The sequence below is a fragment of the Rhinoderma darwinii genome, chromosome 11 (genome assembly GCF_050947455.1).
Source record: "Rhinoderma darwinii isolate aRhiDar2 chromosome 11, aRhiDar2.hap1, whole genome shotgun sequence".
Lineage (NCBI taxonomy): Eukaryota > Metazoa > Chordata > Amphibia > Anura > Rhinodermatidae > Rhinoderma > Rhinoderma darwinii.
Genome location: NC_134697.1, coordinates 49,118,987 through 49,237,114, shown reverse-complemented (window position 1 = coordinate 49,237,114; position 118,128 = coordinate 49,118,987). Strand labels below are relative to the sequence as shown.

Genomic DNA, 118,128 nt, shown 5'->3' with positions numbered 1-118,128 from the left:
TTTCCGTTTCCCAGTACATTATAGGGTATGTTAAATTGTGCCAATAGAAACTACAACTCCTCCCGCAAAAAAACAAGCCTTCACAGCACTCCATTAACTGAAAAATAAAAAAGTTATGGCTCATACAAGGCGACAAGTGTAAAACGAATTTGGAAAAAAAAAAGGCTTGGACTGTAAGGGGTTAAAAGTCAAGATCAGTAGAACATAAATAAGCAAAGTTTATACTTAAGTTTTTAGCTTTGCGTTATACCCGAACATTCTTAGTTATGCCTGGCACTGATGTGTACGCAGTTTCTCAGTGTATAATCTATGGGCAACGTCTGAGATTGAGACTCATTGTTAAATTATTTACCGAAATCTTGTTCTAAACGCGCTTAGACATAAAGGAATTGCGCAGTAGATAAAGCAAATTATTGTATAATGTATAATGAAAATTCAGCAACTTTCTAATATTTTTATCTAACAGGCAGTTACCATTTTATAGATCTCTGCTTACTGTCAATGCATGGAAATATTTTGTTTACATCCAGGGGTTGAAAACCTGTACAGACTGAATACTTCTCACAGCTGGGGGTTTACTACAATGTACTCTCTGGTCAATCTTCTGTGAGCTAAACTGCCTTGACTCCAGACTGATACATTTTTCCTACACTGATACATTGTAGCAGACACAGGACAGGAGAGAGATTTATACTTTTGTTGTGTTTAGCACACAGAGGATTGCCTAGATAGAATGTTAAAAACCTTAATTGGAATACGGTCACCATAATTACATTAAAACCACATGCTGTCGCCATTGTTTTAGACATTTGATAACCTGGGACTGATTTATAGGGGAATTTCCATCTCAGACATTTATGGCACATCCATAGGATATGCCATAAACGTCTGATATATGCAGGTCCCAGCTCTAGGACCTACATCTATCTCGAGATCGGGGTCCCCCGACCCCATCCCTGCCTGGTGAGATGGCCACCGCAACCATGTGGGGAATCGGTGCAGAGGTGGTCACGGTTCCAGAAACAGCCAAGCTCGCTGAGCTACACTGTTTCCGTAACTCCCATGAAAGTGAATGGGAGTTAGGGAAGCAGTGTAGCTTAGCCGTTTCTGTAAGCCACCTTGCCGCTGAGTATCCGCCTTGTTGCAACAGCTGGCAGCTATCTCACCAGGGGGGAAATGGGTCGGGGAACCCCGATTTCGAGATAGGTGTGGGTATGGATACGCCATATATGTCTGAGATGGGTATACCCCTTTAATCATGTTGTTGGTGGGTTTAGTTGTCAGAGAATTGGGTCCAATACAATGTCAGGAAAAGTACAGAATGGCAAATTCTTCTGGTAAAGTACATTTAATTTACAATTTCATTAGTTAATGATGTCAAAATAGACTAGCTCCCCGGTGGGGGGGGGGGGGGTGATTATGAGCCACCCTGACATAGTGTCCAAATGGCTGTAGAGATAAATTTAAAGGGAAATGTTTTTTACAAACAGAAGTTTCCATTGATGGCTCATTGGTTAGCACTGTTGCTTTGCAGCACTGGGGATTAAAAAAACCTGAAATTCCGCCCTTGTTCTATGCGTTTTAAATTCACGTCATTCTCTATGCAGCGTAAATAACATGGTACCTTTATTCTATGGGTCGGTACGATTACGGCAATACCACATATGTACAGGTTTTTTATGTTTTACGACTTTTGCACAATAAAAACTCTATTGTACTAAAATTCTTTGTTTTTGCTTCGTCGCTTTCCAAGAGCCGTCATGTTTTTATTTTGGTCAATGTAGTGATACGCCCGAATTACGTCTGAAAACAGTGCGTGTGAACATAACCTAAGGCCTTATTCACACAAACGTGTTATACGTCCGTGATTTTTACGCGCGTGGCACGGACTTATGTTAATGAATGGGGCCGTTCAGACTGTCAGTGATTTTCACGCAGCGTATGTCCGCTGCGTAAAACTCACGACATGTCCTATACTTGCCCGTGTTTCGCGCAGCATTCACCCATTGAAGTCAATGGGTGCGTGCAAATCGCGCACGGCACACGGAAGCACTTCCGGGTGACGCTCGTGATTCGCGCTACAGCTGGTAAAGAAGAGAAGGGAAACATAAAATCCCCTCCTTCTTTACGGTGTCGTCACATAAAAAGGGAGTGTCATAATGATGCCGGCTGCGCGAAAATCACGCAGCCACTCACCATATACACATGTCACACGTGGACACGTTCGTGTGAATAAGGCCTCAGGGTGGATTCACATGCAGTTCATTTTGTTGCAGAAATTTCTACGATGGAAATCAGTTCCATTTATCTGAATGAATCTTGTAGAAATCCATGCACCTGCTGCAGAAACAACCACGTTTAGATGAAAGGAACTGATTTTCAATCACAAAATTTTCTGCCACAAAATCTGCCGCGTGTTTTTATTGTAATGTTTTACAGAAACGGAAGGAGAATACAGAAGTAACCTGTGGGACAGTCTGTACTGGAATGCGGGTTCCTCCCATTCTGAATACCAGCAGAAGATTAATCTCTTCACATTCCTGACAAACCTTGCTTTTAAGGGAGCATTGAGAGGTTCATAGAGGGAAAAATTTTTTGGGAGAGTATTAGTGGGTGCGGGCAGGGAAACCTAAGCCAAGAATTAGGGAGGGAAGTGTTAGCAAAAGTGAAACAATTAAAGGAATTTGTCCGGGAATGATCATTATATGTTCACAGCTTCATTCCTGAACTTCAAGTATGTGGATTAATTCAAACTACATCCAGTCTCCAGCTAAGAACGGAAAACGTTAGTTTGGTTAGACATATGACCTCTACCAGTTCCTCTAGTTCGAGGGGTCTTTCATTCAGGCAGCTATACATTTATGGTTGGAATTCTAGCTTAACTTGACCTACCTCCCCCTGTGAATGACTAGAGCACATTAGGGGTTGGGAGGAAGCTTGGAGGTCAAATCTCAAGCCAAAATTGACATTTTCTTTTTGTCTGGAGGTTGACTTTAAAGGGGTTATATCCCATCGTAACAACTTCTCACCTATCCACAAGATTGGTGATAAGTGTTTGATCACGGGGGGTCCTACCGCTGGGACCGCCACTGCTCATTAGAACTGGGGTCTCAAGTCCTCCTGTTTGAATGAAGGAGCAGTCACGCATGCACCCCAACGTCTCCAATTATTCCCTATGGGACTGAGAGATCACCAAGCACTGTACTCGGCTATGTCAGTACCATAGAGAATGAATGGCAGCGTGCATGCATGAATGCCACTCCACTCAAACAGGAGATTCGGGACCAGCGTTCTCATGATCGATGGGGGACCCCCTCAGTGAAACGCTTGCCCCCTATCCTGTGGATAGGCCATAAGTTGTTATGGTGGGACTACCCCCATTTATTCTAGAGCGCTGCCTTTTCACGGTGGAGCTTTAGAACGGGATTGCGCTGCAAGCAGCGCGGATATCTCCATACTCCAGCTGTTCGGTTACAGTTGGGGACTTGGAGACGGCATTAGGGGACTGTCTGATAGGGTGTTCACAGCGATCACCTCCTCCTATCACAGCGATCACCACCCGCTGAATGTAAACAGCGGGTTCCCTCCTCTGCTCTCCGCTCTCCTCTCAGTTGTGGTTTTGTGAGAGGAGAGACAGAGACCTGTGGAGAGAATAGTTGCAAAGTTTAAAACACATAAAATACATTACATTACATGGTAATAACCCCCCTTTTTTATTAGTATTGGTTTCGGAATTTCCATTTTTCCAGTAAATCTCATTAAAAAAACAAAAAGCTCAATAAAACAAAACAATTTTATTAAAAAAACGTATTAGGATACGTTTTTAGAATGGTGCGCTAACTTTACAGCGCAGAGCAAGCTTATGCTATTTTGTGCCCTGATTCAGGCAGTGACACAGGAACCGCTTCAGAAGCGGAAATATTTTATGATGACACAACCAGTACTGCTTCTGACACTTCCGCAACAATCGAAGATACCGCTGTTGCCGAAGCCACAGGCGCTCATGCGGGAACTAGAAATCCTACAGTACTGCCAACTTTTTTGGATCCTGCAGCAAACTTTATCCCTCAGGTGCCCCAAGTTATGTCAACTCGGGGCATAAGCATTGACACCATGAATTTTGCTCTACACAATTTTTTTATGGATCATATCATATAGTAGCAAATTACTGAATTAGGGAGAGCCAAAATAGGGAGGGATTCCTTATGTGAAAGTGAACCTGTCAGAATGATTATTCTAAGTGGGGGGGGGGGGGGGGGGTCTCTGCATCTGTTAGGGAAAAACTTTTTTTCTTTTATTTTTTTAAATTCTCACTATACCCCTAGATGAATATCTTCAGGTCTATGATAATACATGTAGTGTTATAAACATTATAGATATTTTATGTCAGATTTTATCAAAAAGCTTAAAAAAAATCGGAAAGGCCTAGGCACAAACTATACCAATAGGTAAAAATCCTGTGGGGTCTTCTTTCTCAGATTGGGTCATTTTAGGTGTATTTTTATGATCTGACACCACAGGGCCTCTGCAAAGACACTATGGTGCCTAAAAATCAGCTGTGGAAACAAACTCATCCTGAGGCCAAGCTGGACACCTTTATTTTGAGGCCTTGCCAAGTGCCCAGTAAGATAACATACACCAACATAGTTGGTATCCAAGCAATCAGAACAAATTCAGAAATAAATCTAGAGGCATGCAAAAGTAAAAACATTATTTATTTAAAAACTTTTACACAACAAATTGAAGAAAACGGTTTGTTTTTTTCCAAAGATTTTGAAAAAAATATTTTTTTTATAGGGATACATAGGATTCCATACAAAGTTATAACCAATTAAATAAAGATCTAGTAAAACTACTAATTTTGCTTTGGTCATTAAAGAGGCTCTGTCACCACATTATAAGTGCCCTATCTCCTACATAATGAGATTGGCGCTGTAATGTAGGTGACAGCAGTGCTTTTAATTTAGAAAAACGATCTATTTTCACCAAGTTATGACGATTTTAGCTTTATGCTAATGACTTCCTTAATGCCCAACTGGGCGTGTTTTTACTTTTGACCAAGTGGGCGTTGTGGAGAGAAATGTATGACGGTGACCAATCAGCGTCATGCACTTCTCTCCATTCATTTACTCAGCGCATAGGGATCCTGTGTTGTTCACTATGTGCAGCCACATACACACACATTAACGTTACTGAAGTGTCTTGACAGTGAATAGACATTCCTTCCAGCCAGGACGCGATGTCTATTCTCAATCCCAACACTTCGGTAAAGTTTGTGTGGGATTTACAGCACAGCAAGCGTAATCTCGCGAGATCACACTGTAAATGACAGCACAACGTGATCTCGATGTGCTGTGCTGTAAATCCCACACAAACGTTACCGAAGTGTCAGGATTCTGAATAGACATCACGTCCTGACTGGAAGGAATGTCTATTTACTGTCAAGACACTTCAGTAACGTTAATGTGTGTGTATGTGGCTGCACATAGTGATCTAGTAAGATCACTATGTGCAGAGTAAATGAATGGAGAGGAGTGTATGACGCTGATTGGTCACTGATTGGTCAGCGTCATTCACTCCTCTATACAACGCCCACTTGGTCAAAAGTAAAAACACACCCAGTTGGGCATTAAGAAAGTAATTAGCATAAAGCGAAAATCGCTAATAACTTGGTGAAAATAGATAGTTTTTCTAAATAAAAAACACTGCGGTTACCCACATTACAATCGCTCATAAAGTGGTTTAAAACCGTTAAAATGGTTTTCTTAAATAAAAAGCACTGCTATCACCTACATTATAGCGCCAATCTCATTATGTACAAGATAGGGAACTTATAATGTGGTGACAGAGCCTCTTTAAGGCCCAGAACGCTTGAAGGGGGAAAGGGTTTTCGAGACAGAAAAAATTGATGACCTCTCCTCAGGATAGGCCATCAATAGCTGATGGGCCGGGTCTGACTTTCGGGACCCACGCCGATCAGCTGTTTTGAAGGGGGTGCAGCACTCATTCCTGCGCTGCTTCCCCTTCATTTCTACTTGTTCACTGTAAATCTTCAACACACATGTAGCGGTGATTCAGTCATTGAGGCCTTTTCTCCCATTGAAGTGAATCGAAGAAAAAGCTACAATACCTGTGAATTGCACGCTAAACGCGTGCCGAATATTCACAGTGAGCAAGTAGAAATGAAGGGGAAGCAGCGCTCGTATGAGCGCTGCGGCCCCTTCAAAACAACTGATCGGCGGGGTCCTGGGAATTGGACCCCCACCCATCAGCTATTGATGGCATATCCTGAGGATATGCCATCATTTTTACTGGCTGTAAAACGCCTTTAAGGCATACCTAACAGGCATTAGGTTAGCCCTGGAAGCCTTATTCCAAGGGTTGCCCACATTAAAAATGCCAGCCACAGCAAATGTTAGGGTTTGTAAAGGCAATCCTCGCCTGTTTTTAATTCTGCTATTACTATTGATCGCAGTATCTCAGGGGTTAAATGACCGGAATTGAAGTTCTCTCTGTTCTGGGCCATTGGTACAGGTGATTACAGGGGCACAACCCAGTAAATGTACAGTACTGAGAGCGCCACCACTGTACATTTACTGGAAGGGGTTAAACTACAGGATAGAGTGGTATATACAATTATTTCTCATTACTCACTTAAAAAGAAAAAAACAATACTTCATCTCGCATATGTACTTATAACCTCTATTATTTTCCATTGTTTCGGGCAAGTTAACATAGGTGTGGTGCATTACTAGGTTTCATTTAGTGTCAAAAATGTTCACAAAAAGTGTACATTTATTAAGTGATTTTGAAACTAGGAAAGTAATGTAGAATTTTCCATTTCCAGCCAGAAATAATAACCCTTAATTCTCTTGCAGTTACATCTTCTGAAATACAGCAAAAAGCAATTTATGAAGTGTGATAAAAATGAGATCCAGGAACAAATTCGTGTTTCATAAATGTGCATCCACATTCCCGTGAATTCCTCCATAATGTGACATCTGCGCGATTACAGGTAAAATCATATAAACCACCGTTTTTGTGCAACTCAAGACACAGCTAAACAAAAAAATGGGCAAATGATTTTGAAGCCACAATGAGACTCATTTAACAAAGACCTGTTCACACGAGGTCATTACGTCCGTAATTGACGGACGTATTTCGGCCGCAAGTACCGGACCGAACACAAAAACATGATTACAGTATGGGACAGTTGTCCTGCAGCGAGGCAGGGACTCCTAGCGTCGTACATAACTATGATGCTAGGAGCCTGGCTCCCTGCACTGTGTTCGGTCCGGTACTTGCAGCCGAAATACGTCCGTCAATTACGGACGTAATGACCTCGTGTGAACATACCATTACTCTAGGATATACGACAAAAGCCTAAAAAAAAGTATATAAGGACTTGGGTAAAGAGGGAGATAGGAAGTAGGAAGGGGGAAATCAGGAGGTTTTTGGGTACCAAAGTCAGAAATGGCAAATACTAATCCCAAATAATCCTGCCATACTGTGCCCAATTAATATTGTCTCACAGCACCAATAATATTACTAGTAAGACAGCACCCACGAAGTATATGCTGTATCTCAATATTACATTCCCTATTTCACTCCAGGTCCAGCAACTGCACTAGCAAGGTGTTAGAAACATGTCGCCAACAGCTTCAGTCCCGTTAGACCTCATTCACACGGCGGTATTTTGGTCAATATTTTGCTTCAATATTTGGAAACCAAGAGTGGAACAGAAAAAGAGAAGAAGTGTAATGGAAAGATTTTGTACCTGTTCTGTGTTTTGCACCCACTCCTGGTTTTGGCCCAAAATACGGACCAGAGCGCTGCCGTGTGAATGACTCCTTAGTTTGTGTTACTGTCACATGCCACAGCATGTAATCATCTGCAGGTGAAGGGGAACGAGTTGTCAGAAGGGAGAATGAAGCTAAGGAAGTGTCATGGTCCTCAACAGGGGATTGGCAGAGCGATGAGCAGGATGAGTGGCGAGAGCTGAAGGCAGGCTCTGAACCTTTCACTTCACACACGGACTTGTGCCGCCATCTTGCGTGGGCATAATGTGAGCGGATCTCTGCAACAGAGATGTTTAAGATTGTTAGCAAATTATAGTAAGAGTTTGGTTTGCTGCTAAATTCGGTGCAACATGTTATTTACAGAGGGCAGTTACTTTTTCACGAGTGCTACCACTCCACACAAACAAAAAATTCTAACCTCTGTATCCCCACAGGAAGGTGATAATATGCTCAGTATTAGGCCTCATGCACACGGCCGTGCCCTGCGATTGCGGGCACGGCCGCCGACGCTTGCGGGCCGCATTTTTGTGCCGTGCATTCATACAAAATGTGGGAGCACGGTCCGTAAAATCCGAAAAGTAGGACATGCTCCATAATTCCCGGCACGGTTCTACGGCACGGATACCCTTCCGTAGCGATACGGAAAGGTGTCCGCGGACAACAGAACCGGGCGGGTCCGTAATTGCGGACCGTATTGCGGTCGACAATTACGGAGTTTTTTTTACGGTCGTGTGCATGAGACCTTATACAGGACTATCCATCCTCTACAATGTGGAAGACCCAGATAGGCTAAGACAATATATGAATGCATCTTGGTTTTTGTTAGAAAACATTTTTTGCACAAGTACTACATTTAGGTTATTAGTAATTTTAACTAGATTTTTTGATACCACAGACCACTCATTAACATCCAGCAGTCTAAAATAACCATTCATAAGACATTAACACAGACACTTATACATTCCTATTTCTTGTATTAGGTCTTTCAAGGGGAATATCACTTGCTCTAGATTCAGCATGTTAGAGCCCCGCTCTGTAATACACTTCTGCAAGCCTTCCTTTAATAAAACAGTGCAGTTGTTATACGAGGCTTCCAGAATGACCTCAGCCGGCTCGTAATGCTTCAAGAATCCATCATCCTTAACACTTTGTGTAGTCTTATTCCAAATCAGATCCTATAGTGTATTTTGAGGAGAAGCCAAGTTTCTTCATTAGTATGACCTTTAATTTCAGCGCATGGTTACTAAATAATGCCTTGCATTTCAGCAATGTTTCCAGCAGCCCTTCAAGATACAAATATAATTATTGAATGTCAAGGTTATTAGTTGGTGTTAATGTAGTGGCCTTATTCAGAGAAACGGTCTTACTAAAAGCTTAATATCTCTTCATGTCCAAGGTTAATATGTAAGGATGTATTTAGGAGTTTCACCTATTGTGTCATTGCTACTCTACAGTACCTCCTGGGGTTGTATTTACAGCTAATACCGTACATGTGGACTCGCTCAAGATCAAGGTGGGGCTGTAATTCCCATGTACAGTTTTTATTTAGACTAGAGCACACAGCTAAAAATATCCAGTGATGAGTATATGAGAATCACTGGTATGACAAACCGCGCGTGAGAAGAGAATGTGACAAGTGAGGCCATCAGAAAAGGGAAGAGCAAAGGCCTAAACAAAACAAAAATTAATCCGCAATTCATTTGGGACAGACAACACACCCAGCTTGCTACACAGACAAGAATAACAGTTCTAAGACGCTGCCTAATATTTGTACAGAACAGTGACCAGTTACTCCTCTGCTCCGCATGGTCTCAGCACTTACTTTAGAGATTATTAAATGCTTCCCCATAAAGTCTACGCTAGGATATAAGGAGGAAAGAGGGAAAATATATCACTGCTATTTCATACTGGGAAATGTACCTAAAAATTGTTCACAGAGGATACATCTCTCCGCTGCAGAATTACCATATGGGAAACATCCCAACACCAGAGAGCTCCAGATGTAGAGAATCGGTAGCGGACATGCACCACTACCTATGGGCAGCCCGTCTATACAGTCCTTCTGGAATACAATCTTGCATTCGCCCACATTTATGCCACATACCCTTGTTCTCAAGCTGGGCTCTCTTTGGGCCCCGAACCTTCGACATACACTCCTATTCCTCAATTAAATAAAATACTTCTATTCTGTATTTCTGCTGGTGCACGTAAAACAATCCTACAAACTTGGTCCATCCCAGATATTCTCTCTGCCGATTCCTAAGGCTCACCTTTCTCTTGGATAAGGTTAACACCTCACTATGGAAAGAGATCTAGTATGTTTGTTAATTTTTTGACACATGGCAACCCATTATACAACTGCTCCGTACCCATATCCAATCAAGAATACGTGACTGCATTAACTCTACCACTTGGTATCTGAAACAGGTCATAGCCGGAGGAAATCCTATCTAACCACTTGTTCATTGCAAAGTAGCTCTACATCTCAATTACTGCGCCTCTTTTTGGAAAGTCTCTCTCATGTCGATGGTGGACCCGGTCAGCATGTACTCCCTAACCCCCCTTCCGCCCAAAAAACCGGCACTACGTTATCTATCCGCACAGGAGAACAGAGCTCTATAACATGAAAGCGCCCTAATGATCCTCAACCACTCTGTAACTATAGAATTTATTCTTGAACGCTTTCAGTATTTAACGCCTTCCTTTCACCTCACAATATTGGTAAAAGAAAGATTAAACCACAACCCTTTTTTTCGATGTTGCAATGCACATTTGTAGAACAGAATATAAATGAATAAATAGTGTGGATGATAGGATACATTTTTAATACAAGAAAGAGGGAAGGTCAAATTCCCTGTTAGTCCTTCCTATGACTCATGCCGAAGACCGCATGTTATAATAAAATAAAAAAAATAAAAAATACTTCGTAAAATAGAAGTGTCGAGATCTGGTTATCACCCACAATGCATCTGCTGATAAGCAACAGCTCAAATAACCAACAATCGATTTCAAATGTATCTTTATGTGGGTTGGAGATTTGTTTTTCTGACAAAGAGCTCCTAATCCCCTATATAAAATAGAGAATAGAATTCTGGTCATCCACTAGGGGAAGTTTAAGAGTTTACTGCATACAGATTTATTATTGAGCTCAATGGGATCAGTAGGCTGTAAGCTCCACCTAGTGGTGATTTGAGGCGTCCAGAATTTTATCATTTCAATTTGATAAATTCTGTGAAATGAATCAGGAGATTTTGGAGCTCTGTAATGCATCAAAAATGCCAAATGCCATAAAGATATATCATGCAATTAAGGAGGACCTTAACCTTACAGAAGATATGTGAAGAGCTGCAGACATAGTCTATGTAAATGAGGATTAGTCTTTTTTTCATACTTATTTGAGAATCCATAATCAATCCAATCTTATTTTGGTAGATTAAAGTTCATGTCTGTCCAAAAAATAAAACGTACATGTGCTCACGAATGTTCCTGTTAGTAATAGTACTTCCCTATCTACAGCATGTTGTGCTCCAGGGCTCCTTCTCCCCCTCCAATAACTTGGGACAGGACTTTGCAAAATAGTTAGCCATTTTGGAGGCAATGGAGAAGGGGGGCATAGCCACAGGAGGAGCAGAGGTAGCAGTCGCACCAGGGCCTGGTGTCTTAAAGGGCCCAACGGACCATTTGCAACATAGGAAGATGGCAGTATTACAAATAGACCATGGTAGGTGTGGGGCCCTGTGACAGATTTTGCTTCTGAACCTTGTAGCTGCAAGTTACATCTCTGCAACGGAGAGTTATGTTGTCCCTTAACAAGTATACATAGATTTTCCCGGACATCTCCTCTCCCGCTTATGTCTGGCAGTCTTGTATATGTTATTTCCCAACTTACAACCCATGCCTTCTGTGAATACTTGGATTAGTACTAGTAACAACCACATGGCAGTCATCATGCAGACCCTAAAAGTTACCAAAGAAAACAAATAATTTTGGGTTTCCATTCAATTCAATGGAGGGAACATCCGAACAGTAAATAACTTTTAAAAAAATGATAATTTAAGATAAAAATATAGTAAATATTATAGTAATTTTTCTGGAGGACGCAGCAGGACCATGTTTTACATCATCACCCCATGACTTCATTCCCCCTGCTTCTAGATGTGCTTGTAGCCAGACCCCTGTGGATCAACTCATCATCACTGTCTGATCATGTCAATTGTTGCGCAACTTTTCCCCCATAGAATAACACTGAGGTTACACAGAAGTGGCGGTAATGCTGAAATTTCACCATGAATCACAGGTGACCAAATGTCATCGTGGAGCCCTATCTTAAAAATGGTTTAGGATATTTAATACTTTTCAGTATAAGAAATTAACATGAAATTATATGGAAAAAAATTCTAAAAAACGAGTGATTCACTGTTTAATCAAAAGACATGTATAACTTATTTCTGAAGGAGAACAATACTCCTGATTGCGCTGTTTTCCGATATGCGAGGATGTAGATGAAATCCGCTCCTGCTGCAGATTAATTAGACTATGGAACGATACACCTTCCTTTCTTGTAAATGTGATGTAACAAATCCAGCATTTATATGTTGCATTATGTATTTGTATACAGGGAAGAATAAATAAAATCATCACATGCAAGAAACTAATACCTATAGTTTAAGATCGTTGCCCTGATTTAATCTATGAACAGAAAGATTTGTAGAAAAATAGAATACTAGAAAAATCTATGTACCGTAAATGATTATTCTAGGAAAAAAAATAAAAATCAAGTCAAGTCATGTACCGAGTCCTCATGCCCCTTTATTTTGCTTCCAAACAGCCAAATGTTTAAAAAAATTAGACCTGGAAGTTAATAATCCCGTTCTGTTTAGGGTTGCCAACCTTACTTTTTATTTTGGACAAATTAGCTAAAAATTCAGAGATAACTAAAAATTTCTATGGACAAATTGGAAAAGCAAAAATTTTATGTGGGCCCTTGGGTGACACAGACTTAGTGGGTCCCTTTGTGGGGGAACTCACTGCGGCAGTAAAATGGCAGAAAACTTTGTGCTCTCATATAGAAGTTAGGCCATTTATTTAGGGCCCTCTGTAGATAGTACCACACAGCCCCCCTCTTAGGTAGTGCCACACAAGCTCCCCCTCCCTGGTAGTGCCACACAGCCCCCCTCCCTGGTAGTGCCACACAGCCCCCCTCCCTGTAGGTAGCGCCTTTGGAGCTCTCTCTGAGTGGAATCCCCAGCAAGAGCTTTGCCTACGCTCTGGCCGGGCATTACGCTCTAGGAGCAGCCACTGACTTCACTGTCCATATAGGTCAGGGGCTCCTCCTGGAGCGGAATCCCCGGTCAGAGAGTTGGCAAAGCTCTGGCTGGGGATTCTGTTCCAGGAGAAGTCCCTGACGTCACTGTCCATATATGGACAGTCATGTCAGTGGGTCCCTCTAGGAGTGGAATCCCCGGCCAGAGCTTCGGCAACGCTGCGGCTGGGGATTCTGCTCTAGCAGGAGGACCTGAAGTCACGGTTTATGTATAGACAGTGACGTCTCTGGCTTGTCCAGAAGCAGAAACACTGTCAAGAGCATCGGCAATGCTCTGGCCAGGGATTCCACTCCAGAAGGAGCCATGACGGCTGACACCGACCCTGAATATAGGTACAAACGTCAGAATACTAAAATGAACACATAAGCAGCATTTAGTCTGCAGGCAGAATACAATATTGCTTCAAGGCTACATCAGCATTAAGGACTCTCAAGGATCAGTAGTTTGCATCTTGGTAGATGAAGCAGTAGTATAGAAGAGCTATAAGAAAGCACAGTGCCTCATAGGGTAAAAACTTATAGATAGGGGTGAGGGATTAAAAGGTGTCACCTAAATAGTTGTGCTATTGTGTAGGCACAACACTTTTATTTGAGCCTTTAATAAAGAGATGCGGTTGGCGTCCGTAATTCCGCTAATGGACTGTATCCAAGATGTGTATAGAAAATGGAAATCAGGTAAGAGACCATAAAAACCAAGGGGACCACCAAAGCACGAGGTGAAGAGCAGCTTGTTTTGGAGAAAACTTTGTCTCAAGTAGTAGTGTTTAGGGGTACCTGGGACCCCCTCATCTGACTTGAAACAAGCATGCAATTTTTCTTCAATACAAACTTTTCCTCTTCCATTGGCGGTAGCCCCATACAGGTGTCCTTGCTTTTTACAGCCCTATACGGTCCCTCACCTGTCTCTGGTAATTAAAGCAATACATTTCCTTTAGAGATAGTACTGGGTAGTTTCTACTTGCTCTCTTGTAGTATTGTGGTGACGCCCCCAGTAAAAAAAAAACAAGATTTATTTTTTTGGGCCTCAAATCAAGTGGTATATAAATCTTAGGTAAAACGTATCCACTCCCAAAAAAGTCTGTGACGCTACGACCCCTGGGAGGCTGAAATTTAACTGCATAAGAATTTAAGAGAATGTCTAGATCATTTTTCGTTTATCTATATCGGACACATACATTTTTTTTTTACTTTTATCATTCTTTATCTCCACATATCTAAAAAAAACAAAACAATCTTGAGATAAACGTTAAAACTTTTGTTTTTCTTAGAAACAAAATATTTTTTTGTTCCATCACTCAAACATAAGTTAAAAACTGTTGTAAAAAAAGTTAGTAGCTTAGGAAATAGAGTGTGCAATGTTTTTGAACTGCATGAGAACATTTTCTTTCCCTACGTTGCTTTATGGGATTAATGCCAACACTTATGAATTATAAATGCAGCAACATACCTTCCAAATGAAGTTGTTGGATTTCTGCCATAAAAAGGAGGTGCTCAAATTACAGAGTGCCAGCAAATTTTAGTTTGTTTAATGGAAACTGGACCCATAAATCACTTCTCATTTTAGGGAAAATGTTAGGAAAACTTCTATTACCCATATAAAAGCTGTTACATAACCTGTTATTAAAGAGCACAGCAGAGCATTGCCAGCACTAAGACATGTAAAATTACATTTCTTCACCAAGCAATCCATGCTGTAAAAAAAGAAATTGTGGGTTAATGGTCTTACCTCTCTTGCTGAATTTGTAATTAAATTGTCGGTAATAATTTTCATTCAGTGCACTTTTAAAAAAAAAAAAAGAAAGAATATATGTGTGTATACAGGTTGTTGAACTCTATTTATAGAATTCAGACTTTCTCTTCTTGACGTCTCAACTGATGCTCTAATATTTGAACAAAAACACAATGATTGAGTACCTTGAGTTGCAATACCTGCTACTGGACTTGATAAAAAAAATAAAAAATAACAATACTCATAAGTGTAATGTCCAGTTGGGATGTAGACCCACTGGGCTACTCCGCTGTAATGGAATAGCTGCTGACCAGACACATATAGGACAGTCACCGGTATATATATTGCAGGTAGTGGAAGCAGGATGGTGCTGGATTACTGGGAGCAGGATTACTGGAAGCAGGCTGGTGCCGGATCACTGGAAGGCTGGTCACGGACACTGGACTCAGGATGTAGAACTGGACATGGATACAGGACTGGTCACGGACACTGGACTCAGGATAATCACGGGCACAGGTTTCTGGATACAGAACTTAGTCACTGACACAGGATACAGAACCTTCGCAGACTAACACTGGGTTAGTAACAATATTGCTCAGGCACTGGGGAAGCGGGCAGATTACTTTAAGTAGTCCAGAGTATGCAGGGATAAGCTGGGGCAATATTCCTGGTGCAGGTGCACAGGCTGGGGGCACAGGCCGCGGGGGAGGGGAGAGAGCAGAGCCACACTGAGGTACAACATGGTCTTATACAAAGCCATAATTTTGCACCCATCTAAATTTATAACTTTGAGCTTATTATACAGCCATGTATGCATTTTTGCCATGAAACCGCCGTGTGTGAATATTACCCCAAGAAAAGGTGTCTCATGATGGAAACACCTGGCCATATGCCTTATTATGTCATATGGACGTCAGAGTATTGTCCTCCCCTTGAGACCCCCGTCTTTTAGTCGTGGTGAAAGCTATCAAAGAGTGTCTCTCTCGTTCTGGTCTATGCAACCCATTTATGTATTACATTTGAATGACGTAATACTGAGGTATGACTAGCGGTAACCGCTGTTCAGCTAGAACCACAGTAATCAGCTGACTGCCGTGGCCGAACTCAGTTAAAAAAAACAAAACAAAAAAAAAGTTGTCTTTTTGAAACAACCTCTCTAAAGGGGTTCTAAACACTAAGGGTCTTTTTACACGGCCAGATTCCCTTTCGGTAACTAGCGCCAGACAACAGGTTCAGCTTGTTGATCGGTGCTTGTTTGCTCCATTTACATGGAGCAATGATGGTAAGTATGGCAACGAAAAATCATCCCCATACTTGCGATCTTGTCGGCAGTACATCCCCATATTTACACATTGAGATGTTCCTCCAACAAGCAATAATTTTTTTTGGCCGAATAAGAGACGTGATCAGCCGATGAACAAACGTTTGCTCCTTCATTGGCCGATTACTGCCCTGTTTAGACAGGGCAACGATCAGTAACAATCGTACGTAGGAGCACTCGTCATCATTAAAAAGGCCTTAAAGAGGCTCTCTCACCAGATTATAAAAGTGTCCTATCTCCTACATTATCTGATCTGCGCTGTAATGTAGATAACAGTGGTTTTTATTTTGAAAAACGATCATTTTTTAGCAAGTTATGAACAATTTTAGAGTTATGCTAATTAGTTTCTTAATAGACAACTGGGCGTGTTTTACTTTTTGACCAAGTGGGCGTTGTACAGAGGAGTGTATGACGCTGACCAATCAGTGACCAATCAGCATCATACACTTCTCATTGTTCCAGCCCATTGTGCAGTGAAAGAAGCTGGGCTGGAACAATGAGAAGTGTATGACGCTGATTGGTCTCACACTCCTCTGTACAACGCCCACTTGGTCAAAAAGTAAAAACACGCCCAGTTGTTCATTAAGAAACAAATTAGCATAAATCGAAAATTGTTCATAACTTGCTCAAAAATGATCGTTTATCTACATTATAGCGCCGATCAGATTATGCAGGAGATAGGGCACTTATAATCTGGTGACATAGCCTCTAACTGGTTGCCGACACAGGACGAGTATGCTCGTCCTGAGCGGCGAGCACTTCGCGCATTAGGATGAGCATACTCGTCCTGTGTGACAGCCGTCCCTGCGCGCGTCTGTGAGCGCGATCGAGAGCGGGGCAACGGCTGTAATACACAGCCACGGCCCCGCTCTGACAGCGGAGAGGAGAGAAACATCTTCTCTCCGCTGTTAACCCTTTGAACGCCGCAATGACAGCTGATCGCGGCATTCAAGGAGAGGGGACTACACATTGATCGCGTCACAGAAAATAACTGTGACGCGATCAAAGCCCACAACTCGTATGGCCAGACAGCCCAGGGTCCATTGAAGGACCCCAGGGCTGTCTGAACATATTTCCTGTTGTTAGGGCATACTGAGGTATGCCCTAACAACTGCCTGTGTACAATCAGTAACAGGCTAATGTACTGGCATATAGATCTATGCCAGTACATTGCAGTTACAAAATAAAAATCAAAATGATAAATCCCTTTATGGGATTAAAAAAAAAAAGTTAAATGAATGTAAAAAAAAAATAATGGTAAATAAATAAATAAAAAGTAAATAAAATACACAGACACACACATTTTTTATAATAAACTTTTTCAAATATAAGTCCCAAAACATGAAATAATATAGACATATTTGGTATAGCCACGACCGTAACAACCTGTACTACAAATGTATAACATTATTTATTATGATCGGTGTATGGTGTAAAAAAAAAAATATTAAAACTGCTGCGCAACTGCTTTTTTTAAGCATTTTAATCTAATTAAAAATGTATAGAAATTAAACGATAATGTATTTGTACCAAAAAATGGTACGTACATAAAGTACAACTCGTCCCGCAAAAAACAAAGTCTCCTACAACTACGTCGTACAAAAAATAAAAGCGTTATGAGCGTCGGGATGCAAAGAGGGAAATGTAAAAAAAATTGCTCTGTCCTCAAGGCCAAAATTGGCCGTGTCCTTAAGGGGTTAAGCAAAAATACTGAAATAAAACAGAACCGAGAGTGCTCGCCATTTAGAATATATCCCTTTAAAGCCTTATTTACACGAACGTGTTATACGTCCGAGCTGCGCGCTTGATTTTCACGCGCGTCGCACGGACCTATGTAAGTGAATGGGGCCGTTCAGACTGTCAGTGATTTTCACGTAGTGTATGAGCGCTGTGTAAAACTCACGACGTCCTATACTTGCCCGTGTTTCGCGCAGCAATTGAAGTCAATGGGTGCGTGCAAATCGCGCTCGGCACACGGAAGCACTTCCGGGTGCCGCGTGTGATTCGCGCAACAGTAGTAAAAAGAATGAATGAAAACAGAAAAGCACCTCTGTTTGTAAACATAAAAACAGAGTGTCATAATGATGCCGGCTGCACGACAATCACGCAGCCACGCATCATATGCAAATGACACACTGACCTTTTGCGCACGCAAAACGCAGCATTTTTTGCCCGCGAAAAACAGACACGTCCGTGTGAATAAGGCCTAAAACTGTTGCCGCTGAGAGAAGTTATACAGCAGTAAGTGCAGTCCATGTCCAGCTGCGTCAGTACGATCAGCTCTTTATGCCCAAGAACGCCCCACCAGCCATTAGGACAGACACAGCTGGAGACCCTCTGCATGCTGCTTTTTTTTATACCCTCAACTGTGAAGCCACTTTCAGCAACAACATAAGGGTGTACCGAAAATTTTTCAAAAAAACTCGGCAAAACGCACCGTGTGAATACACCCCAAGTCAACCTCCTCTAAAAAATAAAGGACCTGAGGGCAGTTAATATTAATCTACCACTTTTCTTAGGCTCTTTTCACATCTGCTCTAGAATTTGCATTATTCTGTTTCATCATGGGACAGAACAAAAATAACGGAAGTGCCGGATCCCTCAAATGACGGACACCAAAAACCCATTGACTTTAATGGGTTCTGTCTGCTTTCTTTCATGGTTTTCATCATTTTGGCAGACAAAATAGCACTGCATTCTACGATATTTTGTTTAGAAAATATGACGGCATGCGAATAGATCTTAATATAATCACTGTAGTTCAAGAAGCTGAGATTTGTGGTGCTGTTTGCAGGGCTCCCACATTAAACAGCTGCTTTAGCTAGTCCCATAGAGGGAACAGGTCTATTTTACCTCCATGACCACAGTGTTCACACCCTATCAGTTGTGTCAGGCAGCTGTTTTAAAAATTGTCTATTATAAGGGAATAAACTCTTAGAACAAAATAAATTATGAGACTACAAAAACAATCAGTGGGTGCATTATGTGAGTAAGTTATATTCCGAAGACATTTCACTGTATATACTAACAAAATTGTCTCCATTATCACATCTGTGATACATAACCTGTAGGAAGAAGAGTTTGTAAAACACTTTGCTAAAATGTTATGGTGGTAAACATGTGGTTCACAATGGTGTAGGTGAATCCGAACAGCAACTTCACAACATTAAAAGTTGAGAGAGATGCAAAAACATATTGGGGCAATTTATTAAGACTGGGCGCATCATACGCCAGTCTTAATCTAAATTAGGCGCATCTCTGGACATCCGTACTTCACTCACAGTCTTGTCCTGGTCTGCCGAGAACTGTGAATGCGCGCACAGCTCCGAGCTGCGCGTGCACACACTCGTGTCTCTCCAGCTCTTGCTGTGGTCCTGTCCGTAGCTGATCGGACAGTGTCACAGCGATGCCCCATTGACAGTTTAGGGGGTTATTTAAATATTGGGCGCCAAATATAACGGCATCGATATTTAAATAACGGAGGAGGGTAGGAATTTTTTTTAAAGTGCCCCAGGATTTGTGCCACGCTACCTATTACACGCTGCATGTGAAAGGGTCTCTTTAAGATTGTGTCTCTTTGCTGGACTTTTAAAGAGACAAATATCCCTTGCTTCACAATCAACGGTTATCCCTTTTTGGCAGCACCTACAAGCAACTATTTTCAAGAATGAACCACATGAAGAGTAAAATTAGAACCAAAATATCTGATGAAAACCTTGAGAACGCACTGAGAATTGCAACGACTTCAAACCCGATATTGATGCATTTGTTTCTCAAATACAATGTCAAATATCCCTCTAGTTTTATGTTGCCCTTTTTTCTTATATTTCTTATGACGTTTTATTGCTTAGAAATGTACATTTTCTATATTAGCGATCACAAACTTGGGACCTACTGAACAATTTTAAAAGACTCTCCGAACGGACCGCTGCATAATTAGGATTATTATGTGAGGACTTTTTTTGCTTATCTGTTGTGGATATCACGAAAATTATGCACAGACTTTTTTTTTTTTGCTCATGAGCTTTCCTTAGTCTGTGTATTTAATGTGTGGCCCAAGACAACTCTTCTTCTTCCAATGTGGCCCAGATACGCCAAAAGGTTGGACACCGCTGCTATAGATTGTCATGGTATATAGTAGGGGTACACAACCTGTGGCCGGCACTTCCTCCATTTGCAGCCCCCGTCCTGCTAAACAGAGACATGGGTGATCACACAGGCAGACGATCAGATGTGTCGGACAATCGCTGGGCCCCCGAAAGGACTACAATGAGTACCCCAAGTACAGAGGAAAGCACTTATTGGTTAATGCGGGTATTTGTCAAACAGTTACAAGTTAAGTCTGTGTGACATGCATCGTTTAGTAACAAATGAGCAGTTTTCTTTCAGAGGAAAGCGCTCATGGGTAATGTAGGCTACGGTCACACAGTTCCAGGTTATGTCTGTGTGCTCAATAACATAATCCCTTTATTCTGCGGGTGATTACTATTACAGTGATACTAACTTTATATTATTTATGCTTTTCTACTTTTGAGGTATATACAACCTTTTAAAAGCTTCTCATTGCGTATTTTGGAAGGTGGGTTGAACAGAAACCAATTCTGGTATTGATTTTTTTTTTCTTTACAGTGTTCAATAGTCGAATTTAATAACGTGATAGTCTTAGGCCGGATTCACACGAGCGTACTTGGTCCGTGATCTACGGTCCGCATGTCGGACGCGTTTCCCGGACCGAACACACTGCAGGGAGCCGGACTCCTAGCATCATAATTATGTACGACGCTAGGAGTCCCTGCCTCGCTGCGGGAAATCTGTCCCGTACTGTAATCATGTTTTCAGCACAGGACAGTAGTTTGTTTAATCTTCTGTGTTATGCCCGTTAGTGTAAAACTGCCTCTGCCGAATAGGCATACAGTTGGCAGACCTGGGGGCCGTAGTTAAGCCCCTGGCTGCCATGGAAACCATCGCCCCCTCCCTCCAAAACCATTTTGATGCCATGGTTGTTATTGACCGTGGCATCTAAAGGGTTAAAGAGCCGGGATCGGAGGTACCTCCGATCCAGTCTGTTATAGCAGGAACTCGGCTGTCTTTACACAGCCCGGAACCCGACACCTGTGCCAGGCTTATGACACAGTGCCTTTAAAGAGCGGCGCTGTGGAATAAGTACCCTTACAGGGAACCTGTCACTAGGTTTGGAGCCACTAAACCGCAAGAATGCCGTTATGCAGCTGGGGTTTAGTGTTCCAAACCTGCCGACGTCAAAAACCGAAGTTTTGGGAATAGTAAGTAAAGTTAATTCCAACTTACCAAAAGGGGAATGGCAACATTGGGCATACCCTGGGCTCATCTTGGTAAATTGTTAAAACGTTACTTTACTATTACCGAAACTGCAGTTTTTGACCTGGGCAAGTATAGAACACTAAACCCCAGCTGCATAACGGCATGCTGGCGGTCTAGTGGCTCCAAACCTAGTGACTTCTTTTTAATGACCCCTGTAAAAAGGCATTTTGGCGGTCATTAAGGGGCTAAAAACCATAAATTACATATAAATATACCTGAACTGTGACATCATTATTTGTATTTTTCCTGTGCCATGATGTCACATTGTGCATGGTAACATTTTTGTATGAATCATCTCTGTACCATGATATATTTACATGATCCCTGTATTATGATGATGTGTTAGGTGACAGCACTCAGTATCACGGTCACATGAGAGAAAATCAAAAGTTTTTTTTTTTTTCAACATGCAACGTTTCGGCTAACATTAAAGGGGTTGTCCGAGGACTTTGTTAATGCTTGTAATTTATAAATGTAAATACATTTGTAATATACTTAAATTTTCCAAAGTGGCCCCGTTTCCAGATCCTGCTGTGGGGAACTTGACGGGTGACGTCACTCTCTGCACTGGCTCTAGCCGCTTTGTTGATCTTGAATTCTTTGCCGGGTATCAGACACGTCACTTGAGACGTGCCGTGTATGGGCTGTTCTGCTTGACAGCCCGTAATGCGCATGCGCTGTCACTGCTGTTCTCGCGGTCTCTGCTGTTGTCGAGATAACAGAAGGGGCCGCGCATGCACGTTACAACAGAACAAGCCGATATACACCACGTCACAAGTGACGTGTCGTATACCCGGCAAAGAATTCAAGATCAACAAAGCGGCCAGAGCCAGTGCAGAGAGTGACGTCACCCGTTAAGTACCCCACCAGGATCTGGAAACGGGGCCACTTTGGAAAATGTAAGTATATTACAAATGTATTTACATTTATAAATTACAAGCATTAACACAAAGTCATTAAATCTCGGACAACCCCTTTAAGCTTTTCTCAAGATAAAGAAATGCTTAATGTTAGCAGAAACGTCGAATGTTGGAATAAAGAACACTTTTTTCTCATCTGATCAGGATAGTGTGTGGAGTCTCATGTTGGCGTGGGCGAGTTGGACGAAAATACCCGGGTGACATGTACCAGACGAATATCCACTAAGGTGCTGACTCTACTACCCTCCTTTTTTGTATCCTTGAACTGTGACATCACTTTGTATATTAGTCTTGTGCTGTGATATCGCTGTGTGCATTATCCCTGGTCTGTTAAATCCCTATGTGCATTATCCCTGCACAGTAATATCGCTGTGTGCATAATTCCTGTACTGTGACATCATTATCCTTGTATCGTGACATCACCGTGCACATTATCCCACTACTGTAACATCATTATGCACATGATTTCTGTGCTGAGACTTCATTGAGTAAATTTTCTCTTTATTGTGACATTACCATGTGTATGATCCATGTGATGCTGGAAAATGTGGTCACAAAAAAAAAAAATATTATCGAACTATTTGGGAACTAGGAAACAAGGGCTAATGATTTGAAAATAAAACACAAATACACAGGTATAATACCAACAATCCAGTTTTATATTAGAGTAAACTGTTTAGATAGATGTTAAGCTGTTGAAGACTATTTACAAAATGTGCCATTTCTTATAAAATCCATTTCAATTTGAGCATCGTTACAAAATTTCAATCTGAAAGGAAATGAGAGAATATGCGACAACCTCACTTCTTTAACAGGTACAAAATACAATTTTAACTGAAAATAACTTAGAAAAATATACTTCCTGACATCAAGTCCCTTCTTCAGACGGGGTAGTGCAAGGAATTTGGTCATGAAACTATCCTTTATAATAGAGATTCTCCTCTGTAGTCTTACAGTTATTTTGGTTACATTTTTTAAAGGCATTTGAAACATTTTATAGCATATTTGTCAGCAAGTTATAATAACTACAATTCCTCTTCAAAGAAACAAATGTAAGAAAATATACCCAGCTTACCACACAGGGGATAGAACAGTATCTTTCCTAAACGCTCACAGTGCATATACACATTTCTATGTATTTTTCATATATAAACCAGACTCTATTGTATTATATCATTCTACAATGAGGCACACAGTTTTCTATAATACTAGTAAGTGCTACCAAACTTATTCTTTTAAAATGCTTACCTACAGATTGTATGAGACGCACTAATATAGAACGTGTATAAATAAAAATTTGCAATACATTACCATTAATATATGAAGGAATTATAGACCACACATATTACTATGTCACTTTTGACCAGAACATTTTTACACGGAATTTTCATGGATTTCTTGCATTAAATCTACAATTAATAAATTATTTAAAAAACAAAGTGGAAGACTAATGGAAATTAAACATTTGGCAAGGAAGAAGAACAGAAGAGGTATATGGAACTCTGGACACATGAGAATGATGGGTGGTCAATCTAGCGGTCAATGCTTTATGGGAAATATAACCTAGACACGACAGAAATGCCGGAGGTTGCCCATTGCTTATAATGCGCTAGAACAATGCTGGAATAATGTAAAAAAAAGGAGGATTTTTACCTCTCTCAACATCTCAGTTTGAAGACGTTGTCCAGCTACGATCAGAAGTCTCAATACATAAACACCTGCCATTTCTAATTTACAAAAGGTTTTCCTCAATCAACTTTCATGACATGTCAACCAGATGCATCAAAAGAAGATGACTAAGTTCAGTAGAGGTTTTGGAGAGGAGACCCCCACCAGTCAGAAGGGATCCACGTCCCCTTGTTCAGTGGAGAGGTGACCACAAACATATGGCTCATCTCCAGTGAACATAATGGGAATTATATTTACCCACTGAGAGGGGTCAGCACTTGCATATCCTCCTCTTTTCTGAAAAAGTGGACTCTAACCATTTCTTGAGATTGAGAGTCCCAGCTGCTGGTGACTTAAAGGATATATCTCACATTTCATAAAAGTCAGTTGTGGGAAGAGTGAAAAACAACAAAAAAACAGAGGCACCCATTTGGCCTTCGGGCCCCCCTGTGGACCACCTTACTTTAAGGACCATTTACATGAAATGATCATTGGTCCAATGTAAAAGAAAATGTGTGATTGTAATGATTATTACATAATTAAATAAAATTTTTATTTATCATTTTGTAAATTTATCATACATAAAAATAATACAATTACTAGACTACTTGAAGAGGACCGGTCAGTTTTTTTCTCCCTCGCAGTGATAAGGTTCAATCAATGAAGACAGCTTCACAGCGATGTAGAAGACTTGATCTCGCGAGATTTACCTATTCTCGCGAGACCAGCCTCTGTAACATAGTCATTAGGGAGCCACCTCCATTTAAAATGGAGGTTTGACTGGACGTCGTCACGTCGAGGGAGAAGGCAACTCTCACTGAAGAGATCTTAGGTCTCCTCCTCCCTGTACCGATGCTAGTAATTAGCATATTGGGCACCAAAATGGAGCACCAGCTATAGGGAGACAATGGAGGGGACAATTTAAAAAAACAAAACAAAAACACAAAAAATACTAATGACAGGTCCTTATTAGGTGAAATTGGTATAACAGTTACGTATTATAATAGTAGAAATTCCTTATTAATTTTTTTTTCTTAAACTAAGAAAATACTAAAGGGGTATTGCTGCCAGAAACGTTTATCCCCTTTCCACTGGATAAATGACAAATGTTAGGTCGGTGGATGACACCCACCGATCAGTAGAATGGGGGGCTAATGTCCCTCTTACCTCGGTGAGAGGGAGTTACAGAAACATCCTAGTGCAGACAACACGCTCGACCGCTGGTCCATACAAAAGCCTGCTCACTGCGGTTGTGCAGGATGGGTGACTGTGGTCCCCACTTATAGGATTCGTAAAGGTCAGACCTGATCTAACATTTAGTACCTACCCAGTGGACACGAAATAAAGGCTTCTGGCTCCGACCCCTTTAGATGAGGACATTATACAAATCAGATTCCAAATCATGTCGTTTCTAGTTATTGTCGGTCATAACTATGCATGGGGAAACCAGAATACATTTAACTATTTAATCAACAATAAATACTATACCAAGGACTTGGTAACAGTAAAACCACATGGGGTTGAAGTAGCAGTAATGCAAAAATGTTGGCTCTAACCAGATATCAACAAAATGTGTGTGTGTACACGATTACATCCACCACAGTTAGGTTTTGCAGCATGTGGATAGCATACCTATAAGTCAGTCCGATGTTGCACAGCAGACTGGCACTTGGTTTAATAACAATAGCTACAAATGACACTACCGGCAGGTTGGAAAGAGACCACATCCATATTTGCATGCTGTAAAGTACAGAGTGTCCTTTTAGTCCATGTAATTAGGCACATCCATTCATTGTGCAATCTGTCGATGAGTAAACGTATAGTGCAGGATTCTTCTCAGTGTTGCCGACCAATTAACCAAAGTCTATTCTTGGTCGATATTGCAATACCATGGGATAAGACTAAATAGAAAAAAGAAAACAGAACAAAAGAAATTGGGTAAAACACAAACAATGATTCTAAAGTTCACTTCTAACTATTTCTATATCCAACTGCTAATCATACTAAAAAAAATGACAGGGGCGCCTATGGCTCCTAAACTGAAAAACGTAGGAGCCAACTAATTTTTTTAGTTGCCATATATAATGTTATAATAAAAAAAAGACTTGCAGTCTCCAGTGCCTCGCACATCTCTCCTCATATGGATTCCTTCTTTTCTGATCCATACAGCCAACTTTGAACTTGAAAATTATTCATAGTCTAAAAAATAAAACTACTGCCCCCTATGAACAAGAATATTGCTACTATAAAATGCATATAAAGTGTTCACATCTGCGTTGGAGGCTGGGTTAAGTGCCTCCGTCACAGATTCCATCCAAAATCCTGGACAAAAAAATAACAAAATACCACACTATTTTGTCTTGTAAAATGACGGAAATCTGACGGACCACATTATAGTCAATGGAGTTTGTTGGTGTCCTTCATGTGACAGATCAGACAATGCCGTCATTTTTGTTGTTCCTATGACGGAGGAGAACCACGGAAATAAACAACACAGATGTGAAAATATTAGCAATACACAAACTCTCATAGCATTTATATCTTTGGCTAGGTACGGTTTAAAAAAAACGCCCTCCCATCCTTACTGGACAACTCCATAAATACTTAAACCATACCAGAAAAAAAAAAGGAGTATATAGCTAAATATAAATAAATATATATATATATATAATGAAATGAATGAAAAAAAATGAAATTGAAGAGGCAGCACTCCAAGGAAATTGGTGAAAAAAAGTGGTGTGTTTATTCACCACAGGCAGGCAACGTTTCGATCCGTCTCTATTGGATCTTTGGAAACAATGTGATAAATTTCATGAAGTAGTAGCAGGGAATTAATGCTATGTACATGGTCTCACAAGTAATCGTAAATTACGAACATGATTCAAAATAAATATCATGTAACAATAGCATGAAATTCATATATAAGCACCAAATTTCTATAACCATAATAAATGGAGGACATAATTATAAAGTTTACACTTTAAACATGTAAAATTGTAAAATGTGTAAACAACAACCCTCAATCAATTCTCCATAAAGTACTCTCATTCCTGACAAATCACTGCATATAGGGCATGCGCCGCGGACTCAGTGATGCTGCTCAGCTATTGACAACACCTGATAGGTACACGATTTAAGGATTTTGCAGCATGCAAGACACTATGCACCCCCTGAGGAAACAGGTTATCTCGAAACGCGTGTTGGGGTACACAGTGGTCACGTAGGACGACTGTACTGCTGAGATGGGTAAGACTGGCTATTAATTCGAACTCTAAAATATCTATATGCACTTTCAATCTCCCCTATTCCACATACAGTGATTTGTCAGGAAGGAGAGTACTTTATGGAGAATTGATTGAGGGTTGTTGTTTAAACATGTAAAATTGTACACAGCCATCTCTGCATAAATGTTATTTTTCTATTCTATTCTATAGATAGGTTTTGACCAGCATGTATAGTCTATTCTACTACACCATGACCTAACCTAGAGTCTCTATTGCCCTGAACTATTACTGTTTTTTAAAAACTATGCTTGTCATATATTTGCAATAAAATTTGTTATACATTTATTTATATGTATGGCTATATACTCCTTTTTTCTGGTATGGTTTACAGATGTGAAAATAGCCTTACTCAAAGGTGATGGAAACGGAAACCTCTGGTTCCGTCGGTGTCTGCTCAGGGTCCCGTTCTGACTGAAACCTCAGACGGAATGTTAGAACGGGACCCCAACGCAGATGTGAACGAAGCCTAATGATTACAAAAATTACCAATTAGTGAAAATCTCTCTACTTTTCTTCTGCCCGGACTACTTAAAGAGGCTCTGTCACCACATTATAAGTGCCCTACCTCCTACATAAGGAGATCGGCGCTATAATGTAGGTGATAGCAGTGCTTTTTATTTAAGAAAACGATAGGTTTTAAACCACTTTATGAGCGATTTTAGATTTATACTAATGAGTTGTTTAATGCCCAAGTGGGCATGTTTTTACTTTAGACCAAGTGGGCGTTGTACAGAGGAGTGTATGACGCTGACCAAACAGTGACCAATCAGCGTCATGCACTTCTCTCCATTCATTTAGGCAGCGCATAGGGATCCTTTTAGATCCTTATGTGCTGTCTTATACTGACATATTAACGATACTGAAGTGTTTAGACAGTGAATATCCAAAGCAGAAAATTACCACAGCACTGGACCACAAGTGGGTGCACACCTCAATAGGACCGGATCCACGGTCCCCAATATCAGATAGACAGAATAGACGAGGAGGCTTGAGAAAGGTCCTGCTGGACTGAAACGTTGCACGGGTGATTAAAAAGCTGACATATATTGGAAGTGCTGTCTCCTCGTCTATTCTGTCTAGACAGTGAATAGACATTCCACCGGATGTCTATTCACAATCTCTGCATTTCGTTACTCTGTCTGTGGTAGTTACAGCAGAGGAAGCGTAATCTCACGAGATTACTCTGTAGATGACAGGTTACAACGAGATTAAGCGGTAAATGACAGGTTACAACGAGATTACGCGGTAAATGACAGGTTACAACGAGATTACGCTTCCTCTGCTGTAACTACCACAGAAACAGTAACGAAGTGCAGAGATTGTGAATAGACATCCCGTGGAATGTCTATTCACTGTCTAAACACTTCAGTATTATTAATGTGTTAGTATAAGACAGCGCATAAGGATCTAACAGGATCCCTATGCGCTGCCTAAATGAATGGAGAGGAGTGCATGATGCTGATTGGTCAGCGTCATACACTCCTCTGTAAAACGCCCACTTGGTCTAAAGTAAAAACACGCCCACTTGGGCATTAAGCAACTCATTAGCATAAATCTAAAATCGCTAATAAAGTGGTGAAAACAGATCCTTATGTAGGAGATAGGCCACTTATAATGTGGTGACAGAGCCTCTTTAAAGACAAAGGTTTGTGGAGCACTGAGACCCCCACCAATTTCTAAAACAAAGCGGCAGAAGGGCTCGTGTTAGCGTTGAGCCGCTTTGTTTCTGTTCGACTTTTTCCGGAAATCAATGTATCGGAGTACGGGCTCAATAGAAAGTCTATAAGCCCATACACCGATACATCTTTCCGGAAAAAGTCGAAAAGAAACAAAGTGGCTAATCGGTCACACGAGCCCTTCTGCCGCTTTGTTCTAGCAATTGGTGGGGGTCTCAGTGCTCAGACCCCCAACAATCAAAACTTCTGACATGTCACTATGACATGTCAGAAGTTTGTCAAAAGTTTAGCTACCATTTAAGCTATTAAATATTGATATTAGCCCGTGAGCCCATTTTACATGACTGTGTACAATAAAATTCTTTAGATCTGGCATATTATGGTTTATCCGATGGACATAGTAAAGTATATAAAATTAACATTTCAGGATAGAGAAAATAAAAAAAAAAAATAATTTCAAGATGTTAAGACAAGACAAAATATACTACTATTAATTTGTTAACCTGAAGATCACCTGTCGATTCTTTAAAGAGGCCTCCTCTGTCACCAGTTTATTAATTCCCCATCTCCTGACTAATCTAATAGTTGCTTTGCTGCTGATAACTACAATGTGATTTGTTTTTAAAAAAAAAAATATTATTTGCAAAGTTATGAGCATTTTTCTAAATATTATAATGTGGCTCTAATAGCCAAATAGGAGGCGACTCTTTCTTTTCACTCTGGTCGGTGTAATGTTTTCTGTATGTCGCTGTCCAATCAGCATACAGCTTCTTCCCGTTCCCTGCCCAGCAACACAGCCTGATCTTATAGCATACAGCTTCCATTCGCAACTGTGTATTTAACTGGTGATATCTCTGGTTGTGTCACAGCTGGAACTGCGATCCTGGTGCCCGAGATATGGCTGTTTGAAAGGATCCCCCTTTGAAGTGATCCCCCTTCCCTCCAGCCTCAGTCTCTCACACTGTGTGAAGCAGCTTGATGCTGATAGGACAGCATCAGAGGCTGTGAGGAGGCTCCACCTCAGGTAAATCGTTTATGTTACCTCCCTGTTGTCTAATAAAGGTTCATTTACATATTTAGAAAAATGCTCATAATTTTGCAAATAATAATTTTTTTTTTAGAACAAATCACACTGTAGTTATCAGCAGCAACGCGCTTATTAGATTAGTTAGAAGATAGGGAATTGATAAACTGGTGACAGAGCCTCTTTAAACTACCACATTATACTGCAGTTACATGCTGGAAACAAGTGCCAGATTAGCAGATTTGCCAGATTAGCATACTTGAATAGATTAACGGCAATCAGCGAATATTACCAGGGATATCTGCGTTGTAGCATGTAACATTACATGTCGGCCATTCAAATGAAGGGCCGACCATGTAATGCTTGGGTGGCTGGGTCTGCCAGAGCAGCTCTTTATTCTGGCCCATAGAGCGGGTAACCACCTCTATGACACCTATGTGACCTGATAGGGCATATGGACGAGGTTGTGTTTATGAGACAGGGGCAGGGGCACCACAGAATGTATGATAGAACAGTCTGAAGTATAAAATATTACAGAATTGCTATAAAAAGTGTACACAGATTACAAGTGTGTTGTATTAAAAAAACAAAACTAGATTTATACATACGGTTGAGGATGTCTCGGAAACAACAGGAGCAATATCACTGAGAGACATATGTAGTGCAGTCGAATTGTTCTGACATTGAAACTGTGAAGGAGATTATGTGTTTATTAGAACAAGACATCCACAACTGCATGTAGAAATGAATGATCTGTAAAAAATGTTCTACAAATATGACTTTCATAGCAGAAGGAGAATAGATCAATATTTTGTACATTTCACCAAATACATAAAACAACTGCCAGAAATAATGACTGTGACATCTACAGAATACGTCTCAATGTATGATTCATGAATCCAGGAAAGATCGTGCATGTACCAGTCTAATGACTGGATGGATATGCATAAAAGACCTAATAAAAAGATCTTCTTTTTATACAGCCCTTCCCTTCTACATTATCGTGGCCGCCGTACAGAGTGTGTTATTCATAATCCGAGCTCTAGCATACAAATGGAGGTCCGGCAGCTGAGACTTCCACTGATCTAGAGACATATGGTCGGCTGAGCTCCAAATCTCCTGCTTCTCCCAACACAGCCATAGAGTTAAATGATAAAATTCTGTCTGCCTGCAGCCACAAATAGAGAACGCTTAGGAACTTACTGCATACGGATTTACTATGGAGTTCAATAGGATCTGTATAACGCTGTATGTAGTAAACTCCCCCTAGTGGTGGCTGCAGCAGACAGAATTTTTTCATTTAAAGAGGTTTTCCGAGAAATCCTTTAAAAAGTTGTTTCCAATAATGGGCATTGACCCTCTCCGATTACTAGAAAGGGGGTCCTGAGCCCCTTGTTCTTCCTCACTGAATGACCTCAGTAAGAACTTTGAATGGAGTGGTGTTTGAGCTTTCAAGGTGCTGCTCCATTCAAAGCCTTTCAGACTGACAGCCAGCAGAGTATAGTGCTCGGGTGTTTCCATCAGCCCCATAGACAATGAATTGAGCAGCAGGGCACAAGCTTGAACACCGCTCCATTTAAGTTCACTGTGTGGGGTGGAGTGAGGCGTAACAGGTAGTTTAGGTTTACCGTTCTAGAGATCAGTAGGGCCCCCACCAATCAGATATTTATCACCTATCCTGTGGATAGATAATAAATGTCAATTGTAGCAAAACCCGTTAAGATATCCATTCAATATGTGACCTGTTTGAATCTAACCCCAAATAGCAGCACCCAACACAGTGCTGTCTAAGTCCATACAGCTGTGCTGGTAATGGAGCTGAGCTGCAGTACCAAATACTGCCATATGGACAAGAGCAGTGCTGTCACTGGTACTGCAGTGAAGAAACAGTTTTCTTTAGACAGATGTCATCTGTCATTTCGAAATTTTGAATGGCTAACTATTCGCCACCCTTCTGGTTCAGCAGCACAAACCCATATTTTCATGCAAATCCAAACAATTCTAGGTATTCCCAATAATAACCATCCTTTGTCAGGCCCCTATCACACGGCCGTAGCCATAATCAGGGTCCGTTATTATTGGCATCGACAGCCACGGACAGTCACCTGCATGTGCAGGCCGTGCTCTCATTATAAAGTATAGAAGTATGGTCCATAAATTTAAAAAAATAGGACATGTCCTATTTTTCTGCGGATCCTTTCTATGGCCCGGACACCTTCCCGTAAATATACGGGAAGGTATCCGTGAGCAATAGAAATTAATGGATTCGTACTATGATCAGCAATTACGGGCCTGTGATAGAGGATCAAAATTACGATTGTGTGCATGGGGCCTTATTGTGAAAGCGTTGAACGTTCAAATATCGTTTATTCATTCATTTAGGTGTAAATGTTTTATAGCTGCGCCTTCAAGTTCTATGATCTTACTCTAGCACTTATCTGAACCATTGAAGTTGGACATCCCTCTCTCCCAATAACATAGTTATGTACCATTAAGAGTCTAAACGAATGTAGTAAAAAGATATGTCAATGTATTCTAGTACAATGGTGTTTAAAAGAATTACATTTCCTTTACCATTTTCAAGACATCTGCTTGCGGTCAGTGAATGTTAGAAAATTAGCTTTTTGCGCAGATGCATGACTCATTACAGTGTATCTGATATGTCTCTTCTAATGAAACCTTTGGCTGTGTGAGCAAGACAGGATTCCAGCAATGGGCAATGTTTCCACTCACTAACACCATAAGAATTGACAACCCTAGCCAGTGAAAAAACATAATATCAATTTTACTTCAAAGTGCTGTTGAGCAGTGCGATGTTAAGAAATTGTTTTTTTTTGTTAAATTATGAGTTTTATTGTTCCTGTTCACCAATGTGTATTCTTGTAAACGTAATAAATATAACTCTACAAGTTCCTCTTTTCTAACACCTCTACCAGCTTCCTTTTTAAGGCTCTGACGTATCTTGTCAAAGCTTCGATTCAGTATTGTCCTGGCACAGAACAGGCAATCTCTCAGATGACATAAAGATTCTATTCACACTGAGTTTTTTGCAGGCAGAAAAAAATCTGCCTCAGAATTCCTTCAGGAATTTTGAGGCAGATTTTAAACTGCCTGTGTTTTTTTTTTCGCGGTCTTCACGTCGTTTTTAGCCACAGCCGTTGAAGCTAATGCAAGGACTGCTGGCAAAAACACTCGTAAACAAGCGGCACAGGTTTTTTCTGCCTCCGATTGATTCAATGGGAGGTCAGAGGCGTGAAACCGTGGCGAGTAAGGACATGCTGCTTTTTTTTCCCGCGAGCGGCCAAAAGCCGTCTGGGGAGAAAAAATGCTCCTGCCTCCCATTGAAATCAATGGGGGCGATTTCGGACATCTTTTTGGCGCAGATTCTGTGCCAAAAAACTCGTGTGTACAAGGTCAAAAGCTTAATCTCACCCTCACCTTCGGGGGGAAAAAATACTTTATTGTGATAACCTCAATGGTATTTACTGTTAAAAATTGCACAGCATCCTAATTCTGCGACCAGAGCCTCAATGACTTTACTGCTCTCTCCTAGAGGCAGACATAATAAACTTCCTTCCTATTTTTACCACATCCTTTAGTGATTTTTTTTTGTGAAAGAAAAACTAAAAATAAAAAGGGCCAGCAAGATCAGAACGACGAGTGTTAAAGAGGCTCTGTCACCAGATTTTGCAACCCCTATCTGCTATTGCAGCAGATAGACGCTGCAATGTAGATTACAGTAACGTTTTTATTTTTAAAAAACGAGCATTTTTGGCCAAGTTATGACCATTTTTGTAGTTATGCAAATGAGGCTTGCAAAAGTCCAAGTGGGCGTGTTTAAAGTAAAAGTCCAAGTGGGCGTGTATTATGTGCGTACATCGGGACGTTTTTACTACTTTTACTAGCTGGGCGTTCTGACGAGAAGTATCATCCACTTCTCTTCAGAACGCCCAGCTTCTGGCAGTGCAGACACAGAGCGTGTTCTCGAGAGATCACGCTGTGTCGTCACTCACAGGTCCTGCATCGTGTCAGACGAGCGAGGACACATCGGCACCAGAAGCTACAGTTGATTCTGCAGCAGCATCGGCTTTAGCAGGTAAGTCGATGTAGCTACTTACCTGCAAACGCTGATGCTGCTGCAGAATCATCTGTAGCCTCTGGTGCCGATGTGTCCTCGCTCGTCTGACACGATGCAGGACCTGTGAGTGACGTCACAGCGTGATCTGGCAGAAGCTGGGCGTTCTGAAGAGAAGTGGATGATACTTCTCGTCAGAGCGCCCAGCTAGTAAAAGTATTAAAAACGCCCCGATGTACGCACATAATACACGCCCAGTTGGACTTTTACTTTTAAACACACCCACTTGGACTTTTGCAAGCCTCATTTGCATAACTACAAAAATGGTCATAACTTGGCCAAAAATGCTCGTTTTTTAAAAATAAAAACGTTACTGTAATCTACATTGCAGCGCCTATCTGCTGCAATAGGAGATAGGGGTTGCAAAATCTGGTGACAGAGCCTCTTTAAGGCCGTTTACATGTAACAATTGTTAATTACCCAATATAAATACACAAAACAAATAGATGATAAAAATAACATCTTAGGCCCTGTTCACATCACGTTTTTGGTATTTGTGTCCTGGTGTACACACTAAACGTGTCCATAGGGCTTTATTGTCATTATAGCCTATCCGGTTTGGAAACTTGACACGGATGCCTAACAGTGACATCGATCACTCAGACCATAATGATATCGGTTTAATGGATACGTCATAAAAAGGGTGATGAGAGTTCATGACATATCCGTTAAACAAATAGCATTATGGCCTACGGCATCCATCACAGCCTACGTTTAACGTATACTTTGGTAGTTTTACCCACCGTATACATCAAATGTACAGTAGTCCAAACGGGATGTGAACAGGGCCTTACATAAAAATTATCATCATCTAATGGTTACATGTAAATGGTGGTCCTCTGAGATTTCCTACAGACAACGTTACTAGTAGGATTGAATTTTGTGCAAAACAGTTTCTAGTAGAATAGTTGTAATCATATTAAGGCCCATCTTATGTTCGTAACAAATTTGGGAGCGTTAATTGGTGGCATAGAAAAAGTGAAAAGTGTTAACGGCCTTTAGAAAGGATTCTGAGAGGAAATTCCATGTGGCAGCCCATCCCCCACTGACTACAGCATTCTGTAGTCAGACACTCACTGATAAATGCGGTCTGTCAGAAGGCGTTTGTAGCAACCTATGGATGAGATTTACTAAATTGTGCAGCTGCCAACTCTCATTTATAACTTTTTTGTTCAAGTATCTGAGGACTAGTTGAAGTTTTGCTAGATAAACTGGATTTAATGTATATTCATTTATTATGGCGGAAACGCAATGCCGACATTTTTTTATTTTATTACACCATTCATCATAAACATTGTATGGTAACGGTTATGGGGATAAGAAATGTGTGTGTTGTTTACTGATTTGGGACCTTTATGTAATAAAGTTTGTTCATATTGTCATGTTTATTATTACATGATCGGTGCCCCACCCGCTTACTAGATAAATCAGCATGGGAACTCCCTCCAACCCGTGACGTGTACACATACATACAGATGCTCCAACAACCCACAATACATTTTTTAATAGTAAGGCCTCATGCACACGACCGTAGCCATGTCCACAACCGTGATTTTCGGGTCGGCCGGCCGCGGAGTGTCACCCGCAAGCCGCCCGCAAATCGTAGGCCGTGCACATGGCCGCGTCCATTATTTCCTATGAGCCTGGACCGCAGAACACGGCCGTAATAAGACATGTCCGTTCTTTCTGCGGTCCAGGCTCCTGGGCCATGCACGGACCGTGGAAACCACGGTCGTGTGCATGGGCCCATAAGAATGAATGGGGCTGCAATTCTCCTGTGGATTTTCGGGGGAATTGCGGCCGCAAAAGCACGTCCGTGTACATGGGGCCTAAGTGTAGAGTAAAACTTTAAAGGGTTAATCAGACATATTTTTGTAAAAAGAACCTTGTATCTGTAAAGAATATAAAATGCTTCACAATATAGTTCTCATCTCTTATCTACTTGTGTACTCCGCCACTGGTGTCTGCTGCTCCTGTGTCGTAACCAGGCCACTGCTTCCATAGTGACGTAACTTCACACGAACTTGTTGTACAAACATAGAAGGCTGCGGTTATGTTTTGTCTGTAGTAATATCTCGTGGCAACCAATGACACAATTACAGGTTGTTAGGTCACTATGGACGCAAAGTCACTGCAGCCTAGAAAACGCGCAGGAGACATTGGTGGCAGGGGACACAATAATTCAAATAGTATTTTACAATGTCCTTTTATTCTATGTTTTTACAGATACACATAAAAAGAAACAGAAGTTAACAAGAGAACATATTTACATTTTCACCCCTTAGTCGCCATCTCGTCATATATATGAACTCCATCGTGTGGTCCTTTCCCATGATTTCTCCATTGCATAGTACATCCAGCTGCAAAATAAAAGCTAATGTAAGTAGCGCAACAATGGAGCACCCTCACCTCTCACTCATCCTGGATGCACATTACACGTCTTATCTCTAGGTTCCTCCCCAAATCTATTTTTTCCTCTGATACCCCATCCGCCGCTACATTCACTCTCTATGGGGCCTCCAGTGACGGCGCTTGGCTATCTCCGGCAGCCCTTTAGAAAATGAATGAAGCGGTGGTAAAGCATACGCAGTACCGCTCCATTTAAACGGTGCACACAGGGACTCGGGATTGGTGGGGGTCCCAGTCCAGTGGTCGGACCCCCACTGATCAGATATTGATCACCTGTCCTGTGGATAAGTGATAAATTTAATTTGTAGCAAATCCCCTATAACTAGACAGATTTGCTATTCAGAAGTCTGGGACAGCTGGAAGACAACTTTTTAAAAAATATTTTTTTTTTTAACAACTTGGTGAAGAGCACAACTCGTGGACTTTAATTTACAACTATTACTGATACCACAAAGCTTGTCCTGTAAAAACAGGAGTAGGCAGAAGCTAAGATATCATCTATGTATGTCAACTGTCTTTGTTTCTGAGACAAGAACGGTGTTGTGTACTGAAACCTGATGCCCCTGAGACATCGCCTAAAAACAGACAGTGGGTAGGCAGACCTGCGAAATGTTATAAAAGCCAGACTTTAGGTAAGTAAGCTTTGGGTAGTGGGTGTAAATTGTTATATTCCACATAAATGCCATTATTTGTTTAGAATGATTCCTTAAAGAATAGTAAAAAAGGTTTATTTAAGTAAGTATATAACCTGGCTGCTGAATCTGCTCATCTGAGGTCTCTACACACAACTGTACAATTCTGCACACTACGGCTCAAGCTCGCAAGTCACAGCAGTCTTATGTAAGGCAAAATGATAATAAGACAATGGATCAACTGTGCATTGGTATCTCAACATACTAGGGACCCCACAAACAAGTTTCAGCTGTGCAGTAGAATACCCAAGCATGCTCAAGAACAGAGATAGAAATGGTGGGCTGGGAGATACAGGAGATTCATTTTAATCTTTATATTAGAACAGGATATGCCATAAACGTCCAATAGACACCCACCTCTGAGACCCGCCCCTATCTCTAGAATAGGGTGCCCTGACCCCCCCCCCCTACTCCCGCTGTCGTTGCTCTCCGGCTGACTGACAAGGTAGACGGGAGTACATAAACTCCTATTCACTTATAAGGCAGTTACGGAAACAGCGTAACCCAGCAAGCTCGGCTGCTTCCGTACTCCCGGCCACCTCATAACTCAGTGGTCGGAGCCCAGTGGCAGTGGGAGAAAGTAGGAGCGAGATCAGGAGGCCCTGTTCTAGAGGTAGCTGTGGGTCACAGAGCCGGGACCCACATCTATTAGACATTTATGGCATATCCTGTGGATATGCCATAAATGTCCTAGATGGGAATACCCCTTTAAACAGTTCAGGACCAGGCTATTTTGAGCCTTCGGGACCAGACACCGTTTAGCCATTTTTAGCTTGCGTTAACCTGTTCCCGCACCACTACGTAATAGCACATTGTGGTGCGGGGGGTGATATTTGGAGCGGGCTCATCCGCTAAGCCCGCTTCGTACGCAGCGGGTGTCATCTATGTGTTAAAGCTGACACCCGGGACTAACTGCCAGGAACAGTGATTGCGTTGTTCCTGGCAGTTTAACTCCTTAAATGCTGTGATCAATCACAATCGCAGCATCTAAGATGTTAGAAAGAGAGGGCGTCCCCTCAGACAGTGATCGTGGGGTGCCGATGGTTGTCATGGCAGCCCAGGAGCCTATTGAAGGCCCTCAGGACTGCCTCTGGCAAGGCTTAACAGGAGCCTGTAAAAAAGACAACATACTGCAATACATTAATATTGCAGTGTATTGTACCAGGGATCTAACGATCGTTGGTTCAAGTCACCCACAGGGACTAATAAAATGTGGAATAAAAAGTATAATGGAGTTTTTAGTAGTGAAAAAAAAAAAATTAAAAAAATATATATATTTATGTATATATTTCAAAAAATGCAAAAAAACCTTTTCCCATTTTTCCTAAAATTGGTAACGCCGCATCCGTAAAAGTCAGAATTATTACAATATACCATTATTTAGCCCGCACTATGAATGCTGTAAAAAATAAAACCGCCAGAATCGCAGTTTTTTGCTCACTTCATATCCCACAAAGATTTTTTATAAAAAGTGATCATAAGTCTCATATAGCCAAAAATGGCAGCAATAGAAACTACAGCCTGCCCCGCAAAAAATAAACCCTCATACCGCTAAATTGACGGAAAAACAAAAAAAGTTATGGCTCTCAGAATGTGGCCACAAAACTAAAATTTTATTTTGAAACAATTAGTTTCTTCCTTGTAAAACTAGTAAAACATAAAAAATAAAAAAAATATTTGCTATCGCCATAATCGTATTGACTGGTAGAATAAAGTTAACATGCCATTTTTCCAGTTTCCCAACACATTTTATGGTACAATAAATGGTGCTATGAAAAAGTACAACTCGTCCCGCAAAAAACAAGCTCTAATATGGCTTTATTGACGGAAAAATGAAAAAAAAAAAAAGTAAAAATGAAAACTAAAATCCAAAAACTGGCTGTGACGGGAAGGGTTAAACAACTATAACTTTTTTATTTGTTCGGCTAGCGATGGTTTTTCCGTAGACAGGGCAGGCTTCTTGTTATCATTTTTATACACATCCTTTTTGCTATTTTAGAATTTCCAGGCTTATAGTATGAAAATAATAGTAAAAAAAATAGATTTTTTACTTTTCAGCTATTTTTCTGGTAATAATATAGTTTTACACTAAAATATATATTTCATTTGTGGTCGTAATTTTCTACTATCAATTTTGATATATTATATGTCTATTTTAGGATAAATGGGTCAGGGCTAGCGTTACGACAAATGATTGGCATGGGGAATGTTTTTTTCTGGCTGGGTATTTTACTCGAATTAGCCATGAATAAGAGCACAGTCAGTGCTTGAAACGCGTAGGCTTTCATCTACTTGCCATCCCTACCACCTTGTCATTCCTCCTGGTGTTCTTTAGAGCTTTTTTTTGCTTATATTTCAATAAAGTGGAAACCGAGTTTTCTCCACTTATATCACTCATCGCTGGATCCTCTCTTTTGTTCTCATTACCTGCCGTGTGCCGTCGCGGAGATCCGGGCGATATTCGAACGCAGGAGCGTGGAGCTGGTAAGCTGGAGGTTTCCTCCCATCCCCTATTTCCCTGCTATTACTACTGGGTATTTTATGTGTATTTATTATTTCGTTTTGTTGCATTTTATTTTACTTTTATTTTTCATTATTATGGTCTATCCCTTAAAAGGTCACTTGTGGGACTTAATCTTTTTTTTTTCTTTTACACCCGAGTTACAGGGGAAAATCAGCCCTCTTATAGTGACTATTGTCACGAATAGGTCTGTGCTGGGTCTAGTTAAACCCAGCAGCAGCCTGCCACTAACGGCATCCCAGTGATCATGTGACCAGTCATGGGTCAGATAAGACAGAAGCCGTGAAAGCTGCTTCTATCTTCTCTTCAGGGTCCCCAGCAGTCACCGACTGCCAGGCACCCGACATTCAGCTGCACGAGTGATCACTCGGGTAGCCAACCCGTGGGTTTTAAGGACCTCCACCACCGGCCATTTATATACAGCCGGTGGTCAGGAACCAGTTACGTTTCAGGTAAAACGGGAGAGCAGCAGCAAGGAATAAATAATACTTTTTAGGGTAAGTTTACACGTAATGGATTTGCTGTGGAAAATGTCACTGCTGCTCCTGTATTCCACTAGTGGTTGTTTTACCATGTTAGGCTGGGATTCCACAGGCCGTTTTTATCATGTTTTCACTGCAATTTTGTAGCAATTTTCATGTGCTTCTTTATTTCTGTGAAAAACGCAGAGTAAAAAACGCATGCATTTTATCAAGAATCACCACGGCGGTGCAATTACAGGTGAAGCACATGGTTTCAATGTGCTTCACCTATATAACCACATGGCCCAAAACCACAATGTAAAACTACAGTGATTTTGACAGCAATGAAGGAGCTCATGAAAATCGCTACAAAGCTGAAGTAAAAACACAATAAAACGCGAGCAAAGCGCTCTGTGAAATTCCTTCCTAACACAAATGTCTTCTGCTCGTAAAGATACGGATTTGGATAATAAGGCTGGGTTCACACGACCATGTTACGTCCGTAATGGACGGAACGTATTTCGGCCGGAAGTCCCGGGCTGAACGCACTGCAGGGAGCCGGGCTCCTAGCATCATAGTTATGTACGACGCTAGGAGTCCCAGCCTCGCTGCAGGACAACTGTCCCGTACTGTAATCATGTTTTCAGTACGGGACAGTAGTTCCACGGAGAGGCAGGGACTCCTAGCGTCGTACATAACTATGATGCTAGGAGCCCGGCTCCCTGCACTGTGTTCGGTCCTGGACTTGTGGCCGAAATACGTTCCGTCCATTACGGATGTAATATGGTCGTGTGAACCCAGACTAAGGGTGCAGTCACATGTGGTGTACGTGCTTTGTATTTTGCAGCGTAAAAATATACAAAAACTACAGTGGAAAACTACAATGTATGCCTGTGGGAAAAATATTCTGCAACTCTAGATTTCTCTAGTTCTTGTGTTGCAAAATATTTTTCCCATAGGCATACATTGTAAAGATTTCTGCAGCGTTAATACAAAGCAAGTATGCCGCATGTGACTGCACCCTAAAAGTTCATTAGGGAGTTTCAGATAATGCAACTCCCTAATACACAAGTTCACGAGTATATGTGATACATTTAGTGGGGTTTTTCAGGTCAGAGGGGAAGGAGGAGGGTGGACCACAAGGGGTTTTGGCATAAATGTATGTTATATGAATTTATATTCTAACAAAACAAAAAAAAGGCCACAAGCATCTTAAAGCTAGGTTTACACCTAGCATTGAGATGAGGCTCAAAGTCACGCCACAACTGCGCAGAGAAAACCGCAGTTATGCCGTAATGGCGGTTATGGTTCTTCTTAAGAAACAGTCCTAGCAGTTTCCCTACAACTGCTAGAGGAAAACTGCGATTGGGTACTGCATGTAAAAACCCGGTTACAACTTTGTTTAGGTCACGTGGTCTCTTTGTGCTGCACCACTAGCGCTTTATGTCATTCTAAACCTTCAACCTTCTTACCTCATATGTACTTGGTAGTTTTAGTTTTAAGCTTAAAAACTTTTTAATAGTTCCAACTGTTATGCGTGTTGAACAGCGAATGAATTTCTTCATCAATCCCTACAAATACAAACAAAAAACAACTTATTAAAAGAGTAAAGCTGTAATCACAAGGTGGACCTTTTCATTAAGCTATGGCGGCTGTGAATCACAGTGAATTTATATACACACATTAAATACGGGACGCATGTTTGAAGAAACTGACGTTAATAAAGATTTGCTCCACACAGTGACCCACATTTATCAAAAGTGGTGTAATTTCAGCTAATGTCTACGTTAAATGCTATGGCGACCTGTGACATAGAAAAAATATATAGAATTTACATATGTTAATGGTTACCTGGAGTTAAAAAAGTTGCACTAAATTGTGATAACATACATCACTGCCATAAACCTTCACACTGGCTATAATTAAGCCACTTTTTCCACATCAGGGTCTGTACGGAATAGATACATGCCTTTTTTTTGCATTTGCAACCTTTTTGCGACTTCTTAACAAAGTTGCCTTTTATAAAAGTGGCAAAATCCTAACCAAGCAGTAAGCCACGCACACTTTTCGCCAATGCTACTAAATTGTAGCACAAATGGTTAATATATATTTTGCAGAGCTATTTTGGAGTAAAATCTCTAAGTGGTAGGATGAGTAGGATGAGTACTAGGATAAAAAGATAACCGCATGACAGTACAAATCTTAGGCTAGGTCTCGAACTTCCAGCTTTTTAACAGGCTATTCTTCTTTGTTATCATCCTGGAACCTGCCCATTGCCAGCACATAACTGATGCACAAAGCCCATTGGCTATGGATCTTTAGAAACCCCCAGAGCGGATTATAACTTTCTGTAAATATAGGATAATTGTTAAATGTGTTAAAGAACAATCATTTTTTTTCTATCCATATTATAATGTGCCTAAAAAGAGTTGCCTATTTGCATGATCTTTTTCTCTAGAAGATTATTTACTTCCAAATGCTCAGTAACAGCACATTGCAATTGGTAAGGTATAAAAACAATAAGCAGTAAACCCAGGAACTACCTGATAGAGAAGCCAGTGAAAAAAAAAAAAAAGAGGAAAGATCTGACAGGCGCCCTACAGACTCTGTGCACACTACGTTTTGGTTCTACGTTTAGCGTGTACATAGGGCTCCATTAACCAGAAGGCGGCTAAAAGGGTGTCCTTTTGGCCATCGTCGGGCAAGCATACGTCAAAATACCTTTTCCTGTTTTGAGGCTGGAATATCATTGTAGACTACGCATTTTGATCCTGAGGGATCCCACAGAAAACGTATACCGCGCAGTATACATTTTTTTTATTTTTAACATGGGAGTCTATGAACGAAGTATGTCACATGTCCCAGGTATATGTTTAATGTATACGTCATGGGCTCTTCAATAGCCTTTATTTATTAAACGGATAACATTATAGACTATGGGCAACATATGCGTTAACCGGATGTCTAACAGTGGCATCTGCCATCATAGATGTATTCGTTTAACGTAATCATCATAAACAGGATCATGAGAGTTCATGACGCATACTTTTAACGTATACCAATTAAACTCTATGGTAATGGGTGCCACTGTTTTGGCATCCGTCACAGCCTACGTTTAATGTATACATTAGGAGCTTTTCCCTGCGTTTACATTAAACGTAGGCCTACAAACATGATGTGCACAGAGTTGAAGGTAATTTTTTTACAACCACAGAATTCCATAAAAATGTAAATTGCTGACATCTGATCAGTATCTTTCACGACGCCCACATGTGCATATCCCTAAAATTGGGTTCGTATTTATCTGTGTGTTATATTTCAATCCATCTGTGATAATTTGACTGCATTTAAATCCAATAGTGCAAAAAAAAAATATCAAGGAGTACCTTTACTATGTTGTCACCAGACTGGCCATTATTACGTAAACAGTCCAGACAGATGGCAATCTGTGGGTCGCTTCTGTGGTAGTCTTTGTTTTCATCATTTTCATCTTCATCATTCTTAAGTCTTTTGTTATTTGGAAGCCCATCTGTATTGAATAAATGCATCTGTGAATGTACTTATAGAAGTAAACTGGTACTAAAAACTACAAAGTTCAACAGTGATACCCATATTCATGCCAAATCAATTTGTTCAATCTAATGATGTCACGAACGCTATGTTTACACATAGTTTCGGTTTCTAACTGAAGCCATGACGGATCCGTTATCCAACAGATCCAAATGGACCTCAATAACTTTAATGTGTTTCTGTCGGGGTTCCCGTCATCTTTGACAGCAAGAATAAAGGTGCATCCTGCGCTATTGGTGCCATCAAAAATCATGGAAACCTCAAAAGAACCCACCCAAAAAAAACAATACATAATTGGTATAGCTGAATTCGTATCAGAGAGTAAAGTTAACGTGTTATTTTTCCCGCATGGTAAACAGAAAAACGAATGCAGAAAGCAAATCGCAGAATATTTTCTCCCCAAAAAAAAATAAATGTATAAAAAGCGAATATGTAATTAAAACGGTGCCATTAAAAAATACAACTCGTTTTGCAACAAAACAAGCCCTCATATATCAACTTAAAGGTGAAAAGTTATGGCTCTTGGAATGCGACAACAATGCCCAAAATAGGCAGGTCGATAAGGGGTTAAATTCTGCGCACTTGCACCACTAAGAGGAGCTCAGGCCCTTTCTGCATATTGTGGTCTTATTGATTTTAATGCTTGATACATTATGACATTAAATCAGACCTATTTTGGTTAAAAAATGGTGTTTAAGGACGGACAGTCATGTCCACTTTATTCTAGTCCACCATCCGTTTATCAGCTTTACTTGTTTCTACAACCAAATTCATGCCGATAACTAGGAAGCAAACAAGCATTTATCTTATGGCAATACATTACAGATAGAAAAAAGTAAATGTGAATAAAGAAAATGAAAGCCATTGGCGTCCTGGTGCACATATATTATTACCCTGCACAGTGAAAGGAAAGGACTTGTTCAGCATTCACTTCAGGAAGTAGATGTTTCCGGAGATAGTGAATACAAGTCTTTATATCCTACAATTCCTTATACTGAAAAATGACATTTCCCCCATTATGAGCATTTTATACAGGACTCTGAATGGCCATATAAAACTCCATTTACATAGTTCATTTGTGCAGTTGTGTTCCTGATATGGGGTCCACCAAATGATATGAAATGGATGAAGTCACTGCATGATATCATTTATGTAACCAGTCAGGTACACAGAAAGACTAAACTCCAAGTCTACAATTTGCAAACTAAAAAAAATGTGAATATTTAGTTTAAAGGGGTTGACTGGGCTGGGATCCAGATCAAAAATAGAAACATAAAAAACTTTGTAAAATACCATTGTTCTCTGCCAGACTCAGGATTTTACTAGGCTCAGTGAAGTTCTGTCCCTAGTGACATAGTCACATGACCACGTCGTGCAATGATCCTAGCAGGACGTGACATCACGATGAACAAGACGTCACTGCGGCCTACAGTGTAGTGCAATGACGGCTGCTGAATGTTACGTCCCTATGTATCAAATGTCACTGCAGGCTACAGCATTAGAAGATGTGCTTATGTGACGTTGCATCGCTATAGATGGAGACAAGAGTCCGGGTACAGGAGAAAAATTCATATGGTAACTATATTACAAAGTTTTTTTCTTCTTATGATTTATACAGATACAAGGGGTGTTTGACAAGTGTCTGGATCCTGGACAACCTCTTTAAATCTCAGTAAGGGCTTATTAAGACAAACAATGTAAAAATCATCAGTGTTTCATAAGGGAAAAAAGGTCCGAAACCGCCTCCCATTCATGTCAACTGAAGGAGGAGGAGTTTTTCCAGCGGTGATTTTAAAGCCACTCACGGTAAAAAAAAACGGTATTCTCTTAATTGCCGCGGTTCCGCCTCTGACCTCCCATTAAAATCAATGGGAAGCAGAGAAAGCAATTTTCACTGTGTTTTTTTTGCCCACGGCAATTAATGACCGCAGGCAAAAAATAAGCGAAAATCGCGGCAAGAATTTGCAGGTAGGTCAAAATCTGTCTCAAGGCAGTGTGCGCCGCCGAGTCTCATCAGTGATCCGTGGAGAGATAGGACAAGTCCTATCTTTCCACGTATCGGAGAATCGGGTCAGTTTTCACAGACCCGATTCACCCGCTAAAGTGGACGGGTGCCACTCAGATCCCATAAAAAAACGGCCCATGTGGCATATCGGTAGTGTGCAACTGGCATAAGTGTCAGTTTTTCCTGTCCGTGTAGCATCAGTGATCATCAGTTTTTCACATAAGTGCAAAACTAATATAGTGCTCTGTCAGTACTTTCTGCTTTCTTTTCAGCATCTGCTAGAAACCCATCAGTGAAATACTGTCTGCACTAGGATGGCATCCATGTGCTGTCAGTTTTGTCCATTGACTTGAATGGGCGAGTGTGAGAATCGGACTTTAATGTGTCAGCGTTCAGTCAGTGGGCTGTCAGTTATACACTCGGATAGCACCGGGACGCGAACATTGCTCGTCTGAATAAGGCCTAAACAAAGCACTTATAATAAAAACTTACTGTAGATCTTTGAATTTTATAAACTATACAATATGACACATCTGTAAAATACCTTCTCCATTCTCCTGTGGTCTTTTTCTCTTCCAGAATTCTGATTCTTGCTGATGCTCTCCTAGAGAGATTAAAAAAACAAAAAAAAAGACAAAAAAAAACGACACTGTAAGGGTATGTTCACACAAGGTCATTACGTCCGTAATTGACGGACGTATTTCGGCCGCAAGTACCGGACCGAACACACTGCAGGGAGCCGGGCTCCTAGCATCATACTTATGTACGACGCTAGGAGTCCCTGCCTCTCCATGGAACTACTGTCCTGTACTGAAAACATGATTACAGTACGGGACAGTTGTCCGGCAGAGAGGCAGGGACTCCTAGCATCGTACATGACTATGATGCTAGGAGCCCGGCTCCCTGCACTGTGTTCGGTCCGGTACTTGCAGCCGAAATACGTCCGTCAATTACGGATGTAATGACCTCGTGTGAACATACCCTAAATACGACATTATTTGAGATTTTGAAATGGTCTAAATGGTATGTGTCTGAATTGTCACAAGGGGATGCCACCATTGCTCAGAAGTAGTTATTTTTTATTTTCATTATATTACTTAGCTCTGTGCAGTACTGCTGTTTTGATGCTGGCAAGATGCTGTGGGTGAGATGATCATGTTTAGAACTACAGTTCCCATGATTCCTCTCTTCTCACAGATATCGCCTATATTTACAGCTGCCTGCATACCCCTCTATTACAAGGTGTAAGGTACTGCTGTAATTACTCACGGTCAGCTACTGAGACTCAGCTCTGCTACGGACATTGCACCATCCGCAGCACAGCATGTGAAATACAACAGGGAGGGATAGTCATGTGATCTGTGACGTTTTGTTCTTCAGATAGGTAGAAAACGGAAGGGGAGAGGGGAAATAACCACATGTTCAGAATACGATACCTCACACAAGCAGGGGATAATCACCAGATGTATGGTCATGTGACTACAAGTGAGACTGGCTTACAGAGGTATTTCAGCTACAGACAGCAGATTAGTATGTGATAGATCTTCCTGCATGTAAACCATCTGCACATCATTTTAAAAAAACTGGATAACCCTTTAGGTGTCCACTCCCACTAGTACCATGGTTTCTGTTTATGGCGGAAGCCAGGATGCGGTGATGAATCGGTCATCCAACGGAATCGAAAAGTCACTGATTTCAATGGGGTCCGTTGAGGTTCTGGTATTTTTGACAGCAAGAATAGTGCTGCAGTAGGTAACTAATCTTGTTGTCATAAAATACCAGAAAGATTAACGGAACCCCGACAAAGGTTCACAATGCAAGCGTAAACAGAGATTAACTATATTAGGTTATAAGCTCTGATGGGCAGGTCTTGCCCTATAGTTAGTTATCTTCCATTTTGTATCTGCGTTTTACCTGTATTGTATTTTTTCACTGTAAATTATTAATAATGATGATAATAATAATAATTATAGCATAATATAAAAAGAAAAGAAAGGAAACATACCTTCCCGTAGACCTGGTACAAGTTTAAATATGATTTCTTCAAGAGTATTGTCTAATCTAGAGACGAAAATAGGAAAATCAATGAATTACTTTTTTTTTAACATTTTTATTTCCACCACAACTTCACAGGCAAGTCTAAAGTCAGCTTCATTTTAAGACTATACTGTGGTGTCAATGTAGGGGAGTTGTACCAATCACTAATCACACTGAATCAGTGCTGTGGTCCCTTCATTCTAAGGATCGGTGGAGGTCTCAGAAGCTGGACCTGCACCGATCATAAAGTGATGGCATATCCTAGAAATATGCCATCAATTTTAGAAGATGGCAATATCCCCTTTAACTACTGGAACTGAGACATCAGCACATACGGCATGCCAGATTTATAATACATAACTTGAATAGCAACATACCTTAGCATTTCTAAAGGGTTAGTTTCATGTACTTGGATTCCACATTTTGGGCAATCATTGCTTTCTTCAAAATGATGGACAATGCAACTTTTACAAACTTGGGGAAAAAAAATAATAAAAAGTTAAATTAAACAGTATATCAAATATAAAATTGTCACACAATCAATAAAAAGTTAAGAGTTAAAGTTCTGATGGTTTTATGCACTTATGTTCACATTTTACTTCCGGAGACTCTACAGGAATGAGCATTTACAGCAAGAAACAGACTATACAACAGGGGTCATGTTATAGAAGCCTGGGTTTGTGTGTTAATACCTCATACGTCTGTAAAGGTCTAATATATCTGACTGAAAATAATTATTTCAGAATAAATTAATATATTTATTTCCTCCAATGAATCTCAGAACGGATATCTGACATTGTGAGAAGCTGAGATTGTTACCAAGAGGTGACCAAGTCCAAGCAGGGAGCTCCTGAGCCATACGCCGTAGGAGACAGCAGTTTTTACAGTCACAGCAGGTGATAGAAATGTTGACTGTGCCATTGCAGTGCTGCATGAGATGGTCAGAATGAGGCGGGCAGCGTGCCTTCTCCTCCCATGCATGAAAAAAATCTTGGGATGGGACGGACAAACTATACCGAATGTGCGCTTACACGCTAATGTTAGAGACAGAAGCAGATGCCGTTCCTGCTCGCTACCATGGCGGTGCGACTGCAAAAAAACACTTCATTTTTTGTAAGTGTCCACACTGCAAAAGCTGGGCAACACTGGTGATATTATCATTATTATTATACAGTGCCCACCCAAATTTTTGTAATATGACAATAGAGATGTACAAAAATGAAAATTACTCTCTGAAATTCACACGCGACTACCGAAATGTGTACACATGAAATCATGTTACAATCGTAGACAAGGTCCATTTTGTATCGCCAAGGCAGATTGTAATAATACGTCATTTAAAGTCACCTTGATGTGACATTCCCAAGCTCTCACACACACACACACACACACACACACACACACACACACACACACATTTAGGATTTTACCCGCATGGTACATTTTTGGTAATGCGAACACCGGCGGTAGCCGATAATGAAGATGATGACTTTAACATTAAATATCTCAGCGGAAAAAAAAATCTCAAAATCGATTGCGGCTTTGTTTTCGTATTGACAAGAGCTTTCAAATGATCCCCCACTCGAACCCCCGTCTACCCCACTGCGCCCAAGGGGGTGGGGTTGTTTTTTTTTTTTGGCGTTAACTGGTAGATTTTATGACCCCATTAAATCCCAATAAATTTCAACCCTCTACCTCGAGCCGTTCAAAAGTTATGAGGGTGTTCCGTAACTTTTGGTGGGCACTGTATATAGGCAAAACAGATCATGAAGTGGTTATCCTCCTTGCCTTGACATCAGTGATCTCGGTTTGCCTCCGCTCTCTTAATTTCTGAAATGTACATGAATAAAAATCTCCTATATGTACACATGCTAAACCAATGGGAGGGTTGGGGAGAGTTATTTGACCTGCTAAAAAGATGATTTCCCTAATGATCACCATACTCCCTATGACTAATATTTAAAGAGAACCTGTCACATTGAAAATGAACTACAAGGAGCTGAACTGAGTTTTATGGAAAAAGGTTCAGGATAACCTGCAATTTATTGATCTAAACTTCTGCTTATTCTGAGCTATGCAGTCCAGTGGGCGGTCCTACTCAGTGATTGACAGCTTTCCCTAAATGAGTATGCAAACAGAGTTAGCGGTCAATCACTGTGTAGAACTGCCCACTGGACACCTAAGCTCAGAAGGAGTAAAATTTAAAATAAATAAATTACAAGTATACTGAATCTTTTCCCACAAAACTTTTTATCAATCTGTTAAGCACAGTTCCCTTTAAAGGTCTGTTTACACTGGACAATTATCTTTGTTATTTTGCTGACGATTATAATGGATAATTGCTTAGTGTCATTTGTTTGATCTACGTTTATTTTGCATACAGATTATTCAATTCTATTGGCAGCATCTATAAATGCTGCACTTAGTGACATGTATAATGTAGATTATGGCTTAGAGCACATCCCTCTGGAGAGCGGTCGCTATGCAATGATAACGTTGCACGCAGGGACTCCCTGATGATGTTCGATGGAGAAGTTCTATTAGCTTTTCAGAACGATTTTTCAAACCACCGACTTTGTCGGCGGGTGAAAAATTATTGTGCATGAATGGGACTTAAGTCATGGATGGACAAATCCTAGGAACCAGGTAGCCAGAGTGCCCGGAAATGTACTGCTCGCATCTAACTTTGGTGCTTTTCTATTGAGTTCTATGGAAGTTTTCCTTCTACTTGTCTGGCTACTCAAAAAAATCAATGACCTAGCCTAAAGAGTACCCCAACCTGTACTGCAGCACTGCCTTCATCGGACATGTCTGGGCGGTCTACTCCATTCATTGACCTCTTGTATTTTCTAAGGTTTTACGAGCAGGGCTCCTTTCTTGGAAACACGGTCTTAGGCTGGGTTCACACCTGTGTCGCTGCTTTCTGTTGTTCGGCTCTGTCAGAGAGCAGAACATGGGAAAACCAGAAGCGATGATTCCGTTGCACAATGGACTTTAATGGGTACCGTTGCCTTTCCGTCGGGGTGTCCGTGGTTTTACCAGAAACAATAGCACAGCATGCCGCGCTATTGTTTCCAGTAATCTCTGCCGGATCTGCAACGAAGGCCCCATAACTGAGCCACCAACGCAGATGTGAACAGAGCCTTGTCTGTTCCACACTGTAATTTGTAATGGTTACCCCAATAGTATACATTATGTAAAGCGCTACAAAAGATAATGGTGCAATATAAATAATAATAATTTTACTGGATGAGAAGTTTCCATAGAGACACACTGTACAGCAAAAGCTCCCATTAAAAAAAAAATCTTTTAAAAAAAGTGTGCTGAAAATAAGAGGCATGCAAAATACGACGTGGTATGGATCCTGATTGATAACATGTGCTGTGTCAGTCGCTCATGATAAGAATCTATTCAGACACAGTTGGAAAATATGACACTGCTGACCAGTTCTGCGTCTGATAAAAGGCAATACTTACATGTGTGCAGGCACTCAGTGACTGTGGTTGGCTTGATAAGATAGCCTTTGCAGATATAACAAGTGATGTGTGGGTTGAATTCTTTTACAAAGCGCCTTCTTTGGGCTGCCATTGACAAGATGCCTAAAGACAGACGATCCCTGGATTCAGGATTCAGACTGGCGAATGGACCAGGATATAAAAGGCAGCAAAGTTCTCGCTTAAATTTCTCACATTTTTCTCCATGTGAGGGTTGTCCTCGAGATGAACTTTACTAACATAATGCCCATCACTTCAATTTGTTTTTGGCTGTTTAAAATGTGTTACACCTCCAGGCTCCTGCTAAAATGAAACAAAAAAAGATTAATTCCACTGCACAAAACAGATAATGTGGCCGACAAACAACCAAATCAATTAGTAACGTAATATAATATACACATAATTTCATCATTCTACACGATGAAACGGAAATGGCAGCCTTTACAGCCCTACAGCTGTTGCCTCCTAGATTGCAATGCTGCTGAATGGCAAATATGCCAAAAAATAGAGCGATAAAGGGACAAGTATCAATATATAGTGGATTTGGAAATAGCCCTCAGCACCACTCGTGGTCTTTTCTGTGCATCTAGTGGCTCCAGGTTCCACCATGTCCCAGAAATCAAAGTCCTAAAAAAAAAAATTGTATTGTACATAACCAGGCAGATTTATTCTTCCCAGAGTCTGGAAATAATAGATGATGACCCCCTATGGAAGCTGCAATGCATATATACACATAGATAGATACAAGTCATTGAGTTCTCCTTTTATATAATACACAGACGTAAATGATAATGAGAAGATGAATATTTTTTCCTGGAGTGGCTCTTTAAAGGGTATATAATTTTAGTTACCAAGAAAAGTCTGTGGAGGAGAAATAATATGTTTGTTCTTATTTAAAATGTTGTAGCGATTACATTTTTATTCCTAAATGGATATTTTCCTATAATCATTATTTATCACATCTTGTGGATAGGTGATAAATATTTGATCGGTAGGGGTCAGACTGCTGGGACCCACACCGATCACGAGAGCGGACTTACCATGCTGTTCCTTGGAGCCCCATAGGAATAGAGCCGTAGTGCCCATGCTCGCCCACAGCTCCATTCATTTCTGTGGGCTGCCGAAGATCGCACTCGGCAGCCACATAGAAATGAATGGAGCTGTGGGCGAGCATGGGCACTACCTCTTCATTCCAAGAACGGCAAGGTAAGCTCGTTCTCATGATCCGTGGGGGTCCCAGCGGTCGAATCCCCACCGATCAGATATTTATCGCCTATCCTGTGAATAGGTGATAAATAATGATTATGGAAAAAAATATTTAAAACTTCCCTGGGAGCCACCATATTAGAGACATGCACTTTCTTCTTATATAGACCGTGCTTTTTTTCAGCTGAAATCAATGGGAGTCACATGACGGAGAAATGTCACAGAATAGCACAGTCCCCAGGAAGTGATGGAGTACAGCTTCCTCCCCCAGAGAGTGACAGGGAAGAGCCTTGTCTGTGTGTATAGTGTGGCTATCCTGCCTCAGCTAGGCCTCCAGCAGTACAATAGAGCGGTCATTAAATCCCCCGCCTTCATTAATTAATTAATGATATTGAGATGACTTTGTCATGCTGTCCTAATCTATACAACAAAGCTGACAAGTAAGATAGAGAAAACAGGGTCAGCCTTTTGTGACTGCTCTAATGGCTAGTATAGAAACTGGATTGCCTCCTAATACCCCCTGCTCTCGGGAGAGATGCAGCAGTTAAGAGTCCCATTCATGTCAAAACCATCTTAGTTAAATGTCGGACATATTCTACTAATACGGCAATAAATGAGATTGCCCTACGAGAATGGAAAACCCATACATATATCTCACACATCAAATTTACTACAGCCACCTCCTACCATCTCCCTAAGGATATAGCCAACACCTACAGCGACTCTTACCCTACTCTTTACAAATATTAACCACCTGAACCCATCTCGCTCTGCTGCTATAAGAGATTGCATTTGTAAACCTGGACTCCCTTTACCTTGCTCCGTATTGGACTCTCTAGAGGAGTCTCTTATGGCCATGGAACTAGCTAAAGCCATCTCTGACTCTCAGACAGGCACAGCCCTGGGTCTGGATAGTTTTACATTATAATACTACAAACAGTCCTTACCGTCTCTCTCAAAACATTTTGTCCTAGCATCCAATGCTCTTTTAGAAGGACATCCCATGCCACAAGACAGAGTCTTTTCCCATGTCTCAGTCATCGCAAAGGAGGGAAAATATCCTGCACAATACTCCTAATCAAATGGGGACGCCAAGATATGTGCAAAGACATTGGCATCACAACTTACATCACACCTACGGGAACTACACACAGACTAAGTAGGTTTTTTCCCCATCTTGTGAGATCAGGGACACCATGAGAGTATTAAAAACCATACATGCAGCAAAAACTCGCTCAACCTCACTGTTAATTCTTTCTACCGATGTCGAAAAGGCTTTTAAACAAGTGGTCTGGGTGTTCCTTGCCAAATCCCTAAAGCAAATTGACCTTGGGCATTAAAGGCTCTCGTGGATCATGGCTCTATACTCCGATCCTACTGCCTCTGTTAAAATCAATAGATTTTACTTAGACCCTTTCCATATCCAAAACGGCACTGGACTGGGATACCCTCTATCTCCACTCCTCTGTTTTATCCCTTGAACCATTGCTATGCACAACTAGAGAGAACCCAGATATCACTGGTCTACAAGTTGGCCCTCCCGACGCTAAGTAGCAGCCTAAACTCCATATCTTTCTCCAAACTTCAACGGTTAAACTGAACTTTAAGGCTCCCTAGTCAAATTTGACATGAACATTCAGAAATCAGAGGCATTGACGGGCAATCTTACCTCTTCCCTTGTCACATCCCTTTGCTCCAACTTTTCCTTTAAATGGACTCACACAGCAATCATATACCTCAAGACCATGACCCCAGCACATCTATCCCGAGTTCTTTAACTAAACTCTATTCCCATACTGAAAAAAAAATCTGGGAGAACCTTTCCTCTTTGCGTACAGGTCCCTTTTCATAGTTCAGGCAATGCAATATTATCAAAATGAATATTCTACCTTACGAAGCGTATACACAAAATTTGTCTGGCACCCTAGTTCCTCGCGTATTGACCGTTCCATACTGACCATGGACACGGACTCAGGAGGAATATCTCTGCCTGATCCCTATAGATACCAGGTGGTGGCTCGCCGAACTAGAGAGTGGTGAACTGGTGTAGATATGCTTCACAGAAGAGATGGGTGCTGGTGGAACTGACCGTTGCAGAAATAATCTACCATAATTAGGCCGAGAGTGGAGATAAGAAGGTAAAGATGTTTCTACCATTGGTCTCAAATTTTGGCCAGCCCATCACCACCTCTGAGCAAATACCTTATCGACTTCCCCCTCCCCACTATACCCCATTCCGGTGAACCCAGACTTCCAGACGGCAAACCCAGGTGGCTCAATTCGTGCATGGGTTTGCCAAAGAAGATTCCAGGTATAGAACTACTTAGAGGGCACCCAGTGATTAATGGTGTAGAGCTTTCTAATCCCTCTAATCTCCCTGGCAAAGACCTTAACTTGCAACAATCACTTTCCATGATCTACAAATGGCTCACTGACCCACCAGATGACTGGTTTCCACCATTTCTATCCAAGTGAGACCTCCAGGTCACTGGTCTCCAGAAGAAAAATCCAACATTCTAACTCTAATGGCAAGGGATTGCAGTTTGAAAGCTTCCGATTGTATCTTTTAATATAAGACAAAACACTCAACATATTTGCCCCTCTGAAGATTTCAAATTATTTACTATTTACACTTATGTTTCCTTATGCAATCTGTTTTGGTGCATTTTTCACATGTTGTTTTCCTTTCCTTTATTTTCTTTGTTTTTGGGGGAAAAAAAAGCCCCAATAAAATATATAAAACTCATTAAAAAAATTAAAAATAAAATCACACTGTTATAAAAGACGCAAAGACGATCAATTCCAGCAACAAATTGTGGTAATGTCAGAAGAATAATCATCACATTCATGGACAGCTTTACTGAAATACATGTAAATGGTTGTTAGGCTGGGTTCACGCTGTGCATTTTTGCATGAGGTTTTTTGTTTTGGTTGATGAACTCCAATTGAGAGACATGGGATTTTATCTACCACAACAGAAAAAACGCCTGCTAAAGGCCGGGCCCTTTTTCACCGGCTAATTATTGGACAAACGAGCGTTCGCAGAACGCTCAATCCCGATAATTGCCCTGTGTGAACAGGGAGATGCGCTAACAAAATGACAGAAATGTATGGGGACAAGAAATCGCTCGTACCCATTCTAGCTCCTAGTGAAAAGAGCAAACGAGCGCCAATCAACAAGCTGCCTTGTTGATCGGCGCTCACCTTAAAACCGCAACAAAATTGCACAGTGTGAACCCAGCCATATTCTTTTATTAGACACTTGATAACCAGCGGGTCTTTTAACTATTTGCCCCCAGCTCACTGACATATTTTAACACGGCTGTCTTTATACCTACTATCTAAACACCACAATGTTATTTACCATCTAGGGTAAGTTCACACATGGTAAGTTTATTGCAGAAATGTCTGTGATTGAAATTCTGTTCCATACATGCGAATGACGTTATTTTTGCCGAACGTGCACGGATGTTTTTTTCAAACCCCATTCAATGTCCTGAAACAAATTTGTGAATATAATCTAACACTTAATTAGCAAATTGTACAATTATCAAAATTCTTGTATGTGGAAATTATTTTCAATACATCAATTTACTTTTCATTTTAAAACCCACTCACATTTGATTTTCTTGGGAACGCTTTCACCAGCAACAAATGTGAAACAAACTTGCAAATGCCCTTGATTCATCATCCTCCCTCTTTTCTCCAAGCTTATTTGTTAGGGTATGTTCACACGCAGTGTTTTCAGACGTAATTCGGGTGTTTTACAGCTCCGTATTTTCAGACGTTTTTGGTCACTGCGTGTGAACATACCCTCAGGCTTGGGCTCCTGCCTACGCAAGCAAGTTGCAATAAAAGCCCCTGATTTTTCATGACTCCCGGGCAGTGGAGCCCTAGACTTCAAGGAGTTTTCAGAAAAAACACATTGATGGCGGATCTGTTATTCTGCGGATCTGTGGTGGCCCTGAGGGTCAGTCCCCATCAATTACACATTGAGGTCTAGCCTAAGGATGCATATCCGCACCACAAATCCACAACTAACAAAAGAGTCCAATGCATGTAGATAAAGTTTATTATAAAAAAAATAGAATATAACAATCTGCGGATTTGAGGGCATGCAGCAGATTTTTGAATGCATATTATGGACTGCCGGCCTATTTCATAGCAATGCGTGAAATGCACAGCACAATCCATGTGTAACACATATTAATCCGCCCACTGCATGTGTCCTCCAACTAAGGGCCTGTTCACATCACCTTTGCCCTTCTGTTAAGGGTTTCCGTCGGGTTAACCCCTCAACGGGATGGCAAACGGAAACCTTTGCTTCCGTTTCCCTCACCATTGAACTCAATGGTGACGGAAACCTAGATAATGGTTACCGTCTGTCACCGTTCTGACTGGGTTCCGTCGCTTTGGACGGACTCAATAGCGCAGTCGACTGCGCTATTGATTCCAATCCACAGCCAATCTGGAAATATCTGTGACATATCGGGAATGCTTCGGATTTGAAATTCTGCCACATGCCCTAAAAATCAGCTGCATGTGAACATAGTCCAAATGGCTGATGTGCGCACTGCATGAAAATGTGTCGCAGGGCTCCATCAGCCAATCAGAAGTGCTGAAAACACCAACCTGTCTGCAAGACATGCACGGATAGGTCACTTCCTAACTATATAAATGTACTGCTCAGGGATCTGGGAAAGCTGGGTGACAACCTTGTTGATGTAAGGCCCTGTTCACATTTTTTGTTTAACACAGCGCATTTATTAAAGCTTCATCTTTTCTTTTTCTTAACATGGGAACCTAGGGGTATGTTCACACGCAGTGACCAAAAACATCTGAAAATACGCTGTTTTCAGGCGAAAAGAGCTCCTGATTTTCAGACGTTTTTGTAGCAACTCATGTTTTTTGCCGCGTATTTTACGGCTGTTTTTGGAGCTGTTTTTCAATGAAAACGGCTCCAAAAACATCCCTAGAAGTGACATGCACTTCTTTTTCGCGGGTGTCTTTTTACGTGCCGTATTTTGACAGCGACGCGTAAAATGAAGACTCGTGGGAACAGAACATCGTAAAACCCATTGAAAGCAATGGGCAGATGTTTGTAGGCGTAATGGAGCCGTTGTTTCAGGTGTAATTCGAGGCGTAAAACGCCTGCATTACTTCTGAAAACACTGCGTGTGAACATACCCTATGGGTGAAGTATGGCATAAGTAGGGTATGAGCTTTTCATAAAGTATCCATTAAACGGATGCCACAATAGCCTATGGGTGACGGATGCGTTAAACGGATGTCTATAGACTATAATGGTTTGCATTTAACGAATACGTCATGAAAAAAGGTCACGAGGGTTCATGCCAGATAAGTTAAACGTATGACATAATAGTCTATGGTGACGAATGCGTCGCAAGTTTTTACAATCGCACACGTCAAAACTTACGCCAAAACACGTGATGGGAGTAGAACTTAATAGCAACCAAACTTGTTGCCACCCGACTGTTCCCAGAAACAAATACAGAAACACTTTTACGAAAAGTGACAGAATAGGACGAATCAGGGATTTATAGAATTTACAGACTTCCCTGCAGTGACATGACTCATGTTTCCTATGTCATTTTCTGTCACTGCTTTCCTGTCCCCCTCAGCATGTCACGACAGAACACGGCATGATAACAGAGACGCGACATGTGACGCATTCCTTGTTGCAGAGTCCCGTGTCCCCGAGTCAAGGTTGACAGGGCACGCGGAGACTTCTAGTTCTACAACAGCTACATTTAACCACAGGTTCATTCATCTCGCCGTGCTCCAGCTCAGGCCTCCTATTTGGATAAGAATATGTTTCCTATAAACTTCTAGCGCCATGTACACATATAGCGATACAATTATTCTGCGCTGTTTCGCTGCCGGTACAGAGTAGAGGGGACTTCTGGAGGGGGAACTCACCAGAGAGAACCGCGCATGCGCCGCCAAGTATCGCCTCTCGCCAGTAATTACTGATGACGCGAACTTGTCCGGCACATGCGCATTACTACCAGGCGGCGCGCACGGAGTAACGCGTGCGCAGTACACGCCTCGATGTTATTACATGAATGGAAGGTGAAGTTGGTACCTCCCGCTGTGCAGTAAATAAAGATGACGTGATGGCTGATCTGTCCTAGAGAAATGTAGCAAGTTATTTACTATTTGGGTTGCAATACTTTATATATAAACTTCCGGGCGAGCGGACGAACTATTGCTGGGCAGGTGGAACTAGTGATCTCACACTGCAGCTGCATATTTATTTATTTTTACCACAGTATTCAGATGTGCAGAGGGATCGCTCCCATCATGAAACCAGCCGACTCATAACTATTCTTTCATTGCTTCTATTACCCAATCGGCGCCAATTTTGTTTGCGCCGTTTTGGATAATAGGAGTCTGGACCTGTGGCTGTAAGAATATAATATAATATAATATGGTGTCCGTTAAGAGGTTTGCCCCTCGGACATTTATCCACAGGATACGTCATAGATGTCAGATAGATGGCGCTCCCACCTCTGGGACCCGCACCTATCTCTAGAACTAGGGCCCCCTGAACCCCATTCTACCCTTGTCTGTTCTCGCTGCCACCTTGTAATTTCCGACCACATAATCAGAAAACAGCGTAACTCGCTGTGCTGTGCGCTTTCCGTAATTCTCATAGAAGTGAATAACAGTTACGAAACAGCGTAGTATGCGAGATACGTGGTTTTCTGATTTCATAGTCGGAAATTACGAAGTGGCAGCGGGAAACAAGAAAGGTAGAACGGGGTTTAGGGGGCTCCGTTCTAGAGATAGATGTGGGTCCCACATCTGTCTGACATTTATGGCATATCCTGTGGATGTGTCATAAATATCAGATGGGAAAACACCTATAAGCTGACCATTTGACCACATTAGATGTATGTCGGCCAAATCCGCCAATTTACAGTATAACGCTTGTAGTGGGAAAAATCTGCATGAAAATCGCAGCACGCAGAACGCTCACTTTTGTGCAGGAAAAGCCACCTTTTGCAATGCATAGGGTAAAAAAATCACACAGCGTATACACTGCGGATTTTCCGCAACGTATTTCATTGTGGAAAATCTGCAGCGTATTAGAGTAGCGGCAGCGTGGATGAGATTTGAACAAATCTCATCCACAGCAGAAAAATTTTGCAGAGAAATCGTTCATTAATTGACCTGCGGTGCGGTCTTTTAAAATCCGCAGCATGTCAATTTATGCTATGGAATCGCTGCTCTTAAGTTGTGGGCTTTCCCCCAACAAAACCTGCAACGAAGAGTCATGTGTTCCCCCTCTTGCGACAGAAACGCTGTGATTCCGCCACAAAAACTGGAAATGAGAAAAAAAAAAAAAAAAAGCTTATACTCACCTCCAGCCGTAGTCATAGCGCCGCAATGCTCTGTTCTAAGCGCAGCCCAGCCTCCGGGGAGGACATTTTATCTCGTGACTGCTGCAGAGGTCACATGGAATACAGCGTCATCCCAGGGGGCTGTGCTCAGAACAGAGAAACGCCTCACCATGATAACGCCCGGGTGGTCAGTATACTTTTTTTAAATTTATTCCTGCAGTATTTCCGCAGCAGACATCCTGCCTGAAAAACTGCAGCACCATATGGTGCGTTTTTTCCCCGGATAGAATTCTCTGTGATTTCCAGGACGGATACGCGGTGTCGTTTTACGCAGCATATCTGCCCTGTGTGTTTCTTTCTACTCATAAGGTGAAATTCACTGCAAATCCGCAACAAAATCCGCATGCAATACATGCGGGTATTATCTGCCACGTCTGGACCGGACCTTACACGTTGTATTGTAGCAAAAAGCTACCCCAAAAAGCACAGGAAACCGAACAGCAAAGAAACAGTACGAGGAGATGTTCCTAGAACTAGTTCTGTGAGAAACTAATGGGGTGCAGTCCCATGTGGGGTGTTTGCCTTTTATTTACGCTGCGTAAAAATGTACAATGAGAAAAATATTCTGCAATTCTCAATTTGTTGAATGGCGGAATCTTTTTCCTAAACGCTTACGTTGTAAAGTTCTTTGCAGCATATTTTTACCTAAAAGCACAACTATAAACGCCACAAGAAAAAGCGCAGTGTATGTTGTGTTTTTAATATTTTACTATAGACTTTAATGTAACATCTGGTTGCACACACAAATGCGAATAAAAACACCATGAAAAACTCAGCCATGGTGAAATCACACGCAATAGATTAGTTGCAGAAATTTCTGCGACTGTTCCATACATCTGAAGGGCTTCCAGAAATATATGCACATGCTGCGGAAACAACCTGATTGTGTTGTATGGAATGGATTTTTCAGTTGCAGAAATTTCTACAATGAATCTGCCATGTGTGAACTCACCCTTAGGGTATGTTCACACGGCAGCCTCCGTTACGTCTGAAATTACGGAGCCGTTTTCAGGAGAAAACAGCTCCGGAATTTCAGACGTAACGGCATGTGCAGGCGCTTTTTGCTGCGTCCATTACGGACGTAATTGGAGCTGTTTTTCCATGGAGTCAAGGGAAAACGGCTCCATTTACGTCTCAAGAAGTGACAGGCACTTCTTTGACGCGGGCGTCTTTTTTACGCGCCGTCTTTTGACAGTGGCACGTAAAAAAAATGACCGTCGGCACAGAACATCGTAAAACCCATTCAAATGAATGGGCAGATGTTTGCCAACGCTTTGGAGCCGTATTTTTGGACGTAATTCGGGGCTAAAACGCCCGAATTACGTCTGTAAATAGGGTGTGTGAACCCAGCCTTATAGTTCAAAAGGGAGAAGTGCCATATAAGGTTCGCTGCTCCCCTATAGATACTACAACCTAAGGGCATTCATGTTAAGTGAACTTAGATGTGAGATCGATAACAGGTGGATCCTGTGTGTCAGAGACATGCAGGACCGGCTGTCACCAAAGCCATCAGTACCGCTGACCTGACGGATTTGGGTTTGAGCACAAGAGACAGCTTCAATGTATCCAGGAAACATAGAAACCGTATCTCAAAAAGTAACAAAATATTTTTAATAAAAACCAATTAACAAGTTGTTTAAAGGGTAACTAAACGTTCAAACCTCTGACGTGTCCTAGTGACATGTCAGAAGTTTTGATTGGTGGGGGTCCGAGCACTGAGACCCCCACGAATTGCTAAAACAAAGCAGCAGAAGTGCTTGTGTGAGCGCTCCGCCGCTTCGTTTCTGTACGGCTTTTTCCGGAAATCAATGTAGCAGAGTGCGGGCTCAATAGAAAGTTTATGAGCTCCTCATTTCTTGTCCGGAGTAAAGTACGTCTCTCTCAGGAGGACATGTCCTGCCCTGCATTACATAGGCAACCCATTGATCTGAACGAGCACTGTGTAATGCTTAATTTCCCCTGTGGTTGTATACGTCTATGTGCTGTCAGTGAAAACAACGGACAGCACGCGGACCTATGATGTCTGAATAGCCCCATTGAGTTGCAGTGTCTTTTCACTCAGCGTGTTTCAGTTGCGTGAAGCTCACTGCATGTTCTATTCTGGTGCATTTTTGCAGATCACACATCCATTGAAGTCAAAGGGTGTGGGAAAATCACGGATAGCACACGGATGTCATCCGTGTGCGGTCCGTGATTCACGCACCAGTTGCTTGTTGTGTGATATCACGCTGCAGCACGTTATCAGAGTCAAGATAAACTTGTCTACATCTGTACGTTTTTATTTTTAATATCAAAGCCTATGGGTTATGTTTTCCACTGTTTGCTTATAGAGTGGCACATGTCAAAGCCTTCCATCAGTGGTCTACCTCGGGCAATACTATACCAACATTTACGTCTGGCGGAAGACTCAAACATGATGTGAACAGAGCCTTATAGATATATACATAAATAGATAGATATATAGAATAAAAAAATAGGAAAAAACTTTTACATTTAAAAATACTTAGACTACGCCAAACACCTTTCCTGTTCTCCAGGCTCATTAAATTATTTTGCTTCAGTGATTTTCTTACTCCCTCATTTCAATGATTTCCTTCCAGCTCACTTCTTGTCTTCCCAAAATCTGAACCCAGCACAAAATCTGTTCTTTAGAACAAAACGTTACCTTTGGGCAAGTTGGAAATGCTAATCTACGAAGTGTAAGGCATCATTTAGACGAGCATAATATACGCGCGTGCGACGCGCGTGCTTTTCACGCGTGTCGTACGCACCTATATTAGGCTATGGGGCAGTGCAGACAGTCCGTGAGTTTTGCGCAGCGTGAGTCCGCTGCGTAAAACTAACGACATGTTCTATATTTCTGCGTTTTTTGCGCATCACGCACCCATTGAAGTCAATAGGTGCGTGAAAACCCTGCAGGTCGCACGGAAGCACTTCCGTGCGAACTGCGTGGTTCGCGCACCAGCTGTCATTCTCTGAATGTAAACAGAAAAGCACCACGTGCTTTTCTGTTTACAAACATCCAAACGGAGCGTCATAATGATGGCGGCTGCGAGAAAATCTCGCAGCCGCGCATCATACACTGATGACACACGCAGCTGTTAAGTGCCTTTTGCGCACGCAAAACGCTGCGTTTTTTGCGTGCGCAAAACGCACACGCTCGTGTAAATCAGGCCTAATACAGACATTAAAAAAAGAATATTCCATATTACGTCATTTTTCGTTTAACCTTTTACCAAAATGTATTAACCATAAGGAATAATCACACGGGAGAGTATCATGCAGTTATTGATGTGTTTTTTTTTAGCTAAAGCCGGGAGTCGATCTTAAGGCCTCCTTCACATAAAACGCTATAAAAACTGCTCCGAAAACATGGCTGTAAAAGCTGCAACACGTCACCCAGACAGGAATTTTTATTAAAATTGATCTGTATTTGTGGAAACTGCCCTCAAAATCACCACAAAGAACATGTTGCAACTTGGAAAAGATGCCACAGGGGTAAAAATATCCCACGAAGACCTGACAAACACTTTGTGTGAATCCAGCTTAAATGTACAATGGAAAGACATCTATAGGGATAACTTGAAGTTCCTGGGCCCCAATGCTAAATCTGTAAATCTGTATATGTGTTTTTATGTTTTGTACCAATAAAACGTAGATCTTTGTTTTATACTGCGCTGGTGTTCCATAGACTCCATTTTCTTTAGGTTAGCGTTTCTGTGTAGTGAGTGGACACCATTAATACCATGTATTGGGCAAATTAATCCCCCCCCCCCCCATATAGGATATATGTATGAGATTACTTCCAATGAAGTGGTGGGGGATTTTTGTTGGTCTCCATATTGGTATAGTACTTTGTGTGAATCTAGCCCAAAGGGAGGAAATGTACAATGGAAAGACATCCATAGGCATAACTTGAAGTTCCTGGGCCCCAATGCTGAATCTGTAACAGGGGCCCCCACCTACCATGTGCCATTTATAATATTGGGATCTTCTTATGTGGCAAAGCAGCTTCAACCCCTTCCCGCCGCAGCCCTTTTTCAGATTTTCATTTTCTTTTTTTCCTCCCCACCTTCCAAAAGCCATAACGTCTTTATTTTTCCGTCGATATAGTACTATGAGGGCTTGATTTTTGCGGGACGAGTTGTAGTTTTTCGTAGCACCATTTATTTAGCCATATAATGTACTAGGAAATGGGGAAAAATTATTTGTGGGGTAGAAAATGAAAAAAACAGCGATTCCTCCATGTTTTTTTGCGCGCTGTTTTTACGGAATTCACTGTGCAATTAAAACAACATGTTAATTTTATTCTGTGGGTCAATACGATTACGCCGATACCAAATATATATAGTTTTTTCTATATTTTACTACTTTTACAAGTAAAAACCTAAGTGTAAAAAAGAAAATTAAATTTTGTGTCGCCAAATTCCGAGAGCCATAACTATTTTATTTTTCTGTGGATTAAGTGGTATAAGGGCTTATTTTTTCCGGATAAGCTGTAGTTTTTAATAATACCATTTTAGTGTACATGCGACGGTTTGATCACTTTTTATTTCCTTTTTTGTGGGAGATTAGGTGACCAAAAAATAGAGATTCTGGCGTTTACAATTTTCTTTTTTTTTTTACGGCGTTCACCGTGTGGGTTAAATAATGATATATTGTAATAGTTCAGACTTTTATGGACGCGGCAATACCAATTATGTTTATTTTTTTTATTTTTTTACTATGCTCTAGGGGGAAAATTGGGGTTTTTTGAACTTTTAATACAATTTAATTTTTTTTTTACACAAAAAAACAAAACTTTATTTAACTCATTTTTATTAGTCCCCCTAGGAGACTTCAAACAGCGATCGTTAGATCGCTTGCACGATATACTGCAATACTAATGTATTGCAGTATATCATGAATCTGATAGACATCTATTAAGCCCTGCCGGAGGCAGAAAGATGGCGGACCTGGGGTCTTCATTAGGCCCCCATGCAGCCATAGCAACCATCGCCCCCCCCCCCGCGATTGCGTTGCAGTGGGCGCGATGAGCTGTTAGAGGGGGGGGTCGCCCCCCTTTTTCTAACTATTTAAATGCTGCGATCGCTATTGACCGCAGCATTTAACGAGTTAAACGAGCAGGATCGCATTACTCTGAAGTGTCGGCTGTAACAAACAGCCGACACCCGCATTGTGAGCCAACACCCTCTGTGAGCCTGCTCCATACTTCCCCTACCCGACTTTGGCGTATGGATACGTCAAATGTCGGGAAGAGGTTAAGCGCTCTCAGGCAACTGGGCCTGGGTGCAACTGCGACCGCTGCACATTTTATACCTTTTACACCCGACCCCGCCGCCGGATAAATCACTTTTTTGCATCCGCTTCTTGTTCTGACTAAAAAAGATGTATAAAAAAACTGAGGGGTGAATTTATTAAGACTGGCGTTTCATACGCCAGTCTTGATAGGAAACAAGCTGAAGTAAGATGCAACAAATTTATTAAGAGGTTCACATCTTTTAATGAATTTGTTGCATCTTCAGCTGCCGCTGAGTTAAATCTACACCAGGCAGGAGCCCGCTTTGAATGCTTCGGAAAATGCTCAATGTACCCCGAAATGGTACCAATGAAAAGCATAGATTGTCCTGCAAAAAATAAGCCCTTACACAGCTCCGTCAACAACAAAAAAAGAAATAAAAGTTCTGGCTCTCAGAATATGGCGACACAAAAGGTGCAGAGTGTGTTCCAAAAGCGGATAAGATCGGGCACCATTTATCAGTGCGACACCGGCCACACATCTGTGGATTGTTATTTATTTACCCCATTATTATTTCACGTTTTTATTCCCTGATGTTCTCCGCACAGCTTACATATGCCCCACATTATAAACTGAATTTCTAATAAAACCCCAAATAGAACTCCTACCAAGCAACATCCACGCTCCAAAAGCCAAATGGCACCCAAACAGCAGTTTACTTCCACTTCCCATACCCGGGAGAACCCACTTAACAGTTTGAGGTATAAGGGTATGTGCACACACACTAATTACGTCCGTAATTGACGGACGTATTTCGGCCGCAAGTCCCGGACCGAACACAGTGCAGGGAGCCGGGCTCCTAGCATCATAGTTATGTACGATGCTAGGAGTCCCTGCCTCGCTGCAGGACAACTGTCCTGTACTGTAATCATGTTTTTAGTACGGGACAGTAGTTCCACAGAGAGGCAGGGTCTCCTAGCGTCGTACATAAGTATGATGCTAGGAGCCCGGCTCCCTGCACTGTGTTCGGTCCACTACTTGCGGCCGAAATACGTCCGTCAATTACGGACGTAATTAGTGTGTGTGCACATACCCTTAGCCTTCAGTGGCACAATCCGGACACAACATATCAACGGATAATTGCAATTTTCACTTTGCACGAACCGCTGTGCATTAATTTCTGGTAAAAACCACCTGTGGGAAAAAATGCTCAATACCCTTCTTGATACATGTCTTGAGGGGTGTAGTTTCCAAAATGGGGGTCAGTACTTGGGGGTTTGTTTTACTATTTGACCTCAGAGCCCTGCAACGGTTAGGCTTCATGCCCACTTAAGTTTTTTCCTTCAGGGAGCTATCAGTTTTTGTCACTGATAGCACCCTGACCTATTCATTTCAATGGGCACATGCACACTTTTTTCAGTTCCGTCAAATGTAGAGCATGTCCTACTTTGGTCAGTGATTCCGTGACCGTGGGGCCCATAGAAGTCAATGGGTCCATAAAAAAAATGGACGGCACACGGAAGGCTTCCATGTGCCGTCCGTTCTTGACGGATCCTAGCAACGGCAGGGCGTGCCAAAGTTCACAGACTGGGACATGTGACAAGTTCAAATAAAGTTCAATACCTTCCTTTTTTTTACGGAAACACGGAAGCATGACATCCGTTTGAAACAGAAACACGGAGTACACACGGAAACCACACGGATACCATAACGGACACACGGATCCGTGAGAAATGGCCGTGAAAATGGTGATGGAAGTGTGCATGAGGCCTAAGCCAATGCTGAGTAAATCGCCAAAATGACCTCAAATTCGCTGTTTTTTTTCACTCCTGAACCTGGTCGTATGTCCAGAAAAAAAGAAGATTAGGACAACATGCAGGGTTTATCTAAAGTCAGAAAACACAGCATAATAATGAGAGCTGTCTTTTCCTAGTGGCACAAGCTGGGCACCACATATTGGGCACTATAATGACATATCTGTGGAAAAAAGTTTAATTATCACTTTGCAATATCCGCTGCGCATTGATTTCTAATAAAAAACACCTGTGGTGTCAAAATGCTCACTACACCCCTTAAAAAAGCCTTGAGGGGAGTAGTTTTCAAACTGGGGTCACTTATGGGGGGGGGGGGTGTGTTTAACCTCGGAGCCCTGCAATTGTGGGCCAATGCTGTGAAAATAACAAAATGCTTTCGATGACCTTGTTGCAGGCTCGGGATGTCTCACTAGATGCAAGCAAATTGATTATTACTTGAACGACTGCGGACCACCGCAGCTCCCCATTGTTGGAGACGCCAGCTCGCGCGGCTTTCCCATCCTGGACTGTGTATTAAGGTGCGCGCGCTCGTCCCCGGTCTTAATGGGACCAGTGCTACTGTCCCGCACTGAACACATGATTACAGTATGGGACAGTTTGCCCGTAGCGAGGCAGGGACTCCTAGCGTCATAGATAACTATGATACTAGGAGCCCGTCCCCCTGCACTGTGTACAGTCCGGGAAAGACCGACGACATACGGACCGTATATCACTGACCGAACACGCTTGTGTGTGGGAGGCATTAAGCAGGAAAGTCATATAAAAATCTAGTCGCACTTCTGAGAACCATAGATTTCATCCCTGATATCACTCATTTTCCCAGCTGTCTCCTAACATACTGTACATGTCCTTTAAATTTTACACCTAATAAAAAACAACGTTTTATGTTTTTTTTCACGGCTTACTAATATAAGTCTTTACGAGAACATGAAGGGCAAATTCCTATAGTTGGGTTCCCTGACAGTCTGTACTTTTCTATAATAGGATTCCTGTGCTATACTGGTTCATTGAGGTTGTGTCATAGCCGTGAGTGAGACACACATTATCCATTTGCTGAAAGCAGACATGGTGTGTAAGGTGACAAATACTGAGTGACTGATCTTGTGACATCTCTTCTATGAAGGCGACATAAGTATTTGTCATCCAGAGAGGATTTTGCTCAGAAGTCAAATCTTACTGATTTTGCATTCATCTCCAGGTACGAGCCAACAAACGCTGCGTTCTTCAGAGATGTCCCCATCTCTCGAACCTTGAGAAAAACGCAGCAAAATCTGCACCATTTTCTTCAGTCAAAAACACAGGAAATGGTGCGCTTTTGCCGCAGCGGAAAGTCTGCTACTTTCAATGGAATTTCTGCAGAAATTCCATTACATGTGGACAAGCCCTTAAGGTATGGCCAACAACCCTGCCGTCACAATGTTTGACGCGGCTGTCTAATAGTCTGTTAATGGCGTGCTTTATTGCGGGTAAGGGCTCACGCACAGGACCGAGCAGTATTTACGGTCACAGGCGGGCCGCGGAGTGTCACCCGCATTTGCAGACCGTGCTCACAGTAAGAAGTATAGGAGCACGGTAACAGGGTGCATCTGTTTCTTACCTTTTATTTAGACAATGCATGTAATGATTTTTGATGTCATAACATATAGAACTAACAACTTCATACCACATACCCATATTATACCTCAGTAATTTTAGAAAGGCACAATTTAAAATTGAACTAAAAACGCATTTTGTAAGCACTGATATCTCGGTAAAAAATGCTCCTTACTTCGGGCGCTTCTGTGTAACGGATGCAGTAGTAGCGCCCGAGACATGGAGCATTTTTGTCCGAGATATCAGTGCTTACAAAATGCGTTTTTAGTTTAATTTTAAATTGTACCTTTTTTGTACATTTTTTTCCGAGAGATCAATGTTTGATGACCACGCCGAGGAAACTCCAGCACAGGAGGTATCCACCGTGGGTCTGCTCCAGAGGCTAGCACAGTGTACCGGAAACTATATCAGACGAGCAACAAAGTTAGGGCAGATTCAGACGAACGTTGCGTTTTTGCGCGCGCAAACAACGCTGCGTTTTGCGCGCGCAAAAACCACTTGACAGCTGCGTGTGTCATCCGTGTATGATGCGCGGCTGCGTGATTTTCGCGCAGCCGCCATCATAGAGATGAGGCTAGTCGACGCCCGTCACTGTCCAAGGTGCTGAAAGAGCTAACTGATCGGCAGTAACTCTTTCAGCACCCTCGACAGTGAATGCCGAACACAATATCGAGAAACCTGTTTAAAAAAAAAGAAAAAAGTTCGTACTTACCGAGAACTTCCCTCCCGGCCGTTGCCTTGGTGACGCGTCCTTGGTGACGCGCCTCTCTTGACATCGGGCCCCACCTCCCTGGGTGACGCGGCAGTCCATGTGACCGCTGCAGCCTGTGCTTGGCTTGTGATTGGCTGGAGCTGTCACTTGGACTGAATTGTCATCCCGGGAGGTCAGACTGGAGGAAGAAGTCGGGAGTTATCGGTAAGTCAGAACTTCGTTTTTTTTTTACAGGTTCATGTATATTGGGATCGGAAGTCACTGTCCATGGTGCTGAAACAGTTTAACTCTTTCAGCACCCTGGCACAGTGACTATCTCCTGACGTCGCGTACCGGAAATATTTTTGCCGGGTTCGGCCAAAACGAGTTCGGCCGAACCCTGTGAAGTTCGGTTCGGTTGTCCGGGTTCGCTCATCTCAAAGACACTCCGTTTGGATGTTTGGAAACAGAAAAGCACGTGGTGCTTTTCTGTTTACATTCATCCTTTTGACAGCTGGTGCGCTGTTTCAGTCGGTTCGCACGGAAGTGCTTCCGTGCGACCTGCGTGGTTTTCACGCACCCATTGACTTCAATGGGTGCGTGATGCGCGAAATACGCGGAGATATTGAACCTGTCGCGTTTTGTACGCAGCGAACAAACGCTGCGCAAAAATCACGCACTGTTTGAACTGCCCCATTGACTTCTATAGGGCTGTGCGTGGCGCGTGAAAAAAACGCGGCCTGCACGCACGAAAATCACGCTCGTGTGAATCCCCCCTTAGGGATCGTTTACACTAACGTGATATACGTCCATGCAACACGCGTGATTTTCACGCGTGTTGTACGGACCTATGTTAGTCTATGGGGCAGTGCAGACAGTCCGTGATTTTTGCGCAGCGCGAGTCTGCTGCGAAAAACTCACGTCATGTCCTATATTTGTGCGTTGTTCGCGCATCACGCACCCATTGAAGTCAATGGGAGCGCGAAAACCACGCGCATCACACGGAAGCACTTCCGTGGGACGAGCGTAATTCGCGCATCAGCTGCCAAACTATGAATGAAAAGAGAAAAGCACCACGTGCTTTTCTGTTTACAAACATCCAAACGGAGTGTCATAATGATGGCGGCTGCGCGAAAATCACGCAGCCGAGCGTCATACGGGGATGACACACGGAGCTGTTAAGTGCCTTTTGCGCACGCAAAATACCACGTTTTTTGCGTGCGCAAAACGCACAAGCTCGTGTAAACCCGGCCTTAAGTTGTGCTGTTGATCCTGCACATCTATACCAGGTGAGTCGATTACAACTCAAATACTGACAAAAGATACTGCTAGCATATACAGTATAACCCTAGAGGAGCGCCATTTCTCTTATTGTTTTTTATCCCAAGCATTTTGTAAGCACGAAATTCAGGAATAGGAGCCACAAAATATTGTTCATTGACACCAAATAGTAAAATTTCATAATTTGCTACAAGCCTGCATTTAGTCACATGCTCTCCTTTGTCAAGTTCTGACCTTTTTAATCATTTTCTAGTTACATTAAAATGCTGGGTGACAAACAAGACTTTTACCATTAGGGTATGTTCACATGGCAAACGAAAAACAGAGTTGTTTTCAAGGAAAAAAAGCCTCTGATTTTCAGCCGTTTTTTTTATCACTTGATGCATTTTTTACGGCCGTTTTTGGAGCTCTTTCTCTATTGAGACAATGAAAAATGGCTCCAAAAAACGGCTCAAAAAGTGACATGCACTTTTTTACGGAGCTTTCTTTTACGCGCCGTTTTTACGAAACGCCCCGTGGGAACGAAACAGTTTTTTCCATTGAAATCAATGGGCAGATGTTTGGTGGCGTTGAGCCTCTGTATTTTTAGCAGTTTTTCCGAGACGTTTACGGCTCGAAAAACGGCTGAAAATAAGCCGTGTGAACATAACCCAAGTTGGAGATGTAAGGGTGTCACCCAGATTTCCCCAAATCTTAAGCATTCATTAAAGTCATCAAGGCCGTGTACACCAAGAAAGGTAGAGATGTGCTGCAAAATAAGGAGCCAAAGATATCTGGGTAGCAAATGCTACAGAGGCGAGTGGTGGCTGGGAAAAGTCTAAAGTATGTAAAAAACGACAAAAACCATGTATTATAAACGTATCATTTATCGAGTGTGAGACATTTCATGGTCAAACAGATCTGGGTTGGTAACAGACGGGCAGCGTCAGGTCCAGTTATCGGTCTCAGGAGCAGAAAAAAACGGAATCCAATTAACTTATTATAGGTTCCGTCTGGTTACGGCATGGTGTCCGTTGTTTTACCGATAACAACAGTGCAGCATGCTGTGCAGTTTTTTTCCTGGCAAATTTAATGGAATCTGAAAAGAATCCACGGGATATGCTTTTAATGTCCGAGAGATGCAGGTCCCACCTATCTTTACAATGGGGCCCTCTGACACCCATCCCACCTTCTACTGCTGAGATATAGAAACAACGTAAATCTGTATCACTTCTATGCCCCTTTCAGTGCCCCGTTCCAGAGGTAGGACCCACATCTATCGGCCATTTATGGCATGTCCTGACCTCTGTCCTACCTTCTGCCACAGTTTCTGGACTCCGGCCACTGGCTAACGTGGTGGCTGGGTTTTCCGGAAACTGCCTAATGCATGTTGCTATGCTTTTTCCAGAACTTCCATAAAAGTTATGGAAACAGCACAGCACAGCGAGCTACGCTATTTCCTGCACTCGGGAGCTACTCAGGGCCCCATTCTAGAGATAGACGCAAGACCCTTTTCTTGGACCCGCAACCTTTCAGACATTTATGGCATATCCTGTGTACGTGGCATAAATGTCCGTGATGGGAGTAACCCTTTAATGGTGGCCCAGCGCACTGACAGAGGTTGCTTACCGAGTTCTGACAGCCATGATTGGAAAAACAAGTATCGATCTGCCATTTCCAGATAATGCCAGGTTAAGCAATATTCAGTAAATATGTCCACATGTCGAGTTAAGAACCAGTTGTCATTTCCAATTACTGTACTTGCAATTACTAAATATATTGAAATGATTGAAATAAATCTGTTAAAACCGATCTGTATGATAACGTGTTGTCCGGACGAAGTAATAATCAGAATTGCTGCAATGATTATATACACATTCTCCTGGTAATTTTCTGCTTTGATGGATTGCATGACCTAGAATTATATTTCTGGTATGTGGAAACCAATGCACCACTATAAACACCATATAAACTATACAGCTCAGGCACGTTACAGCCCAAGAGGTTTTAGCATTGGCAAAGGTTTCGGTTACATGAGGACTCTTCACTAATACGGAAGATCTAGCACAGAGAATGCTCCATTCACCTGTCACATTTACACCTACACTTCAAATATATGCATTGGCAGATCTGCATTGTTAATTAGGTTAGCGCTATATGAGTCGCATTTCGATAAAATAGTACCCCTTGTGTATTTCCTTCAATGGAAAAAGTTACAGGGTAAAAGGGTCACCCATGGATGTAAAACCAGGACTTGCAGAAGGCAGAGAAAAGGGCTTCAATGCGTGGTTGAAAGCAGGGGCCTTACTATAAAGGAGTGCATAAGTTATAGCTGCAGCTAGGTCCTGAAGGGACCCAAGGGCCAATCTGATATATAAGGCAATAATTGTTTATTCTCTGTACTGGGACATCATTGTTTATTTTTGCTGTACCGTGACATCACTGTGCGCATTTGCTTTTAGCTTTATTCGTGTGTTTAATAAATAAGTCAAAGGAAAAGGTTATTGCACAGTGAAGTGACAGAAAAGGGATAAAGTCATAGAACAGGAATAATAAACAGTGATGTCACAACACAATAAATGAACCATAATACTACAACATGCACGGTCATGTCACATTGTAGAGGTAATGAACACCGTGATGTCATTGTACAAGGACAATTAATGCAGTATTATGTTTGTGGTGAGATCATTGTGTCTACTATCCAGGTTTCATGACATAACTGAATTATTCCTGTGCAGTGACATCACTACATGCATTTTCAGAGGTGTAAGTACAGGAGGTGCAGAGGTTGCAGTTGCACTTGGGAACTGTTGCCTCAGATGGTCAAAAGTTTTTCCTCTTCCACCAGGAGTGGATAGGGACCTTAAAGAGGCTCTGTCACCAGATTTTGCAGCCCCTATCTGCTATTGCAGCAGATAGGCGCTGCAATGTAGATTACAGTAACGTTTTTATTTTTAAAAAACGAGCATTTTTGGCCAAGTTATGACCATTTTCGTATTTATGCAAATGAGGCTTGCAAAAGTACAACTGGGCGTGTTGAAAAGTAAAAGTACAACTGGGCGTGTATTATGTGCGTACATCGGGGCGTGTTTACTACTATTACTAGCTGGGCGTTGTGTATAGAAGTATCATCCACTTCTCTTCACAACGCCCAGCTTCTGGCAGTGCAGCACTGTGACGTCACTCACAGGTCCTGCATCGTGTCGGCACCAGTGGCTACACTTGATTCTGCAGCAGCATCAGCATTTGCAGGTAAGTAGCTACATCGACTTACCTGCAAACGCTGATGCTGCTGCAGAATCATCTGTAGCCTCTGGTGCCGACACGATGCAGGACCTGTGAGTGACGTCACAGTGCTGCACTGCCAGAAGCTGGGCGTTGTGAAGAGAAGTGGATGACACTTCTATACACAACGCCCAGCTAGTAAAAGTAGTAAACACGCCCCGATGTACGCACATAATACACGCCCAGTTGTACTTTTACTTTTCAACACGCCCAGTTGTACTTTTGCAAGCCTCATTTGCATAAATACGAAAATGGTCATAACTTGGCCAAAAATGCTCGTTTTTAAAAAATAAAAACGTTACTGTAATCTACATTGCAGCGCCGATCTGCTGCAATAGCAGATAGGGGTTGCAAAATCTGGTGACAGAGCCTCTTTAAAGAGGTCCGGGGGAAAAAAATTGAGAAGTGGCCTCATGTTGTGGGTGGGTCTAAATAGGCAGCAGGTGGGGCTAATACAAGTAGTCGGGGTCATCAAACCTTTGTTGGTTTAATGCAGCAAATTGCCAGTAAAGGACTACTTTATAGAGATGTCAACCATGCAATAAAAAAGTCTTCGTTGTTGACGTGTCACCGTCCTGGAATTTCTATCTCACTGTACTATGTGGCAATACCCAGAGAGCTAACAACAGCATAAGAAACAGTAGAAATATCATAAGTGGAGAGCGCAGAGGGGGCCAGAGTCCAGCTGGTGTATTCAAATGGGATTAGTAACATCATAATTTTAGGTGTAACGACCTTCTTTGCCCCTGCTGTCAATCACTTCTGGTATAAGAGGCCAGGGCCGTCCTTAGGGGTGTGCAAGCGCACAGAGCGCTACCCCCTCTAAGCATGTAGGGGGCGGCCACTGGGCTCTGCCTCTACTGTGCTCTGTTCCACACACGGCGTAAATAAGAGCCGAGGAGCAGAGGAGGAAGCTCCGCCCACAGCCTGTCCTTCACGAAGCCTGTGGTCCTGTCAGCATGGAGAGATAGTGAGTGTCTGTGTGTCTCTGTGTGTGCGTGTGTGAGTGTATACACAGTATGCGTCTCTGTGTTTGTATGTATATATGTTACAGTGTGTGTGTGTGTGTGTGTGTCTCTGTGCATACAGTATGTGTCTATGTTTGTATGTGTATATGTTAGTGCGTGTGTGTTGTAGTGGGTATACAGTATGTGTATATGTTACAGTGTGTGTGTGTGTGTGTGTGTACAGAGTGTGTGTCTCTGTTTGTATGTGTGTATGTTACTGTGTGTGTGTGTGTGTGTGTGTGTGTGTGTGTGTGTGTGTGTGGTGGGTATACAGTATGTGTTTGTATGTGTATATGTTACAGTGTGTGTCTGCATGTGTTTAGGTCTCTTTGTAAAAGTGTGTGTTCAATATTAAAGTAGAACAGATAAAATGCAGATATCTGTGCTGCTTCCTATATACCCTGCTGCCCCTTATATAACCTGCTGTCCCTTATATAACCTGCTGCCCCTTATGTATATATATATATATATATATATATATATAAGGCTCAAAAAGATAGTAGGAGCAGCACAGTGTGAATACCAAAATCGGCTGGTGCTAGCTTCAATAAAAGGAGGGACGCACTCCTCATGAATGTACAAAAAATAGAGACCAGAAGCAGCACTCAAAATAGCAAAAAATGTGAATTTATTTACCCAACAAAGCTTTGTTGGGTAAATAAATTCACATTTTTTGCTATTTTGAGTGCTGCTTCTGGTCTCTATTTTTTATATATATATATATATATATATATATATATATATATATATATATATAGTTACATAGTTAGTACGGCTGAAAAAAGACACATGTCCATCAAGTTCAACCAAGGGAAGGGAAAAGGGAAGGAAAAATTTCTACACATAGGAGTTAATATTTTTTTGTTCTAGGAAATTATCTAACCCTTTTTTAAAGCCATCTACTGTCCCTGCTGTGACCAGCTCCTGCGGTGACTATTCCATAGATTCACAGTTCTCACTGTAAAGAAGCCTTGTCGCCTCTGCAGCTTGAACCTTTTTTTCTCCAGACGGAGGGAGTGCCCCCTTGTTTTTTGAGGGGGTTTTACAAGGAACAGGATTTCACCATATTTTTTGTATGTGCCATTAATATATTTATATAAGTTAATCATGTCCCCCCTTAGTCGTCTTTTTTCAAGGCTAAATAGGTTTAATTCTTTCAATCTTTCCTCATAACTTAAATTCTCCATGCCCCTAATTAGCTTCGTTGCTCTTCTTTGTATTTTTTCCAACTCCAGGGCATCCTTTCTATGAACTGGAGCCCAGAACTGGACTGCATATTCTAGATGAGGCCTCACTAATGCTTTGTAAAGTGGCATTATTACATCCCTGTCCCGCGAGTCCATGCCTCTTTTAATACACCACAATATCCTGCTGGCCTTTGAAGCAGCTGATTGACATTGCATGCTGTTATTGAGTTTATGATTTACAAGTACACCCAGATCCTTCTCAACAAGTGACTCCCCCAGTGTAGCTCCCCCTAGGACATATGATGCATGCAGGTTGTTGGTACCCAGATGCATAACTTTACATTTATCTACATTAAACTTCATCTGCCAAGTGGACGCCCAAACACTTAGTTTGTTTAAATCTGCCTGTAATTCATGAACATCTTCCATATTCTGAACTATATTACATAGTAATATATGCGTGTGTAATATATGCGTGTGTGTTTGTGTTTATATGGGTCTGTGGGTATAGTTATCATGTACTCATGGAGTTATCACTGTGTTATCTGTGGTGTTACATAGGACTGTAGGTAACATCTACATTATCTGTACTCAGTTATTACTGTGTGTTATCTGTGGTGTTACATGGGGCTGCACATGAAATCTATGACATTATCTGTACTGGGTATATATGGGTCGGTTTGTGAATGTGTCTTTATGCTTGTATATATGTGCCTTTTATGTATGTGTGTGTGTGTGTGTGTGTGTGTGTGTGTGTGTGTGTGTGTGTGTGTGTGTCTATATATTCTCCTGTATGTATATATTCCGGAATGTGTGTATGTATATTTGCCTGTATGTCTAAATATCTCTCTTTATGTATGTACAGCATATATGTTCCAGCGTGTCTGCATATGTGGTTAATTTTTGGTTTGTGTAGGGGGCGGCAATAGAGAGTCCCGCACAGGGCGCCATCTAACCTAAGGATGGTCCTGTCAGAGACCACACGGTTTAAATGAGTAATAGACAGTAAATAATGTGGTCCAAGTCTAAATTTAAAATAAGAGGTGCCAATGTGAATAGTTAAAAAATAATTTAATACATACTTGCACTCTCTTTAAACAGATTATCGAGTCATATGTAAATTAACCTTAAAGTGGTTGTCCAACAATTTTGCAGGTTTCAGTGCTGCAATTTCCCAGCATTCCCTCTTGGCTCAAACTATATACAGAGATCTTTCTGGTGCTTTATATTCTAAAATATTTAGTGTTTACACCAAAGGATATACAGTGCTCTAGGAAAACACAAAACGGTCCTGCTGCATTAAAAGGCTTATCCCACCAAAACATTTTTCACCTATCTACAAGATGAATGTTTAATCACAGGAGGCCCAGATGCTGGGAGCCCCACCTTTGTGCCAGATTAAAAGGGTTATCCCACCAAAACAACTTCTGACTATCCACAACTTGTAAGTATACAATGAAAAAAATTTAAGGGGATTCCACTGATCCTCCTGAGTGCAGAGTAGAGAAAAGTCGGGCAAGCTCCTTCAGCGCCGGTCAGTGGGATTCCCCCCCTTTTTTCATTATATACTTACAAGTTGTGAAGCGGAACCCTACGGGTCACCGGAACAATCCCAGGCTGCAGGCCTCCCTTAATTACACCATCTACAAGGACGTTGTGCTCCCAGCATAACGCCACCAGGTGAGCACCGCTCTTATTTTCACGTCGTATTTAAATTATCTTGGGATGATGCACCATGTGCGCCATTGTACCTTTTTTCTTACTCTACAGCTATCCACAACTTATCACCTATCCATGGGGTACAGATACAAAGATCATTACATAAATACTGTATCAGAACCAAGGTCAGTCCATACATAAAGGTACCAGAACTAAGCTTAAAGAGAACCTGTCACCTCCCCAAATATGTGCAGCATGTTAGGCTTCACAAACCCTGTCTCACGTAAAATTATTTTTAGAACTCCCTCCGTTACTTACAACTCGGTGCCGTTATATTTGGCGCCAGATATGTAAATAAGCCCCTGAACGGTCAATGGGTCGTTTCTAACTAACTAAAAGGCAAGGGGGCGTGATGTCTCCGCTCTGACACTGTCCAATCGGCTGCGGACAGTGTGAGGGTGGCTGGTGCTCTGTTCCCTCCCGCGAGAACACACACAGACTTGGTGGTTGTGCTGCAGATAGTGTGGGCGTGCACAAGTGCGCGCACGGCCGTTCACATCGACAGATGTAAGTAGATCTCCTACTTGTCTCCTTCTTCTCGTCGCCTCTGCTTCTCCTCCTCCTCGTCGTCGCCTCTGCTTCTCCTCCTCCTCGTCGTCGCCTCCGCTTCTCCTCCTCCTCGTCGTCGCCTCCGCTTCTCCTCCTCGTCGTCGCCTCCGCTTCTCCTCCTCGTCGTCGCCTCCGCTTCTCCTCCTCGTCGTCGCCTCCGCTTCTCCTCCTCGTCGTCGCCTCCGCTTCTCCTCCTCGTCGTCGCCTCCGCTTCTCCTCCTCGTCGTCGTCGTCTGCTTCTCCTCCTCGTCGTCTGCTTCTCCTCCTCGTCGTCTGCTTCTCCTCCTCGTCGTCTGCTTCTCCTCCTCGTCGTCTGCTTCTCCTCCTCGTCGTCTGCTTCTCCTCCTCGTCGTCTGCTTCTCCTCCTCGTCGTCGTCGTCTGCTTCTCCTCCTCGTCGTCTGCTTCTCCTCCTCCTCGTCTGCTTCTCCTCCTCGTCGTCGTCTGCTTCTCCTCCTCGTCGTCGTCTGCTTCTCCTCCTCGTCGTCGTCTGCTTCTCCTCCTCGTCGTCTGCTTCTCCTCCTCGTCGTCTGCTGCTTCTCCTCCTCGTCGTCGTCTGCTTCTCCTCCTCGTCGTCGTCTGCTTCTCCTCCTCGTCGTCGTCTGCTTCTCCTCCTCGTCGTCGTCTGCTTCTCCTCCTCGTCGTCGTCTGCTTCTCCTCCTCGTCGTCGTCTGCTTCTCCTCCTCGTCGTCGTCTGCTTCTCCTCCTCGTCGTCTCTTCTTGTTCCGTGGGAGTGGTGACGTCGATGTGCGAGCGAACGGCCGTGCGCGCGCACGCTATCTGCAGCACAAACATCAAGTCTGTGTGTGTTCTCGCAGGAGGGAACACAGCGCAAGCCGCCCTGACACAGTCCGCAGCGGATTGGACAGTGTCAGAGCGGAGACATCACGCCCTCTTGCCTTTTAGTTAGTTAGAAACGCCCCATTGACAGTTCAGGGGCTTATTTACATATCGGCACCAAATATAACGGCACCGATATGTAAATAACGGAGGGAGTTAGAATTTTTTTTTTACGTGAGGCAGGGTTTGTGAAGCCTTTCCTATAACATGCTGCACCCAGCTGCACGTTTGGGGAGGTGAAATTCATAAATACAGTACCAGAACTAAGTCCAGTACATAAATACTGTATCAGTTCAAAGCAGAATAAATACAGAAACAGAACTAAGCCCAGTTAATAAATATGCTACCAGAACCACGTTCAGGACATAAATACTATATCAGAACGAAGCTTTGTTCCTAAAAACTGTACCAATATTAAGCTCCGTTTACAAATACGGTACCAGAACTAAACACATTTAATACAAATGGCACCAGAACAAAGATCAGTAGAGAGATGAAACCTCTGCTTTGTTAAACTCATAGTTTGTATCACGTGAAACTGCAGCTCCCAGTATGGCTTGAAAAATGGGGAGGGTAAGATGAGGGTCGCTGTATTTTACAAATAAAAACAGTACCACCCATCATCACTGCAGACCCTTTGAGTGAATCCAGTACTTATTCAACGTAGTGAGAGCCAGAATAAACAACATTCAGTGACTCACAGGTGACATCTATTTTGTTTGAAATCCACCTCTTTTCTTCTCCATCTGGCCCAGACTGCTGTGATGACTTCTCCTGCTACCACTAATTTCTGGAGTTTTTGCTGCTCAGAAGTCTTTGGCCTTCATCATCTTTGTGCTTTCTAACAACAAAAAGTCAGCATCCTTCTGCCGCTTTATCAATGTCACTGCCTTATATAGAGGGGCCTGCTGCCCCCTAATACCGAGGCTGCTGCTGCTTCAGTATTGTTGCTGCTACTAACCTCAATACTTAGTCATGCCGCTAATTTGGAAATAGTAGTCCCATAGCGCACCCTAAATTAATTTCACACATATAAGTGGCCCTAAAAATAGTTCTATACATACTGTGTCCACTAAAACAAAACCACACATATTAAGTGCCCTTGAACCTCACCTTTTCCTGTTTCCATGATGTCATCACATGTCTAAAAAAGGTCTGTCGCCACGGACTGGGCTTCCTTATACTTGCTGCAACTACATTTAATCAATTGTGTCTGCATCCTGAGGACACAGATACAATTGAACCTAGGCCGGTTGGAGTCCTACTTCTTTGCGATCCTGAAATAAGGCGGTTATTTCAAGAACTCATTTGACAGCACCAGGAAGAATTGCGTGAATCCTGCCCCTGCACAAATAGATCTAACTAGAAAGTGCTGGTACCACATACACAAACAGCCACATGGCTAGAAAATGCAGGATGGGGGTGCGGGGGGCATCAAATACTAGACCAGACCCCCTAAATTAATTCAGACTCCAAACTCCATAAACTAATTCAGACCAGATCCCTAAAAGAGTTATCCCAAGATTGACATCACATATCCACAGGATAGGCGTTAAATGTATGATCGTTGGGAACCCTATAGATCGCTAGAACAGTCCTGAGCCTTCCGTTCCTCCTTACTGCATGACCGCGGTGAATACGCAATAAATGTTTACGTTGGGAATACCTCTTTAAGGGTGTTAATGATTAAAAAATTATGAACTTTGACACATTAAGCAGATTTCTCACTTCTAGTTGTGGGATAGATAAGCAAAAACACGTGTTAACATTTATTATTATACTAAAGCCAAATATAAATAGCAAAACAGCTTTTTTTGTTTTGTTCGTCCACATATTGACGGAAATTAGATGCAATAAATGTACTACAAAAAAACGTACCTTCCAGGCGTCTAACAGTTTAAAAAAGCTGTGCTTAACATATGAAAAAAAAAAGGCAGGAAGCCACATGGCCAAGGGTCACAGCAGGCATACATGGGCTTATGTCGGGGCCAATTGGGTTTAAGGGGCCTATTGCAATCTATTTAAGCATTCTCTATACTGGTCAAGCTGAAGGTTGGGCAGTCAGGGGCTTACTCCTCAAGAGCTCACATACAAGCGGAAGCAGCCTTGGAAAGCACGGTTACAGGTGTATCAAATGCTAGGTACAACATTGAAACCATTTATTTATTGCCAAAATGCATCTAAAATGAGAAATGAAGCAACTTTACAAATAGGCATCTTCATGGGAACAGACGAAAAATACACTAGGGCTGTTCTACCAAGACTGGTGTTTCATACTTCCGGTGGATTAATATGTGATGGATTTAATAGGTGCACGGTCTCTAAATAAATATCTTACTGCTGGTCATGCGCCACAATTGTCGTATAAAGGTCTTAACGGCGAGCAGCGTTGGGACGTTACATGTGAAGCAGGCACACAGTACACAATGTCCAGCGTCAGAACATTGTGTGCCGCGTCGCATCTAAGGCCCTGCCTGTCCCGTTACACCCCCTGACCAGAGTGAAAACGACACCAGCTAGGAATTAGGGTTGATTTCCTCTATAATTCACGCCAGTTCCTGGCATAAAATATACTTTTACAGAAGTCACAGTTTTTACAGATATCTGGCGTAGAAAAGTTGATCAGTTTCCCTCACTGTGTAGCCTGATCCGACAGTCATACTCCCATCCATCCTGAACTTCTTCTTAATATACATGGGTTAAAAAAAGTAAGGGACAGATGGAAGGGAAAAGGACTGCAGGATCAGACTGCAAAGTGTTTGTTTGAAGTCTGTTACCATGGAGATGCATAGACCTGCATAGGAGCTGTAGACACAAAATTATAGTATAATTTTATTAAAACTATTTGCAACATTGCTACATTTTTCATTAGGAATCAGACAGAAAAACCTCAGTATAAAATCTTAGACATAGGGAGATAGTTCATGTTCTGTAGCGGACAATAGTGTGTCAGTCTATTATGAGGCTCAGTGGCCAGAGTGAAAACTGCAAGAGTTAGGGATTTATTTTGCAATATAAATAATGGCATAGAAAATGTAAAAAAAAAAAAAAAAAAAAAAGGCCAACAATTCTTAAATAATATGTTGAGCATAAAAACTTGATTTAAACCGTAATCATTTTCTGGTGACACATTCCCTTTAACTCCTTAGTGGCCACCTATACGTCTTTTCACGGCAGCCTAGTCTAAGCCCTGCATGGGTGTCCCGTGCAGGCTGGATCGGGTGCTTCAGCTGTCTGATGACAGACGGGCTCCTGCTCTAACGGTAGCGATCAAAGTTTCCTTCGATCGCAGCCGTTTTACCCCTTAAATGCTGCGGTAAATAGCAACCACAGCATTTAAATGGTTTACAGAGGGAGGGGGCTCCCTCGGTCACCCATCGGCGGCCCACAAATGCGATTGCGGACCTCCGATGGGGTAACATGGCAACTCAGGGCATAACAGCGAGTTTTACACTGACAGTGACAGGCAATAATGCTTTGGTATACTAAGTATACCATAGCATTATATCTGCGATCAAAAGATCAGAGTGAAGTCCCCTAGTGGGACTGAAAAAATAAGAAATGCTAAATAAAAATTATTAACAAAGATTACAGTAAAAATAAAAAATTAATTCCATTAAAAAGTGATTTTATTTAGTAAAAGTGTAAAGAAGAAATAAAAATACACAAATATGGTATTACTGCATATCGTAAAATGACCCAAACAATAACCTTAACATGTAATTTAAACCGCAAGGTGAACACCGAAAAAAAACAAAAAACAATGGCGGAATTGCTTTTTCCATTGCTCTCCAAAAAAAAGTGTTAAAAGTTAACAAGTCCCATGTTCCCCAAAAAAAGTATCAATAAAAACTACGTCTCGTCCAGCAAAAAACAAGCCCTCATATCGCTACATTGACAGAAAAAATAAAAAAGTTATGACAAATAATTTTATTTCAAAAAAGTTTTTATTGTGCAGAAGTAAAAAAAAAAAACTCTACATATCTGGTATTGTCATAATCGTACTGACCCATAGAATAAAGGTAACATGTCATGTCCCACTATGTACGGCGTCAATTTAAAATGCATAGAACAAAAAGTACCCCAAAACAGTGCCATTAAAAAAATACAACTAAGGCCTCATGCACACGAACGTAAAAACGCCCGTAATTACGGGCCCATAGACTTCTATTGGCCACGGGTACCTCCCCGTATGGTTACGGGAAGGTGCCCGTGCTGCTGAAAAATATAGAACATGTCCTATTTCAGGCCGTAATTACGGCACGGGCAGGCCCATAGAAGTCTATGGGGCTCCCGTAATTACGGGTGGCTACGTGTGCACCCGTAATTACGGGAGCGTTGCTAGGCGACGTCAGTCACTGTCCAGGGTGCTGAAAGAGTTAACTGATCGGCAGTAACTCTTTCAGCACCCGGGACAGTGACTACCGCTGGAGTTAATAGTATTAAAAGTTAACTTACCCAGAACTCTTCTTATTCTTCTTCTTCTTCCTCCAGTCCGGCCTCCTGGAATTACGTTTCATCCCATGTGACCGCTACAGCCAATCACAGGCTGCAACGGTCACATGGACTGCCGCGTCATCGGCAGGTCGGACTGGATGTCAAAAGAGGGACGCGTCACCAAGACAACGGCCGGGGTAAGTATGAACTTTTTTTTTACTTTCAAACGCTGCGGAAACTCTGCCCGAAAGGGCTGCCCCTTCTCTCTATCCTGATCGAGAGAAGGGGCTGCCGATTAGTGCAGAGAAAACGGGTCCGTAAATACAGGTGGAATACGGGTCGAATACCGTGACAATGGACCCGTATTTACGCCAGTATTTACGGGAGGAAAAAAAATACGTTTGTGTGCATGGGGCCTAATTCTGCAAAATAACAAGTCCTCATACAGCTATGTCGCCAGAAAAATAAAAAAGTTATGGCTCTTTGAATGCGACGATGGAAAAAACGAAAAAAAAATAGCTTTGTCATTAAGGCCTAAAATAGGCTGGTCACTAAGGGGTTAAAAAGGTCCTGACACCTCTCATAACATGTCTGTTTTAATAAATATTTGTATTTCTCATAAAATCACAATTCTGGGGCATCTTTTCTTAGAACTTTGTGTAGAAATGTATGACTAAACTGACAACTCGGTGTTAACATTCCCCTTGTGTCCCTACACAGTTTGGTACTGTCAGGACTGATCGGAAATTGCCCTCCTGTGTATGGACAACCACCAACTGGTAAAACCCTGTTGTAAACGGATTCACAAATTTGTAAGAGGAATAACAGAGGAACGGTACAGTGTAGAATTCTTAGAAAAGTTGCTCCAGAATTGCTATTATAGGGGGTGGGGGGGGGGGGGGGGTACAATTATTCGCTAAAACAGACGACATGTCAGAAGAGCTGACAAGTCCTCTCGAAGGCCCCGTTCACACCACATTTTTGTTTACCCTGTACGTCGGAAAAGCAATTAACGTAAACGTTAAGCGTGTCCATGAAGCTACATTGTCAGATGGAGGCCAAAAGAGCACCCTGTCTGGTTGGTACATGTCAGCATACGGAAAAAATAAGTTATGGAATAATATAGTCGACTATTCAATCCCGCAGAGTCCAGTAAAAAATAAAAAATAAAAAAAATATACGTTTTTTTTTTTTTTAAATGGTAGCTTATAGAGGACCGATGCTGCTGGCATCCGTTAAATATTCACGTCATGGACTTTTCAATAGATTTTCAGGACATAGCCATTACACAAATACCATAATAGCCTTTACGGATCCATCAAATCGATCACAGTGGCATCCCTCACCCATGGGCTAGAATGTTATCCATTTAACGGATACGTCATGAAAAGTGTCACGAGAATTTATGACATTTGTTAAACGGATATCGTCATAGTCTATGGGTGACGGATACCCCTTCTAGGCATTCACCACATCCTACGCTTAATGTATACTTATAATGTTACTATCAAACTCTCTACTGTAACAAGTGGAGATGTTACAATAATGCAGCACAGAATATCAGAAGTCTTATGTACAATAGACTGCTGTTTATGTGAATGGACTGTAGGCCACAGACTGCCATAAAACAACCTGTAGTCTGTTGACAGGTTTCCAGGAAACACGTGGAGTATTTCAATTTGCTTGTTTTTCCTGCTGTAATCGGCAACTTATAGAAAGAGCAATTCCGCTAACACTATACAGTGCTAGCAGAGGCGAAACGCGAAGCTTCGGGGCCTCAGTGCAAATCTTCCCAGGCTTCTGGGCCCCGGACCTACCATGTATAATACTGGAGCCTTCTTATGTGGCAGAGGGGTTTTCATCAGGGGCGACTACAACCTTTGCACCCCCTTGAGCTACGCACCTTAGTATCCGCAAATTCATATTCACGCTATACAAAGCCGCAATCTATAGAATTCAGCAACACATTTGTGACACTTTGGTGTCAATCTCCAATACTTAGGCTAACTTTTATATCTACGATCAACTTCTGCTGGAATACACAGAAAAGCAGAACATCACATGCAGCAATAAAAGAGTTAAAGAGCCCCCTCATTCCTCATAACCATTACATCAAGCCCTCAGTGTATACAGACAACCAAAATCTCATGAATGGTGTTGGAATAGAATTCAGAAATTTGTAACATTTACAGTGTGGAAAACCCCTTTCAGTGTCAACGTAGGAAACACGCAGATAGATGTAGCGCAGCCCTCCCACGTAAAGCGTGTAGTGAGTGACAGCAACTGCACTTCTTCACGGCACAGGTGAAAATGAGCAGCCTCTCTCCACCCCGCCATGCCAACGTAATCATGGGTCCTTTATGGCAATACGGACATCTTACGTAACAGCTGTCAGGATAATAAAACGTCGCTGTATGATGAGCCTGCCCATTGTGATGCCCCTGGCAGCAGAGAAACAACAGCATAGACTGATTTGTGCTGCCTGCTAAGTCAGTGCGGGTTCAGCGAGCTCAAAACATTACAACCTGCGTCAGCACCGCGCAGATACAATTGCAATGTACTATTTATCAAGCAGTGTCTATACAGCGGACAATTATATACGGCATATATACAAGTTACACTCCCACTTTCTGCGTCCATTCGAACGTGTGCATCACCGGGGAGCCAGCGTCCAAGGCGAATGTCAGCCCAGCAGTTTGTTATGAAACATGAGCAGAAACGGGGAGGGGGGAGCATGTTCATCCTTGCAGACAGAGCGTGAACTTGTCCTGTGCGCCGGAATGTCACGTAGCAGAACTTGGTGGAAGAATACGGGGTTAAAAGCATCCGTAAACTTACCAGAATCCGTAGTACAGGCAGAAAGTGTGCCGCGAATCATGGTGTTTCCTCATTAGAGCCTGCAGCACACGGCGGGTTCATGCTGCTGGGCTGGATCTGTGCGACTTCTTGGTGGGCGTGCTCTGCATTAAAGATACAGGGACTGTTTATCACAATCCTGAGCGAGGACGAGCTCCGGCGCATCAAGAACTTCTCCCTGAGACACTTCAGGTCCAGCTTTGGGGAACACTCGTCACAATGTATTAGGGAATTACTTATATATAACCTGTCTAATGAAATGTATGGAAAATTCCGCCGGAAACACGCCTTCGCAAAATTGTGTTGCATTTTTCTTTTTTTTTCACTATAATTTATATTGAGAGCAAATGGGTTTTACAATCAAACAAATGAGCTAATAAAGAGCCTGAGGCCGGATTCACACGAGCGGGTACGGTCCGTGATATATGGTCCATATGTCGGTCGCATTTCCCGGACCGAACACACTGCAGGGAGCCGGGCTCCTAGCATCGTAATTATCTATGATGCTAGGAGTCCCTGCCTCTCCGTGGAACGACTGTCCCGTACTGAAAACATGTTTACAGTACGGGACTGTTTTCCCGGAGCGAGGCTGGGACTCCCAGCTCGTGTGTGGGAGGCCTAAGGCGAAAGACACTTCACGACCGTAATGTTTTTTTCACTGTCCGCAAATACAGATGCACATCTGTAGCTGTCTGCCATTGTGGAAGCGCCCATAGACTTCTATGGGCGAGCCCATGCCGCAATTGCGGACAAGAATAGGACATGTTCTATATTTTGCCGATCATTTCTACGGTCCGGACACCCATTCTTATATATACAGAAGGGTGTCCGTGACCTATGGAAATGAATGGGTCCCATCCGTATTTACGGATTCCGTGTACATGGGGCCTAATAGAAGATGTCCTATCCTTGTCCTTTTTGCGTGCCACCATAACGGACAGCATATGGAAGCCATCCCTGTGCTGTCTGTATTTTGGGGATATGTTGCTAGGAAACGTGCTTACTTTACGTTCATACGAAATGGTTGCCGAAACGACTCAAAGGCATTACGGACCCTAATACAGACATTAGAATCCGTTATTTGTGGCCCAATCAACCGCAGCGGTCGTGTGGATGAGGCCTAAACGACAGTTGCAATTGTTCAAAATGACCACAGCATCTAGCAATGAGAAAAAATAATACTAAAAGAAATCAGCAGACCGGATTATGTAGAAAATATGATCAGGCATAATTTAAGTCAAATCTTGTATATTAGGTAATATATCAAGAAGAGGCGAAGGGCTATTCCACCCAAGAAATTTTGTTGCAATTTTCACCAAGAGTTTCACCCCCCTCATTGAAAAGGGCGAAATCTGTAGTGAAAACACGCAGCATAAATTGACATGCTAGGAATTAAAAAATTTGCCGCGCAGACCAATTGCTGTGCAAAAATTTTCTGCCTGCAAATCTGGATGGAAATGCGTGTGGGGAACAAAGCCTAGTAGGTCTGGTCCGATGCCAGAGAAGAACCACTGTAGCATTAATTGCTGTAAAAGTTACTGCTGGCTACAATAGAGAGGTGTCAGAACACACAATGCATCGCTGTAAAGGATCTGCCAGGCACAGCTTCTTTATCAACGCCCATAGGTAATCAGTCTGCACCTGCTTCTAGGTCTGTGAGACTGACTCCATCTTCCACCACTCAGGATGGCAGGCTTAGGAGTGGGAGAGCCTATCACAGCCTGGCCAGACGGAGCTAGCTCCCGCCCTCTGTCTATTTATACCTGCCTTTCCTGTTCCTCCTTGCTTGTGAATCTTCTCTGTTGGTTTCCTGGCCCTGCTGCAGCTTCTTGTACTATTTGTCCCTGCTTCGTATTGACCCTGGCTTGCTGACTACTCTCCTGCTCTGCGTTTGGTATCTCGTGCTCTCCTGGTTTGACTCGGCTTGTTCACTACTCTCCTGCTCTGCGTTTGGCACCTCGTACTCTCCTGGTTTGACTCGGCTCATTTACTACTCTTGTTGCTCACGGTGTTGCCGTGGGCAACTGCCCCGTTTCCCTTAGGTTCTATGTTCCCTTGTCTGTCGTTCACTTATTGAGTGTAGGGACCGTCGCCCAGTTGTACCCCGTCGCCTAGGGCGGGTCGTTGCAAAGTTCATCAGGGACTGAGTGGCGGGTAGATTAGGGCTCACTTGTCTGTTTCCCTACCCCCATCATTACAATCGCAGCTTGCTGTGTTTGGGGCAGAGTAGCCGCAGAACGGTCAGAGTGCCCATGCTGACCCCTGTCTACAGCAAAAGCACCTACAATGGGCTTGTGAGCATCAATGGATCAATGGAAGAAGGTGACCTGGTCCGATGAATCATGTTCTTTTTTACATCATATGGCCGGGTGCATGTGCGTCGCTTACCTGGGGTAAGGATGGCACCAGGATGTGATATGGGAAGAAAGCAAGTCGGTGGAGGCAGTGTGATATTCTGGGCAATGTTCTGCTGGGAACCCTTGGGTCCTGGCACTCATGTGGATGTTAGACACGTACCACCTACCTAAGCATTGTTGCAGACCAAGTACACACCTTCATGACCACGGTATTCTCTAATGGCAGTGGGCTCTTTCAGCAGAATAATTCACCGGCCACACTGCAAACATTGTTCAGGAATGGATCGAGAAACATGACAAAGAGATCAAGGTATTGACCTGGCCTCCAAATTCCCTAGATCTCGATCCGATTGAGCATCTGTGGGATGTACTGGAAAAACAAGTCTGATCAATTCATGCCCCACCCCGCAACTTGCAGGATCTATTGCTAACGTCTTGGTGCCGGATACCACAGGACACCATCAGAGATCTTGTGGAGTCCATGCCTCGACGGGTCAGAGCTCTTTGTGCGGCACAAGGGGGACCTAATGTTGGGTCGGTTCCACAATGCTATGTTATCTGTTTCCTATAATATTTCACCCCCACACAATACACAACGATTTCTTCATAAATAGTGACCACAAGATGAAAGAGAACAATGCAAGAGCAATCCTAACACACCTGGAAAGGTGTTTTAAGGTTTTTCTTATTTACAAGGGAAAAAGGGATAATAAAATAAGGCGAGCAGAACTTGAGAAAGGCATAAAAAAAGAAAAAAGGTAAAAAATGGGAGATATGAGAGAGGGTACTGGGCGTAGCTTAAAGTGAATGTCCACCCTGGAGAACCATTTTGTTCTATTAATATCAATAAGTTCAAAAATCTGTGCTGATTTTTTTTAAACTGGTCGGACAGACACAGTTTTCTGATACAGAACTGCAAATGATCTGCATAGATACAGTATAGATTTAATTATAACATGCTGTCTAACGGCAGCCACCACTAGGGGGAGCTTAGGAACTAACGGCATACTGTTTTACATTTATTTCAACCATAGCATAGTATGTAGTAAGCTCGTAAGCACCCTCTAGAGGTGGCTGCAGGCAGACATAAATTTATGTTATAAATTAATGTATGTGCAGTGAAATTTGGAGCCCTGTGTTAGAAAAACTGAGCTCCAACCGCTATAAACATGTAAAGGAATCACTACTTGAGCCATTCCCCAGAGTGAAAGTTTATGGAATTAGAGTGAAAGTTTATGGAATTGCTATATGAGCAATTCCCAAAAGGCAGTTGGAGACTGGATCAAGTGTACAAGTAAATCAGCTACCTCAAGTCTGTCACCACTCTGATCAGCAGAGTCTAAGGCTACTCTATGGTCTTAAGCCCTTTTTGTCATTTACAACTTTGCATGAATTTTATTCCTCTAGGATGTTTTTTCTTGTTGTTTACTTTTCTTCTATTATTTTTGTTATAGTGCATGTATTCCTGTATGTGGGACTGTATCTGTGAGATCTACATTTGAGCGGACATACCGTTATTCTATTACTGAAGTCAAAGATTGGACACAAAGACTTATGTCTAGTGTTTAATGTAAAAAAAATAATTCTGTATATTGCATTGTCTTTGCGAGATCTTTGCATGAACAAAAATTATTTCGGCTTGTTTTAGTCTTATTCTTGGATCTAATAACTGATGTACATTATTTCATTATACTGAATGTTTGGATGTTTAGAAGAATATATTGATAAAATATATTTTATATAATATATATATAAAATAATAGTAAAGCAGCATAGCTTCAGTAGTGGGTGCAAAACTCCTCCAGCGTTCAGGCTACGAACCCTTGTAGATAAAATAATCAAAAAAAGAGACAGCACTCCAAGGTAGTGAATGAAAAAGGTGATGTGTTTTAAGCACCCCACAGGCAGGCAACGTCTCGATCCAACTCCATGGGATCTTTGTCAAGCCCTGACAAAGATCCCATTGAGTTGGATCGAAACGTTGCCTGCCTGTGGGGTGATTAAAACACTTCACCTTTTTCATTCACTACCTTGGAGTGCTGTCTCTTTTTTTGATTATATATATATACATATATATATGTATACATATAGTAGTTTATTTACAATTTTTCTGTTATTTTTTCTATATATACATATGTGTTATTCATATATATATATTTATGTTAATTTTTTTTGTTATTTGTTCTTTGTTATGTACGCATATGTGGTTATTTTTTATTATTTTTTTGTTGTATTTATTTATATACTTATCACCTTCTAATATTATGGCACATGTCACGAGTACTGTTTTCTTCGGTTGTATGTACTTAATTATATAGTATTATATTTCTTATATGTATAGTAAATATTGTATATATATTAATATTTTTATATATGTGTATATATTTTGCCAATAAACATTCATTTCTTATTATTTATATTATGAAATATAAATCTTTCACTTATTTATATTTGTATCTAATATATATTTTTGTGTCACCACACATTATCTGTACGAATATTTTTTTTTTTAGCAATTATCACGATTACATTTTTTCTGAGCAACACTTTTTTTTATTTTGGTTTCACTTTTTGTGGTTTATTTTCCATGTGTTGTTGTCTTTCATTTCATTTTCACTATTTATTTATTTCACTTCACATCACTTTTTATTTATATGCATTTTTTATTTAGTGTTATATGTATATATCAGTGTGTTCTTGATATTTATTAATTGGGTGTATATATATTTATTTATTTTTTTCTTCTCTTTTTCCATTTGATTACATTTATTATTTTAATTTTTTTTCATTATTATTATTTTTTATGTATTGTTGTTCTGTTCATATTCCCTTTATTTCATGTCAGTCCCACTTACTAGCCTTTTCGACACATGTTTTTCATATACACTCCTTGTTTCTTTATTCCTGTTGTCTCTCGGCTGTGGTCTGTGCACAGACGCGCAGCCGCGTATGCGCTGTGGGGCCCACATCCAGGAGTGCCGCTTAGCGTCGGCATTGTCATGGTGACTCATGTTTGAGATCATCAAGCTGCGCCCTGTTATCCTGACGTGCGGCGCTTCCTGTGATGCGGGTGTCCCTCAACGTGCGAGTCGAGCGCCAATTTGCGCTCATCACAGGTGAGAGCAATAATTTATACCCTTATATAAACCCCTAGAGTTTTACTATATGTAGCCTCCTGATGAAGTCGGTCTGTAGGGCGAAACGGGCGTCGAGGCGTTTTCTTTTGCCAGTACCTGATGTTGCCGGTCCCACTCCCCACCATGTCTCAGGGTATGTGTTAACTTCCATTTTGTGGATATTTTCTTTGTATATTTTTTAAGTTCATCTTTGTGACTTCCCAGCCTGTATTTTATTATTCATATCTGGATTATGGTCTATCTATGTCTGGATTCCAGTACATCTTTTATGCTATTTGTTATTTATTCTATTTAGTTAGAACTACCATTCATCTTTATATGTGGGCATGTTATCATTGTATTGCTCACTATATATATTTTTATTTTTGTGGGTTATTTGAGTGGTTCCTGGCCACTGAAGGTCGGTTGTCTTTGTAGGCCATCTGGTTTGCTAACACCTGACCTTGCTGTTTTTATCTCCTTGTATGGTCCATCCTTTTACTCTGTACGTTATTGTATGTTATTGCTTATTGTATCTAATAAAGGTTTTCTAGTGTTTTGCATAAAACATATTTTGCATATTATTTTCTTTTGGGTGCTATGTTCCCTTATGGTTCGCGTTTAGGTTCTACTCTATGGTATTCACCAGAGCCCGTCGCAAGGCAAGTTGGATTTGGCCGCATAGAACCCAGGTTGCTTTTACAGAATAAGGTGTTGGACAGGAGGTGCACTTGCAGGCAGTACCAGAACGGATAACCAGAAAGCCAGAGGGGTGATCAACAAGCAGAGTTCAAACCAGGAGAGACTAAAAGTGCAAATCGCAGAACAGAAGAATACCAGGAATTGCAGAGGTTGAAACCAGCTGTGAACAGAATATCCAAATCAGTAAGCAGAGGGTGAATCCAAAAATAAAGCCAAAGTCCAGATCAAAGACTCCAAGTAGTCAAGGTGATTTCGGGTGTAACCAGGAGCTTGATCAGACATATGCATTTACAAGAAAATCACAAGCAACAATGAAAAAACTGAACAAACTCAAATACTCCACCCTTGGCCCTGATAGCTTGCAGACAGAGAAATAAGATTTGCTCTGCATCTCAAACCAGGGCCACCCAGAAGCTTGGCTAGTAGTCATGACCACCTAAAAGTGATGGACGTTTCCTAACAAAACATATAATAAGAAATTACTTTGCACAGAATGTTGGACCTAAAAACAATATGATGATAAAAGGTGGACATTCACTTTAAGGTTTCAAAATTTTGGAGAATTTCGATACATCTGGTACAAACCTGGCCATACACATTACATTAATGTTGGCCGAACATGGCAATTTTGCCATGGCCCATTGTTGAAATAAACCCTATTGGATTAAACATGCATGATCAGATGAGCTGAGCTTGTATGATGAGGGGTCGGGAGAGCCAGCTATCTAATTTGTATGGCCAGGTAAGATGGAACAATTGCCAAGGATTCTCCATGGGTAGTTAATGGGGTTGCAGTAAAAACTACTATCTTCTGAAAGTTAATTAATATATGCTGAGTTATAGAACAAATTGAATAACTTTTTTTTCTGTAAAGGGTCGCATAACAAGTAATAATTTGCAAATGATTTTGTTTTGAACTGGAAACACAAATTTACATTACAACATTGCAAATGTTTCCTTTGTTCTTGTCATGTCATGTCCCAAGTTTACAAGATCTATACATTTAAAAACCGTGATACTGTGTGCTTATAATTACCTTAAAGAGAACCTTTAACCTGCCCATACATTTGCAGCGGAGTTGTCACGTAGGGTTCGTGGACTCACTGGGCCATAACGCCTTGGCGGTATGGCAGCTGGCCAAGAGGGCGCAGGTCAGAGTCTATAGTTCTATAGGGTACCTGGGGCAGCTCGGACAGTAGCAAGGCAGGCTTGGCTGGGACTAGGCAGCAAGTAGACGTCAGGCGTGGAGTAGCAGGACATGCGTAGAATACAGGACAGCACGGCTCCAGCATGGCACTAGATAGCATGGGACACAGGAACACACTAGAAGACCATCGCATAGACAAACTTAGGGTACGACAACAACGCTCAGGCATAGAAGCAAGGGGCTGAACCCCTCTTATAGTTCAGGGAGTCATGGGTTCATAGTTCATCAAAGTCCGGTGCGCGCGCTGCCCCTTTAAGAGCGGGCACGAGCGTGCGTGCGCACCCTACAGGATCTGGCTGAGGTGAGTGGAATCGAGCCCTGGCGTCTCCTGAGGAGGAGGCTGGGGCCAGCGCTCGCCGACTCGTGGCTGCGGCTGTCAGGGGGAGATTGGAGCTGACGGCCTGCAGCCACAGACATGACAGTATCCCCCTCTTACGCCCCCTCCTCTTGGGGCCAGAGCAAGAGAGGAATTTCTTCAGAAGGGTAGGAGCATTGAGGTTCTCCTCTGGCTCCCAGGACCTCTCTTCAGGATCAAACCCCGTCCAATCCACCAAATAAAAAGTCTTTCCTCTCATTTTCTTGGTGTGCAAGTTCTCCTTAACCTCAAAGGTGTATGAAGGATCGCTGGAGGCAACCGCAGGGCTAGGAGTCTTGGTATAGTGGTTCAGAACCACCGGCTTCAGGAGGGACACATGAAAGGAATTGGGGATCTTGAGGGTAGGAGGCAGCCGAAGCTTGTAGGCAACAGTGTTGATCTGCTGTAGGATCTCAAGGGGTCCAAGGAACGTGGGAGCAAACTTGCATGATGGCACCCCTAGTCGGATATTCCTAGAAGACAGCCAAACCCTCGTGCCAGGGAGAAATTGAAGAGGTTATCTTCTTGTGTCTGCCTTCCGTTTCATGCGGTCGACTGCCAGTAGGATGGAGGATCGAATCTGCTGCCAGATCTGCAAGAAGTCTCTAAAAGCGGAGTCAGCCGCTGGTACCTCGGAAGTATCGGGCACCAGGAGAGGAATTTGTGGGTGTTGGCCGTAGACAATGAAGAATGGTGAATTCCTTGTGGACTCGCTGGTGTGATTATTATATGAGAACTCATCCCACGGAAGCAGCTGCACCCAGTCATCATGCTGCTTGGAGATGAAGTGGCGTAGGTAGTTCTCCAAGACCTGATTGATCCTCTCGACCTCACCATTGGACTGAGGATGGTAGGCTGAGGAAAAATCCAACTTCACACCGAGGAGTCCGCAGAGGGCTCTCCAGAACTTCGAGGTGAACTGAACCCCCGATCAGACACAATATGCTGCGGCAAGCTGTACAGGCGGAAGATATGTTGGATGAACAGCTTGGCCAGCTGAGGAGCAGAAGGAAGTCCGGTCAGTGGAATGAAGTGGGACATCTTAGAAAATCGATCCACCACCACCCAGACAGTACTGCATCCGGCAGAGAGAGGCAGGTCCGTAATAAAGTCCATAGCTATATGCTGCCAGGGAGCATTGGGCACAGGCAATGGCTGGAGCAGACCAGCAGGTCTGGAGTGAGTGACCTTGTTAGCTGCACATACTGCACAGGAAGAAACAAAGTCCATAATGTCCTTGGGCACCGTGGGCCACCAGAAATGACGAGCAATCAGATCCCGGATCTTATGGACCCCTGCGTGACCTGCCAGTGTAGAGGAGTGTCCCCAGCGGAGGATTCTTCCACGATCAGCCAGGCGCACAAAAGTCCTCCCTGGAGGAATGTCCCCAACTTGCAGGGGATTGACAGAAACAATGCAAGAGGGATCAATGATGTTCTGTGGAATCTCCATGGTGTCTTTCGTCTCGAAAGACCTGGACAAGGCATCGGCCCTTACATTCTTGTCGGCCGGGCGATAATGGAGCTCAAACTGGAACCTGTAACGGGGCTGTTAGTGATACAGACCCCCAAAGTTCACCAAATATCAAAAACAATATCAAGAGGGTGAATATGCCGTATTTAACCCCTTCCCTTCACGGACATTTTCTGGATTTTAATTTTAATTTTTTTCCATATGAGGGCTTATTTTTTGCGGGGCGATCTGTAGTTTCTATTGGTACCATGTTACATGAGACTTTTTAATCACTTTTTATTTCATTTTTTGTCAGATATGAAGTGACCAAAAAACAGCAATTCTGTCGTTTTAATTTTTTATTTGTATGGCGTTCACCATGCGGGTTAAATAATGGTATATTGTAATAGTTTGGACTTTTACGGACGCGGCAATACTAATTTTCTTTATGTTTTACATTACTTTAGAGGAAAAATGGGAAAAGGTTTTTTTGTAACTTTTAATATTTGTAAAAACAATGCACACTACTAAAAACTTTATCAAACTTTTTTTTACAAATTGTATTAGTCCCCCTAGTGGACTTAAACTAGCGATCATTGGATCACTGGTACAATACACTGCAATACTAATGTATTGCAGTATATTGTCATTTTTACAAGCTCCTGTTAAGCCCTGCCAGAGACACGGCTTATCAGGAGATGAAGAAAGACAGTTCTGGGGGATCACTCTGCGGAGGGGGCAATGAGCTGTCAGAGTGGGGCGCCCACTGTTTGTAACGTCTTATATGGTGGATCGCAGCATCTAAGGGGTTAAACAGCCAGGAACAGCACCATCGCTGTTTGTGGCCGTTAGTCCCAGGTATCAGCTGTAAAACACAGCTGACATCCGCTGTGTATGGAGCGGGCTCATCGGGTGAGCCTACTCCAAACATCACCTCCCCCACTATGACGCAATAGTACGTCATGGTGCGGGAACAGGTTAAAACCTTACTTTTAATAATATTATAATTGCAAAAAGAGACCAAACAAGGTCTAGTCAAACAGTACACACACATATATGCAAAGGACAGTGGGGGTAGAGACTACGCATAGCCCTTCTGTTCTTAAAGGCGATTAGTATATGCTTTGGCATCACAGAAAATGTTAAATAGTGTATAGTACAAGACACATCAATAAGATGTAAGACACAAGAAACAGTCTTACCAGTTCTGGATGTGTCAATCACCCGGGTGATGGGTCAGTCTGGTGTCCTGGCTGGGAAGGGAGGAGGGACTCTATATCCTTCCCTAGCCAAAAAGGGCTGATTGTCCACATTGGGTAAAAAAAAAAACTACCAGCACCTAATCACCCTAAAAAAAAGCCCAGAGCATATAGCCATAACCTTTGTCCCTTAGGCTTTTTTTTATAAAGTACAGTGAAGTTTACCGCTCAGACGGCACTGGTAACAGTCCAATATCATTCAGTATGGGCTCTCTCCCAGAAAAATGCAGTGGACAGTCCGCAATCCAATGAGGGTGTGGATGGTAATTCTTATCCTTGTAGTTCCACCAAGCTCCTTATCGTCTCCCTCCACATTCAAAGATGCCCCAGAGGAAGCCGGAAGGGCGAAACCCAGGGTCGGGCAAGAGTGTTTGGCGTGCCGCCTAGAAATTTTAAAGATTTTTACTTACCTTGATGCTTTTATTTCTTGTTACTTCTGTGAGTATGGATTAAACTTGGCGTGGAGCAATCTTTTTGCAGAGGGTGTTGCACTATGTGTCTTCCTTTTTCCATCTATTAGAGACATAAGATCCTTTTCCTACCAGGAGTTCTTTGAATGTGGAGAGAGACGATAAGGAGCTTGGTGGAACTACAAGGATAAGAATTACCATCCACACCCTCATTGGATTGCGGACTGTCCACTGCATTTTTCTGGGAGAGAGCCCATACTGAATGATATTGGACTGTTACCAGTGCCGTCTGAGCGGTAAACTTCACTGTACTTTATATATGTTATTTATGGTATTTGTTGGATCATACCCAATTTAGTTTTGCCTGCTCCGGTCTGAGAGAGATTTTGTGGGTATTTGAGCCAAGAGAAACCACCATTATATTTGAGGCTTTTTTTTAGGGTGAATGCGTGCTGGTAGGTGTTTCTGTACTCAATGTGGACAATCACCTTCTTGATACTGTCCTGTACATTGCACATTAACACTCGTGGGTGGTTGGGTTACTCCGTGAAAGGTACTGGCGTAGGACATACAGTATCGCAGGGCATATCTAAATTAAGTGACTGGTGCAACTATGCAGGTTATGCAAAAGTGAGGCAGGCTGTGGTAGGGAAGAGCATCACTGTGACCCATAGTGGCACTATAGGATGTGTGTCAGCCAAAAAGTTACTCAGTGTGTAACCCAACCTTGGTGGATCAGTGGCATATTCCATTATCCCCTTCCCCGTTAAAGGATCAGCTAGTGACACCATCTGTTTGCTATTGTTTGTACTACCTCAAGCGAACCTTTTCAAACAAAGTACCGAACTATAACAGATAAAAGTTCTTGTTCAACTGCACCTGCTTCCTCTACTGTGATCATCCCATCTATTATGATCATCTCATCTAGTGTGATCATCTTATTTAATGTGATAATCTCATCTATTGAAATCATCCCATCTACTGGGACCATCCCATCTATTGTGATCACACTAGATCAGTTGATGACGCTAGATGACATGATCATAATAGATGGGATGATCACAGTAGATGAGATGATCGCACTAGATGAGATGATCACGCTAGATCAGGTCATGACACTAGATGACATCTCCTGTCACTCATCTACTTTGATCATCTCACCTTCTGGGATCATCCCATCGATTGTGATCATGTCATTTAGTGTGATCATCTCATCTATTGTGATCATCTCATCTAGCATGATCATCTCATTTATAACTCTACTTCTGCTTTAATATAAAAGGGGAATCCCTGTTAACCACCATTACAGTTTACATATTAACAAGGCAAATCACTGTACAATGTACTTTCAAAGCAGCTTTGCTACCTATTAATGCTTGTTTTATTTTTTCTAAAGGAATCCGAGGAACAGAAGTAAAAATTATCAGCACTAGATCTGTATAGCCTGAGCACGAGTAAAAATTTCCTCTGCAATGAAACTAGATCCGCTCATTGAGCTGATGTCTGTACAAGTAAATCACTGCAGTGATGACATTCTCCACCTCCTGAACTGGAGTCTTTTTTTTCTGAAATTATGTTGGTATTTAACAGATTTCATAAATATATTGGGCATCTCGATGGAAAATGTCTTGTAGGTGTAGATTTAAACTTCTGATCGTGCCAAAGTCACCAGACGGCTGGCAGGTCAGACACTGGGACTGGCACCATAGCGGAATGCCAGCTTTTAAATTAGACTCCACTACAGTAAAATTGGCTCTGTAACACTAGCAGCGCTCAGTTATCTGTTTCTGTTTCCTTATTCTTGTTTCCTGCTAGCCTTCAGTGTGTGTTCCACTTTGCTCTCTTACTCAGTTCTAGCACTCTTAGGCCGGGTTCCCAAAGGACGGATACGGTGTAAAAATCACGCAGTGTGTCCGTCCCGGAACACGCAGTACTTTCTTTCCGAAAAATCGCACCACATTGTGGTGTGGTTTTTCAAATGGAATATCCGCTGCAGAAGAAAGCCGTTCATACTTACCCCCTCCCTGCTCTGACGACTGCTCCGGCCTGCCCGGTTGACGTTGCAGACCATGTGACGCCTGTGATTGGCTGCAGCGGTCACATGGGATTCAACGTCATCTCAGGAGGCCGGACTTCAGGAAGAAGAAGGGCGTTCTGGGTAATTAAATTCCGCTCCGCAGGTCAATTTATTAACAATTCCGTTGTGGAAATTCTGCAGGGTTTACGCTATGTGGGAACCTGGTCTTAAGACAGTTTTTGTGCTGATGTTATTGCCAGAGGAGATTTGGAACTCTGCAGTTATTGAGTCAGCGGAACGTTGGCGAATTTTGTGCACCATGCGCCTCAGCACTCGGCGACCCCACTCTGTAACTTTACGTGGCTGAGTTGCTTTGGTTCCTAAACGCTTCCACTTTGCAATAATATCACTCACAGTTGAACGTGGAACATCTAGAAGAGAAGAAATTTCACAAACTGAGGCCCCATGCGCACAAACATATTTTTTCCCTCCCGTAAATACTGGCGTAAATACGGGTCCTTGGTCACACGTATTCGACCCGTATTGCACCAGTATTTACGGACCCGTGCCCGTAAATACGGGTCAGGTGTCACCAGTATTCCACCCGTATTTACGGGCACGTGTTCTCTGCAAAATTGCACTGCACTAATCGGCAGCCCCTTCTCTCTATCAGTGCAGGATAGAGAGAAGGGACAGCCCTTTCCGTAGTAAAAGTAAAAGAAATTCATACTTACCCGGCCGTTGTCTTGGTGACGCGTCCCTCTTTCGACATCCAGCCCGACCTTCCTGGATGACGCGTCAGTCCATGAGACCGCAGCAGCCTGTGATTGGCCTATGATTGGCTGCCGCGGTCACATGGGCTGAAACGTCATCCCAGGGGGCCGGACTGGAGGAAGAAGCAGGGAGTTCTGGGTAAGTATGAACGTCTTTTTTTTTTTACAGGTTGATCTATATTGTGATCGGTAGTTTCTGTCCTGGGTGCTGAAACAGTTACTGCCGATCGTTTAACTCTTTCAGCACCCTGGGCAGTGACAATTTACTGACGTCGCCTAGCAACGCTCCCGTAATTACGGGTGCACACACGTAGTCACCCGTAATTACGGGAGCCCCATAGACTTCTATGGGCCTGCCCGTGCCGTAATTACGGCCTAAAATAGGACATGTTCTATATTTTTCAACTGCACGGGCACCTTCCCGTAAGCATACGGGGAGGTACCCGTGGCCAATAGAAGTCCATGGGCCTGTAATAACGTGCCGTAATTACGGGCGTTTTTACGTTCGTGTGCATGGGGCCTGACTTGTTGCAATGCTGGCGTCCTATTACTTACAGTACCACGCTCTAATTCAGTGTGATCTTTAGGACGACTCATTCATTCACAAGGGAAAAGTGGAGCAGTTACCCATAGTAGCCAATAGGATTCCAGCTCTCATTCTTTAGAGACCCTTTACTAAAAGACAGAATCTGATTGGTTGCTTTTTGTTTGCACTATTGTTGATACATCTCCTCATTTCTGTTTTTCATACGTGATGATGGGATAAGTAGTTTCCCGTCTTCCCTTCTAGTATACACATTTGGAAGTATACTTTTGTTAACTTTATCTGCAACAGGGTTTTCCCACGTTTGTAATTTTTGCAGACACATCTTGAAACACGTCTGTAAAACGTATTGAGTATCAGGGTATGTACACACGAGGTCATTACGTCCGTAATTGACAGACGTATTTCGGCTGCAAGTACCGGACCGAACACAGTGCAGGGAGCCGGGCTCCTAGCATCATAGTTATGTACGACGCTAGGAGTTCCTGCCTCGCTGCTGGACAACTGTCTCGTACTGAAAACATGATTACAGTACGGGACAGTTGTCCGGCAGCGAGGCAGGGACTCCTAGCATCGTACATAACTATGACGCTAGGAGCCCCGGCTCCCTGCACTGTGTTCGGTCCGGGACTTGCGGCCGAAATACGTCCGTCAATTACGGACGTAATGACCTCGTGTGAACATACCCTAAGAGTAGGCGCTCCCGTTAGGAAATGAATACAAGTTGGTTATTGGGGAAGTACAGTAAGTGGGTTATAATAATCCCCTTCATCTCCGCAGGCAGCTTCTCAGTACAGTGCGACATCTCATTCTAAGAAACATTAATCTATGAAGTCAGCAAAGCGGATAATTAGAGTTTACTTAATTTGTATTTACTTAAGTTAATGCTCTGATTTTCACTAAGCTTAATTTATGTTTTGCTGAAAATCAGAGTTTTTATGCCAGAGGGGAAACATGAAGAATGCTGGCACAGCTTCCCGAGGTGCAGGTATAATCTCCTACAAAACAGAGAAATGCCCAGATAAAATACTTTCTATATCAAGAAAAACTGTATTGAGTATTAATAACTTCTCATTATGCAGTGATTGAAGGTGTTGTCTAGGATTAGAAAAAAAGAGTATGTTTCAACTCAAAAATAAAACAGGATATTACTAATTCAACTGAAAACCCCCACTTCTTACTTGCATCAGAGAAAGAGTTAAATAATTGACAAACTCCCGTGTTTCTAAATGGGAGTTCATCAACCAAAACGGAAAAAAACAACATACTAAAAACGCAACAAAAACGCATGGTGTGAACCCAGTCTAATAATCCAAGAAAATTAATTTAGGGTGTCTTTTTTTCACGCTTTTAAAACGCTGCAGCCAGATGTTTGCTTGAAGTCAATGGGGAAATATAAAACTCACTACAAATATGGTGTTTTTAGGTTGTTGCTTTTTTTATGGCATGTTTTGTGGCTTTTTTCCCAAATAAATCATGTGTTGCAAAGAGGAATCATTGCATCAAACGATCTTTGAATCACATGATTTGCAATGTGAAAAAAAAACACCTGAAAAAATAACACAGGTAGAAAAACACACTATTTGCAATGTGTATTTGGGCCAAAAATCACCACACAACAAGTGTATGTGAACTAAGTCTAAGGGTATGTGCACACACACTAATTACGTCCGTAATTGACGGACGTATTTCGGCCGCAAGTACCGGACCGAACACAGTGCAGGGAGCCGGACTCCTAGCATCATACTTATGTACGACGCTAGGAGTCCCTGCCTTGCTGCAAGACAACTGTCCCGTAGTATAATCATGTTTACAGTACGGGACAGTTGTCCTGCAGCGAGGCAGGGACTTCTAGCATCGTACATAAGTATGATGCTAGGAGCCCGGCTCCTTGCACTGTGTTCGGTCCGGGACTTGCGGCCGAAATACGTCCGTCAATTACGGACGTAATTAGTGTGTGTGCACATACCCTGACGCTGTTAATCAGGTGGTATAACTCCCCGGACATAATTAAAACTCTTTCCTGGTTCACCCAACTTATGTTAGAGATGCAGTCACAGCCCACGATCTCTTTCCCACATCTGGTGGCACTGAGCCCACATCTCCTCCTATTGGTCTACCATAGAAGCACCCATTAAAAGGGTTGTCCAAGATTAGAAAAACATGTTTGCTTTCTTCTTGAAATAGTACCACACCTGTCCAGGGGTTGTGTCTGGTATTGCAGCTCAGTTTCATTGAAGGAATGGGGCTGAGCTGCAATACCAGACAGAACCTGTGTACAGGTGTGGAGTTGCTTTTGGAAGAAAGCAGCCCTGTTTTTCTAATCCTGGGCAACTCTATTAAGGATATTTATACCTCCTCATTCAAGCTTCCACCTAAATTGGTCCTGCTAATCACCAAACCATACTCCCTCTACAAATAACCTACCTTATTATCTTATTGCAGCAAAGCTCCTAATTCTGCTTTAGAGGCTAAAGAAGGATCCACCTGGTGTTCACATATGGACCAAAATGTATTTGTCAAAATCTATCATATGCAGAAACTCTTAAAAATGTGGAGATCTGTGGCAACCATGGATAGACTGGACAGTGAGCAATCCAACGTACCCCAGTATAGTAATATGTTTTCCTTTATAGGATGGAGATGAAGTATTTAGAGGTATACCTCCTTCTGCCTTCTCGACTGCCACCACGAGTTTTCTGCTTATCAACATCCAGCTTGCAACACTGTATATCACCTTTTGTACCATTGTTTATATGCAGTCCACTATGTTTACTTTTGTCCTTTACTTGATGACTTGCTATTTTTCAGCTTTAGTGACATTTTGTATACAATGTAAAGAGCTGTTCCTTGTTTTCATGTGTTATGTGTCTCTGCACTGGCCTATGGATGTTCCTTTTCTGAAAACTAATATCAAGAGATTTGTTGAAAAAAAAATGTATAGAAAACTGCATGAGGAAGGACTACATAGTATAATAAATAAATACAAATTTGTGCAACCAAAATTTCATGTTACCATGTGACCCTAGTCTATGTCAAAGATGCAAAGATAAAGCATTTCTCATATAATATTTCACAGAATTCATTTTTGATTCTACTGGTATAAAATATTTATCTTATTGATACAGGTTTATCATCAAAAAATTCCCCTAAAATGACATATAAAATAGTGATATTTCTTCTATGTTTTGCAGCATATCTTTACTAGTGCTCCACTTTATAGCAATTACTAGGAAGTTGCTTTGATAGCTATTGTAGATGAAATAGTTTTTTTTCTAGATCTAGGTTCAGGTTAAAAATGTACAACTCCTTCCTTGTGGGTTATGAACAGAGACATGGGCACAGTATGTAATTCAGGATATGACATCTGTATCATGAAAATCTAACAGCTGGCCTTACAATCTCACATCTAAGCTTCCACAGTCTACTCAGCCCCAGCATTCGTTTTCTGACCCACTCCATGACATGTATGTTCAGTGGTAGATTTATAGGTTCATATACATTTGTGTGGCCTACGACCCCACTATTTGTACTTAACAGCTGAAAACGACGTATTATTATTTTTCTAGATATCATTATGCAAATATTTGACAATTGTTAATCCCATGGTAAATTTCTGCATTTCACAGATGGTGGAATATCACAGTTGGTAAGAAAATGGCATGACTTAACAGGTGCTGTGCCATCCGTTCTGTCAGATATTATAGCAGTCAGTTGCCAGCATATTATGTTTAGCTTGTACTAAGCTATGCGACTGTGACTATACTGCCGACTATGCGACTGGGATTATACTGCCGACTATGCGACTGGGATTATACTGCCGACTATGCGACTGGGATTATACTGCCGACTATGCAACTGTGACTATACTGCCAACTATATGACTGTGACTATACTGCCGACTATGCGACTGTGACTATACTGCAGACTATGCGACTGTGACTATACTGCAGACTATGCGACTGGGACTATACTGCCGACTATGCGACTGTGACTATACTGTCGACTATGCGACTGTGACTATACTGCCGACTATGCGACTGGGACTATACTGCCGACTATGCCACTGTGACTATACTGCCGACTATGCGACTGGGACTATACTGCCGACTATGCGACTGGCACTATACTGCCGACTATGCGACTGGGATTATACTGCCGACTATGCGACTGTGACTATACTGCCGACTATGCGACTGTGACTATACTGCCGACTATATGACTGTGACTATACTGCCGATTATGCAACTGTGACTATACTGCCGATTATGAGACAGTGACTATACTGCCGACTATGAAACTGTGACTATACTGCCGACTATGCGACTGTGACTATACTGCCGACTATATGACTGTGACTATACTGCCGACTATGAAACTTTGACTATACTGCTGACTATGCGACTGTGACTATACTGCCGACTGTGCGACTGTGACTATACTGCCGACTATGCGACTGTGACTATACTGCCGATTATGCGACTGTGACTATACTGCCGACTATGCGACTGTGACTATACTGTCGACTATGCGACTGTGACTATACTGCCAACTATGCGACTGTGACTACACTGCCGACAATGTGAATGTGACTACACTGCCGACTATGTGTGTGACTATACTGCCGACTATGCCACTGTGACTATACTGCCGACTATGCGACTGTGACTATAATGCCGACTATATGACTGTGACTATACTGCCGACTATGTGACTGTGACTTTAATGCCGACTATGTGACTGTGACTACACTGCCGACAATGTGACTGTGACTACACTGCTGACAATGTGACTGTGACTACACTGCCGACTATGCGACTGTGACTATAATGCCGACTATGTGACTGTGACCATACTGCCGATTATGAGACAGTGACTATACTGCCGACTATGCGACTGTGACTATACTGCCGACTATGCGACTGTGACTACACTGCCGACTATGCGACTGTGACTATAATGCCGACTATGTGACTGTGACTATACTGCCGACTATGTGACTGTGACTATACTGCAGACTATGCGACTGTGACTATACTGCCGACTATGCGACTGTGACTATACTGCCGATTATGCGACTGTGACTATACTGCCGACTATGTGACTGTGACTACACTGCCGACAATGTGACTGTGACTATACTACCGACTATGCCACTGTGACTATACTGCCGACTATGTGACTGTGACTACACTGCCGACTATGCGACTATGACTATAATGCCGACTATGTGACTGTGACTATACTGCCGACTATGTGACTGTGACTATACTGCAGACTATGCGACTGTGACTATACTGCTGACTATGCGACTGTAACTATACTGCCGACTATGCGACTGTGACTATACTGCCGACTATGTGACTGTGACTACACTGCCGACAATGTGACTGTGACTATACTACCGACTATGCCACTGTGACTATACTGCCGACTATGCGACTGTGACTATACTGCCGATTATGCGACTGTGACTATACTGCCGACTATGCGACTGGGATTATACTGCCGACTATGCGACTGGGATTATACTGCCGACTATGCGACTGGGATTATACTGCCGACTATGCGACTGTGACTATACTGCCGACTATATGACTGTGACTATACTGCCGACTATGGGACTGTGACTATACTGCCGATTATGCGACTGTGACTATTCTGCCGACTATGCGACTGTGACTATACTGCCGACTATGCGACTGTGACTATACTGCCGACTATGCGACTGTGACTATACTGCCGACTATGCGACTGGGACTATACTGCCGACTATGCGACTGTGACTATACTGCCGACTATGCGACTGGTATTATACTGCCGACTATGCGACTGTGACTATACTGCCGACTATGCGACTGTGACTATACTGCCGACTATATGACTGTGACTATACTGCCGATTATGCGACTGTGACTATACTGCCAATTATGAGACAGTGACTATACTGCCGACTATGAAACTGTGACTATACTGCCGACTATGCGACTGTGACTATACTGACGACTATATGACTGTGACTATACTGCCGACTATGAAACTTTGACTATACTGCTGACTATGCGACTGTGACTATACTGCCGACTGTGCGACTGTGACTATACTGCCGACTATGCGACTGTGACTTTACTGCCGATTATGCGACTGTGACTATACTGCCGACTATGCGACTGTGACTATACTGTCGACTATGCGACTGTGACTATACTGCCAACTATGCGACTGTGACTACACTGCCGACAATGTGAATGTGACTACACTGCCGACTATGTGTGTGACTATACTGCCGACTATGCCACTGTGACTATACTGCCGACTATGCGACTGTGACTATAATGCCGACTATATGACTGTGACTATACTGCCGACTATGTGACTGTGACTTTAATGCCGACTATGTGACTGTGACTACACTGCCGACAATGTGACTGTGACTACACTGCTGACAATGTGACTGTGACTACACTGCCGACTATGCGACTGTGACTATAATGCCGACTATGTGACTGTGACCATACTGCCGATTATGAGACAGTGACTATACTGCCGACTATGCGACTGTGACTATACTGCCGACTATGCGACTGTGACTACACTGCCGACTATGCGACTATAATGCCGACTATGTGACTGTGACTATACTGCCGACTATGTGACTGTGACTATACTGCAGACTATGCGACTGTGACTATACTGCCGACTATGCGACTGTGACTATACTGCCGATTATGCGACTGTGACTATACTGCCGACTATGTGACTGTGACTACACTGCCGACAATGTGACTGTGACTATACTACCGACTATGCCACTGTGACTATACTGCCGACTATGCGACTGTGACTACACTGCTGACTATGCGACTGTGACTATAATGCCGACTATGTGACTGTGACTATACTGCCGACTATGTGACTGTGACTATACTGCAGACTATGCGACTGTGACTATACTGCTGACTATGCGACTTTAACTATACTGCCGACTATGCGACTGTGACTATACTGCCGACTATGTGACTGTGACTACACTGCCGACAATGTGACTGTGACTATACTACCGACTATGCCACTGTGACTATACTGCCGACTATGCGACTGTGACTATACTACCGATTATGCGACTGTGACTATACTGCCGACTATGCGACTGGGATTATACTGCCGACTATGCGACTGGGATTATACTGCCGACTATGCGACTGGGATTCTACTGCCGACTATGCGACTGTGACTATACTGCCGACTATATGACTGTGACTATACTGCCGACTATGGGACTGTGACTATACTGCCGATTATGCGACTGTGACTATTCTGCCGACTATGCGACTGTGACTATACTGCCGACTATGCGACTGTGACTATACTGCCGACTATGCGACTGTGACTATACTGCCGACTATGCGACTGGGACTATACTGCCGACTATGCGACTGTGACTATACTGCCGACTATGCGACTGGGATTATACTGCCGACTATGCGACTGTGACTATACTGCCGACTATGCGACTGTGACTATACTGCCGACTATATGACTGTGACTATACTGCCGATTATGCGACTGTGACTATACTGCCAATTATGAGACAGTGACTATACTGCCGACTATGAAACTGTGACTATACTGCCGACTATGCGACTGTGACTATACTGACGACTATATGACTGTGACTATACTGCCGACTATGAAACTTTGACTATACTGCTGACTATGCGACTGTGACTATACTGCCGACTGTGCGACTGTGACTATACTGCCGACTATGCGACTGTGACTATACTGCCGATTATGCGACTGTGACTATACTGCCGGCTATCCGACTGTGACTATACTGTTGACTATGCGACTGTGACTATACTGCCAACTATGCGACTGTGACTACACTGCCGACAATGTGACTGTGATTACGCTGCCGACTATGTGTGTGACTATACTGCCGACTATGCCACTGTGACTATACTGCCGACTATGCGACTGTGACTATAATGCCGACTATATGACTGTGACTATACTGCCGACTATGCGACTGTGACTACACTGCCGACTATGCGACTGTGACTATAATGCCGACTATGTGACTGTGACTATACTGCCGATTATTTGACTGTGACTATACTGCCGACTATGCGACTGTGACTATAATGCCGACTATGTGACTGTGACTATACTGCCGACTATTTGACTGTGACTATACTGCAGACTATGCGACTGTGACTATTCTGCCGACTATGCGACTGTGACTATACTGCCGACTATGCGACTGTGACTATACTGCCGACTATGTGACTGTGACTACACTGCCGACAATGTGACTGTGACTATACTACCGACTATACCACTGTGACTATACTGCCGACTATGAAACTGTGACTATACTGCCGACTATATGACTGTGACTATACTGCCGACTATGAGACTGTGACTATACTGCTGACTATGTGACTGTGGCTATACTGCCGACTATGCGACTGTGACTATACTGCCGACTATGCGACTGTGACTATACTGCCGACTATATGACTGTGACTATACTGCCGGCTATGCAACTGTGACTATACTGGCGATTATGCGACTTTGACTATACTGCCGACTATGCGACTGTGACTATACTGTCGACTATGCGACTGTGACTATACTGCCGATTATGCGACTGTGACTATACTGCCGACTATGCGACTGTGACTATACTGTAGACTATGCGACTGTGACTATACTGCCAACTATGCGACTGTGACTACACTGCCGACAATGTGAATGTGACTACACTGCCGACTATGTGTGTGACTATACTGCCGACTATGCCACTGTGACTATACTGCCGACTATGCGACTGTGACTATAATGCCGACTATATGACTGTGACTATACTGCCGACTATGTGACTGTGACTTTAATGCCGACTATGTGACTGTGACTACACTGCCGACAATGTGACTGTGACTACACTGCTGACAATGTGACTGTGACTACACTGCCGACTATGCGACTGTGACTATAATGCCGACTATTTGACTGTGACCATACTGCCGATTATGAGACAGTGACTATACTGCCGACTATGAAACTGTGACTATACTGCCGACTATGCGACTGTGACTACACTGCCGACTATGCGACTGTGACTATAATGCCGATTATGTGACTGTGACTATACTGCAGACTATGCGACTGTGACTATACTGCCGACTATGCGACTGTGACTATACTGCCGATTATGCGACTGTGACTACACTGCCGACTATGCGACTATGACTATAATGCCGACTATGTGACTGTGACTATACTGCCGACTATGTGACTGTGACTATACTGCAGACTATGCGACTGTGACTATACTGCTGACTATGCGACTGTAACTATACTGCCGACTATGCGACTGTGACTATACTGCCGACTATGTGACTGTGACTATACTGCCGACAATGTGACTGTGACTATACTACCGACTATGCCACTGTGACTATACTGCCGACTATGCGACTGTGACTATACTGCCGATTATGCGACTGTGACTATACTGCCGACTATGCGACTGGGATTATACTGCCGACTATGCGACTGGGATTATACTGCCGACTATGCGACTGGGATTATACTGCCGACTATGCGACTGTGACTATACTGCCGACTATATGACTGTGACTATACTGCCGACTATGGGACTGTGACTATACTGCCGATTATGCGACTGTGACTATTCTGCCGACTATGCGACTGTGACTATACTGCCGACTATGCGACTGTGACTATACTGCCGACTATGCGACTGTGACTATACTGCCGACTATGCGACTGGGACTATACTGCCGACTATGCGACTGTGACTATACTGCCGACTATGCGACTGGGATTATACTGCCGACTATGCGACTGTGACTATACTGCCGCCTATGCGACTGTGACTATACTGCCGACTATATGACTGTGACTATACTGCCGATTATGCGACTGTGACTATACTGCCAATTATGAGACAGTGACTATACTGCCGACTATGAAACTGTGACTATACTGCCGACTATGCGACTGTGACTATACTGACGACTATATGACTGTGACTATACTGCCGACTATGAAACTTTGACTATACTGCTGACTATGCGACTGTGACTATACTGCCGACTGTGTGACTGTGACTATACTGCCGACTATGCGACTGTGACTATACTGCCGATTATGCGACTGTGACTATACTGCCGGCTATCCGACTGTGACTATACTGTTGACTATGCGACTGTGACTATACTGCCAACTATGCGACTGTGACTACACTGCCGACAATGTGACTGTGATTACGCTGCCGACTATGTGTGTGACTATACTGCCGACTATGCCACTGTGACTATACTGCCGACTATGCGACTGTGACTATAATGCCGACTATATGACTGTGACTATACTGCCGACTATGTGACTGTGACTTTAATGGCGACTATGTGACTGTGACTACACTGCCGACAATGTGACTGTGACTACACTGCTGACAATGTGACTGTGACTACACTGCCGACTATGCGACTGTGACTATAATGCCGACTATGCGACTGTGACTATAATGCCGACTATGAAACTGTGACTATACTGCCGACTATGCGACTGTGACTACACTGCCGACTATGCGACTGTGACTATAATGCCGACTATGTGACTGTGACTATACTGCCGACTATTTGACTGTGACTATACTGCCGACTATGCGACTGTGACTATAATGCCGACTATGTGACTGTGACTATACTGCCGACTATTTGACTGTGACTATACTGCAGACTATGCGACTGTGACTATACTGCCGACTATGCGACTGTGACTATACTGCCGACTATGCGACTGTGACTATACTGCCGACTATGTGACTGTGACTACACTGCCGACAATGTGACTGTGACTATACTACCGACTATACCACTGTGACTATACTGCCGACTATGAAACTGTGACTATACTTCCGACTATGAGACTGTGACTATACTGCCGACTATATGACTGTGACTATACTGCCGACTATGAGACTGTGACTATACTGCTGACTATGTGACTGTGGCTATACTGCCGACTATGCGACTGTGACTATACTGCCGACTATGCGACTGTGACTATACTGCCGACTATATGACTGTGACTATACTGCCGACTATGCGACTGTGACTATACTGGCGATTATGTGACTTTGACTATACTGCCGACTATGCGACTGTGACTATACTGTCGACTATGCGACTGTGACTATACTGCCGATTATGCGACTGTGACTATACTGCCGACTATGCGACTGTGACTATACTGTAGACTATGCGACTGTGACTATACTGCCAACTATGCGACTGTGACTACACTGCCGACAATGTGAATGTGACTACACTGCCGACTATGTGTGTGACTATACTGCCGACTATGCCACTGTGACTATACTGCCGACTATGCGACTGTGACTATAATGCCGACTATATGACTGTGACTATACTGCCGACTATGTGACTGTGACTTTAATGCCGACTATGTGACTGTGACTACACTGCCGACAATGTGACTGTGACTACACTGCTGACAATGTGACTGTGACTACACTGCCGACTATGCGACTGTGACTATAATGCCGACTATTTGACTGTGACCATACTGCCGATTATGAGACAGTGACTATACTGCCGACTATGAAACAGTGACTATACTGCCGACTATGCGACTGTGACTACACTGCCGACTATGCGACTGTGACTATAATGCCGATTATGTGACTGTGACTATACTGCAGACTATGCGACTGTGACTATACTGCCGACTATGCGACTGTGACTATACTGCCGATTATGCGACTGTGACTATACTGCCGACTATGTGACTGTGACTACACTGCCGACAATGTGACTGTGACTATACTACCGACTATGCCACTGTGACTATACTGCCGACTATGCGACTGTGACTACACTGCCGACTATGCGACTGTGACTATAATGCCGACTATGTGACTGTGACTATACTGCCGACTATGCGACTGTGACTACACTGCCGACTATGCGACTGTGACTATAATGCCGACTATGTGACTGTGACTATACTGCCGACTATTTGACTGTGACTATACTGCCGACTATGCGACTGTGACTATAATGCCGACTATGTGACTGTGACTATACTGCCGACTATTTGACTGTGACTATACTGCAGACTATGCGACTGTGACTATACTGCCGACTATGCGACTGTGACTATACTGCCGACTATGCGACTGTGACTATACTGCCGACTATGTGACTGTGACTACACTGCCGACAATGTGACTGTGACTATACTACCGACTATACCACTGTGACTATACTGCCGACTATGAAACTGTGACTATACTGCCGACTATATGACTGTGACTATACTGCCGACTATGAGACTGTGACTATACTGCTGACTATGTGACTGTGGCTATACTGCCGACTATGCGACTGTGACTATACTGCCGACTATGCGACTGTGACTATACTGCCGACTATATGACTGTGACTATACTGCCGACTATGCGACTGTGACTATACTGGCGATTATGCGACTTTGACTATACTGCCGACTATGCGACTGTGACTATACTGTCGACTATGCGACTGTGACTATACTGCCGATTATGCGACTGTGACTATACTGCCGACTATGCGACTGTGACTATACTGTAGACTATGCGACTGTGACTATACTGCCAACTATGCGACTGTGACTACACTGCCGACAATGTGAATGTGACTACACTGCCGACTATGTGTGTGACTATACTGCCGACTATGCCACTGTGACTATACTGCCGACTATGCGACTGTGACTATAATGCCGACTATATGACTGTGACTATACTGCCGACTATGTGACTGTGACTTTAATGCCGACTATGTGACTGTGACTACACTGCCGACAATGTGACTGTGACTACACTGCTGACAATGTGACTGTGACTACACTGCCGACTATGCGACTGTGACTATAATGCCGACTATTTGACTGTGACCATACTGCCGTTTATGAGACAGTGACTATACTGCCGACTATGAAACTGTGACTATACTGCCGACTATGCGACTGTGACTACACTGCCGACTATGCGACTGTGACTATAATGCCGATTATGTGACTGTGACTATACTGCAGACTATGCGACTGTGACTATACTGCCGACTATGCGACTGTGACTATACTGCCGATTATGCGACTGTGACTACACTGCCGACTATGCGACTATGACTATAATGCCGACTATGTGACTGTGACTATACTGCCGACTATGTGACTGTGACTATACTGCAGACTATGCGACTGTGACTATACTGCTGACTATGCGACTGTAACTATACTGCCGACTATGCGACTGTGACTATACTGCCGACAATGTGACTGTGACTATACTACCGACTATGCCACTGTGACTATACTGCCGACTATGCGACTGTGACTATACTGCCGATTATGCGACTGTGACTATACTGCCGACTATGCGACTGGGATTATACTGCCGACTATGCGACTGGGATTATACTGCCGACTATGCGACTGGGATTATACTGCCGACTATGCGACTGTGACTATACTGCCGACTATATGACTGTGACTATACTGCCGACTATGGGACTGTGACTATACTGCCGATTATGCGACTGTGACTATTCTGCCGACTATGCGACTGTGACTATACTGCCGACTATGCGACTGTGACTATACTGCCGACTATGCGACTGTGACTATACTGCCGACTATGCGACTGTGACTATACTGCCGACTATGCGACTGGGATTATACTGCCGACTATGCGACTGTGACTATACTGCCGACTATGCGACTGTGACTATACTGCCGACTATATGACTGTGACTATACTGCCAATTATGAGACAGTGACTATACTGCCGACTATGAAACTGTGACTATACTGCCGACTATGCGACTGTGACTATACTGACGACTATATGACTGTGACTATACTGCCGACTATGAAACTTTGACTATACTGCTGACTATGCGACTGTGACTATACTGCCGACTGTGTGACTGTGACTATACTGCCGACTATGCGACTGTGACTATACTGCCGATTATGCGACTGTGACTATACTGCCGGCTATCCGACTGTGACTATACTGTTGACTATGCGACTGTGACTATACTGCCAACTATGCGACTGTGACTACACTGCCGACAATGTGACTGTGATTACGCTGCCGACTATGTGTGTGACTATACTGCCGACTATGCCACTGTGACTATACTGCCGACTATGCGACTGTGACTATAATGCCGACTATATGACTGTGACTATACTGCCGACTATGTGACTGTGACTTTAATGGCGACTATGTGACTGTGACTACACTGCCGACAATGTGACTGTGACTACACTGCTGACAATGTGACTGTGACTACACTGCCGACTATGCGACTGTGACTATAATGCCGACTATGTGACTGTGACCATACTGCCGATTATGAGACAGTGACTATAATGCCGACTATGAAACTGTGACTATACTGCCGACTATGCGACTGTGACTACACTGCCGACTATGCGACTGTGACTATAATGCCGACTATGTGACTGTGACTATACTGCCGACTATTTGACTGTGACTATACTGCCGACTATGCGACTGTGACTATAATGCCGACTATGTGACTGTGACTATACTGCCGACTATTTGACTGTGACTATACTGCAGACTATGCGACTGTGACTATACTGCCGACTATGCGACTGTGACTATACTGCCGACTATGCGACTGTGACTATACTGCCGACTATGTGACTGTGACTACACTGCCGACAATGTGACTGTGACTATACTACCGACTATACCACTGTGACTATACTGCCGACTATGAAACTGTGACTATACTTCCGACTATGAGACTGTGACTATACTGCCGACTATATGACTGTGACTATACTGCCGACTATGAGACTGTGACTATACTGCTGACTATGTGACTGTGGCTATACTGCCGACTATGCGACTGTGACTATACTGCCGACTATGCGACTGTGACTATACTGCCGACTATATGACTGTGACTATACTGCCGACTATGCGACTGTGACTATACTGGCGATTATGTGACTTTGACTATACTGCCGACTATGCGACTGTGACTATACTGTCGACTATGCGACTGTGACTATACTGCCGATTATGCGACTGTGACTATACTGCCGACTATGCGACTGTGACTATACTGTAGACTATGCGACTGTGACTATACTGCCAACTATGCGACTGTGACTACACTGCCGACAATGTGAATGTGACTACACTGCCGACTATGTGTGTGACTATACTGCCGACTATGCCACTGTGACTATACTGCCGACTATGCGACTGTGACTATAATGCCGACTATATGACTGTGACTATACTGCCGACTATGTGACTGTGACTTTAATGCCGACTATGTGACTGTGACTACACTGCCGACAATGTGACTGTGACTACACTGCTGACAATGTGACTGTGACTACACTGCCGACTATGCGACTGTGACTATAATGCCGACTATTTGACTGTGACCATACTGCCGATTATGAGACAGTGACTATACTGCCGACTATGAAACTGTGACTATACTGCCGACTATGCGACTGTGACTACACTGCCGACTATGCGACTGTGACTATAATGCCGATTATGTGACTGTGACTATACTGCAGACTATGCGACTGTGACTATACTGCCGACTATGCGACTGTGACTATACTGCCGACTATGCGACTGTGACTATACTGCCGACTATGTGACTGTGACTACACTGCCGACAATGTGACTGTGACTATACTACCGACTATGCCACTGTGACTATACTGCCGACTATGCGACTGTGACTACACTGCCGACTATGCGACTGCAACTATAATGCCGACTATGTGACTGTGACTATACTGCCGACTATGTGACTGTGACTATACTGCAGACTATGCGACTGTGACTATACTGCTGACTATGCGACTGTAACTATACTGCCGACTATGCGACTGTGACTATACTGCCGACTATGTGACTGTGACTATACTGCCGACAATGTGACTGTGACTATACTACCGACTATGCCACTGTGACTATACTGCCGACTATGCGACTGTGACTATACTGCCGATTATGCGACTGTGACTATACTGCCGACTATGCGACTGGGATTATACTGCCGACTATGCGACTGGGATTATACTGCCGACTATGCGACTGGGATTATACTGCCGACTATGCGACTGTGACTATACTGCCGACTATATGACTGTGACTATACTGCCGACTATGGGACTGTGACTATACTGCCGATTATGCGACTGTGACTATTCTGCCGACTATGCGACTGTGACTATACTGCCGACTATGCGACTGTGACTATACTGCCGACTATGCGACTGTGACTATACTGCCGACTATGTGACTGGGACTATACTGCCGACTATGCGACTGTGACTATACTGCCGACTATGCGACTGGGATTATACTGCCGACTATGCGACTGTGACTATACTGCCGACTATGCGACTGTGACTATACTGCCGACTATATGACTGTGACTATACTGCCGATTATGCGACTGTGACTATACTGCCAATTATGAGACAGTGACTATACTGCCGACTATGAAACTGTGACTATACTGCCGACTATGCGACTGTGACTATACTGACGACTATATGACTGTGACTATACTGCCGACTATGAAACTTTGACTATACTGCTGACTATGCGACTGTGACTATACTGCCGACTGTGTGACTGTGACTATACTGCCGACTATGCGACTGTGACTATACTGCCGATTATGCGACTGTGACTATACTGCCGGCTATCCGACTGTGACTATACTGTTGACTATGCGACTGTGACTATACTGCCAACTATGCGACTGTGACTACACTGCCGACAATGTGACTGTGATTACGCTGCCGACTATGTGTGTGACTATACTGCCGACTATGCCACTGTGACTATACTGCCGACTATGCGACTGTGACTATAATGCCGACTATGTGACTGTGACTATACTGCCGACTATGTGACTGTGACTTTAATGGCGACTATGTGACTGTGACTACACTGCCGACAATGTGACTGTGACTACACTGCTGACAATGTGACTGTGACTACACTGCCGACTATGCGACTGTGACTATAATGCCGACTATGTGACTGTGACCATACTGCCGATTATGAGACAGTGACTATAATGCCGACTATGAAACTGTGACTATACTGCCGACTATGCGACTGTGACTACACTGCCGACTATGCGACTGTGACTATAATGCCGACTATGTGACTGTGACTATACTGCCGACTATTTGACTGTGACTATACTGCCGACTATGCGACTGTGACTATAATGCCGACTATGTGACTGTGACTGTACTGCCGACTATTTGACTGTGACTATACT

General features: G+C 42.6%; 1 protein-coding gene across 5 annotated transcripts; it reads right to left on the bottom strand.

Annotated features, from left to right (window-relative positions):
- Positions 1–23,070: 23,070 nt before the first annotated feature.
- Positions 23,071–86,614, bottom strand: PCGF5 (polycomb group ring finger 5). Of its 5 annotated transcripts, none has more exons than XM_075841221.1 (10): positions 86,502–86,614; positions 51,391–51,711; positions 48,292–48,388; positions 47,883–47,938; positions 46,422–46,481; positions 43,689–43,831; positions 41,775–41,873; positions 36,490–36,579; positions 30,693–30,773; positions 23,071–26,001 (listed from the first exon to the last, which is right to left on the bottom strand). In XM_075841221.1, the coding sequence occupies exons 2-10, from the start codon at positions 51,500–51,502 to the stop codon at positions 25,954–25,956; spliced, it is 786 nt and encodes a 261-aa protein (XP_075697336.1). In that variant the 5' UTR covers positions 51,503–51,711; positions 86,502–86,614; the 3' UTR covers positions 23,071–25,953. The 5 variants fall into 5 exon arrangements, with proteins under 5 accessions (XP_075697336.1, XP_075697337.1, XP_075697339.1 ...); XM_075841222.1 differs by having other exon boundaries at positions 51,391–51,708; XM_075841224.1 differs by lacking the exon at positions 86,502–86,614 and adding an exon at positions 58,555–58,573.
- Between the last annotated feature and the right edge of the window lie 31,514 nt (positions 86,615–118,128).

What these genes read in the sequence shown, in the direction of transcription:
- PCGF5 (XM_075841221.1), bottom strand. Translation starts at nt 51,502, where the DNA reads ATGGCAGCCCAAAGAAGGCGCTTTGTAAAAGAATTCAACCCACACATC. An exon ending in CTGGTGACAACATAGTAAAG is followed by an intron (nt 41,874 to 43,688) that starts GTACTCCTTGAT and finishes TTGTATTTGTAG; the next exon opens with GGATTGATGAAGAAATTCAT. An exon ending in GGCGACTAAGGGGTGAAAAT is followed by an intron (nt 30,774 to 36,489) that starts GTAAATATGTTC and finishes TCTCCTTCACAG; the next exon opens with TTTCAATGTCAGAACAATTC.